This window comes from Notolepis coatsorum (genome assembly GCF_963971535.1).
Source record: "Notolepis coatsorum genome assembly, contig: SUPER_11_unloc_1, whole genome shotgun sequence".
Taxonomy (NCBI): domain Eukaryota; kingdom Metazoa; phylum Chordata; class Actinopteri; order Aulopiformes; family Paralepididae; genus Notolepis; species Notolepis coatsorum.
In genome coordinates this window covers 1,086,800-1,207,472 of record NW_028174870.1, presented here as the reverse complement: position 1 = coordinate 1,207,472, position 120,673 = coordinate 1,086,800, and the positions used below count along the sequence as shown (strand labels likewise).

Below are 120,673 nucleotides of genomic sequence, written 5' to 3'. Positions count from 1 at the left end.
GACTTCGCTGGCTTTACAATCACCATGACTGATGTGCGACCGTGCAGTCGCTACCTGGAGGCGATACACGACTTCCCACAACCACGTAATGTCACGGACATCAGGTCGTGGTTCGGGCTGGTCAACCAGGTGGCCTACGCCTTCAGTATGGCCAAGCGTATGCAGCCATTCCGGAAGCTCCTGAAGAGTGGAGAACGCTTCGAGTGGTCCGCGGAGTTGGAAGACATATTCCGTGAGTCAAAGGATGTGATCATCGAAGAAATTGAGCGTGGTGTCCGCATTTTTGACAAAACCAGGCCAACATGTATCGCCACGGACTGGTCAAAGGAGGGCATTGGATTCTGGTTATACATTTTCTTTTATGTTTTAAAATAGTACACTAGTGGAAAAGGGGTAGGATTAAATAAGTGTATACTTCTTCCTACTCCTTTTCGAACATGTAGATTGAGTTGTGTTTTGCTTTTGTTATTGTTTGTTTGTATTCATTGCATGTTCGAAAAATAAAGATTTCAAATCAAATCAAATCAACCAGAGAAGAAGCACAGTGTCCAGGGATGGCCCTACAGACTGCTGAGGAGATATGGCAAAGATAAGGTAACAGACAGACACAGACAACATAATGCCAACATTGAAGGTCACAAAATTCATAAAAAAATTTAGTTTTTTATTTAATCATTGAGTGTCTTGTATGTCGATTTATGTTTTTATTTAATCACTGATTGAGTGTCTTATAGGTACTGTATGTACTATATGTCGACTTTTATATGCAGATACATTTTAGTTTCTATTTTAAGCTTTCTTGTTGAATTTCTCCGGGCTGGGGGAACAATATTTAGTTTTTTAAGTATGGAAGTACAAAATAAATTACACTAAACTAAATCTTGAATCACACTTTTCATTTGTAAAGGATAGTGGGCAGTAGTTTCACTTAGAGACAGATAGTTTCTTCAGTGTTTTGTCAGTCTAACTCTGTTTTCTCTCTCTCTCTCTCTCTCTCTCTCTCTCTCTCTCTCTCTCTCTCTCTCTCTCTCGTTGACCTTCTCCATCGAGGTGGCGCTGTGACTCCGGTCCAGGTACCTTCTCCATCGAGGCGGGGCGGCGCTGTGACTCCGGTCCAGGTACCTTCTCCATCGAGGCGGGGCGGCGCTGTGACTCCGGTCCAGGTACCTTCACCATCGAGGCGGGGCGGCGCTGTGACTCCGGTCCAGGTACCTTCTCCTTCGAGGCGGGGCGGTGCTGTGACTCCGGTCCAGGTACCTTCTCCATCGAGGCGGGGCGGTGCTGTGACTCCGGTCCAGGTACCTTCTCCATCGAGGTGGCGCTGTGACTCCGGTCCAGGTACCTTCTCCATCGAGGCCGGGCGGCGCTGTGACTCCGGTCCAGGTACCTTCACCTTCGAGGCCGGGCGGCGCTGTGACTCCGGTCCAGGTACCTTCTCCATCGAGGCGGGGCGGCGCTGTGACTCCGGTCCAGGTACCTTCACCTTCGAGGCGGGTTGGGTTGGTGGGGGGGAGGTTGGGTAGGAGTGGGGGGGGGGGGGTTGGGTAGGATGGGTGGGTGGGGGACACTGTACAACTGTACAAACAAAACTGTACATTGGAATATTGACAAGACCATACTTGGTAATTTACTGTACATTGGAGGGGGTTGTGTTAGGACATTTACAGGGGCCAGTTTCGAATTGCAGTCTCCCGTAGGTGTTTTTTGAGAGTGTTTTTGAAAGTGGGTAGTGATTCACATTCCTTTACAGCTTTGGGTAAGGCGTTCCACATTGATGTGGCATAATTGCAAAACGTGTTTAGTCCCTTGTTTGAGCCGAATCTGGGTTTAACATGATTTGTGGAGCTCCCTCTGGTGTTGTGATCGTGGTATTCACTGACCTTTGGGAAGTATTTTGACATGTACATGGGTACCTTGGTCGTGTAGTGTATCTTGTAGACCAGGCCCATTGCAAGTTGCTGTACTCTGTCGTCTACTCTAAGCCATCCTAGGTTGTCAAAGTGGGCAGGGGTGAGGTGGGTTCTAGGAGTAAGGTCAAGCAGTAGCAGTAGCAAAGGTACCTTCTCCATCGAGGCGGGGCGGTGCTGTGACTCCGGTCCAGGTACCTTCTCCATCGAGGCGGGGCGGTGCTGTGACTCCGGTCCAGGTACCTTCTCCATCGAGGCGGGGCGGCGCTGTGACTCCGGTCCAGGTACCTTCTCCATCGAGGCGGCGCTGTGACTCCGGTCCAGGTACCTTCTCCTTCGAGGCGGGGCGGCGCTGTGACTCCGGTCCAGGTACCTTCTCCATCGAGGCGGGGCTGTGACTCCGGTCCAGGTACCTTCTCCTTCGAGGCGGGGCGGTGCTGTGACTCCGGTCCAGGTACCTTCTCCTTCGAGGCGGGGCGGTGCTGTGACTCCGGTCCAGGTACCTTCTCCATCGAGGCGGGGCGGCGCTGTGACTCCGGTCCAGGTACCTTCTCCTTCGAGGCGGGGCGGTGCTGTGACTCCGGTCCAGGTACCTTCTCCATCGAGGCGGGGCGGCGCTGTGACTCCGGTCCAGGTACCTTCACCTTCGAGGCCGGGCGGCGCTGTGACTCCGGTCCAGGTACCTTCTCCATCGAGGCGGGGTGGCGCTGTGACTCCGGTCCAGGTACCTTCTCCTTCGAGGCGGGGGGCGCTGTGACTCCGGTCCAGGTACCTTCTCCATCGAGGCGGGGGGCGCTGTGACTCCGGTCCAGGTACCTTCTCCTTCGAGGCGGGGCGGTGCTGTGACTCCGGTCCAGGTACCTTCTCCATCGAGGCGGGGCGGCGCTGTGACTCCGGTCCAGGTACCTTCTCCTTCGAGGCGGGGCGGCGCTGTGACTCCGGTCCAGGTACCTTCTCCATCGAGGCGGGGCGGCGCTGTGACTCCGGTCCAGGTACCTTCTCCTTCGAGGCGGGGCGGCGCTGTGACTCCGGTCCAGGTACCTTCTCCATCGAGGCGGGGCGGCGCTGTGACTCCGGTCCAGGTACCTTCTCCATCGAGGCGGGGCGGTGCTGTGACTCCGGTCCAGGTACCTTCTCCATCGAGGTGGCGCTGTGACTCCAGTCCAGGTACCTTCTCCATCGAGGCGGGGCGGTGCTGTGACTCCGGTCCAGGTACCTTCACCTTCGAGGCGGCGCTGTGACTCCGGTCCAGGTACCTTCACCTTCGAGGCGGCGCTGTGACTCCGGTCCAGGTACCTTCTCCATCGAGGCGGGGCGGTGCTGTGACTCCGGTCCAGGTACCTTCTCCATCGAGGCGGGGCGGCGCTGTGACTCCGGTCCAGGTACCTTCTCCATTGAGGCGGCGCTGTGACTCCGGTCCAGGTACCTTCTCCATCGAGGCGGGGCGGCGCTGTGACTCCGGTCCAGGTACCTTCACCTTCGAGGCGGCGCTGTGACTCCGGTCCAGGTACCTTCTCCATCGAGGCGGGGCGGTGCTGTGACTCCGGTCCAGGTACCTTCTCCATCGAGGCGGGGCGGCGCTGTGACTCCGGTCCAGGTACCTTCTCCATTGAGGCGGCGCTGTGACTCCGGTCCAGGTACCTTCTCCATCGAGGCGGGGCGGCGCTGTGACTCCGGTCCAGGTACCTTCACCTTCGAGGCGGCGCTGTGACTCCGGTCCAGGTACCTTCACCTTCGAGGCGGCGCTGTGACTCCGGTCCAGGTACCTTCACCATCGAGACCAGGAAAGCAGATGGAATCTTCTCACTCATTGAGACCGCCATCAAACTACAGAAGGATTCTGCCGTCACCGCTGGCAACAAGGAGGTTGAGGGGGCGGGGGTTATGTTGTTAACCAATATATTTCCTCAATCTCCTCTGCCCAAAATCCCAGAAACTGCCACTCTGGCAGCTATTTTGGAAAACAAATTGAAAGTGGATTCTGGGAATTCTATTGGCTCAGAAGAAGATGTGTACGCACAGCCAGCAGATTCTATTGGCTCGTCGTTGGAGAAGGAAGGTGTGTATTCCCAACCGGTAGATAAAATATCACCTGCCAGAGCTCCTGCCACTCCCATTGGTCCCCACGCACATCGGTCATCACAGTGGCCAATCAGAACCCTTGTATGCCAACCCGGTGGACTGTGTCCATACAGAAGCAGCACCAGTGTACGTGGATCCGGCCAGGATTCTCTCTCACACCCCCTCCCCATTCCTACCCTGCTCCTCCACAACCCCGTCTCCATGGCGACCACCCAGAACCAGTCTACTCTGAGGTGTACGACCAAGTGACTTCAGTCCCAATAAAAAACAACCCGGTTCAGAGCCACAGGAAGGACCGTTACACGACAAATTATCCCCCAGGAGCGGGAGGCGAACGCGGGACGCGTGAATATTTTAGGCAACCAACTTGTGTTCAGCGTTTCTCTGATTGGCCACTACGCCCATGTGACTGCGGCAGCGTGAGAGAGCTGCAGTGCGGAAATAGGCTGCATTCTATTGCCATTCTCTGCGACAAACTCTAACCTTAACCAACTCCGAAACAGCGCCTAAACTTAACCCGTCTAACCTTAACCAACTCCGAAACAATGCCTAACCTTAACCCTAACCAACTCCGAAACAGCGCCTAAACGTAACCATAACCTTAACCAACTCCGAAAGAATATTGCCATGCTCTAAGACAAACTTTAACCTTAACCAACTCCGAAACAGTGCCTAAACTTAACCCTTCTAACCTTAACCAACTCCGAAACAATGCCTAAACTTAACCATAACCTTAACCAACTCCGAAAGAATATTGCCATGCTCTAAGACAAACTCTAACCTTAACCAACTCCGAAACAATGCCTAAACTTAACCGGCGAAAGAATGCACGATAAGATAAAAAAAATAAATAATGAAGGGAATCGAACTTGTCACCACCGCACCGCAGGATCCACAGCAAGGCGGCAAACCAGTTGAGCTAGTCGTCGATGTTAAAAGAGGGGGAATTACAGCTGCATAATGCAAGGGCGTGGCTAGACGCAAGTTGGTTGCCTTTAATATTCACGCACCGGGACGGCCGCGTAGGTGTGCGAGGCACTATGCGGTGCGCCACGAGGGCGCCCCGAAAATCCCTATCTTTTAAAGCGTGGCCCATTGACATAAGGATGGATAAAATGGCTGGCACTGAAAGTGTTAAACAAGTCAAGAAGAAACATCACAATAAATCAAGAAAAAAAATCCACCATAAAATCCAAATATGCGACACTCCCAGACTTTCCCCAATGAAAAACCTAGCAATAAGAAAAAAAGCACCACAGGCGACGTGGAGGAGAGAAGTTTGTTTATTATTAGTTGTCTCAAATCAAATTTATTTGGAAGTCCCGACAACACACGTTAACACTTTGCATGCCACACCCGAGATTTCTCGGGTTTACCCCCCGCGGGTTGAATGCCCATCACGAGAATATTCGTTTTATTCGTTTTTTTTTTAACGAATAAAAAAACTCGCTCACCACCTGTACGATGATATGTGCGACAAGTGGATGAAGCGTGCGTCCAGCCCGCAGCCATACGTCAACCTCACTCTCACCACCGAGCACGAGGATTACAAGGCTCTGGGTTTTGACCTCCTAAAACGCACCCGTGCAGTATCCCTGCCTGCTATGGCCGATACGGGATGCCAAAGCTGCCTGATCGGCATTAAAGTCGCTCAACAAATGGGCCTAAGCACAGAGGACCTCATCCCTGTATCCATGACCATGAAAGCTGCGAACAATAAGGGAATTCGGATCCTCGGAGCTGCGGTAGTCAGATTCGCCGGCAACAGTGGTGACGCTCGAAGGTTGGAGACACGCCAAATCGCGTATGTGACGGACACCTCAGACCGCATATTTCTCTCCCGCGCAGCCTGCGTGGACCTGGGAATGATCTCCGCCCAGTTCCCAACACTCGGGGAGGTGAATCTGGCGACATCAGAAGTATGTGACTGCCCGCGGCGTGCAGAGCCGCCGACCAGGCCAACCACACTCCCCATGTTGGCGATCGAGGCTAACAGGAAGGCGTTACGGAGACACTTGTTAGAACTGTACGCTCAGAGCACATTTAACACATGCCCCCACCAGACATTACCAAAAATGACCGGCCCACCACTCCGCCTCATGCTTAATGAGGATGCGACACCGGTTGCCTGTCACACCCCCATCCCCGTGGCCCTACACTGGCAAGAGGAGGTAAAGGCAGGCCTCGACCAGGACGTCCGCCTCGGCGTGTTGGAGGAAGTACCAATCGGTACACCGGTGACGTGGTGTCATCGCATGGTGATCTGCGCGAAGAAGACAGGCAAACCGCGACGCACTGTCGACTTCCAGGCCCTGAACAAGTATGCACTCCGCGAGACCCACCACACCCAATCTCCATTCCACCAAGCGAGATGTGTGCCTAACGGGAAACTCAAGACTGTGTTCGATGCCTGGAATGGTTACCACAGCGTCCCATTACACAAGGACGATCGCCACAAGACGACGTTCATAACCCCATGGGGCCGCTACCGGTACCTGTCGGCCCCGCAGGGGTACATGGCATCGGGGGACGGTTACTCGCGACGGTATGACGAGGTTGTCGCGGACATAGGCAACAAAACTAAGTGCATAGACGACACGCTACTATGGTCAGATACGATTGAGGAGAGCTACTTCCAGGCAGTCCAGTGGCTGGACATATGCGGCCGGAATGGAATAGTCCTCAACCCGGAGAAGTTCATTTTTAGCGCACCCACGGTGGACTTCGCTGGCTTTACAATCACCATGACTGATGTGCGACCGTGCAGTCGCTACCTGGAGGCGATACACGACTTCCCACAACCACGTAATGTCACGGACATCAGGTCGTGGTTCGGGCTGGTCAACCAGGTGGCCTACGCCTTCAGTATGGCCAAGCGTATGCAGCCATTCCGGAAGCTCCTGAAGAGTGGAGAACGCTTTGAGTGGTCCGCGGAGTTGGAAGACATATTCCGTGAGTCAAAGGATGTGATCATCGAAGAAATTGAGCGTGGTGTCCGCATTTTTGACAAAACCAGGCCAACATGTATCGCCACGGACTGGTCAAAGGAGGGCATTGGATTCTGGTTATTCCAGAAACATTGCCGATGTATGCCAGTCAGACCCTTCTGCTGCACTGATGGGTGGAAGATAACCCTGGTTGGCAGCAGATTCACGCATGCGGCGGAGTCCAGGTACGCGCCCATAGAGCGCGAGGCTCTTGCGGTCGCGGACGCATTGGACTAGGCACGCTACTTTGTGTTGGGATGCGAGGACTTGATTGTAGCTGTAGACCATAAGCCGCTGCTGAGACTCCTTGCAGACAGGGTGCTCGATGACATACCAAACCCACGCCTACAGAACCTCAAGGAGAAGACCTTGCGTTATCGTTTCCGCATCGTGCATGTCCCGGGCATGAGGAACAAGGCGGCGGACGCCATGTCACGTAGGCCGGTTGGCACCACACGGCCATCACTTATGGACCTTCCAGATGACAACGCCCACCTCCCACCCAGTACGCACACTGATGTACTGTCCTTCCTACGCCAGACCGAGCCAGGGAATGACGACGACAATGAGGAGGATGACCTGGCATGGTGTGCTGCGGGCCTTGAATCATTGCGGTCAGTGACATGGGATCGTGTCAGGGAGGCCACCAGCAGCGATGGTGAGATGCGCACCCTGGAGGAAATGGCGACGGACGGCATCCCCGACTCAAAATTCGAGATGCCGACGACGATCCGTGACTTCCACCAGTACCGTGAGAACATCACATCAACTGATGGGGTGGTCTTGTACAAGGACAGGGTGATTATACCACTCTCTCTCCGCAGAGAAGTGCTGAGCGCCCTACATGCTGCCCACCAGGGCGTATCGATGATGACCGCCCGCGCAGAATCCTCTGTGTTCTGGCCAGGCATGTCGGCTGACATCAGCGCCACTCGGAGGAACTGCGAGCACTGCCACCGGATGGCACCTTCACAGCCTGGAGCGCCGCCAACCCCGCCGATCCCAGTTGTTTACCCTTTTCAGGCGGTGTGTTCGGACTTCTTCATGCACAGGGGCGTGCACTACCTCGTGACGGTGGACCGGTACTCAAACTGGCCGATCATCTCGAAGGCGACGGGGGGCGCCGCCGGCCTCATAAATCACCTACGTCGGGCCTTCGTGACGTACGGGACGCCAGAAGAGCTCACATCAGACGGGGGCCCAGAGTTCACCTCCACCGAGACCAGGTCATTTCTATACAGATGGGGCGTACACCACCGCCTCTCATCTGTGGCCTTCCCCCACAGCAACTGCCGCGCTGAGATTGGGGTAAAGACAATGAAACGCCTTATCACTGACAACACCGGCCCAAAGGGGGAGCTTGACACAGATGCTGTGCAGAGAGCGATCCTGCAATATCGTAACACACCTGACCCTGACACAAAAATATCTCCGGCAATGTGTGTCTTCGGCCGCCCGATACGTGACTTCATCCCGGTTGTACCTGGGAAGTACAGACCACACGAGACCTGGCGTGAGACACTGACGGCAAGGGAGGAGGCTCTCCGCAAACGCCACATCCGCACAGCGGATGCCTGGGCAGAGCACACAAAACGCCTCCCGCCACTCATGGTAGGGGACATGGTCCGTGTACAGAACCAGACAGGGCCCTACCCCAACAAATGGGACAGGACTGGCAGTGTTGTGGAGGTACGCCAGCATGACCAATACGTGGTCAAGGTCGACGGCTCGGGCAGAGTCACACTTCGGAACAGGAGGTTCCTGCGCAGGTTCAGCCCTGTTCGCAACAACCTTCCGCCTCCTCGATCAATTTACGACGACCTGGCGACCCGTGTCACCCTACCACCAGCACTCGTTGTCACACCACGTCTGCCTGACCCCAACTGCGACCTTGTGTCCCCCACATCGCCACCGGTACTCACGTTGGCGAGCCAACCCCGGCGCGGGACGCCGCCTGCTTCGCACACGGTCCTTCAGGCGTCACCACCGGCCCCTTTGGACCCGGGAGCCGATCCGGGGCCCACTGTGTCGTCCCCTGCACCTAGGGCGGACTTACGCCGATCCACCAGGGCGACCAGAGTGCCTGCCTGGCACAGGGACTATTCCATGGGCTAGTCACATAATGGACACATGATTTATAGTCACATAGCCTGGGTGTGGGTTATACAGGTATTTGTCCACGTTTTTGTGTGTTTGATTATTATTATTTCTCAGCCTTTACACAGTATGTTAAAGACTCTGGGGGAGATAGAGAATATCTAGACAGCGCCTCTATAACAGACGGTCCTGCACAGTAGCGCAGTGACCGGAACAGGAAGTTGAGACGCTACTTGTAAATACACCTGCAGTCGTCCGAGACTTATTTGTATATTGTTTTCTTCTTTATTAAACTGGATGGAACAAATGGAATATCGTTCTTATTTACAAATCAAATTTATTTGGAAGTCCCGACAACACACGTTAACACTTTGCATGCCACACCCGAGATATCTCGGGTTTACACCCCGCGGGTTGAATGCCCATCACGAGAATATTCGTTTTATTCGTTTTTTTTTTTAATTAGTGATCTGAAATCATATTGCATCAAGCGAGCCTACCGTTGGAGATCCAGTCACCCCCGGGCGCTCAGATGTGAAAAAAGCGCCCCCTATCATCTCCCAGATGGTAAATCACCATTTTGGATTGGACTCAATGAAAATCTGGGGAAAAAAACCCTGCACTCCACATTTGACTTCTTACTCATGTAACCGGGGTCTACCAGCTTCACTCTGGAGCCTCGGAGCCGCGGGGAATATGTGTTTTACTGTATACACGATGGATCAATGAAATTAGCGATTTCTTCGAATGGCGATCAGGAATTGGAATAATCCATTTGGATACCATCTGATCTCAGGTAAGGAATCTATGTTATCAGTATTAGGATAATCAGACCCGTTTTCACGGATATATAAGCTTTTATGGGATTATGGTGATAGGCTGTTTGACTCTGCTCGCGGTCAGGAAATAGGAGAATCGATTTTCAACTGGCGGCACGAGCGTGCATGCGTACACATATACTATCGATCATCTAGCGTTTATTTGAAAACGATTCATAAATAGGCCGAAAAATTACAACGTTCTAGAATATTCCAGTAAAAGGCGATTATCATAGAATGTGTTGTTTTTTCCGTAAAAACGAGTGATTTTGAAAATGCTATCCAACGGAAATGAAGCGATGAAAAAACAATCTGCTACGACAATGTTGACTGGAAAATGAGTCTTTGATAAGCGACGGGCAGATTAGACGCATAATAATTTAAAACATAGATTAGGCGATATCAACGTTAACATTGGAGTGGATGTGGGCATTCAAGGGGGTAAAAAGGAAAACACGGCTGGCTCTCAAAGTGTTAATGTCCACATAGGCCGGATACGTCTTCTTTAAACAAGTCAAGAAGAAACATAACAATAAGTCAAGAACAAAACAAGAACACCATAAGGTCCAACAAATTTAAAATAAATGCAAAATAAATGAATGAATGCAATACAATACAATAAACCTCAAGATGGGCTGTTCAAAGGGGAATCCCCTTTGTTTCCGCAGAGGAGGAGAGAGAGGAGGTGTCAGGAGGAGAGATGAGGTGTCAGGAGGAGAGATGAGGTGTCTTCACCTCCCAGGATCCTATCGCCTCTTGGTACCACCGAAAGCTGAAACCACATGAAGAGTCTCATTTTAATTGAATTGCAGAATCAGAAAGGTATTTATTGCCAGGTAGTTTACACATAAGATAAATAATAATACGATACAATTAGGGATGCCCCGATCACGTTTTTGCCACCGATCGTCTTATGAGCCATATCGGCCGATACACTGCCGATACCGATCGTTTTTTTTTTTTTTTTTTTTTTTTAAATCAAATTTTTTTATTTAAAATGTTCAACAACACAATATCAACATCAACAGTAACAACAATACTAATAATAATAATGACAAAACAATAAGAAATAATAAATACAGATCTAAACTTAACTAACAAATACAAAACGTTTTTAATTTTGTTATAGCAGCTGGCAGTATTATACTGTAGTAGGTCTAACACAGGCATTCTCAAAGTCCGGACTCTGGTCCAGATCCGGACTGAACCACAACTGTCTCTGGCCTCTGAGCAAATTATACTTTTCATATGTACTCAGGGCCGCCTCAGGGGGTGTGCGAGCAGTGCGGTCGCACAGGGCCTCGCGGGAAGGGGGGCCTCACACAATTTTTTTTTTCTTTTTTTGCGAGGCCCCCCTTCCCGCGAGGCCCTTTTTCATCACAGACCTAAAATCTAGTTTTGCTTATATGCTTATATATTTCACATTAGACACGTTTGTAGAATGTGTCTGACTTGTTCCTGGCTCTGCGGCTCTGCAGATACACTATTGGCTCTGCAGATACACTATTGGAGGCAGCTCTGAGGCTCTGCAGCAGAATTGGTTTCAATGAGGGGAGGGGTTACAGGTAAGGTAGAGTCTGACTATTTCGCGCGTGCAGCATTGGAGGTTATGCCAGCCAAGATGAAGAGGACATCGTTCGGCAGATGGACTGAAGATGAAAGTTGTTGCATGTTAGACAGTTCAGTCAGGCTAGCCATCCCGGCTAAAGACAGGGACAGCTAGTTAGCTTTAGCTACGTTATAATATTGAGTGCTAACGTGTGGTTCAGTCGGGATATAGCCATGATGATGTCGGCTAGTAGCTAGCTTAGCTAAAGGCTAACTAGCGTTAGCTAACCTAGAGACAGCGTGTGCAGCATTGTTATGCCAAGATGAAGAGGACGGTCGTTTGGCAGATGAACTTCGTCAACTCCACGCGGTTGTCTCCATCCTCTTGGACGTTTGGTGAGTTTTTAATGCACTCTATTCTATTCCCGCCGTGGATATCTCTCTCTCTCTCTCTCGGGAGCCAAATGGGCCGACTAGCTGTTGTAGTACTAGTAGCTAAAGGTGTGTGGCCTGGTGTCAGCACCTGGTGCGAGGGAGGTGAGCTTGGTGTTTCATTATGAGAATATCTCCATGCTCAAGTCGGCTATAGTCCGTGAGGGACTTGTTGCCGGCACCGCTATGGTAAACACCACTCTGTAGTGGGACGTGTATTGCCTTCTTTTTCCCTTCTCTCTTCGTATGAGAAGAGGAAAACACAGCGGCTGTCTGAAGTGTTGGCCTGTATTGCTTTTCTCACGTTGTACAGTTTTTCAGTGGTAGCCGCATAGCTTGCTTCTGCGTTAGCTAGTGGTTAGCGATAGCCGGGTTGAGCTAACTGTTAGCCAGTTAGCTGTTTAGCTACGACGTTAGCTGCTCGTTTTCGCTCGCCTGGGAACGTTAGCTTGAAGCTATCAGTTAGCCTAGAGTTAGCTGTTAGCTTGTGCTACGACCATTGACATTAGCCATGAGAATAGCGGGCCCTGGCACTCTCCGACTACGACATCATCTTTGACAGAAGATGTAGTCGGGCCTGCACCATGACAAGGCTCCGGCCATAGCTTCTTTTTGTCCCATCAGCAATAGGCCTTTCGTCAACGTGGAGACCTGTGTTGCGGCCTTTCGCCCTGCATTCCTTGGTGCAGGTAAGATGTCATGACATTACCCCACTCTTCCTTCCTTCCCCTCCCGAATGTTTTGTTAATAACGATGTTTTTTTCCAGGCAAAACATATGTTACTTCACAACATTTGGAGATACGACATGTGCTGTGTGTGAATTGTCTTGGTCGTTTGTGTAGCTTGGGTAGCGTTGGCCAAAGCTGTGTGTGGCCTGGTGTCAGTACCTGGCTAGCCTATTTAGCTGATGTCGGCCATTGGCTCCTTGCTGCTTTGTTTTCTCTGGTATAGACCCTCTTCTCTTTGGATTTAAGTGTTGATCTTTGTACTTTTGGATCTATGTATATATTATATTAGGGGCTCATCTTTGCTTATCTCTCTCATACATGCTCTCTCTCTAACACACACACGACACACAGACATGCTCTCTCTCTCTAACACACAAGCTCTCTCTCTCTCTCTCTCTCTCTCTTTCTAACACACACAGTCTGCCTATGGCGGCCTTTCTCGATGGCTAGGCTGTGCTCGCTGAGTCTGTACCTAGTCAAGGATCTTCAGTCACAGTGCTCAGGTATTCTGCCACTGTGTACTCTCTGTTTAGGGCCAAATAGCATTTCAATTTCTTTCCAATGTGTCTCTCTCTCTCTCTCTGTACACTGTATATTGACTGTAGAACGGGAGCTCTCTCTCGCTCTCTCTCTTGCTATATGTTGACTGTATCATGCCCAGCCTCGGGCAGCGCTATTATTTAAGAATATGTTGACTGTATAAAAAAAATAAAAATAAAATTATATATATATATATATATATTTGTACCTTTTTTGGGGGGGGGGGGGGGGGCTCGCGTTTAAATCTCGCACAGGGCCTCGCATTTCTCCCAGGCGGCCCTGTATGTACCGTTAGATTCTGATGGTTCAGCCAGTATCACTTCTTCATCTGTGTCTTCTTGTGTTATCATCTCTCCATCCACTGACCCTGCGTTGTGTTTATTTCGTCTTCTCATACTGGCTGATACAATCCTTATCATTCCCCGTTAATGCAATCCGCAACCATAATGATTCACCACCTTCGTAAGAATTCGACACTTGACAGCGTAATACCTTTCTCGGAAAAGCGTTGTTTATTCCATAAACAAAAGCCTCAGATCAGATGTTATCAGATTGTGTTGTCCCTGCGGAAGTCTCTGATGGAACACTAAAGTTCATTATTCTAATGATCTCCTGTGATCGTTGGGGCCTCGCTGTTATCCCAAAACCTTCTCTGTGGTCATGCCACGTCAGTCCTTTCCCCGCGAGGGGAGGGGGAATCGCTTCCAAGTCTCTAATCAAGCTTCTTCTCTTCTGTGTGGTTCGTATCTCAGTCTGCCCTTACCCGGAACCACTGTTAGATTTATATTATCTTCGTCATAGCAACGACGGCCTCGCCCCTCTTCTGGTTGCCATGTGACGTGCTGTCTTTGACAACTGCTAATAACCTTTAACACACATTAAAACGTCTGTTTCATTAATGTCAAACCTCCCCCCATCGCTCTGACCCAAACCTCCTGCTGCCTAGCTGTTATCAGTTTGTTTATGTGCCGATGGCGACCGCGGCATGCCCTGAGCTCTATCTCAGTCTGCTGCTGCAACCCCCTCTGCCTGCCAGTGCTATTAAGATCTATAGATCCGTCTCAGTAGACGCTCTTAAAGCTCATCTCTATATATCAGTTATAAACCAAATGTACATTGAAAAACACAGTTTTCTTTCATTATGTATTATCTGTATTATCTGCGAGACATCGCCACAAACGCAACGAGTAAAAATTCTCCGCTCTCTATGTCTGACTGCACTGTTTGTGTGTGTGTCTGTCAACTCTGCTTTGGTCCAATCACATTCCCCCACCCACAGTCTGCAAATCAGAGGTAGAGTAGGGCGGGTCTTCACAGCATGCTCGTTGTGCCTTTCAGTGACCAGCTGGGAGTGTAGCGGGGCTGAGAGAGTGTAGCGGGGCTGGGAGTGTAGCGGGGCTGAGAGTGTAGCGGGGCTGAGAGAGTAGCGGGGCTGAGAGAGTGTAGCGGGGCTGAGAGAGTGTAGCGGGGCTGAGAGTGTAGCGGGGCTGAGAGAGTGTAGCGGGGCTGAGAGAGTGTAGCAGGGCTGAGAGTGTAGCGGGGCTGAGAGAGTAGCGGGGCTGAGAGAGTGTAGCGGGGCTGAGAGTGTAGCGGGGCTGAGAGAGTGTAGCGGGGCTGAGAGAGTAGCGGGGCTGAGAGTGTAGCGGGGCTGAGAGTGTAGCGGGGCTGAGAGAGTAGCGGGGCTGAGAGAGTGTAGCGGGGCTGAGAGTGTAGCGGGGCTGAGAGAGTAGCGGGGCTGAGAGAGTGTAGCGGGGCTGGGAGTGTAGCAGGGCTGAGAGTGTAGCGGGGCTGAGAGAGTGTAGCGGGGCTGAGAGAGTAGCAGGGCTGAGAGTGTAGCTGGGCTGAGAGACTGTAGCAGGGCTGAGAGACTGTAGCGGGGCTGAGAGTGTAGCAGGGCTGAGAGAGTGTAGCAGGGCTGAGAGAGTGTAGCGGGGCTGAGAGTGTAGCGGGGCTGAGAGAGTGTAGCGGGGCTGAGAGAGTGTAGCGGGGCTGAGAGAGTGTAGCGGGGCTGAGAGTGTAGCGGGGCTGAGAGTGTAGCAGGGCTGAGAGAGTGTAGCGGGGCTGAGAGAGTGTAGCGGGGCTGAGAGAGTAGCGGGGCTGAGAGTGTAGCGGGGCTGAGAGAGTGTAGCGGGGCTGAGAGAGTGTAGCGGGGCTGAGAGAGTGTAGCAGGGCTGAGAGAGTGTAGCGGGGCTGAGAGTGTAGCGGGGCTGAGAGAGTGTAGCGGGGCTGAGAGAGTGTAGCGGGGCTGAGAGTGTAGCGGGGCTGAGAGAGTGTAGCGGGGCTGAGAGTGTAGCGGGGCTGAGAGAGTGTAGCGGGGCTGAGAGTGTAGCAGGGCTGAGAGTGTAGCAGGGCTGAGAGTGTAGCGGGGCTGAGAGTGTAGCGGGGCTGAGAGTGTAGCGGGGCTGAGAGAGTGTAGCGGGGCTGAGAGAGTGTAGCGGGGCTGAGAGTGTAGCAGGGCTGAGAGTGTAGCGGGGCTGAGAGAGTGTAGCAGGGCTGAGAGAGTAGCAGGGCTGAGAGAGTGTAGCAGGGCTGAGAGAGTGTAGCGGGGCTGAGAGAGTAGCAGGGCTGAGAGAGTAGCAGGGCTGAGAGTGTAGCAGGGCTGAGAGTGTAGCGGGGCTGAGAGAGTAGCGGGGCTGAGAGTGTAGCGGGGCTGAGAGAGTGTAGCGGGGCTGAGAGTGTAGCGGGGCTGAGAGAGTGTAGCGGGGCTGAGAGTGTAGCGGGGCTGAGAGAGTGTAGCGGGGCTGAGAGTGTAGCGGGGCTGAGAGAGTGTAGCGGGGCTGAGAGTGTAGCGGGGCTGAGAGAGTGTAGCGGGGCTGAGAGAGTGTAGCAGGGCTGAGAGAGTAGCAGGGCTGAGAGAGTGTAGCGGGGCTGAGAGAGTAGCAGGGCTGAGAGTGTAGCAGGGCTGAGAGAGTGTAGCGGGGCTGAGAGTGTAGCAGGGCTGAGAGAGTGTAGCGGGGCTGAGAGAGTGTAGCGGGGCTGAGAGAGTAGCAGGGCTGAGAGAGTAGCGGGGCTGAGAGAGTGTAGCGGGGCTGAGAGAGTGTAGCAGGGCTGAGAGAGTGTAGCAGGGCTGAGAGACTGTAGCAGGGCTGAGAGAGTGTAGCAGGGCTGAGAGTGTAGCGGGGCTGAGAGAGTAGCGGGGCTGAGAGAGTGTAGCGGGGCTGAGAGAGTGTAGCAGGGCTGAGAGAGTGTAGCAGGGCTGAGAGAGTGTAGAAGGGGTTAGAGTGTAGCAGGGCTGAGAGAGTGTAGCGGGGCTGAGAGTGTAGCGGGGCTGAGAGTGTAGCGGGGCTGAGAGTGTAGCAGGGCTGAGAGAGTGTAGCGGGGCTGAGAGAGTGTAGCGGGGCTGAGAGAGTGTAGCGGGGCTGAGAGAGTGTAGCGGGGCTGAGAGTGTAGCAGGGCTGAGAGAGTGTAGCGGGGCTGAGAGTGTAGCGGGGCTGAGAGTGTAGCGGGGCTGAGAGAGTGTAGCGGGGCTGAGAGAGTGTAGCGGGGCTGAGAGTGTAGCAGGGCTGAGAGAGTGTAGCAGGGCTGAGAGTGTAGCGGGGCTGAGAGTGTAGCGGGGCTGAGAGAGTGTAGCGGGGCTGAGAGTGTAGCAGGGCTGAGAGAGTGTAGCAGGGCTGAGAGAGTGTAGCGGGGCTGAGAGAGTGTAGCGGGGCTGAGAGAGTGTAGCGGGGCTGAGAGAGTGTAGCGGGGCTGAGAGTGTAGCAGGGCTGAGAGAGTGTAGCAGTGCTGAGAGTGTAGCAGGGCTGAGAGAGTGTAGCAGGGCTGAGAGTGTAGCGGGGCTGAGAGAGTGTAGCAGGGCTGAGAGAGTGTAGCAGGGCTGAGAGTGTAGCAGTGCTGAGAGTGTAGCGGGGCTGAGAGACTGTAGCGGGGCTGAGAGAGTGTAGCGGGGCTGAGAGAGTGTAGCAGGGCTGAGAGAGTAGCGGGGCTGAGAGAGTGTAGCGGGGCTGAGAGAGTGTAGCGGGGCTGAGAGTGTAGTGGGGCTGAGAGAGTGTAGCGGGGCTGAGAGTGTAGTGGGGCTGAGAGAGTGTAGCGGGGCTGAGAGAGTGTAGCGGGGCTGAGAGAGTGTAGCGGGGCTGAGAGAGTGTAGCGGGGCTGAGAGAGTGTAGCGGGGCTGAGAGAGTGTAGCGGGGCTGAGAGAGTGTAGCGGGGCTGAGAGAGAGTAGCGGGGCTGAGAGTGTAGCAGGGCTGAGAGTGTGTAGCGGGGCTGAGAGTGTAGCGGGGCTGAGAGTGTGTAGCGGGGCTGAGAGTGTAGCGGGGCTGAGAGAGAGTAGCGGGGCTGAGAGAGTGTAGCGGGGCTGAGAGTGTAGCAGGGCTGAGAGAGTGTAGCGGGGCTGAGAGTGTAGCGGGGCTGAGAGAGAGTAGCGGGGCTGAGAGAGTGTAGCGGGGCTGAGAGTGTGTAGCGGGGCTGAGAGTGTAGCGGGGCTGAGAGAGTGTAGCGGGGCTGAGAGTGTAGCGGGGCTGAGAGAGTGTAGCGGGGCTGAGAGAGAGTAGCGGGGCTGAGAGTGTAGCAGGGCTGAGAGAGTGTAGCAGGGCTGAGAGAGTGTAGCGGGGCTGAGAGAGTGTAGCGGGGCTGAGAGTGTAGCAGGGCTGAGAGAGTGTAGCGGGGCTGAGAGAGAGTAGCGGGGCTGAGAGTGTAGCAGGGCTGAGAGTGTAGCGGGGCTGAGAGTGTAGCGGGGCTGAGAGTGTAGCGGGGCTGAGAGAGTGTAGCGGGGCTGAGAGAGTGTAGCGGGGCTGAGAGTGTAGCGGGGCTGAGAGAGTGTAGCGGGGCTGAGAGTGTAGCGGGGCTGAGAGAGTGTAGCGGGGCTGAGAGAGTGTAGCGGGGCTGAGAGAGTGTAGCGGGGCTGAGAGAGTGTAGCGGGGCTGAGAGAGTGTAGCGGGGCTGAGAGAGTGTAGCGGGGCTGAGAGAGTGTAGCGGGGCTGAGAGAGAGTAGCGGGGCTGAGAGTGTAGCAGGGCTGAGAGTGTGTAGCGGGGCTGAGAGTGTAGCGGGGCTGAGAGTGTGTAGCGGGGCTGAGAGTGTAGCGGGGCTGAGAGAGAGTAGCGGGGCTGAGAGAGTGTAGCGGGGCTGAGAGTGTAGCAGGGCTGAGAGAGTGTAGCGGGGCTGAGAGTGTAGCGGGGCTGAGAGAGAGTAGCGGGGCTGAGAGAGTGTAGCGGGGCTGAGAGTGTGTAGCGGGGCTGAGAGTGTAGCGGGGCTGAGAGAGTGTAGCGGGGCTGAGAGTGTAGCGGGGCTGAGAGAGTGTAGCGGGGCTGAGAGAGAGTAGCGGGGCTGAGAGTGTAGCAGGGCTGAGAGAGTGTAGCGGGGCTGAGAGAGTGTAGCGGGGCTGAGAGTGTAGCAGGGCTGAGAGAGTGTAGCGGGGCTGAGAGAGAGTAGCGGGGCTGAGAGTGTAGCAGGGCTGAGAGTGTAGCGGGGCTGAGAGTGTAGCGGGGCTGAGAGTGTAGCGGGGCTGAGAGTGTAGCAGGGCTGAGAGTGTAGCGGGGCTGAGAGTGTAGCGGGGCTGAGAGAGTGTAGCGGGGCTGAGAGAGGGGCTGAGAGAGTGTAGCGGGGCTGAGAGTGTAGCAGGGCTGAGAGTGTAGCAGGGCTGAGAGTGTAGCTGGGCTGAGAGAGTGTAGCGGGGCTGAGAGAGTGTAGCGGGGCTGAGAGAGTGTAGCAGGGCTGAGAGTGTAGCTGGGCTGAGAGAGTGTAGCGGGGCTGAGAGAGTGTAGCGGGGCTGAGAGTGTAGCGGGGCTGAGAGAGTGTAGCGGGGCTGAGAGAGTGTAGCGGGGCTGAGAGAGTGTAGCAGGGCTGAGAGAGTAGCGGGGCTGAGAGTGTGTAGCGGGGCTGAGAGAGTACTCGTGTTGACTAAACGCTAACGCTTGAGCGGCAAACACGTAATAATACGTTTTTAGATCCTTTGATCTTTTTCCTTTGATCCACATTCTAAACGATCATCCGGATCACTCTAGCCGCCCCTGGCTCGTTTGGCTACATTGGAATTGCAATGCCGATCGAATCTTACCAGACAGAAAGGGATCAGTAGAGACAATGGCTGAACTGGACTATCAACACTCGCTCTGAGGGGGAGGAGCTCTTGCAGAGCAATCGCTAGCAGATCTGCTCGCCTCAAAACCTAGTTTCCCATAAACACGTGTAATAACATATATCGCCGATGGGATCATTGGAATTATTCTTTCTGGAGTACCTTCTGGCTAAAGTAAGGACCCCCTATGTCTATTTTACCAAACCTGAAACATGTTTCTGTAACGATCACAGTGTCTTACTTTACCGGACATAAACCAAGCGTTTTGTAACGATCGCGTTTCGGGGTACCCCCCCCCCCTTGATGATCTTGTGAAGGCACATGTGTACATGGTATATACCTTTGATTTTGGAGTATTTGGGGGTTCAGGGGATCAACCAGAACGATTTGGGCTTATTGCATATAACGCGTTTTATTTCGCGATCTATGGAAAATGACTGGATTTTTTCGGAAATGGCAGATGTTTAGCGTGTAATAAACTTCAAACTACAGTGTGTAGAAACAAATTTTTTTTTACATGTTGGACTAGAAATAGTGTCTGTCAAATGAGCCATACTATTGTCTCCATAGCTACATAGCTATACAATAGATCCGCAAATATCTTGAAATATCGTGAAAATGGTCAAGAAAAGCTGGCGCTAGACAGTGAAGGATGGGGGAAGCTTGTGGCCGTCAATGAGTTAATGGCTGGTCGTCCAGCCCTATGAATTTCATGACTTTTCTTGTGATCGCCTAGTCTTCTGACTATCACGGTTATACGCACGGATGCTCTCTAAAGTGGTTAGGGTTAGGGTTAGGGTTACCTTACAAAACAAATATATATCTATGCAAAAAAAATATATATATTATGTAAAACATGAAAGAAATCAAATACAAATTTAAACACCCGTGAATTTCAAATCCCTTCCTCATCCCTGTACCTCGTGAACATCATTTCCTTATAATTCAGTTTGAATTGTCTCATATTTGGACATTATTTGGTGATGGGAGCTGCTCTAGTCCTTCCTGTGCAGCTCTATATCTGGGCAGGTGGGAAGAAGACTTTGTGTTTCATCCATCCATATGGAAGCCGAGGTGGGCTTCCCACTCTCCAGGACATTTACAACAAGTGTTGAAGGGCCAAGGCTAAGAGAATAACCAAAGACTCTAGTCACCTAAACAACTGCCTCTTTGAACTGCTGCGGTCAGGCAAGCGCTACCGGAGCCTCATGGCCAGTACAGAGACTCAGGTCGCTTTCACACAGGGGCTGTTTGATCCGGACTATCGGACCAGAAGTCGATAGTCCGGTTTTTCGGGTTTGTGTGAATGCGCAGTCGAACTCGGTCCGCGGACCAAACACGCGAACTCGGTCCTCCAAAAAACATAGGTCTCGGTTCGCCTTCATCGGACCAAACGCGGACCAAACGTAGTCAGTCAGGCATCTTGGGTAGAAGAAACACAGCAGCTTATTATTATTATTATTAATACCGCGCGCAGCACACTGCATCTATCTATCTATATAACTGTGCATCTTGGGTAGAAGGAATAAGAAAAAAAAAACAGCTTATTATTACCGTGGCGCGCGGCATTACAAGCACACTGTGTAAACATGTCTTGTGGACAGACTTGGGTGATCCGCTGATCTGGAGTCAGACATGACTCGCAGTCCACACACACAGACACACACACACGCGTGCGCGCGCACACACGGGCTTGCAGCCACACACACACATTTCCACTCTCTATCAATGCCACGCCTCTGCTACTATCACTGCTACGCAGTTTGTGTATTTCCGCATTTCACTTCCTGAAGGGGAGGGATTTCCACTCTCCATTGTGTCCAATAGACTTTTCGACCGCGTGACATTGTTCATAAAGTTTGGTGCGCCTGACAAATTTACTGTGTGAATGCAGACGAACCAAATGATGAATGCAACAATGTTGCAACTTCACTACCAGAACCGCACTGAGTCCACCAAAACTATATGTGAAAGCACCCTCAGAAGGAGCTTTCTATCCCCAGGCAAGCGCTACCGGAGTCTCATGGCCGGTACAGAGAGACTCAGAAGGAGCTTCTATCCCCAGGCAAGCGCTACCGGAGTCTCATGGCCGGTACAGAGAGACTCAGAAGGAGCTTCTATCCCCAGGCAAGCACTACCGGAGTCTCATGGCCGGTACAGAGAGACTCAGAAGGAGCTTCTATCCCCAGGCCATCAGGATGCTCAATGACTCCATGTAACAACCCATCATCTACACTCATTGCACATCCACATGCACACACTCACTTTTAAACGACACTTTAACACTACATTATATTTATCTATTATTAAAGAGATTTGCACTACATTCATACCTGATTTGCACCTTACCTCAAAGTTTTGTACCTCATTTTCTGCATTGTACCTCACTGTTTACAAATTTGTACTGTATATTGTATATATGTATATTCCTCTTTACTTACTTTTTACTTACTTTTGCACACTCTCAGGGGCTCATACAGAACCAAGCATTTCACTGTAAAGTACGTGTATTTTATTGTGATAATTAATAAACAAACTTGATACAGAGACAGATTAATCTGGTGGGCCCGCTACATAGATGATGTGATATTATGGTGGAATGGAACAGAGGAGGAGTTGGTGTCATCTCATAGGTATCTGAACAGCACAAATAGCAATGTGGAACCGTCTTTAGAATACGATAGAAATAAAATCAACTTCCTAGACCTTACAATCAGTAAAGATGCTAGGGGCTATTTACACACTTCTATCTATCATAAAGACACAAACAAAAACACCATACTCCATGCTAATAGTTTCCAACCAGATAGTCTGATTGAGAATTCCAAAGGCTCCATAGGATTTGTGACAATGACAGGGATTTTGAAACTCAGAGCAGAGAGATATATACCTGCGCAACGACTCCCCTAAGATCCAGCTCTCTCTAAGGCCAGCACCCTAGAACGCCAATCACTTCTAACCAGGAAGCCCACCACTAGCCCTAAGAAGGACCAGGTGTACTTCTGCACTAGATACAGGACAGAGGCTCCCGCTATACGCAACATTATCAAGCGGAACTGGGACATCATCAAGTGTGATGAAACTCTGAAAGAAGTATTTCCAGAGCCCCCTGTGTGTTCCTTTAGGAGAGCTCCTACTCTAGGGCAGTGGTTCCCAAAGTCGGGGTCGCGACCCAAAGGTGGGCCGCGAGCAGCCACGGGTGGGCCGCGAGATGATAAAAAAAAAAAAAAAAAAAATTAAAAAAAAAAGAAAAAAAATTATTTTTTTATTATTATTTTTTTGTCAGGCCACTGAACTTAGAAGCAGGCCAGGACAGTGTTTCTAGTTGTATTCTAAAATTCTATTCTATTGTATTCTAAAATGTGACTATATGGTTTTATATTAACTTAATAAATAAACAAAAACGAAAAATCTACTTATTTCAACGAACATTTCAAACTAAATAACAGATTATGCACATAAAACGCTGAAAACAACCGAAGCAACAATAGTATTTTAATGAGGCTATTATTATTATCATTATTATTTTGCAACAAGTTAGCCCTCTCATAAATAGCACATATAAATGAATAACTAACTTGAACTAACTTAATAGGATTGAAGTGATATTTGGCTTAAAAAATCGGTCGCCTGGCAAAAAAAAAAAAAAAAAAGCCTGACGATGTGCATTGGGCCGCGGCTCTCTGACGCCTTATTTTCTGGGCCCTGGCCTGAAAAGTTTGGGAACCCCTGCTCTAGGGGACAGATTAGTACACAGCCTCTTACCAGCTGAGGAAAGAACCACATGGCTGCCTAAAGTCCCTAATGGAACGTTTCAGTGTGGCCACTGTAAGCAGTGTGACACTGTGGTGAACTGTAAGGGCTTCACCCATCCCAGAACACAGCAGGTATACACAACGAGACATTTTATAAACTGTAAAACTACCCATGTTATTTATATACTGTGTTGTTCTCCATGTGATGCTTTCTATGTTGGCCGCACCAAACGGCACTTAGTGAGCATAGATATGCAGCTAAGGTTCAAAACTGTGTCTCTGCTATGGTCAAACATTATATGGATAAACATGCTGACAGTTCCATTTCTTTTACAAGCTCTAGGAATTGACCATGCCCCCCTCACTCCTTGAAGAGGGGATAGAGAGAGAGAGCATTGAATCAACTAGAGCAGGGGTGGCCAACCCGCGGCTCGCAAGCGGCTCTTTGCCCGTCAATGTGCGGCTCTTCCATCCATAAAAAAATAAAAAATAAAAACTTTTAATTTTTTTTTATGTGACTCATTCCATAAGGACGTAGAATACACATTTAAATTTCTTTTTCAAATGGTCCATTTGCATGTTCTTGGTATCTGAATCTAGGGACATATATGAATCAGTGTCAGAAATAGTGTGTCTGTTACTAGGCTTGAGTAAATTGTAATGAACCAAAGGAGAATATCAATTCTATTTAATTTTTTTTATCTTTGACTGTGAATAACACCATGCTAAAATTGACCAGACCTGAAAAATCTAAGCAAATGAATAAAGGGAAGATGCTTAAACAGAAGGTTTTGTAGATACAGTACTGAATTCTGCCATCTTTTTTATAATGTAAATTTCTCCACCATTTTTCATCATATTGCAACACCGTTTTTTGCAAGACTTTCACAGAAAGGTAGATAAACTAACTGCGTTCTGTTTTATGGCAATACCGTTCAGGTTTGTGGGAGATAATCCCAAAAAATAAGAGAAATAAAAAGGTGAATCCAGAAGTCAGATGATTGACAGGGGCTGGTGTGAGCTGGGTAGGGTAGTTTTTCAAAATTCGAAAGCCCTGAGTCTCTTCCTTCAAAAGACTACACTCACTTTTGGATGTGCCACTTCCTCCTGTCAATATGTGCCGGTTTCCGACTCAATGCCCTGAGATTTCTATAATCTTATATTTCACTAATAACAGTTAAAATAATTGGTAAACAAACGTAATGCTGAAAATATACACTTTTACTGTATATCTCGGGCTTAAGAGGTTAACTGTGAGGCCCAAATTAAAAAGACATTAGCAACTTCAGAGGCCAGAGGGTGACACCTATAAACACATGAAGGGTGCCGTGACTGAAAAAAAAGGTTGAGAAACGCTGGTATATGGTGTGGCTCTTTGTGGTACCACAGTCATTTTTGTGGCTCTTAGTCTCTGACTGGTTGGCCACCACTGATCTAGAGTCGCTGGATATACAGACTCAAAGCCATGTCTTATCCAGGGATAAATGATACCATTGATATGGTTTATTTTTTGTAAATATGAGAGTATCTTTCTACCTGTTTTGTTGGTGTTTTGCTATTCTAGTAAAAAGAATTGTATATAGCTTGTATATATGTGTATATAGCTTCCAATTGAAGTATTATGTAACCTATAATGCATGCTCAATGGATGCTCAATGAACAATGAAAATAACAGACCATCAATTACACCCACAACACACACATCCACACGCACACACTCACTTTAAATAAACAACACACTGTAGCACCCACTTTACCCACTTAGACACTAACACACACTTTATATTTATACTTTATATTATATTTATATATTTGGCATCAATCCCATGCACCTCAGTGCACCTCACCACCACAAGGTGGCACCACAAGCTAAGCTATACATCACCATTCTACACTGTACTGTATAGTAGCTGACTGTATAGACTGTACAGAAGTATAGACTGTACATATACTGTATATAGAAAAAAAAAAAAATTGTTTACGTACTTGACTTTCTATTTTATACATATTTATAATATTTTACACTATCTTGTTATTTTATCTAGCACAGGAGCAAAACAGAAAGAAGCATTTCATGCAAAAGTATTCTGTATTTCTGTATGACAACTAATAAAGAAACTTGAACTTGATGCAGGAGGTAGCCTGTCAGTCTTAAGCCCTTCCCATAGTCGAGCGGACCGTACACGGAGCAGACTCCCGCGGGCTCAAAGCGGACCAAAAGGGTACTCAAAGCAGACCCAAAGCAGAGTCCAAGTGCGAAGCTCCTATTTTCTGACGCGCGGACGTCCGCGGCGCCCACTTGGTGTCACACAAAACGCTGCTCATGGTCTTTGTTGACCATGACCTGCATTAAATGTGACACCGCGCGAGGAGAGTTTGAGATTTGCCCTTGACGCCATCGCCATCTTGTGGTAAAAACTATGGCAGATAGACGCACATTTTGAAGAGAGACTGGCAAATGAAGTACAGAAATACAGACATTTATATGATACATCACTCCGGGACTATAAAGATTATTATTAAAGCCAGTAAACAGAGCAGCTCTTCTTCATCATCTGATAATGACGCCATAACAGAAGTGTAAACAGCGCGAAAGAATTGTGGGGAAATGTAGTAAACTGGCGCGAGACATGTAGGAAATTGGTCCGTGGAGGTCCGCTGAGGTACGATCGACTATGAAAGCTCAATGAGTCCAGTGGACCTCCGCGGAGTCCAGTCCGTGTGCAGTCCGCTCGACTATGGGAGGACCTTGAGGGCGCGTTCACACCTACCCTGTTTGGTCCACTTAAATGAATAGTCCGTTTTGTTTGTAGAGGTGTGAACACAAACCGAACTATTTTGAGGACCAAACAACCGAACCATGGTCCTCTTGAAAAGTTGGGACTCGGTCCGTTTCAATCGAACTATAGTACCTAATCCAGGAAGCAAAGTAGCCTACAGTGCATTCAGTGTGGCTCTGAAGTCAGACTTGCGCCGCTCGCGTAATGACAGTCTCTCCTCTCTAGACTCGCGCCGCGAGCGGACACTCTCTCTCTCTCTACTCTCTCTCTACTCTCTACTCTCTAGTACTTCCTGTGCAGCTCTATATCTGGGCAGGTGGGAAGAAGACTTTGTGTTTCATCCATCCATATCTCATCTCTCGCTCTCTCTCTCTAGTCCAGTGGTTCCCAAAGTCGGGGTCGCGACCCAAAGGTGGGCCGCGAGCAGCCACGGATGGGCCGCGAGATGATTTAAAAAAATAAAAATAAAATAATTTTTTTTTTTTTTTTTTTTTTATAAATTTTTTTTTTGTCAGGTCACTGAACTTAGAAGCAGGCCAGGACAGTGTTTCTAGTTGTATTCTAAAATTCTTTTCTATTGTATTCTAAAATGTGACTATATGGTTTTATATTAACTTAATAAATAAACAAAAACGAAAAATCTACTTATTTCAACGAACATTTCAAACTAAATAACAGATTATGCACATAAAACGCTGAAAACAACCGAAGCAACAATAGTATTTTAATGAGGCTATTATTATTATCATTATTATTTTGCAACAAGTTAGCCCTCTCATAAATAGCACATATAAATGAATAACTAACTTGAACTAACTTAATAGGATTGAAGTGATATCATATTTGGCTTAAAAAATCGGTCGCCTGGCAAAAAAAAAAAAAAAAAAAGCCTGACGATGTGCATTGGGCCGCGGCTCTCTGACGCCTTATTTTCTGGGCCCCGGCCTGAAAAGTTTGGGAACCCCTGCTCTAGTCCACTTGCGCCGCGCTCATAATGACAGTCTCTCCTCTCTAGACTCGCGCCGCGAGCGGACACTCTCTCTCTCGCTCTCTCTCTCTAGTCCACTTGCGCCGCGCTCATAATGACAGTCTCTCCTCTCTAGACTCGCGCCGCGAGCGGACACTCTCTCTCTCGCTCTCTCTCTCTAGTCCACTTGCGCCGCGCTCATAATGACAGTCTCTCCTCTCTAGACTCGCGCCGCGAGCGGACACTCTCTCTCTCGCTCTCTCTCTCTCTAGTCCACTTGCGCCGCGCTCATAATGACAGTCTCTCCTCTCTAGACTCGCGCCGCGAGCGGACACTCTCTCTCTCGCTCTCTCTCTCTAGTCTACTTGCGCCGCGCTCATAATGACAGTCTCTCCTCTCTAGACTCGCGCCGCGAGCGGACACTCTCTCTCTCGCTCTCTCTCTAGTCCACTTGCGCCGCGCTCATAATGACAGTCTCTCCTCTCTAGACTCGCGCCGCGAGCGGACACTCTCTCTCTCTCTCTCTCTCTACTCTCTACTCTCTAGTCCACTTGCGCCGCGCTCGTAATGACAGTATCTCTCGCTCTCATTATGCTGTCGGCAACTGTTTATGTTTGTGAGTGGCTATAGTCCGATAGATGAATGACTTGGCGACTGTATGTCCTTTGTTTACAAATTAGATCAGCACCAAAAAGGGTAGTGTGAACGCAGACCAAAATCAGACAATGTATCATTTTCACATTTGGTCCACCAGAAAGTCCGGACTTCAGGTGTGAACACGCCCTTAGACTCTAGATCAGTGGTCAGCAACCTTTACTTTACTTTTCCCCCCTCCCACAAAATAAAATGCTCAGGGAGCCGCACAACCTATTTACCCTTAAAATGAAGATAACACTGTGTATAACGTTTTATATATCCCCAAGCATACCCCACATTTAGACCGACTTTGAAATAAAACCCTGAACTATTCAGGTATATTTGAGTCCTTCCCTTATTTATGGAACATTTATAAAATAAAAAGTAGTCCACTTTGAAAAAAGACTTCCATGTGTAGACCTACAGTACTTTGAAATAAAACACAAAAGGAGAAAAAACACTGGCATCTGTAGACCTACTTTGAAATAAAACCCTGAACTATGCAGCTCTATTTGAGTCCTTCCCTTATTTGTGGAAAATATATAAAATAAAAAGTAAATTTTTCGTTGTTCGCAAATTTCGCACCACATATCAGGCATACAGGTAAACCTGCATCGTTAGTCGTGAAAGCAAATTAATCTGTCCACGCTGAATTAAACCCTCTATTTTCCTCAGACTTTCCTTTTTTTGGATTTATCCATGGTTACCGTCGGAAACTCAAGATTAGCCACTTGCAGACGGCAGGGAGAGGCACGGGGTGTGACGTACTGTATATTTTAGTTGATGAAATATTTTTGTTGACTAAATATTTTAGTTGATGAAAAAAAATTCATTTCAGTGTCACAGTATGACACCGATCTCCAAAATAAGAGAACAAAAAAGTGTTTTTTGGGGCCAGGGAGCCGCAGCTGGGCTCCGGAGCCGCAGGTTGCCGACCCCTGCTCTAGATGTTGGACGACCTCTAGTGGCATAATGCAATTATGACAGCTAGACCTCAGGCTGACTTAAGTTCTCACAGCTGAGCTTGATAGAGTGATCAGCACAGCCTCCTTTAGAATATAGCTCAGTTCACCCATGTGTCTGTATGCCCTGAAAAAGGCCGATAGAGAGGCCAAAACGTGTTGATTGTTTTTTTTATTGTTCTAATATGAACTAAGAGACTTATTAAAGCTTTTTTATACATGAATAGTGTCTGGAACTCCTTTGTTTTTTCACATAGAGAAGCTGGTTTTGTTTCTGTAGAAGAAACCATTTTTGTTGCAGCTTATTAACAAGATCATCTGTTAATCAGTGGTTCTCAACTGGTCTAGCCTCGGGACCCAACATTTTCCTTAGTCATTAAGTCGCGACCCAAATTTTTGAACCACTATGATTTATTAAAAAAAAATATTGCAGTAATACACAATCTTTCATGCACTGTTAAAAACATGAAATAAACACAAAAAAGTGCAACAAAAGTGCAACTAGGGCTAAAAACCCAATGAAATAAAATAATAATAAATAATATATGCTTCTTAGCAGATTTCTTAGCTTAACATAACAGACCTATGTTTGGGGGAACTAATGGGATAACTGGGGTTGCAACAAAAGTGCAACTAGGGCTAAAAACCCAATGAAATAAAATAATAATAATAAATAATTATGCTTCCTAGCAGACTTCTTAGCGTTTGGGGGAACTAATGGGATAACTGGGTTGCAACAAAAGTGCAGCTAGGGCTAAAAACCCAATGAAATAAAATAATAATAATAAATAATTATGCTTCTTAGCAGACTTCTTAGCTTAACATAACATACCTACAGTAAGTTTGGGGGAACTAATGGAATAACTGGGGTTGCAACAAAAGTGCAACTACGGCTATAAACACAATGAAATAAAATAATAATAATAATAATAATAAATAATATATCCTTCTTAGCAGACTTCTTAGCTTAACATCCCAGGGAACTAATGGGATAACTGGGGATGTTGTTTGCTCCTGACAAGAGTCTCAAAGTCTGGGGTGATGGTAGACAAAGCAACTCTGAGGTCATGCTCAATGTCCAATCTGTTCCTCTGCTTTGTCTTCAGCTGGACCAGAGCTGAGAAGCCACTTTCACAAAGATAGGTAGTGCAAAAAAAAAAAAAAAACCACCAGTTGCGAAACACTGATCTATATGGTATTTCAATTTACATTTTCATCAAACCAGTTACTGCTGGATAAATAAAAGGTAGAATAATGAAGTAGAAAGAAAGGTAAATAAAAGGTAAAATAATGAAATTAAAGGAAAGGTAAATAAAAGGTCAAACAAATAAAAGGTAAAATAATGAAATAAAAAGAAAGGTTAAGAAAGGTCAAATAATAAAAAAGCAGTGTACCTGTCGCAGTATGGGTTCCAGAGCTGAAGGGCTGAGGGACATGAGGTCTGGGGTTGTTGTAGTTGGTGTAGCTATGAGGCTGGCCCCTGGAAACACACAGCACTAGTGTTAAGGTTATATACTAACCCTCATATCACTAGTTATATAACAGCGGTTAACACCGTCCTTACCATCATATCACTAGTTATATAACAGCGGTTAACACCGTCCTTACCATCATATCACTAGTTATATAACAGCTGTTAACACCGTCCTTACCATCATATCACTAGTTATATAACAGCTGTTAACACCGTCCTTACCATCATATCACTAGTTATATAACAGCTGTTAACACCGTCCTTACCATCATATCACTAGTTATATAACAGCTGTTAACACCGTCCTTACCATCATATCACTAGTTATATAACAGCTGTTAACACCGTCCTTACCATCATATCACTAGTTATATAACAGCTGTTAACACCGTCCTTACCATCATATCACTAGTTATATAACAGCTGTTAACACCGTCCTTACCATCATATCACTAGTTATATAACAGCGCTTAACACCGTCCTTACCATCATATCACTAATTATATAACAGCTGTTAACACCGTCCTTACCATCATATCACTAGTTATATAACAGCTGTTAACACCGTCCTTACCATCATATCACTAGTTATATAACAGCGGTTAACACCGTCCTTACCATCATATCACTAGTTATATAACAGCTGTTAACACCGTCCTTACCATCATATCACTAGTTATATAACAGCGCTTAACACCGTCCTTACCATCATATCACTAGTTATATAACAGCTGTTAACACCGTCCTTACCATCATATCACTAGTTATATAACAGCTGTTAACACCGTCCTTACCATCATATCACTAGTTATATAACAGCTGTTAACACCGTCCTTACCATCATATCACTAGTTATATAACAGCTGTTAACACCGTCCTTACCATCATATCACTAGTTATATAACAGCTGTTAACACCGTCCTTACCATCATATCACTAGTTATATAACAGCCGTTAACACCGTCCTTACCATCATATCACTAGTTATATAACAGCTGTTAACACCGTCCTTACCATCATATCACTAGTTATATAACAGCGCTTAACACCGTCCTTACCATCATATCACTAGTTATATAACAGCTGTTAACACCGTCCTTACCATCATATCACTAGTTATATAACAGCTGTTAACACCGTCCTTACCATCATATCACTAGTTATATAACAGCTGTTAACACCGTCCTTACCATCATATCACTAGTTATATAACAGCGGTTAACACTGTCCTTACCATCATATCACTAGTTATATAACAGCTGTTAACACCGTCCTTACCATCATATCACTAGTTATATAACAGCTGTTAACACCGTCCTTACCATCATATCACTAGTTAATAGTTATATAACAGCTGTTAACACCGTCCTTACCATCATATCACTAGTTATATAACAGCTGTTAACACCGTCCTTACCATCATATCACTAGTTATATAACAGCTGTTAACACCGTCCTTACCATCATATCACTAGTTATATAACAGCTGTAAACACCGTCCTTACCATCATATCACTAGTTATATAACAGCTGTTAACACCGTCCTTACCATCATATCACTAGTTATATAACAGCTGTTAACACCGTCCTTACCATCATATCACTAGTTATATAACAGCTGTTAACACCGTCCTTACCATCATATCACTAGTTATATAACAGCTGTTAACACCGTCCTTACCATCATATCACTAGTTATATAACAGCTGTTAACACCGTCCTTACCATCATATCACTAGTTATATAACAGCTGTTAACACCGTCCTTACCATAATATCACTAGTTATATAACAGCTGTTAACACCGTCCTTACCATCATATCACTAGTTATATAACAGCTGTTAACACCGTCCTTACCATCATATCACTAGTTATATAACAGCTGTTAACACCGTCCTTACCATCATATCACTAGTTATATAACAGCTGTTAACACCGTCCTTACCATCATATTACTAGTTATATAACAGCTGTTAACACCGTCCTTACCATCATATCACTAGTTATATAACAGCTGTTAAATACAGTCCATCGCTTTCAAGGTGCCATATGTTTTCAACATGTTTACAGAATAATCTAGTTTCAATAAAAAAAGTCCTCCTATATATTTAACCGCTACCCCACACCCTAACCTAACCTAACCTAACCGCTAGCCCACACCCTAACCTAACCGCTAGCCCACTATACTTCCCAAAGGTCAGTGAATACCACGATCACAACACCAGAGGGAGCTCCACAAATCATGTCAAACCCAGATTCGGCTCAAATAAGGGACTAAACACGTTTCGCAATTATGCCACATCAATGTGGAACGCCCTACCCAAAGCTGTAAAGGAATGTGGATCACTACCCACTTTCAAAACCTCTCTCAAGGGACACCTACGGGAGACTGCAATTCAACACTGGCCCCTGTAAATATCCTAACCCAATCATTCCAACCCCCTCCAATGTACAGTCATTTACCTAGTATGGTTTTGTCAATAGTTCAATGTACAATTGTGTTTGTTTGTACAGTGTCTCCCCCCCCCCCCCCCCTCAATGTACAGTGTTACTTGTTTATACAGTGTGCCCCCCGCCCCCCCCCCCCCCCCAACCACCTCCAATGTAAATTACCCAGTATGGTTGTCAATATCCCAATGTACCCAACCCCCCCCACCCAACCTCCAATGTACAGTTTCTACGTCAAATGTATATACTCCCTTTTCTTGACTCCTTCTGTATCACAAACAGTACTGTATTTGCAAATCTGGTATGTCATAAATGTATAGATGTAGCAGTACTGACTATCTGTATGTCATGTATGTCATATATGTCTATATGAATTGAAAATGGGGGACCCTGATGGAAACAAGACAAACGTCTTTCTCAGGTCTGCATCCCCTTAACAATTGTATGTATTGAGCCGTACTGTATTGTACCCATTCTGCAATCTGTTAAATAAAGTTTTCATTCATTCATTCATTCCACACCCTAACCTAACCGCTAGCCCACACCCTAACCTAACCGCTAGCCCACACCCTAACCTAACCTAACTGCTAGCCCACACACCTAACCTAACCGCTACCCCACACCCTAACCCAGACCTGGGCATTGTACGGCCCGCGGGCCGCATCCGGCCCGCGGGATGATTCTGACCGGCCCGCGAAAGATTACATGATAATAATAAAAAAATAAAAAAATAAATAAATTTTTTTTTTTTTTTTTTTTTTACTTTTTTCTTTTCATGTCAACGTTCACACGCACAATATACGCTTAGGAGACATGCTCAGAAGATGTTGGTTCTCTTTGGATCCACCTACATATGTGAACAGACATTCTCAGTCATGACATTTACCAAGTCCAGGTACAGATCCTCTCTCACTGATGAACATCTGGCAGCTGTGCTTCGCATCTCCACCTCAGACATGCAACCTGACTTTGATGGACTTGTTAAAGCTCAACAGAGACTGGATTTCTCACACTGAATGAAACAAAAAAGAACTGAAGAACACTAAAATGTGGAAATATAACAAGTGAAATGGGACACTTGATATTTTTTTTTCTTAAATGTTTAATATAGGCATGTAAAGTAAAAAAGGCTACAAAACGGGGACACTTTTCTTTACACAGTTCAGTGACATGTCTTGTTTATTTTTGCTATAAGATGATGTGATGTCTTTAGAAAGCTAAGAAAATCCTTGTTTCAATAGAAACAATAGAAACTCGTTATTAATGTTTCACATTTAGTTTATCATTTTGGAAATAAATTCTATTTGAATAAATTATATTTTTGAAAGCTAACCTCACCTTTTAATTGCCAAATAATAACATACACTCTTACCAGGGGTCAAAACAATGACATTTACTGCTTTTTATATAGAAATAAAATGTATATTATGCATAATTGAGTTTGGAATTTTGGCCCGGCCCCCCAACATATTTTCAGTTGCTCATTCGGCCCCCCGGGAAAAATAATTGCCCACCCCTGCCCTAACCTAACCGCTAGCCCACACCCTAACCTAACCGCTAGCCCACACCCTAACCTAACCTAACCGCTAGCCCACACACCTAACCTAACCGCTACCCCACACCCTAACCTAACCGCTAGCCCACACCCTAACCTAACCTAACCGCTAGCCCACACCCTAACCTAACCGCTAGCCCACACCCTAACCTAACCGCTAGCCCACACCCTAACCTAACCTAACCGCTAGCCCACACCCTAACCTAACCGCTACCCCACACCCTAACCTAACCGCTATCCCACACCCTAACCTAACCTAACCGCTAGCCCACACCCTAACCTAACCTAACCACTAGCCCACACCCTAACCTAACCGCTAGCCCACACCCTAACCTAACCTAACCGCTAGCCCACACCCTAACCTAACCTAACCGCTAGCCCACACCCTAACCTAACCTAACCGCTAGCCCACAGCCTAACCTAACTGCTACCCCACACCCTAACCTAACCGCTAGCCCACACCCTAACCTAACCTAACCACTATCCCACACCCTAACCTAACCGCTAGCCCACACCCTAACCTAACCTAACCACTATCCCACACACCTAACCTAACCGCTACCCCACACCCTAACCTAACCGCTATCCCACACACCTAACCTAACCTAACCTAACCGCTAGCCCACACCCTAACCTAACCTAACCACTATCCCACACACCTAACCTAACCGCTACCCCACACCCTAACCTAACCGCTATCCCACACACCTAACCTAACCTAACCTAACCACTATCCCACACCCTAACCTAACCACTAGCCCACACCCTAACCTAACCGCTATCCCACACACCTAACCTAACCACTATCCCACACACCTAACCTAACCTAACCGCTACCCCACACCCTAACCTAACCTAACCACTATCCCACACACCTAACCTAACCTAACCGCTACCCCACACCCTAACCTAACCTAACCACTATCCCACACCCTAACCTAACCTAACCACTATCCCACACACCTAACCTAACCGCTAGCCCACACCCTAACCTAACCGCTATCCCACACACCTAACCTAACCACTAGCCCACACCCTAACCTAACCTAACCACTATCCCACACACCTAACCTAACCTAACCGCTAGCCCACACCCTAACCTAACCTAACCGCTATCCCACACCCTAACCTAACCGCTAGCCCACACCCTAACCTAACCTAACCACTATCCCACACCCTAACCTAACCTAACCTAACCGCTAGCCCACACCCTAACCTAACCTAACCGCTATCCCACACCCTAACCTAACCGCTACCCCACACCCTAACCTAACCTAACCTAACCGCTAGCCCACACCCTAACCTAACCTAACCGCTACCCCACACCCTAACCTAACCTAACCTAACCGCTAGCCCACACCCTAACCTAACCTAACCACTAGCCCACACCCTAACCTAACCGCTATCCCACACCCTAACCTAACCTAACCGCTAGCCCACACACCTAACCTAACCGCTAGCCCACACCCTAACCTAACCTAACCGCTAGCCCACACCCTAACCTAACCTAACCGCTATCCCACACCCTAACCTAACCGCTAGCCCACACCCTAACCTAACCTAACCGCTAGCCCACACACCTAACCTAACCGCTACCCCACACCCTAACCTAACCGCTAGCCCACACCCTAACCTAACCTAACCGCTAGCCCACACCCTAACCTAACCGCTACCCCACACCCTAACCTAACCGCTAGCCCACACCCTAACCTAACCTAACCACTATCCCACACCCTAACCTAACCTAACCACTAGCCCACACCCTAACCTAACCGCTAGCCCACACACCTAACCTAACCGCTAGCCCACACCCTAACCTAACCTAACCACTAGCCCACACCCTAACCTAACCGCTAGCCCACACCCTAACCTAACCTAACCGCTAGCCCATACCCTAACCTAACCTAACCACTACCCCACAGCCTAACCTAACCACTACCCCACACCCTAACCTAACCTAACCACTACCACACACCCTAACCTAACCTAACCACTACCCCACAGCCTAACCTAACCTAACCACTACCCCACAGCCTAACCTAACCACTACCCCACAGCCTAACCTAACCACTACCCCACACCCTAACCTAACCTAACCACTACTCCACACACCTAACCTAACCACTACCCCACAGCCTAACCTAACCACTACCCCACAGCCTAACCTAACCTAACCGCTAGCCCACACACCCTAACCTAACCGCTGGCCCACACCTTAACCTAACCTAACCACTAGCCCACACCCTAACCTAACCTAACCACTACCCCACAGCCTAACCTAACCACTAGCCCACACCCTAACCTAACCTAACCGCTAGCCCACAGCCTAACCTGATTATTGTTAAATAATCGTAAACAACTGGGTAGTAGATTATAGGTAGACCGTGTTCCTGGCTCTATCCCTCTCTCCATCCATCTATCCCTCTCTCTATCTCTCCATCTATCCCTCTCTCTATCTATCTATCCCTCTCTCCATCCATCTATCCCTCTCTCTATCTCTCCATCTATCCCTCTCTCCAACCATCCATCCCTCTCTCCATCCATCTATCCCTCTCTCCAACCATATATCCCTCTATCTATCCCTCTCTCCATCCATCTATCCCTCTCTCCAACCATCTATCCCTCTCTCTATCTCTCCAACCATCTATCCCTCTCTCTATCTCTCCAACCATCTATCCCTCTCTCCAACCATCTATCCCTCTATCTCTCCAACCATCTATCCCTCTCTCCAACCATATATCCCTCCCTCCATCTATATATCCCTCTCCATCTATCCCTCCATCTATCCACCCCCCCCCCCTCCCTCCCTCCCTCCACCCCTTTCTCCCTCCACGCATCCCTCCTTCTCTCACTCTCTCCACCCCTCCACTAACCTCTGGCTACCAAACAGGTATCCCAGCATGCCTCCTGTTCCCAGGCCTGTCCAGAAGCCACCTCCTGTCCCTGAGCCTGGCACAGCATGGCCTCCTGGGTAATGCGGTCCATGGGTGAAGTTACTGTGGAAGCCATAGCCTGGGTTAGCACCGGCACAGCCTGGCGAGGACGGGCCTAGAAGGATAAGAGACACCGTTATTCAACCCCATCCAGGTATCATCAGGAATGAGAGGTAGGATAACAGGAATACAATATCAAATACAAATAAAATATGAGAATAAAGAACAAGAAATAGATGAGAACATTTTTATATCTGATCTGCAACTGGATCTCTGTGTGAGTGAACAGGTGAGACATATATATCATAATAATAATTCCTTTTATTTATATAGTGCATTTCAATAACCCAAAGACGCATATATATACTCTATCAATAATATCACTATACATGTACATACAGTATGTACAGCCACCCTGGTATTATATACAGATATATATGTCGTATTATCTACTGCTAACAGTGGGGCTGTTCCCTGAGCCTAATGCATGCACAGAGAAGAAAAGGGTATCTGCTCCAGGCAGTCCCGGCGCCATGGGCGGGCATTAGGGGGCCGGGCCCGCCCACTGAGCCAGCCCACCCTGGTAAAAAAAAAAAAATTCAATCAAAGTCAACTATCCAAATCCTTAGTCGGGGACAGCCCTAGTGGGCACTGATGTCAACAACAACACTACTGAAGCTAGCACGGCACTCTGTGAGAATTCGTTTTCTACCCTCAAGAACGTCTTTACAAAACATCGCCTTAGTATGCTTCATCGACGCAACTAAGGCCAATTTAATTCAGTTGGCATTTGAGAAGGACTTAACAAAAAAGTTCAGGAATGAGTGGAGGGGCATTGTTTTAAGAAGATTTCACTCTGTCCCCAAACACCGCTTGCCTCTCTACTTATGATGGTGAGTAGCCTGTGGAGGAATTTTGTTTGCTTTTTTATGCACCTTATTTTTGTCAGTTCAGTTCAGTTTGCCAGTGAATTCAGAAGTGTTGAATAAATGGAGACTTTTCAAAGATATAGAATAGAATAGAAATGTATTATCCTGAGGGAAATTTGACACTGCAAATCACTCAACATTAAACATTTAGACAGAACAAGTCACAAATAAGAATAACAAAACAAATGGCCTAAGAATAGAATAAAATAGAATAAAAATAGAATAAAAGATGCAGTAAATAAATACAGTAAAAATATACTGAAGTCTACAGTAGGTGTAATAATGCACAGTGCTGTTTAAAAAGTAAGAGTCCAGGAAGATGGTAATTGTCACTCTGTGCTCAGTGATGCAGTGAGGCACAGTGATGCATTGTATAGTCTGATGGCTGTCGGAATGAAGGACTTCCTGTGCCGTTCAGTGCTGCATTTAGGTAGTGTGAGCCTATAACATGCTCCTCCTGTCAGCCAAGTCTGTGTATAGTGGGTGGGAGGGGTTTTCCCTGATGGCCTGGAGCTTAGCAAGGTTCCTCCTCTCCGCCACCCTCGCTAGAGTCCAGCTCCACCCCAACCACGCTACTGGCCTTCTTGACCATCTTATCCAGCCTGTTTGTGTCCCCTGCTCTCAGTCCGCTGCCCCAGCAGGTCTGTTATATATATCCGTTCAGTCTGTTTTTGTATAAGTGAAAGTTCTTAAGATAGAGAAATTAGATTTTTCAATTGCCCCTCTGCTGTTTAGTTCAGCACCGTGGGCAGCGCCAAGCAAGCCACAGCGCCGCTGTCCCAGCTGAAAAGTATAAAAGGGAACCTGTGTTGAAAAACCATTGTGCCCCCCCGAGAACATTTTATGCCCCCCCACTAATTTGTTTCTGCAGCCTGGTCTGGCTCCAGGGTAGATGGTAAATAAGTTAATTTCCCAAAAAGTTGGCGTGTTCCTTTAAGTGACCAAATCAATCCCTAACCGTAACCATTCATTCTACTGTTAAATAATAATAATACACTTTACATTTACATTTAGTCATTTAGCTGACGCTTTTATCCAAAGCGACTTACAAGTTCTGTACAACAAGTCATCAGGAAGGGCACAACTCTATCAGCTGAGTAACAATGTTCATCAAAGTGGTGCGTGTTACAGTGTAGGTTAGTTTATTAGGACAAGTCCATGACAGTAAGGTTAGTTAGGGTTGGTTTTATTTTTATTTATTTTTTAGATACTGGTTGAAGAAGTGCGTCTTTAGTCGATGGCGAAAGATTGGACGGGATTCGGCTGTCCTAACTGGGGTGGGTAGTTCATTCCACCATTGTGGGGCAAGGACTGAGAATAGGCGGCTTCTCTTTGATGACCCTCCCGGAGCTTGGATAGGAGTAGGTCTGAGGCGGCCAGAAGATGCAGAGCGTAGGGGTCTTGAGGGTGTGTAGTTAGAGACCATTGACCGGAGGTAGGCGGGAGCGGTTCCCTTTGCCGCACGGTATGCTAGGTCGAGGGCCTTGAATCGGATACGTATACTTTATTTGTATAGTAAGTAAGTAAGTAAGTAAGTAAGTAAGTAAGTAAGTAAGTAAGTAAGTAAGTAAGTAAGTAAGTAAGTAAGTAAGTAAGTAAGTAAGTAAGTAAGTAAGTAAGCACCTTTCATACATGTCATGTAGGTCAAAGTGCTGTACACAAACATAGGCATATATAACGATAAAAGCAATAAAGTCACAGTGATCAGTTAAGATCAATGGTTAAAAAATGTTTTTTTTAAAGAAAAAATAACGTAAAAATGAAAACAGTCAAGAAAGTTTGGGAGAACAGGTCCGCACAAACACGTCCGTTCAGTAGCAACCGGAAGTAGGAAGTGCACTAAACCAATGCACTTGTACAGTAGGTAGCAACGTTAGCTCTCATAACGTTAGCCAGTTAGGAAGTAGGAAATGCACTAAACCAATGCACTTGTACTTGTTTAGCAGCAACCGGAAGTAGGAAGTGCACTAAACCAATGCACTTGTACAGTAGGTAGCAACGTTAGCTCTCATAACATTAGCCAGTTAGGAAGTAGGAAATGCACTAAACCAATGCACTTGTACTAGTTTAGCAGCAACCGGAAGTAGGAAGTAGGAAGTGCACTAAACCAATGCACTTGTACAGTAGGTAGCAACGTTAGCTCTCATAACGTTAGCCAGTTAGCAGCTCCGGGTACAGCAGGTAGCAACGTTAGCTCTCATAACGTTAGCCAGTTAGCAGCTCCGGGTACTAAAAATAAAGCATCACATTAATAAGACAACAGTAATAAAAGTATGGCAATAGGCAAAGTACAGTAAAATAACATTTCAGTAAAAGATCAATACATAAAAAATAAACATAATAATAAAAACATTTCAATAAGATACTCGCTTTCCCTAAGGCATGGTACACTATTTGTAAGCTAGACTGTATAGGTACGTTTTTAATTTTCCTTTAAAAATGTGTATGGAGCTGGCGTTCCTGATGTGTGTTGGTAGTGTGTTCCATAGTTTTGGAGCATAGTTGGCAAATGCCATACTTCCGATCCTCTTTTGGTTTCTGGGTGTGTCTAATAAACCTGTAGTGGATGACCGTAGCGTTCTTGAGGGCAGATAACTAACTAGGGAATTTGCTATGTATTTTGGGCCTTGCTCATTAAGAGCTTTATATGTCAGGAAAAGGACCTTAAAATCAATTCTATGAGTTATTGGAAGTCAGTGCAGAGTGGCTAGGACTGGAGTGGTATGTTCTCTTCTCTTTGTACGAGTTAGTAATCGAGCTGCAGAGTTTTGGATAAGCTGAAGCTTCCCAATGGTTGCTTTGGGAAGACCAGTTAACAGTGCATTACAATAGTCAAGCCGGCTTGAGACAAAAGCATGAATCAGGAAGTGTCGGGGGCAGCGTGAGCCTCCCACGCGTTACTCCTCGCCACTGAGAGATCGAGCTGCGCAGGTGAAAAGATGCGACTGCTGTTACCTCAAGTACCGGAGGGGACTTGTGCTATGTATGACTTAGACCACATTGCAGCCGGCTTGTGGGAGGCAAGAAACTGCGTTCGTGACAGGGGAGGGTTGAATTGGATGATACGAAATTGGGATGGGAGAAAATATAGAAAATGGGAGAAAAAGTGGATTAAAAAAAAAAAAAAAAAAAAACATTGGTTTTATTTAGCCATGGAGAGATTTCAGTTTTTACCTTTTTAACCTTCAGAGGGGCGACAGTATCTAACACTGTTGACAAGGTGCTGTGGAAGTGGAATCTGATTTAAGGAGGATTCACTGCATTGGTCATATGATTTCATCATACTAGAGAATTTTGCTTCAACTCTAGCGTCCAGAAGCCTTCTGTGAACTAGGAATTCGCTTCTGGTCCTATGTAATATTAGACTTGTACCATAGAACACACAATAATGGTCAGAAATTGGAATTTGTTTTACTGATACATTCTCAATGTTTAGCCCTGTTGTTATTAGTAGGTCCAGAGTGTTGCCATGTTGGTGGGTGGCCTCGTGAACATGTTGCACCAGTCCAAAACTGTCCAGTAGGTTCAGAAACTCGCAACCCCTGGGGTCATCCTTTTTGTTGATATGAATGTTTAGATCTCCATTAACACTTTGACTGCCATGAAACGTGTTTAGACGTCATTGCTGGCCATGCTCAAGTTGCCGGGGGACGCTGTACAGCGTCCTTATATCAATATTTCAAAAATCTGCGATCGGATTCATATGTCCCCTCCGCTGGCCTGAGATCCACCAGCAGGACCCACTGAGCTCTCTGGCGGTTCAGGAGCGCCATCTGGTGGCCGATCGGCGCAATCGCTTAACAGGATGTGCCATAGAGGTTGTGCTAGACGTCCGTAGTACTTCCGGGCACTCGCTATAGGTCCCGGGACTCTGGCTCGTCACGCTACACAGTGATCGATTGCCAATAACTCGATAAACAACATGATTTGGACGTATATACCATTATACAAGCTGGAGATGGACCGGGTAAATTTACATCCCATAATGATAAGACTTCTACTCTACGATGATCGCCCAACGGCGCGCGGAGACTGGGGTGAGTTTCAGCGTGTAACGTTACCGTCTTCGATACTAACTGCTATTATCAACATTTGACCCACATTAGATGATTGGTATAACGCTGCCCACGGAATTATAAACGCCCCCTAGCCCATCCGGTCAACATCAGATGACGTGTAGTAACTTCTAGAAGTACGTCTAGTTGGAATTTTTTATATCGCGCTGATTGCCATAAAACTGTATTGCATCATCAATATAATGCATTTGGGGCTATAGATCACGTTCTGGAGAAAGCTGCAGAAAGAGATGAAAACATACTTATACATTAGACCATACTTTACTATGAATATGTGAATGAAAAAGTTTAACGTTGCTACACAATGAACAATACATATAGGACTTTGAATGGGCCCTAATAATGGCAATGTAGCAATAGAATTTAAAAAGTTATAGCCATGCAAAGAAGGGGTACTTCTCCATTGACAAATAGAGCCGGCAACCTATGGTATATCATGAATTTAACCCAAGGCAACCAAAGTGTTAAGAATGATTCGATCATACCTGGTAATGCAGATCAATATGAGTTCTGAAAATTCCTGTATGAAGAGTGGCGAGTACTTTGGTGGTCGATACAATGTCACACACACTACTGGCCAGGGTTCAAAATTAACGGGGGCTTGGGGCAAAAATGCCCTCGAAAATTGACCAAATGCCCTCAAAAATCAGTTAAGGGGGGCAAGAAAAGCCCCAGACAGTTTACTAATTATATATATAATTATATATATGCTCTACAGTGCGAGCATTTCCCTCGTATTTGCCCCTAATAATATGTGTGTGTGCGAACCGGAAAAATAATTGACTTGCAGTGTGCGAGACGAGTGAAGATTACAAAACAGCTCCGCTGTTAATAGTTCAGAAACTGGACTGAAATTCAGTTTTTGGGTGGAATGCAAGGAGGGAGGGAGGCGGGGCCCGCTGCATGTTACAGGGTGCTTGAGAGGTGCGAACGCAGATAGACAGAGATGCTCATCAAGCATGCGTAGTGTAACTTAACGTTAGCAAGCTAAGCATCTGCATAGCGCGACCTGTGTAACGTTAAGTAACTTGTGTTCGGCGGGGAAAGACCGTTCCATTTGTAACACAACTTCAAAGAATAACATCCAAATCCGATCCCGATGCGCATTTCCTTCATTCCACAGCGCTGAGCGCGCAACGTATTTCATTGATCGATCTGGCCAGAGCCTATACTCACAAACGTTCCAGTGCTGTCTTCGGGATGATTTTAATCCAAACGTCCATTCAAAACTTGTATTATGAAATAATTCTGGGATGTCTTACTATTTCCCTATGCATTGGTGCGAGTTCAGCTGACAGTCCATATAGAGTCCATGACATAGTTCATGAGATGCTCTGTTCTTTTGTTGTGTTTGAGGTGGATGTTGTTGCGTGTGTGGGGTTTTTCATGTATCAATTTGAAACAAGCCTCTTGACTGTTGGAATTAGGGATGTTAAAAATAAAATAGCTAATAATATTATTCAATATTAGACATTCATTGATCCAGAGGCCCTCAGGGACAATCATATTTAATCTATTTAGATAGAGTATGTATGTATTATTTACAGATAATTGAAGGTACCTCAAAAGTTTCAAAACATGAAACCAAGCCATGTCACACATCGTGTGTGTGTGTGTTACTTGAACAATTGTCACTGTGCTCCTAAATTTCTTTGTGTGCTCCTAAATTTGTATTTAGGTTTTATTTATTAACATTTTATTTAGGAGCACATGTGCTCCTTGGGAAAAAGGTTAGCGTAGAGCCCTATATATGGAGACATTAACATTACGTTATCAAACATAGGGACGAAGACTGTAAAAAAAAGTGTCAACAATGTTTTATAATCTTTATGTTAATTTTCATTCTAAAAATGTCGGGCCCCCGAAATACAAAAAAAAAAAACCCAAAATCAATTAAGAGGGGCAAAAAAAGCCCTTGAATTTTTTTTTTATTTCTAACCCTGCTACTGGCAGTTCTGTTTTCAATACAATAGCAAGGTATTCAAATGATGAAAATGTTCCCAGGTCAATATCACTGCACACAAATTGAGTGGAGATGATGGCTGCTATTCCTCCTCCCCTCCCACTCTGTCTGTTTGATTGATAGAATTTAAAATTGGAAGGGCAGGTCTCAATCAGTGTTGCTACACCAGTGATGTTGTCTAGCCATGTCTCTACTAAAAACATACAATGTACACCATTTTTTACTATGAGTTCATTTATCAGAAATGATTTTTGTTTCAGCGCTCTAACGTTGAACAGTGCTAGTTTTAGCTGTACGGGTTTTGTAGTGGGGCGTGAGACAGTCTGTGGTTGAACACTGATATTGATTAGGTTCGATTTACATATGGGACGTGACAATGAGTAATTGATTAAACATTGTCTTGTTTGCTGATGATACCAATTTTTTTTGCTCTGGAAATAATTGAAAGGAACTAGCTGAATATATTGTGTATGAAATGACAAAGCTAAAGAAATGGTTTGATGTAAATAAGCTATCACTGAATCTGAAAAAAACTAAATTTATGATTTTTGGCAATCGAAAACTAGATGAAAATATAGTACTGACAATAGATGGAGTTGATATAGAGAGAGTTAATTAATTTCGTTTTCTTGGTGTGATTATGGATGATAAATTAACATGGAAATCGCACATAGCACACGTTAAAAAAAAGATGTCCAAGAGTATTTTTGTTATGAATAAAGTAAAGGATGTGTTAGAGTATGAGGCAATGAGAACACTACTGTTCACTCATCTCACCTTATATCAGTTATTGTGTTGAAGTATGGGGGAATACTTATGGGACCAATATAAAACCATTATATATACTACAGAAGAGGGCCATAAGAATCACACATAAAGTTGAGTTATCGAGAACACACAAATACATTATTTATTAAATCTAGAATAATTAAACTTGAAGACATGGTTAAGTTTCAAACAATGTTAATTATGTTTAGGGCAAGAAATAATACACTGCCAGAAAAACTACAAAATCTTTTTCATTTAGAAAGTGAGTTTAGTAGGAGAAAATACAATTTTAAACATCAGTTTGCATGTACCACACTTAAACAGATGTGTCCTTCAGTTATTGGTGTAAAGTTGTGGAATTCTCTCCATAGCGAGCTTAAGGGATGTAATAGTGTTTATCAATTCAAAGAAAATTATAAAAAAATTATATTTAGTCAGTATGAAAATCGAATGTGATCTGAATAGTGAGATATTTTCTTTTCTTTTTTTTCTCTTTCTTTTATTCTTTATTATTATTATTATTTAATTTTTTTCTTGTTTAACTGTGGATTGTGAGTTTCTTGTATAATGGTATGAATTATTATTTGTGTAAATTAGGTTGTACGCCGACCATTAAGTAAATACTTCTTTAGTTTAGGAATAAGGGGCAGGTAAAAAAGAACACATACATGCACATACTCATATATAGGAAATAGACATACATACACCTACATATACACATAGTTGAGATATAGGCTTTCACTGACACATAGGGGGATACACAAGTATATAGGAGACACACACAGGCGTAGCTGAAACGTAAAAAAAAAAGAAAAAAAAAAAAAGAAAAGAAAAGATGCAGCACATACCTGCTCGCAGGTAGATCGGTCTACATGTAACGTATGACGTATATATATATATATATATATATATCAGGGATGTATATGCACAATGTATAGTATGTTTTTTTTGTGTAAGTGCTTCTTTAATTTCCATGTCAGTTATTAGTGTATTTGTATGAGTCTCTTGCATGTTTTGTATGTTGTCACAAAAAATGAAAAAGGCGAATCTTGGATGTTGCATATTATGCTGTGAAAAGGTACTCCGTAAATAATGTAAAGATTTGTGCAAAAATATCAAAAAAAAAAAAAAAAAGGAATAAGGGGCAGGTAACTATAAGATTTATTCTTCTTCCTGCTCCTTTTGTCCATGGAATGTTATTTATGATTGTGTAATGAAGAAACTCTGATTGTATGATTCCATGTGGCAAATAAAAACTCTGAACTGAACTGAATCTGAACTGATTGGTCTTCTGGTGGTCAGAACCGGGATGACACTCAGCGTGTTTCTTTGTAGGTAGGCTGCTTCTGTAGATAGTCTACAGAGCCAGATAGGCCTAGTTGTCAGGCCAGTGATGCTACACATTGTATGACGTTATGCTTTAGCACATTTACCCCCGATATGTTTGGATGGATGCCATCGGGTCTGTAATGGTCTTTCCTGGACCAGAGCAGATCAAAGTTATTTATATGGCAAAGTTCTGTAGCAGTACAATAGGTCTGTAGCCATTGGTGCAACCAGAACAAATGGCTAAATCGTTCAGATCCACGACCTATGGATGGAATGGGGCCGGACACAATGCATATTTTGCCCAGACTCTCAACAGTGAGAATGAGTGATTCAAAGTCAGATTGGAGTTTAGCGGATTGTCTAGCCATTACGTCATTTGTTCCGATATGAATGATAACGGTGTGGGCGGAGGGATATCTGTCGATGATTTCAGGAGTACACTCTAGTAAATCAGTAACCTTTAAACCGGAAAAACAATATGTAATGCCGTGTGGTAGCACCTTTCATACAAAAATTGCAGCTCAAAGTGCTTCACAACTGAAAAAAGACAGGCATAAAATGAGCACACGAGTGACCAAAACAATCCCTAACCCCTAACATAGTATTGTCCATAGATGGAGTTGATATGGAGAGTTACTGAATTTCGTTTTCTTGGTGTAATTATGGATGATAAACTAATATGGAAATCTCATATAGCACATGTTAAAAAAAAGATTCCCAAGAGTATTTTTGTTATGAATAAAGTAAAGGATGTGTTAGAGCAGGGGTCAGCAACCTTTACTATCAAAAGAGACACCCCCCCCCCCTCCCACAAAATAAAATGCTCAGGGAGCCGCACAACCTATTTACCCTTAAAATGAAGATAACAGTGTATAACGTTTTATATATCCCCAAGCAGACCCCACATTTAGCATAAAACGCCTGACAATTGCATACCCAAAGTAATTTGGGATTTATTATACTTTATACATATAGCACACAGTTTGTTGCATTAATGGAATTATAAAGCAACAAAAAGAAAAAAAATTACTTTTTATTGCTGTTTTTACCTGTTATAACAAAGGAAAACCTCAAACTCTTATGAAGAGGAGAAAAAAGACTGGCTGTGTAGACTTATTTTTAAATAAAACACAGAAGAGGAGACAAAACACTGGTGTCTGTAGACCGACTTTGAAATAAAACCCTGAACTATTTCAGGTATATTTGAGTCCTTCCCTTATTTGTGGAACAAAATAAAAAGTAGTCCACTTTGAAAAAAGACTACCATGTGTAGTGTAGACCTACTTTGAAATAAAACCCTGAACTATGCAGCTCTATTTGAGTCCTTTTGATTTGATTTGAAATCTTTATTTCGAACATATAAATGAATACAAACAAAATAAATAACTAAACAAAATCAAAACATAACTCAAACTAAATAAATAACTAAACAAAAGCAAAACATAACTCAATTTACATGTTCGAAAAGGAGTAGGAAGAAGTATACACTTATTTAATCCTACCCCTTTTCCACTACTCAAATGAGTGTACTAATTCGACCGAACTAGTCATGGGAACATTCACTCTGAAGCACTGGTTATTTACGAACTGTTCGTTCTAAATCTGTCACAGAGAAATGTCAAAGGTACTCACAGTTGCACGAGGGTTTCACACACAAAACCGGGGTGGTTTGAAAGCTCGGTGTTGCTAATAAACATTTTAAATATTTTTTATAAACTGGTCAACACTGCATTATTTCCGGCATTGGGTGCCGGTGGAAAATCTATAAAATAAAAAGTAAATGTTTCGTTCTTCGCAAATTTCGCACCACATATCAGGCATACAGGTAAGCCTGCATCGTTAGTCGTGAAAGCAAATTAATCTGTCCACGCTGAATTAAACCCTCTATTTTCCTCAGACTTTCCTTTTTTTGGATTTATCTATGGTTAGCTTACTGGGGGGTCGGAAACTCAAGATTAGCCACTTGCAGACGGCAGGGAGAGGCGCGGGGTGTGACGTACTGTATATTTTAGTTGATGAAATATTTTTGTTGACTAAATATTTTAGTTGATGAAATATTTTTTCATTTCAGTGTCACAGTATGACATCGATCTCCAAAATAAGAGACATTTTAATAAAAAAAAAAAAATTTGGGCCAGGGAGCCGCAGCTGATTGGCTAAATGCATGTGGCTCCGGAGCCGCAGGTTGCCGACCCCTGTGTTAGAGTATGAGGCAATGAGAACTACTCTTCTCTACTGTTCACTCATCTCACCTTATCTCAGTTAGTGTGTTGAAGTATGGGGGAATACTTATGGGACCAATATAAAACCATTATATATACTACAGAAGAGGGCTGTAAGAATCACACATAACATAAGACACAAACATATTATTTATTAAATCTAGAATAATTAAACTTGAAGACATGGTTAAGTCTCAAACAGTGTTAATTATGTTTAGGGCAAGAAATAAGATACTGCCAGAAAAGTTACAAAATCTTTTTCATTTAGAAAGTGAGTTTAGTAGGAGGAAATTAAATTTTAATCATCAGTTTGCACGCACCTTGTGTCCTTCAGTTATTGGTGTAAAGTTGTGGAATTTTCATTCAATCTTTATTTATACTCGATAATACACTGAGTAATTAAACTCATTTACAGTGACGTCGAGATGTTACATACACAAGTGTCACAGTGTGTTCATAAATATAAAGACATCAGACAATCAGAATAATTAAGAGCACATTTTAAAATACATAAAAAAAATTATAATAATAATAAAAAATCTTTTAAAAAGAATAAAATAGCTCAAAATTAAAACAGAGGTAATAATTTAAAAACAATTACATATTGTGGTGACCTGATTGGTCATTAAGGTTCTAAACCGACCCATAGACACTAGAGTGTCTAGTTTCAGTGTTTCCTGCAGGGTATTCCATGATGTAGGGGCAAAAAAGCCAAAAGCAGATCTACCAAGTTCAGTACAAACTCTAGGCACTCTAAGTGTAAGCCAAAAACTGGATTGTGTATGACAGGGTCAAGTGGTCCATTCCAATAAAGAACTCATATAATTTGGACAATCTCTAATTATGGCTTTATAGATAAAAAGATTGCAATGCAACTTACGTCTCTCTGCCAGAGAGGCCCACCCGACCTTATTATATAGGATACAATGGTGAGTACCATAACTAACCAAAGCCAACACCTCATGCTAAGGCTAAATTTGAAAGAACTTGACTTCAAACTTGCTTTACTAATCCTTTAACACGGGGTCATGCTAAAATAAAAGAACTTGACTTCTAACTTGCTTTACTAATCCTTTAACACGGGGTCATGCTAAAATAAAAGTACTTGACTTCTAACATGCTTTACTAATCCTTTAACACGGGGTCATGCTAAAATAAAAGTACTTGACTTCTAACATGCTTTACTAATCCTTTAACATGGGGTCATGCTAAAATAAAAGTACTTGACTTCTAACATGCTTTATTAATCCTTTAACACGGGGTCATGCTAAAATAAAAGTACTTGACTTCTAACATGCTTTATTAATCCTTTAACACGGGGTCATGCTAAAATAAAAGTACTTGACTTCTAACATGCTTTACTAATCCTTTAACACGGGGTCATGCTAAAATAAAAGTACTTGACTTCTAACATGCTTTACTAATCCTTTAACACGGGGTCATGCTAAAATAAAAGTACTTGACTTCTAACATGCTTTACTAATCCTTTAACATGGGGTCATGCTAAAATAAAAGTACTTGACTTCTAACATGCTTTACTAATCCTTTAACATGGGGTCATGCTAAAATAAAAGTACTTGACTTCTAACATGCTTTACTAATCCTTTAACACGGGGTCATGCTAAAATAAAAGTACTTGACTTCTAACATGCTTTACTAATCCTTTAACATGGGGTCATGCTAAAATAAAAGTACTTGACTTCTAACATGCTTTACTAATCCTTTAACATGGGGTCATGCTAAAATAAAAGTACTTGACTTCTAACATGCTTTACTAATCCTTTAACACGGGGTCATGCTAAAATAAAAGTACTTGACTTCTAACATGCTTTACTAATCCTTTAACACGGGGTCATGCTAAAATAAAAGTACTTGACTTCTAACATGCTTTACTAATCCTTTAACACGGGGTCATGCTAAAATAAAAGTACTTGACTTCTAACATGCTTTACTAATCCTTTAACACGGGGTCATGCTAACATTCTGTATCACCTACCAGTGAAGTCCGGTCTGAAGCCTGGGGGCGGGGGTCCTGCAGCGAATCCATGGCGATTATCTCCAGCGTCCCCCTCCTGCCCCCCCTGGGCCGTGTTCCCACTGAGGAAGAGCTTGTAGACGCCGTAGCCTAGCAACAGTAGCACGGCAACTCCCCAGAGGCTGCCGGAACCCTCGCTCGCCAATGGCTCCTGGTTGCCATGGTAATGCTTTTTACCGGAGGAACCACCGAAGAAACTTGAGGCATATTCTCCAAAAGCTGTGAGAGAGAGAGAGAGAGAGAGAGAGAGAGAGAGAGAGAGAGAGAGAGAGAGAGAGAGAGAGAGAGAGAGAGAGAGAGAGAGAGAGAGAGAGAGAGAGAAAGAGAGAGATAGAGAGAGAGAGAGAGAGAGAGAGAGAGAGAGAGAGAGAGAGAGAGGGGGAGAGAGAGAGAGAGAGAGAGAGAGATGGTATGACTACTGCTATTAGCATAATGTTTAACCACTTAAGGATCAGACCATCACGCACACGTCGCGGCACTTTGCCCTCGTCTGTCGGCTTTTATGACAGAGATGGAACTCCCTCTGGTGTTGTGATCGTGGTATTCACTGATCTTTGGGAAGTATTTCGATATGTACATGGGTACCTTAGTGGTGTAGTGCAGGGGTCGGCAATAGGCGGCCCGCGGGCCGAAATGGGCCCGCCAGCAATAATTTCTGGCCCGGCAGTTTATTTTGAGAATATGATGTTTATTTTACGCGCAGGAAATATTAACTTGTGACGCCAGAGTGTCTTTGTGAAGCTGTATCTATCTATTCATCATATCTATGTCTGTCACTATAGCCAATTGAAATGCTAGAAATGGTCACGTGGACTGGGAGAACCAATGGAATTTCACTTTCACTTCCGCGTTTGGGATGCGATCATGCGAGCGACTAACGTTTGCAAAAATGTGTTAAAAATAACAAAACAAACGTCTTTGGATAGCTTCTTTGCAACGGGGAAATACCAACGGAGGAGCCAGAAGAGGAGCCTACGACCTCCAAGACACATAAAGCTTCTTTTAATAAACAGGAGTCATACTTAAAATACGGGTTTATCGCAACAGGTGACTCTCGCGTGTTGACATGGCAACACGAGGCAATGAAGCAACTGTGTTCAAGTTGGCAGAAGATAAAGTAGTTGCATTCAACGCGAGTGGACATTTGACATGTTACAAACATTAGCAGGGATTTTGGAGGACCGAAACAGAAACAATAATAAGCCCAGGGCAGGGCTGCATTATGGTGAGTTGTGTTTTAATAATAATAATACATTCGATTTATAATACACCCGCCGCGGTGCTGCAAATCAAATGCCCACCCTACTGATCTGTTCATGCGTTATAATAATAATAATACATTTGATTTATAATACACCCGCCGTGGTGCTGCAAATCAAATGCCCACCCTACTGATCTGTTCATGTGTTGGTCTGTGCCGACCAACTGGCCCCAGTATTCACTGACATATTTAACCTGTCCTTAGAACAGGCTGTCATCCCCACCTGCCTGAAGAAGTCCACTATTATCCCTGTACCCAAAAAATCCAAGCCTGCTTGCCTCAACGACTACCGCCCTGTAGCTCTCACCTCCATAGCCATGAAGTGCTTCGAGAAGCTAGTAAAGGGCTACATCTGCTCCTCCCTCCCCATCAACATGGACCCCCTGCAATTTGCATACCGCCCCAACAGGTCCACGGAGGACGCCATATCCCATGTGCTGCACACAGCAGCATCACACCTGGACAAGAGGCAGGGGAACTATGTGAGAATGCTATTCATCGACTACAGCTCGGCATTCAATACCATAGTCCCCTCCATACTCATAGCCAAGCTCAGGGACCTGGGCTTGGGCTATGACCTCTGCCAGTGGGTCTTGGACTTCCTGACTGGCAGACCCCAGGTGGTGAGAGCAGGCAACTGCACCTCCTCATCCATCACCCTCAACATAGGGGCCCCCCAGGGCTGTGTTCTGAGTCCCCTCCTCTACTCCCTGTACACACACGACTGTGTGGCTCAGCGGAGTAGCAATACAATCGTCAAATTTGCTGACGACACAGTGGTGGTGGGCCTGATCTCTGCCAACGACGAGAGGGCCTACCTGGAAGAGGTCAAGGTCCTGGCGGGATGGTGCCAGGAAAACAGCCTCTCCCTGAACGTCAGCAAAACAAAGGAGATGATTGTGGACTTCAGGAGGTCGGGGGTCAAGGACTACAGCCCCCTCAGCATCGACGGGGCACCGGTTGAGAGAGTCAACAGCTTCAAGTACCTCGGAGCCTACATATCCGAGGACTTGACATGGACCACACACATTAACAGTGTGGTGAAGAAGGCACGACAACGCCTCTACTTCCTCAGGCGCCTAAGGAAGTTCCAAGTCAGCCAGAAGATCCTTAAGAACTTCTACTCATGTACAATAGAGAGCATCTTGACCGGCAACATCACCTCCTGGTTTGGGAATAGCACTGCAAAAGACCAAAGCAGACTACAAAGAGTGACACGTTCAGCCGAACGCACAATTGGAGGGGGGCTCCCCACCCTCCAGAACATTTACTACAAGCGTTGCAAGGGGAAGGCTAAGAGAATTATTAAGGACTCGAGCCACCCGAACAACTGCCTCTTTGAACTGCTGCCGTCAGGCAAGCGATACAGGAGTCTCAAGGCGAGCACAGAAAGACTCAGAAGTAGCTTCTATCCCCAGGCCATCAGGCTGCTAAACGAACAATGAATGAACACTACACAACAACAACCACCAAACACACATAGCACACACATCCACACGCACACACTCACTTTAAACAAACACACTGTAGCACCCACTCCACACACTTTATAGCACACACCCACTTTAAACAAACACACTGTAGCACCCACTCCCCACACTTTATATTTATGGATGAAGGATTGCACTACAACTCGTACACCTTACTGTAAATTGTACCTAAAATTGTACCTCATCCCATTTCTGCTTTGCACTAGATAGTACTGTACATTAGTACACTGCATAGTATTGTGTATTGTATATTATATGGTAACTCAGAACATTGTACATATGTCTATACCGAACACTGTGACCTCATTTTCTTCTTCTAAATTCATGCTATATTATGTTATTATGTTATTTGATACTATCTTGTCTAGCACAGTCTCTGGAGCGTAACAGTAAGAAGCATTTTGTATGAAAGTATTCTGTACTTCTGTATGACAACTATTAAAGAACTTGAACTAATGCGAGCACCTGCATTAAAATCAAATGACTGATCTGTTCATGTGTTATGCACCCGAGAGGCACTTTATAATAGAAAAAAGACAGTGCAAACATGTATATGTCGCTTACAGTTTATTATGCCTATGCAGCTCATTTATTTTGACAGAGTTAAAAAAAATGCACTATCATTATATTAAATTAGCCATTGTTTTTGATACTGGCCCGCCATTCAATGGTTTGGGGAACATTTGGCCCGTGAGCAAACCTAATTGCCGACCCCTGGTGTAGTGTATCTTGTAAACCAGGCCCATTGCAAGTTGCTGTACTCTGTCGTCTACTCTAAGCCATCCTAGGTTGTCAAAGTGGGCAGGGGTGAAGTGGGTTTTAGGAGTAAGGTCAAACAGTAGTCTGACCAGTTTGTTTTGTGATGTTTGTAATCTTGTTTTTAGCGCCTTAGAGGTGCTTTGGTACCATGAGGTGCAAGCATAGTCGTAGTACCCTTGAATGAGTGCTCCTGCCAGAGTCTTCAGGGTATTCTTGTTTACCAGAGAGGAGATCCGGTACAAGAATCGAGTTTGTTGGTTGACTTTTTTTTACATTGGATGCCATTTTGTCACAGGAAACATTAGCCTCTAGGATGGAACCCAGGTAGGTAATATCTTCTTTCCTTGTGACAATATTGTCACCCACTGTAACTGAGAAGCCGTCGGTCTTGCTGAGTTTGTTATTTGATCCAAAGAGAATGGACCAGGTGTAATGATAGTTTGTTATCAGCGAGCCATATGCAGATTCTGCCGAGTTCAGAGCTGAGGGCTTTTTCAACCTGTAACTTGTCCCTGTCAGAGACCAGCAGGGCTGAGTCGTCCGTGAACAGGAACAAGTTGCATAAATTAGGAACAGTAGCTATCCTAGTATGCCTCCTTGTGGAACACCACAGCTCACTGGGAGGGGAGGGGGGATTGTGTACCGTTAACCTCCACCACCTGTTCTCTCCCCTCCAGGTAGGATTGCATCCAGCTCACTGATGAACTATCAAAACCAATTGCTTTTAGCTTGTCAATCAGAATAGAGTGATTGACAGTGTCGAGATGGAGGTAAGAATAGAAACAGGGCGGTCGTTGCCTGGGTCTAATTTGCTGCCTTTTTGTGCAGGGGGGTCACTCTCGCAATTTTGAAGTCCTTGGGGACGTGTCCCTGTTTTATGGAGAGGTTTATTATGTGTGTGATGACTGGGGTGATGGCGGCTGCTGAGTCTCTGAGGAATTTGGAGGGGATGTTGTCATGGCCAGTGGCCTTGTTAGGTTGGAGGGCGCTCAGTTTTTTGAGCACCTCATCTGTTGTTACCATTTCGAGTTTGAAATCATCTTTGCAGAAGGCTAGGCTGTGTTCTACCCCAAAATGCCCTGAGTGGGAGGGTAGTTTAATAACCAGTGTTGTGGCTATGTTTGTAAAGAAAATGTTTAAGTAATTGGCTACATCCAGCTTGTCTGTGATGAGTGTTTTCTGTCTTTATGTTGATGTTTGTAAATCTGGTTTTTAGTTTTTTACTGCAGCCTAGTTGGTTGTTGAGTAATTTCCAAAGTTCACAGGGTTTGTTTTTGTTTTCCTCAGTTTTGTCATTGATGACATTTATTTTTGCAGATTTGATCATGGTGTTTACATCGTTTATTAGTCTGTTTCTTTGTTGTTTGAGTTCAACCACGTGGGCTTGGAGTTCACTGTTTGAGCTTTTGGTAAGCTTTGACTGACTTTTATGAAGTTCAGAGCATTTTTTGTCTCTGGTTTTCATAGCTGTCAGTATTTCGGAGTGCATCCATGGCTCAGCGCGATTTTTAACCCTGGTGGTTCTTAGGGGGGCCATGTTGTTTAGTATTGATGAGAATTTGGTTTTGAAACCAAGCCATGTTTTTTGAACTAGTGTACCACTGAGCTCATCTGACCAGTCCAGACTCTCCAGTTCTTGGTTAAAGGCCTCGCTAGAGTAGGTTTTGAGGTCCCTAGATGTGACTGTTTTGTGACAGCCGGCCTTTTGTTTTAGCTTTTTGTGGGTACAGAATATCATATAATGATCGCATAACCTGCATGCTATAAGGGTTATGGGGCTAGGGTCTTTACTCTTGGCTACATTTAAAAAAAATAAAAAAATAAAAACGCAACTTTAATTCATACAGTCTGTAGAGATGGATTGATGGCGACGGCGTGATGTCATTTGCGGTCCGCCAACGGACCACTCGGGCTAAAGAGGTTAAGGTTAATTTTTATTGTTTACAACTTTGAAATAAACAGTATTTTTCTGACCAAACCAAGCTGTGTAAAGAATCGATAATCAAAGAATCAAACTGAAACCGTAAGCATCAAAATTCTGAAAACATGTGTTCCCTCCATCCCACCATCCCACCTCCGAAGCCCTTGGAGCCGTGGGAGCCGCCCGGCCTGTGCTTCCCCTCCTGGGTGAGTTCCAGGGTGAACTCCAGCCCACAGGAGCCCTTCAGGATGTAGGGGTCGTCTGGATGATTGTACCCCTCACAGCTGACCTCCACCTGGCCCAAGCGTAACGCCTTGTCCATGTCGGTCTTACATTCCCACTGGAGAGAGGGAGACATTGTCCAGGTCAGTCTTACATTTAGTCATTTAGCTGAAACGCTTTTATCCAAAGCGACTTACAAGTTCTGTACAACAAGACAGCAGGAAGGGCACAACTCTATCAGCTGAGTAACAATGTTCATCAAAGTGTTGAGTGCTACAGTGTAGGTTAGTTTATTAGGACAAGTGCATGACAGTAAGGTTAGTTAAGGTTAGAGTTTTTTTTTAGTTTTTTTATTTCAGATAATGATTGAAGAAGTGCGTCTTTAGTCGACGGCAAAAGATTGGACGGGTTTCGGCTGTCCTAACTGGGGTGGGTAGTTTGTTCCACCATTGTTCCACCCATTGGATCAAATCTGAGGTCACTAGTCTCGGGGTTATCATAGATTCAGAACTGAACTTCAATTCTCATATTAACAAAGTGACGAAAACATCGTTCTTCCATCTCAGAAATATAGCAAAAGTATGACCATTTATTAATCAAAACGATGCTGAGAAGCTCATTCATGCATTCATATCTAGCCGGTTAGACTACTGTAATGCACTTTTCACAGGTCTCCCTAAGAAAACCACAGAGAGGCTTCAGCTAATCCAAAACTCTGCAGCCCGACTGCTAACCAGAACCAAAAGGAGAGAGCACAGTAGTCCAGTCTTAGCTGCTCTACACTGGCTTCCTGTAACATTTAGAATTGACTTTAAGGTCCTTCTCCTTACATACAAAGCTCTAAATGGACAGGGACCTAACTACCCCAAAACATCAGGGAAGCCAACTCACTAGATATCTTCAAAAGACAGCTTAAAACCTATCTCTTTGCTCAGGCATTTCAATGAAACATCAGGGATATCCTGACAAATTGTGCCTTACCTGCACTATTCTTACCCTACCTACTTTCAAGTTTCAAGTTTCAAGTTTCTTTAATAGTTGTCATACAGAAGTACAGAATACTTTTATACAAAATGCTTCTTACTGTTGCGCTCCAGAGACTGTGCAAGACAAGATAAGTATGAAATAAAATAACATAGTAAAATTAGAAGTAAAAAAAATGAGGTCACAGTGTTCAGTTTAGACATATGTACAATGTTCGATGCAGAATAGACGTAGTTACCATACAATATACAATACTGTGCAGTGTACTAATATACAATACTATATAGTGCAAGGCAGAAATGGAGAAATGGGACGAGGACACGAGGTGCAATTTAGGTACAATTCACAGTAGGTGTACGAGTTGTAGTGCAAATCCTTTATCAATAAATATAAAGTGTAAGTGTGTTTGTGTGATCTAAAGTGTGGAGTGGGTGCTGCAGTGTGTTGTTTGTTTGAGTGAGTGTGTGCGTGTGGGTGTGTGTGCTGTGTGCATTTGATGGTTGTTGCATAGTGATTATTGTTCGTTTAGCAGCCTGATGGCCTGGGGATAGAAGCTTCTTCTGAGTCTTTCTGTGCTCGCCTTAAGACTCCGGTATCGCTTGCCTGACCGCAGCAGTTCAAAGAGGCAGTTGTTCGGGTGGCTCGAGTCCTTAATAATTCTCTTAGCCTTCCCCTTGCACCGCTTGTTGTAAATGTTCTGGAGGGTGGGAAGCCCCCCTCCAATTGTGCGTTCGGCTGAACGTGTCACTCTTTGTAGTCTGCTACGGTCTTGTGCAGTGCTATTCCCAAACCAGGAGGTGATGTTGCCGGTCAGGATGCTCTCTATTGTACATGAGTAGAAGTTCCTAAGGATCTTCTGACTGACTTGGAACTTCCTTAGGCGCCTGAGGAAGTAGAGGCGTTGTCGTGCCTTCTTCACAACACTGTCAATGTGTGTGGTCCATGTCAAGTCCTCGGATATGTGGGCTCCGAGGTACTTGAAACTGTTCACTCTCTCAACCGGTGCCCCGTCGATGCTGAGGGGGCTGTAGTCCTTGACCCCCGACCTCCTGAAGTCCACAATCATCTCTTTTGTTTTGCTGACGTTCAGGGAGAGGCAGTTCTCCTGACACCACTGTGACAGGTTCTCTACCTCTTCCAGGTAGGCCCTTTCGTCGTTGGCAGAGATCAGGCCCACCACTACTGTGTCATCAGCAAATTTGATGATGGTGTTGTTGTTCCGCTGTGCTACGCAGTCATGTGTGTACAGGGAGTAGAGGAGGGGGCTCAGAATACAGCCCTGGGGGGCCCCTATGTTGAGCGTGATGGATGAGGATGTGCAGTTGCCGGCTCTTCCAATCAAATTCATATGTCGGTTCTATGCAAATTATATCTCACTACCTCCTATGCACTATAATTTAAGAGCACTGCTCTGTTGTAATTCAAAACTGTACTTTGTAAAGAAACTCAGTGTTAAGAGCGATGCTCTGTTGTTGTGAGCGACGCACTGCTCTGTTGTATGTTAGAGCGACGCACTGCTCTGTTGTATGTTAGAGCGACGGACTGCTCTGTTGTATGTTAGAGCGATGGACTGCTCTGTTGTATGTTAGTGCGACGCACTGCTCTGTTGTATGTTAGAGCGACGCACTGCTCTGTTGTATGTTAGAGCGACGGACTGCTCTGTTGTATGTTAGAGCGATGGACTGCTCTGTTGTATGTTAGAGCGATGGACTGCTCTGTTGTATGTTAGAGCGACGGACTGCTCTGTTGTATGTTAGAGCGACGGACTGCTCTGTTGTATGTTAGAGCGATGGACTGCTCTGTTGTATGTTAGAGCGACGCACTGCTCTGTTGTATGTTAGAGCGACGCACTGCTCTGTTGTATGTTAGAGCGACGGACTGCTCTGTTGTATGTTAGAGCGATGGACTGCTCTGTTGTATGTTAGAGCGACGGACTGCTCTGTTGTATGTTAGAGCGATGGACTGCTCTGTTGTATGTTAGAGTGACGAACTGCTCTGTTGTATGTTAGAGCGACGGACTGCTCTGTTGTATGAAACCCTTGCGAGCACAGAGGGGGAGAACATGCAAACTCCACACAGAAAGGCCCAGGAGATACCCCACCTGGGTAACTGAGACCCTAACTCTGTACCCGAGATGAGAGCCTAACTCTGTACCTGAGACCCTAACTCTGTACCTGAGACCCTAACTCTGTACCTGAGAGCCTAACTCTGTACCTGAGACCCTAACTCTGTACCTGATACTCTGTACCCGAGACCCTAACTCTGTACCTGAGACCCTAACTCTGTACCTGAGATGAGAGCCTAACTCTGTACCTGAGACCCTAACTCTGTACCTGAGACCCTAACTCTGTACCTGAGAGCCTAACTCTGTACCTGAGACCCTAACTCTGTACCTGAGACCCTAACTCTGTACCCGAGACCCTAACTCTGTACCCGAGACCCTAACTCTGTACCTGAGACTCTGTACCCGAGACCCTAACTCTGTACCTGAGACCCTAACTCTGTACCTGAGACCCTAACTCTGTACCTGAGACCCTAACTCTGTACCTGAGACTCTGTACCTGAGACCCTAACTCTGTACCTGAGACTCTGTACCCGAGACCCTAACTCTGTACCTGAGACCCTAACTCTGTACCTGAGACCCTAACTCTGTACCTGATACTCTGTACCCGAGACCCTAACTCTGTACCTGAGACCCTAACTCTGTACCTGAGACCCTAACTCTGTACCCGAGACCCTAACTCTGTACCCGAGACCCTAACTCTGTACCCGAGACCCTAACTCTGTACCTGAGACCCTAACTCTGTACCTGAGACCCTAACTCTGTACCTGAGACTCTGTACCTGAGACCCTAACTCTGTACCTGAGACCCTAACTCTGTACCTGAGACTCTGTACCCGAGACCCTAACTCTGTACCCGAGACCCTAACTCTGTACCTGAGCATCCACGCCATCCGACCCCTTGTTGTGACACTGCACGACCTCGGGAGCGAACGCCCCACAGCCTGCAGATCCGCCGACACACTGCAGCTGAGGGATGGGGCTGGAGCGCCGGGCCGTGGTGTAACGACCGTGGTACAACGTCAACACCTGCACGTCACGCAGCAGCACACTGCCAGGACCTAGGAGACAGGGTTAGGGTTAGAGAGAGATACTTATAACCAGGACCTAGGAGACGGGGTTAGAGAGAGATACTTATAACCAGGACCTAGGAGACAGGGTTAGAGAGAGATACTTATAACCAGGAACTAGGAGACAGGGTTAGAGAGAGATACTTATAACCAGGACCTAGGAGACGGGGTTAGAGAGAGATACTTATAACCAGGACCTAGGAGACAGGGTTAGAGAGAGATACTTATAACCAGGACCTAGGAGACAGGGTTAGAGAGAGATACTTATAACCAGGAACTAGGAGACAGGGTTAGGGTTAGAGAGAGATACTTATAACCAGGACCTAGGAGACAGGGTTAGGGTTAGAGAGAGATGCTTATAACCAGGACCTAGGAGACAGGGTTAGAGAGAGATACTTATAACCAGGAACTAGGAGACAGGGTTAGGGTTAGAGAGAGATGCTTATAACCAGGACCTAGGAGACAGGGTTAGAGAGAGATACTTATAACCAGGACCTAGGAGACAGGGTTAGAGAGAGATGCTTATAACCAGGACCTAGGAGACAGGGTTAGAGAGAGATGCTTATAACCAGGACCTAGGAGACAGGGTTAGAGAGAGATACTTATAACCAGGAACTAGGAGACAGGGTTAGGGTTAGAGAGAGACACTTATAACCAGGACCTAGGAGACAGGGTTAGAGAGAGATACTTATAACCAGGAACTAGGAGACAGGGTTAGAGAGAGATACTTATAACCAGGACCTAGGAGACAGGGTTAGGGTTAGAGAGAGATACTTATAACCAGGAACTAGGAGACAGGGTTAGGGTTAGAGAGAGATACTTATAACCAGGAACTAGGAGACAGGGTTAGAGAGAGATACTTATAACCAGGACCTAGGAGACAGGGTTAGGGTTAGAGAGAGATACTTATAACCAGGACCTAGGAGACAGGGTTAGAGAGAGATACTTATAACCAGGAACTAGGAGACAGGGTTAGAGAGAGATACTTATAACCAGGAACTAGGAGACAGGGTTAGAGAGAGATACTTATAACCAGGACCTAGGAGACAGGGTTAGAGAGAGATACTTATAACCAGGAACTAGGAGACAGGGTTAGAGAGAGATACTTATAACCAGGACCTAGGAGACAGGGTTAGAGAGAGATACTTATAACCAGGACCTAGGAGACAGGGTTAGGGTTAGAGAGAGATACTTATAACCAGGAACTAGGAGACAGGGTTAGAGAGAGATACTTATAACCAGGAACTAGGAGACAGGGTTAGAGAGAGATACTTATAACCAGGACCTAGGAGACAGGGTTAGAGAGAGATACTTATAACCAGGACCTAGGAGACAGGGTTAGGGTTAGAGAGAGATACTTATAACCAGGACCTAGGAGACAGGGTTAGAGAGAGATACTTATAACCAGGACCTAGGAGACAGGGTTAGAGAGAGATACTTATAACCAGGAACTAGGAGACAGGGTTAGGGTTAGAGAGAGATACTTATAACCAGGACCTAGGAGACAGGGTTAGAGAGAGATACTTATAACCAGGAACTAGGAGACAGGGTTAGAGAGAGATACTTATAACCAGGACCTAGGAGTCAGGGTTAGAGAGAGATACTTATAACCAGGACCTAGGAGACAGGGTTAGAGAGAGATACTTATAACCAGGACCTAGGAGACAGGGTTAGAGAGAGATACTTATAACCAGGAACTAGGAGACAGGGTTAGAGAGAGATACTTATAACCAGGACCTAGGAGTCAGGGTTAGAGAGAGATACTTATAACCAGGAACTAGGAGACAGGGTTAGGGTTAGAGAGAGATACTTATAACCAGGAACTAGGAGACAGGGTTAGAGAGAGATACTTATAACCAGGAACTAGGAGACAGGGTTAGGGTTAGAGAGAGATACTTATAACCAGGACCTAGGAGACAGGGTTAGAGAGAGATACTTATAACCAGGAACTAGGAGACAGGGTTAGAGAGAGATACTTATAACCAGGAACTAGGAGACAGGGTTAGAGAGAGATACTTATAACCAGGAACTAGGAGACAGGGTTAGAGAGAGATACTTATAACCAGGAACTAGGAGACAGGGTTAGAGAGAGATACTTATAACCAGGAACTAGGAGACAGGGTTAGAGAGAGATACTTATAACCAGGAACTAGGAGACAGGGTTAGGGTTAGAGAGAGATACTTATAACCAGGAACTAGGAGACAGGGTTAGGGTTAGAGAGAGATACTTATAACCAGGAACTAGGAGACAGGGTTAGAGAGAGATACTTATAACCAGGAACTAGGAGACAGGGTTAGAGAGAGATGCTTATAACCAGGAACTAGGAGACAGGGTTAGGGTTAGAGAGAGATACTTATAACCAGGACCTAGGAGACAGGGTTAGAGAGAGATACTTATAACCAGGAACTAGGAGACAGGGTTAGAGAGAGATGCTTATAACCAGGAACTAGGAGACAGGGTTAGGGTTAGAGAGAGATACTTATAACCAGGACCTAGGAGACAGGGTTAGAGAGAGATACTTATAACCAGGAACTAGGAGACAGGGTTAGAGAGAGATACTTATAACCAGGAACTAGGAGACAGGGTTAGAGAGAGATACTTATAACCAGGACCTAGGAGACAGGGTTAGAGAGAGATACTTATAACCAGGAACTAGGAGACAGGGTTAGAGAGAGATACTTATAACCAGGAACTAGGAGACAGGGTTAGGGAGAGATGCTTATAACCAGGACCTAGGAGACAGGGTTAGAGAGAGATACTTATAACCAGGACCTAGGAGACAGGGTTAGGGTTAGAGAGAGATACTTATAACCAGGACCTAGGAGACAGGGTTAGAGAGAGATACTTATAACCAGGAACTAGGAGACAGGGTTAGAGAGAGATACTTATAACCAGGAACTAGGAGACAGGGTTAGGGTTAGAGAGAGATACTTATAACCAGGAACTAGGAGACAGGGTTAGAGAGAGATACTTATAACCAGGACCTAGGAGACAGGGTTAGAGAGAGATACTTATAACCAGGAACTAGGAGACAGGGTTAGAGAGAGATACTTATAACCAGGAACTAGGAGACAGGGTTAGGGTTAGAGAGAGATACTTATAACCAGGAACTAGGAGACAGGGTTAGAGAGAGATACTTATAACCAGGAACTAGCAGACAGGGTTAGAGAGAGATACTTATAACCAGGAACTAGGAGACAGGGTTAGAGAGAGATACTTATAACCAGGAACTAGGAGACAGGGTTAGAGAGAGATACTTATAACCAGGAACTAGGAGACAGGGTTAGAGAGAGATACTTATAACCAGGAACTAGGAGACAGAGATACTTATAACCAGGAACTAGGAGACAGGGTTAGAGAGAGATACTTATAACCAGGAACTAGGAGACAGGGTTAGAGAGAGATACTTATAACCAGGACCTAGGAGACAGGGTTAGGGTTAGAGAGAGATACTTATAACCAGGAACTAGGAGACAGGGTTAGAGAGAGATACTTATAACCAGGAACTAGGAGACAGGGTTAGAGAGAGATACTTATAACCAGGAACTAGGAGACAGGGTTAGAGAGAGATACTTATAACCAGGAACTAGCAGACAGGGTTAGAGAGAGATACTTATAACCAGGAACTAGGAGACAGGGTTAGAGAGAGATACTTATAACCAGGAACTAGGAGACAGAGAGATATACTTATAACCAGGAACTAGGAGACAGCGATACTTATAACCAGGAACTAGGAGACAGAGATACTTATAACCAGGAACTAGGAGACAGATATATACTTATAACCAGGAACTAGGAGACAGGGATACTTATAACCAGGAACTAGGAGACAGAGATACTTATAACCAGGAACTAGGAGACAGAGATACTTATAACCAGGAACTAGGAGACAGGGTTAGGGTTAGAGAGAGATACTTATAACCAGGAACTAGGAGACAGGGTTAGGGTTAGAGAGAGATACTTATAACCAGGAACTAGGAGACAGGGTTAGGGTTAGAGAGAGATACTTATAACCAGGAACTAGGAGACAGGGTTAGAGAGAGATACTTATAACCAGGAACTAGGAGACAGGGTTAGAGAGAGATACTTATAACCAGGACCTAGGAGACAGGGTTAGAGAGAGATACTTATAACCAGGAACTAGGAGACAGGGTTAGGGAGAGATACTTATAACCAGGACCTAGGAGACAGGGTTAGAGAGAGATACTTATAACCAGGAACTAGCAGACAGGGTTAGAGAGAGATACTTATAACCAGGAACTAGGAGACAGGGTTAGAGAGAGATACTTATAACCAGGAACTAGGAGACAGGGTTAGAGAGAGATACTTATAACCAGGACCTAGGAGACAGGGTTAGGGTTAGAGAGAGATACTTATAACCAGGACCTAGGAGACAGGGTTAGGGTTAGAGAGAGATACTTATAACCAGGACCTAGGAGACAGGGTTAGGGTTAGAGAGAGATACTTATAACCAGGAACTAGGAGACAGGGTTAGAGAGAGATGCTTATAACCAGGACCTAGGAGACAGGGTTAGAGAGAGATACTTATAACCAGGACCTAGGAGACAGGGTTAGAGAGAGATACTTATAACCAGGAACTAGGAGACAGGGTTAGAGAGAGATACTTATAACCAGGACCTAGGAGACAGGGTTAGAGAGAGATACTTATAACCAGGAACTAGGAGACAGGGTTAGAGAGAGATACTTATAACCAGGAACTAGGAGACAGGGTTAGGGTTAGAGAGAGATACTTATAACCAGGAACTAGGATACAGGGTTAGAGAGAGATACTTATAACCAGGACCTAGGAGACAGGGTTAGAGAGAGATACTTATAACCAGGAACTAGGAGACAGGGTTAGGGTTAGAGAGAGATACTTATAACCAGGAACTAGGAGACAGGGTTAGAGAGAGATACTTATAACCAGGACCTAGGAGACCGGGTTAGGGTTAGAGAGAGATACTTATAACCAGGAACTAGGAGACAGGGTTAGAGAGAGATACTTATAACCAGGACCTAGGAGACAGGGTTAGAGAGAGATACTTATAACCAGGAACTAGGAGACAGGGTTAGGGTTAGAGAGAGATACTTATAACCAGGAACTAGGATACAGGGTTAGAGATACTTATAACCAGGAACTAGGAGACAGGGTTAGAGAGAGATACTTATAACCAGGAACTAGGAGACAGGGTTAGAGAGAGATACTTATAACCAGGAACTAGGAGACAGGGTTAGAGAGAGATACTTATAACCAGGAACTAGGAGACAGGGTTAGAGAGAGATACTTATAACCAGGAACTAGGAGACAGGGTTAGAGAGAGATACTTATAACCAGGAACTAGGAGACAGGGTTAGAGAGAGATACTTATAACCAGGAACTAGGAGACAGGGTTAGAGATGTAGTAGTGTGTTCAGGTAAGGTTTAGTGGTTAGTGGTTTTCTAGCAGCATGTAGTAGTGTGTTCAGGTAAGGTTTAGTGGTTAGTGGTTTTCTAGCAGCATGTAGTAGTGTGTTCAGGTAAGGTTTAGGGTTAGTGGTTTTCTAGCAGCATGTAGTAGTGTGTTCAGGTAAGGTTTAGTAGTTAGTGGTTTTCTAGCAGCATGTAGTAGTAGTGTGTTCAGGTAAGGTTTAGTGGTTAGTGGTTTTCTAGCAGCATGTAGTAGTGTGTTCAGGTAAGGTTTAGGGTTAGTGGTTTTCTAGCAGCATGTAGTAGTGTGTTCAGGTAAGGTTTAGGGTTAGTGGTTAGTGGTTTTCTAGCAGCATGTAGTAGTGTGTTCAGGTAAGGTTTAGTGGTTAGTGGTTTTCTAGCAGCATGTAGTAGTGTGTTCAGGTAAGGTTTAGTGGTTAGTGGTTTTCTAGCAGCATGTAGTAGTGTGTTCAGGTAAGGTTTAGTGGTTAGTGGTTTTCTAGCAGCATGTAGTATTGTGTTCAGGTAAGGTTTAGGTTTAGTGGTTTTCTAGCAGCATGTAGTATTGTGTTCAGGTAAGGTTTAGGTTTAGTGGTTTTCTAGCAGCATGTAGTAGTGTGTTCAGGTAAGGTTTAGTGTTAGTGGTTTTCTAGCAGCATGTAGTAGTGTGTTCAGGTAAGGTTTAGTGTTAGTGGTTTTCTAGCAGCATGTAGTAGTGTGTTCAGGTAAGGTTTAGTGGTTTTCTAGCAGCATGTGAATGAATAAACACTTTATTTAACAGATTGCAGAATGGGTACCGTACAATACACTATACAGTACAGCTCAATACATTACAAACAATTGTTAAAGGGGCCAGAGAAAGACTTTCATCTTGTTCACATCAGGGTCCCCCATTTTCAATTCATCGTGACCACTCAAACCACTCTACGATAGGGTTGGGCATCGTTTGGATTTGAACGATTCCGGTTCCGATTCCGATTCTCCATATCGATTCCTGTTCTAAACGATTCTCGATTCCGATTCTTTGAGGTGCAGGTCAAAACAGGTCACAGCTTATTTCGAAGGAGATTTTTTTTTTTTTGAAAATTTTAAAAAGAAAATCATACTATTCACATTTTCAGTTGACTTGATACAGTTTAATTTGGTTGCTGTACTGTAACTAGGGTATTAATTAACAAAGTAAAAAAAAAAAAAAAAAAAATATCGAAATTCCAGAACCGGAAGTTAGGAACCGGTTCCTATTAGAACCGGTTTTCGGTGCCCAACCCTACTCTACGAGAGACTGCAATTCGAAACTGGCCCCTGTAAATGTCCTAATCCAATAATACACGAGACGAGACCCTCTTCTTGGGACAAAATGGCATCCAATGTAATAAAAAAAAGTCAACCAACGAACTCGATTCTTGTACCGGATCTCCTCTCTGGTAAACAAGAATACCCTGAAGACTCTGGCAGGAGCACTCATTCAAGGGTACTACGACTATGCTTGCACCTCATGGTACCAAAGCACCTCAAAGGTGCTAAAAACAAGATTACAAACATCACAAAACAAACTGGTCAGACTACTGCTTGACCTTACTCCTAGAACCCACCTCACCCCTGCCCACTTTAACAACCTAGGATGGCTTAGAGTAGACAACAGAGTACAGCAACTTGCAGTGGGCCTGGTCTACAAGATAAACTACACCACTTAGGTACCCATGTACATGTCAAAATACTTCCCAAAGGTCAGTGAATACCACGATCACAACACCAGAGGGAGCTCCACAAATCATGTTAAACCCAGATTCGGCTCAAACAAGGGACTAAACACGTTTCGCAATGATGCCATCAATGTGGAACGCCCTACCCAAAGCTGTAAAGGAATGTGAATCACTACCCACTTTCAAAACCACTGTCAAAGAACACCTACGGGAGACTGCAATTCGAAACTGGTCCCTGTAAATGTCCTAACCCAACCCCCTCCAATGTACAATAAATGACCAAGTATGGTTGTCAATATTTCAATGTACAGTTTTGCTTGTACAGTTGTACAGTGTACCCCCCCCCCCCCCCCAACCTCCTCCAATGTACAGTTTCTACGTCAAATATACTCTCTTTTCTGGACTCTTTTTGTATCACAAACAGTACTGTATTTGCAAATCTGGTATGTCATAAATGTAGCAGTACTGTCTATCTGTATGTCGTGCATATGGCTAGCTGATAACAAACTATCATTACACATGGGCAAAACAGAGTCCATTCTCTTCGGTTCAAATAACAAACTCAGCAGGACCGATGGCTTCTCAGTTACAGTGGGTGACAATATTGTCACAAGGAAAGATGAAATTACATACCATAGGTTCCATCCTAGAGGCTAATCTCTCCTGTGACAGAATGGCATCCAATGTAATAAAAAAAAGTCAACCAACGAACTAGATTCTTCTACCGGATCTCCTCTCTGGTAAACAAGAGAATACCCTGAAGACTCTAACAGGAGCACTCATTCACGGGTACTACGACTATGCTTGCACCCATGGTACCAAAGCACCTCAACGGCGCTAAAAACAAAATTACAAACATCTCAAAACAAACTGGTCGGACTACTGCTTGACCTTACTCCTAGAACCCACCTCACCCCTGCCCACTTTAACAACCTAGGATGGCTTAGAGTAGACGACAGAGTACAGCAACTTGCAGTGGGCCTGGTCTACAGGATACACTACACGACCAAGGTACCCATGTACATGTCAAAATACTTCCCAAAGGTCAGTGAATACCACGATCACAACACCAGAGGGAGCTCCACAAATCATGTTAAACCCAGATTCGGCTCAAACAAGGGACTAAACACGTTTTGCGGTTATGCCACATCGATGTGGAACACCCTACCCAAGGCTGTAAAGGAATGTGAATCACTACCCACTTTCAAAACCACTCTCAAAGAACACCTACGGAAGACTGCAATTCGAAACTGGCCCCTGTAAATGTCCTAACCCAACCCCCTCCAATGTACAGTAAATGACCAAGTATGGTTTCGTCAAGATTCCAATGTACAGTTTTGCTTGTACAGTTGTACAGTGTGTGTCCCCCACTCACCCTTCCTACCCAACCCCCCACCCACCTAACCACCTCCAATGTACAGCCCCCCCCCCCCCCCCCCCCCCACCTACCCAACCTCCTCCAATGTACAGTTTCTACGTCAAATGTATATACTCTCTTTTCTGGACTCTTTTTGTATCACAAACAGTACTGCATTTGCAAATCTAGTATGTCATAAATGTATAGATGTAGCAGTACTGTCTATCTGTATGTCATGCATGTCATATATGTTATGATGAATTGAAAATGGGGGACCCTGATGTAAACAAGACAAAAGTCTTTCTCTGGTCTGCATCCCCTTAACAATTGTATGTATTGAGCTGTACTGTACTGTACCCATTCTGCAATCTGTTAATACAATTTTCAATCAATCAATCAGTACGTTTTATAATGTTTCTGCAGTCATTGTTTTTAATTTCCCAACAACTATGTTCAGTCGAGCTGCGTCACGACCAGCGTTGCGTTGTTATTATGGGCTGAGCCGCCACGCAGGATAATGACGCCGCGCGCACGCGCGCGCGCACACGCACGCGCGGCCCCGCGCGCATGCGCATATGTTCCCTCGCGCACAATAATACACTTTGTTTGTATAGCCTAGCCTTTCATACAGAAACTGCAGCTCAAAGTGCTTCACAACAGAATTAAGACAGGCATAAAATGAGCACATAAAGTGCAGACATATAAAATCAGTTTTTCACATTAGGATCTAACATCCCAACAGGCAACCTTGTTTATGGTTTGATTCAGTTTTAATATAAATAATAAAAATAAAGAGAAGATTAATTAATTATCTACTCAGTCCCGAAGTTTGTGATGTAGATATGGAATGTCCCGGGTTGCTGCTGTTTGCAGAGTGTGTTGTTGTCCGGGGGTGAGTGGTGGTGGGTGGGGGGTTGAACAAAGAGTCCCAGACTGGTTGAAGACACCAGCCTATAGCGGCTATTGTTATGATAATGCGAGGTAGCGCCGCAGGTAAACACAACGATCCGAGCCGAGCGCAGCGCGTTCTCGCGAGCGCGTGCATGTGCGTGCACGCGCTTCTGCTCAAATCTTTAATACTCAGTGAGGTACCACTGAGTGGTACCCCGTGCCATGAACAACGCATGCCTGGTCACGACTCACAGCAGATCATCAAACTAACCTTCATTCCAACTGTTGACGAGGCCCACGAAGAAGAATAAAGGTACAAGAACCAGAATCATCTTGATCTTCATGTTCTCCGTTTCTCCTGCTGTGTATTAATATGTATTTCAGCTCCAACGCGGATCAAACTGGATACTCCTCGCATGCCCACCCAGGACTTACATGCAACATCTTAAGAGCACCACTAGGTGTCTCTGTAACACAGGCTATAAACATGATGCCTATTATGTAACAATCACTTCTGTTCTCGGTATATACTGTATTACATGAAATGTGGTGCTTGGCGGTGTAAGAAACCAAATAAATAATGGAAACATTAAGTTTTGTCTTTACTGTCTGCATCCTATATTATTTAAAACCACCCCAAAGACATTCTTAACTTTCTATGTTGAGTTAAATTCCGCCCCCTGGGAGGAAACCAGGAAGGGGAGGCCCTTCTCTCCCACTGCCTCTTCAGAGAAAACGAAACTGTTTTTTGGTCTCGTGTCGAGTAGACAGCCCTCAGAGAGAGCGACGTGGGTACAATGGCCGAACAGCAGGAGGGGGTTGTGTTGGACAACGACAAGGACCAGTTCTGCTGTTCTATCTGTCTGGACCTTCTTAAGGAACCAGTCACAGTCCCCTGTGGACACAGTTACTGCAGCAGCTGTATTGGATATTACTGGGACCATGTTGAGAAGAAGGTCTACAGTTGTCCCCAGTGCAGGCAGCGCTTCAAGCCGAGGCCTCCACTGAAGAAAAACACCATGCTGGCAGAGGTTCAAGTTTCAAGTTTCTTTAATAGTTGTCATACAGAAGTACAGAATACTTTTGTACAAAATGCTTCTTACTGTTGCGCTCCAGAGACTGTGCATGACAAGATAAGTATGAAATAAAAACATAGTAAAAATTAGAAGAAAAAAAAAAGAGGTCACAGTGTTCAGTTTAGACATATGTACAATGTTCGTCGACGTAGTTACCATACAATATACAATACTGTGCAGTGTACTAATATACAATACTATATAGTGCAAGGCATAAATGGACAAGGTGCAGTTTAGGTACAATTCACAGTAGGTGTACGAGTTGTAGTGCAAATCCTTTATCAATAAATATAAAGTGTAAGTGTGTTTGTGTGATCTAAAGTGTGGAGAGTGGGTGCTGCAGTGTGTTGTTTGTTTGAGTGAGTGTGTGTGTGCGTGTGGGTGTGTGTGCTGTGTGCATTTGATGGTTGTTGCATAGTGATTATTGTTCGTTTAGCGATTATTGTTCGTTTAGCAGCCTGATGGCCTGGGGATAGAAGCTCCTTCTGAGTCTTTCTGTGCTCGCCATAAGACTCCGGTATCGCTTGCCTGACGGCAGCAGTTCAAAGAGGCAGTTGTTCGGGTGGCTCGAGTCCTTAATAATTCTCTTAGCCTTCCCCTTGCACCGCTTGTTGTAAATGTTCTGGAGGGTGGGAAGCCCCCCTCTAATTGTGCGTTCGGCTGAACGTGTCACTCTTTGTAGTCTGCTACGGTCTTGTGCAGTGCTATTCCCAAACCAGGAGGTGATGTTGCCGGTCAGGATGCTCTCTATTGTACATGAGTAGAAGTTCCTAAGGATCTTCTGACTGACTTGGAACTTCCTTAGGCGCCTGAGGAAGTAGAGGCGTTGTCGTGCCTTCTTCACAACACTGTCAATGTGTGTGGTCCATGTCAAGTCCTCGGATATGTGGGCTCCGAGGTACTTGAAACTGTTCACTCTCTCAACTGGTGCCCCGTCGATGCTGAGGGGGCTGTAGTCCTTGACCCCCGACCTCCTGAAGTCCACAATCATCTCTTTTGTTTTGCTGACGTTCAGGGAGAGGCAGTTCTCCTGACACCACTGTGACAGGTTCTCTACCTCTTCCAGGTAGGCCCTTTCGTCGTTGGCAGAGATCAGGCCCCCCACTACTGTGTCATCAGCAAATTTGATGATGGTGTTGTTGTTCCGCTGTGCTACGCAGTCATGTGTGTACAGGGAGTAGAGGAGGGGGCTCAGAACACAGCCCTGGGGGGCCCCTATGTTGAGCGTGATGGATGAGGAGGTGCAGTTGCCGGCTCTTACCACCTGGGGTCTGCCCGTCAGGAAGTCCAGGACCCACTGGCACAGGTCATAGTTCAAGCCCAGGTCCCTGAGCTTGGCTATGAGTTTGGAGGGGACTATGGTATTGAATGCTGAGCTGTAGTCGATGAACAGCATTCTCACATAGTTCCCCTTCCTCTTGTCCAGATGTGATGCTGCTGTGTGCAGCACATGGGCTATGGCGTCCTCCGTGGACCTGTTGGGGCGATATGCAAATTGCAGAGGGTCCAGGTTGATGGGGAGGGAGGAACAGATGTAGCCCTTCACTAGCTTCTCAAAGCACTTCATGGCTATGGAGGTGAGGGCTACAGGGCGGTAGTCGTTGAGGCAAGCGGGCGTAGATTTTTTGGGTACAGGGATGATGGTGGACTTCTTCAGACAGGTGGGGATGACGGCCTGTTCCAAGGACAGGTTGAAGATGTCAGTGAATACCGGGGCCAGTTGGTCGGCACAGACTTTTAGGACGCGGCCGGGGATGCCGTCCGGTCCTGCTGCCTTCCTGATATCCACTTTTTTAAAGATCCGTCTCACCTCATGCTCTGTTACCCTGAACACTGAGTCTCCATCAGCAGACCCCCCCCCCCCCATTGCCGTGGTTTGTAGGCTGGTGTTGTTATTCACAGCCTCAAACCTCGCATAGAAGGAGTTGAGATCATTTGCTAAGGAGATGTCACTGTTCAGTTTGAGGGGGGTTCCTTTGTAGTCTGTCATTGTTCTGAGGCCCTGCCACATGCCTCTAGAGTCAGCCTGTTCAAACTGAAGTTCAACTTTATCCCTGTAGCGCCGTTTTGCCTCTATTACTGCTCTCCTGACGTTGTATCTTGCCATCTTGTGTTCTTCCATGTTGCCTGTCACCAGCCCGGTGTTGTATGCTGATGTGCGCACTTTCAGAGCCTCACGGACGGATTTGTCTACCCAGGGCTTTTGGTTTGGGTAGATATTAATTTTGGTGGTGGGGATTATTACTTCTACCTGAGTACAGACATAGTCAATCACCGTTTCGGTGTATTCGTTAATATTGGCTGTGTTATCACGGAGTACACTCCATTCTGTGCTTCCCAGCACTGCTTGGAGTGACTCTACTGACGTCACGGTCCAACGTTTAACCTCTCGCGAGACCACCGGCGTTCGCTTGAGACACTGTTTGTACTTAGGCAAAAGAAAAATTGCAACGTGATCGCTTTTACCGAATGGACTAAGAGCCTGTGTCTTGTACCCATTCTTAAATTGCGAGTATACATGGTCTAATATGTTCTCGCCTCTGGTGGGACAGGTCACATGCTGATAGAAATTCGGCAGCACCTTTTTAAGACGCGCGCTGTTGAAATCCCCCAAGACCAAAATGGCCGCGTCAACGTTAGCTGCCTGGAGTTTGTTTACCTCGTCGTGAAGTTTTGAAAGTGCGACCTCAGTGTTCGCGTGTGGTGGAATGTACACTCCGATGAGGATGATGGACGTTAACTCTCTTGGGAGGAAGAAGGGTCGACATTTTATCGTGATAAACTCCAGGTCTGGGGAACAGTGGTTAGACATTTCCTTTGTGTTGCCTAAATCGCACCACTCCTTGTTTATCATGAAGGCGATGCCGCCTCCTTTCTTCTTTAGTGACTCTAATGCCGTCCGGTCTTTTCGTAGAACGAAGAAATGGTCTGCCGGTTCTATTCGAGCCAGTGAGTGGCTCGATGAGCAGGTTGGCACCTTGCATGGCTCTGCTGTCGGTCTGTGAATGTGTGAGTGAATGGTAGAATGTGAGGAACAAATTGTTAATCGCTTTGGATAAAAGCACTATATAAATGCACCATTTACCAGTTTAAGAGGGGACCAGATGACCTATATGGCCCAAAACTGGGGGAGGGCCCTCAGTGTGTTTAGTGTTTACTAAAAGGTTTGTTTTAAAAGTTCAAAAAGTTGTTTTTTTCCCCTGGCCTTTTGTCTTATAAATTTTTTTAACATAGGGGCATTTTTAATGTGCGATAATACCAATGCTAACCATACTAATCCTCATACAGTGTTCCTACACATTTCAGAACTTTTTTCCTGGCCTACATTTCTTTGATTGAATCTGAAGTTTTTGGTCAGTGTGCAATATGAAGTAACTTATGCTAATAGTAGACTCAATAACAACAAATAGCTCTGATTGTCAGTAGGCCATTCATTTTGCGTATTGGCACTGACCCCCCCCCCCCCCCCATGTACATAAAGAGAGACAGAATATGTAATTTCTCATTACAGATGACGTTATGTTTTCCTTGTTTTGTGGTTTGTACATTGGAGGTGGTGGGGGGGGATGGGTAGGCGGGGTGGGGGGCAGGGAACAAACTTAACTTTTTGACTTACCAGCCATTTGGCTGGTAGATTTTAAAAACTACCAGCCATCCAGATTTTTTACAAGCCAAAAATTATAAATAGCTTTTTAGTATATGTGTTGTGTTATTATTACTATATAATACTCTCGTATGCTATTTTCAATTAATATCATAAACAACATAAGGAATATTAGCCTAATTTTGAGTGGACTGAAGGAATGAGTCAGCGTTAATAGTTTTAAATGCAAATAATTTATTGCGAATTTATTTACAATATGGAAGCAAAAGAATTAAAGAACATATTAAAACAACTTCAAACAAGATAAACAAATCCATACTTGCCACCTACAAGGCAACAAGGGATGTTAGCGGAGTCTGTAATGCATCCAGCCTTGTATGGAATAATAATATAATAATATATAATATCATGCATTGTTATGTAAACAATTCCACTGGGTAGGCTTTACAACCATAATTAGCTGAAAGTGAAAGCCGACACACCTATATGAACATGCTGGACTAACGTTATAAAAAAAACACAATAAACTTACTCGCACATCCAGGCGAAGTCCCTGTATGGTCTTGATTTTTTCGCTATAGCGTGGGCATTACGGAATAGTATCCGCATTTTAGCCAGAGTCGACTCTGACAGCTTGGTCAACAGTCGGAGCAGCCAGGAGCGGAGTAGACTGTGCTTTGTATCTAACAGAGCAGTCCCTGTGACAGCGTGACGTCTCGTGGCTTTTGATGGCTTCCAGTTTCATCACCGACGTCCCGATGACAAATGAATTTCGTTTTCTTTTATCCGTTGCTTTGGCACGACATGGTATACAAAACATTACCCCCCCCCCCCCCTCAAATTTAAGCCATTCTCGTGGTTTCCCGGAATCAGATGTGTACCATTTCTGGTTAAATTTCCTAACTACACCGACGCTAGTAGCAGGTGCAGTGTTATCGGTGGTGCTGGTGGTAGCAACTGACTCGTCAACGTTAATGTTGTCGCCTGTTTTTCTTAATTTTGAGGGGGGACCCGGGGGAGCTACTCCGGGAATATGCCTCCACATATTTGGTCAAATCAAATGCAAAATTAAATATCAGAGCACAATCAAAAACGCGATTGCAGGTTTTTTTTGTAGTAGGCTAAAGAACGGATGAAGACAGATCTCATGTGCGTCTCATGTTACAAACTTGATCTCGTGAGCAGAGCGCATCTCACACACACACAGTTTCACTTTCGTTTCAACTCACCACGCCCGCATCCAATAGGGTCCAGCTGCAGCCCCGGAGATTGTTCCTGATTGGGCAACTTCCGCCCGCTCCCACGACATTTCTCCCGCTCAGCTGGACTACTCCCTGCATCATATTAATCCCGACCCATGCAGTGGATTTAGTTGGCCGCCAGATGGCGCCCAGGCCTTAATTTATGATGGCCAAACATTAAATCTACACGCCTGTGGCGCTGGGCGTGTAACTATTTTGTACCCTGGTGGGGGGTAACTGTACATTGGATTATCGACAACCTTACTTGGTCCAAGAAGAGGGTCTTGTGTATTACTGGGTTAGGACATTTACTGTACATTGGAGGGGGTTGGGTTAGGACATTTACAGGTAGATGGGAGGCCGAAGGTCTCTAGAGGCTTCCGTTAATGAAATGATTGATCTGGTTAAACAGACTATATGTTATTGTAATATGAACTACATAATATACTATAATAACACATTTCCGTTTGTTGGCAACGGTTGTTGGGTCATATCTTTATGAAATTAATGTGTTGATAAGATAAAAACGACCTACGTTTGTGAAAAGGGGCGTTGCTGCGGAACCAATCAAAACGCGTTACAACGTCAGGTGACTTGATTTCTCCCAATGACATTCTTCAAGCCCTGGAACCAGGAAGTAAATATTGCTACTCGTCTGTTCACAACACTGGATAGCTCTGCATTCGGTAAGCTCTCAATTCATTACTATTACTATTGAAATGCATTTTTACTTAACTTTACAGCATTATTCAAACGTGATAGGAAGTTATGAGTCATCAGCAGTTTATATGTAGTCCGTTTTGACGTCCGATTACACATTGGAAAATGTTGTAGCCACAGCTCACAAAGACTAACGTTACCTACGTTAGCATTTTAACTTTAACATTACGTTAGTGTAAATCAAACAACTCTAACCCAATACTAATAATAGTAACTTGTTTCACATTCTTGCTGTGTGTTACACTATGGTAATAGCGGTCTTTGTTTTAGATGCTGTTGTCACTATGAATTACAAATGGGGGGCCCTGATGTAAACAAGACAAACGTCTTTCTCTGGTCTCCATCCCCTTAACAATTGTGTGTATTGAGCTGTACTGTACTGTACCCATTCTGCAATCTGTTAATAACGTTTTCAATCAATCAATCAATCAACATTTATAACACAATAACAAGTGTGAAAATAACATGTTATTTATTTTAACAGTAACATGTATTACAAAAACATATTCCCTGTTGTACTGCTGAGAAAAAAAATTGGCACTTTGATGGCAAGCTCCACATTCTCTGCCCTTTAATCACTGGAAACGGTTATTAGCTGATGTTGTAACAATGGAGCTTTCTACAGCTAGATTAAATGGTGCAAACTATCAAACAATAGATAGCTGGAACCAACAATGTGCATTGTATGCCTGTACCTGTGCCTTCCAAAAAAGAAATAAAATATATGAAAAAAAGAAGATACAGTGTTCTGACAGTCCAAACACAGACACATGTCTGTACATGGTAGGTTGTTTGATTTGCATGTGCATCGCCTCTTCATGCATTGTGTTTTTTTTGCAGGAGCAGTATACAAGTTCCAGGATTGCGACTGAGGCTGTAGGAAGTGACATCCAGTTAATCTCGAAGAAATCTCTGGACTGCTGATCACCACATGGGAACTGTATTGAGAGACATGAGCACAGTGAAGCAATAGTCGGGTGTCTGCTTCCTCCTGTATTGAGAACAGTGTTTGTAGTGGTAACACCTCCACCCCTGTGCCATCAGGGACTTCAACTGTGGCGGGTGGATTTACTGATCCCTCGAGAAAGTGCATTAACTTGGCTTTATCAGTTTTCACCATAGAGCCATCCATGTTCGCTATGGCTGCAGGGAAGGGTCCCAGACTGTAGACTAACATTTCCCCGATGTCAATCTTCCTGACTGTTCCCACCACTATAAGCCTGGCGAAGAGGTCTCGGTCTGCTTTCAGGGCCATCTCCTTGCCTCTCACCTTGGTAACACTTGATGTTGTTGTGTCCTTGAAGGTTTTGAGTTTCATCTTTTTTACAGGAGCATGGAAGTCCACCTCATCTGTTAGGAGACGTTGTTTAAAGAAATCGCCAAATGCCTTCTCACTGTACTAGTTACACATTACACACATACAAATGACAATAACACTATGTAACAACCATCAAATGCACTCACAGCACACACATCCACACGCACACACTCACTTTAAACAAACAACTCACTGCAGCACCCACTTTAGAACACCTAAACACACTTTATATTTATTGGCAAAGAATATGCACTACAACCCATACCTCATTACACCTTACTGTAAATTGTACCTCATCCCATTTCTGCATTGTACTGTATAGTATATTGTATTGTAACTCAGTTACTTTTCTACTCTGCATTGTACATTGTATGTATATATTGAACACTTGTCTACGTACTTGACTTCTATTTTTATCTAGCACAATCTCTGGAGCAAAACAGAAAGAAGCATTTTATATAAAAGTATTCTGTACTTCTGTATGACAACTAATAAAGAAACTTGAACATCAAAAAATCAACATTCTGTTCTCTATGCCAGGCTAGATCTGACCTTGACTCATGTTACAGGATTAATACACACTTTATACACAAATTGCATATAGCATTCTCTTTGGTAGCATTCATTCTGTGTTTATTGTGTCATACTGGGGAATAATATTAATATTATTATGTCCTATACATAATTTTAAATTCTGAGCAATTCAATCGTTTTTTTTATAGACGTCTGACATTGATTGAAAACGGTTAACAGATTGCAGAATGGGTACAATACAGTACAGCTCAATACACACAATTGTTAAGGGGATGCAGACCAGAGAGAGACCAACAAAGTGAGGTATGTAATACATTTCGAATCAAATTGTGGTCGGTTAGATCTAACGTTAATATCACGTTATCCATCTAATGGATAGCAAGCTCACCTGACGTCGGTATGGCTTGCGAAATACAATCTTATAGTAAGAAACAAAACACAAGTTGAACATAGTTTTGAAAGTTTTATTACAATAGTATTTAGGTTGGACCGTCGGATAGATAGCGTTAATATCACGTTAACCATCTAAAGCTCATCTGTGACGTCGTTATGGTTAATACAGTGCGAAATACAATCTTATATAGTAACAAAACAATACACAAATTGAACATAGTTTTGAACGTTTTATTACAATAGTATTTACTAGGGATGTCCCGATCCGATCACGTGATCGGAATCGGCGTCGATCACGTGCTTTTCAGAGTATCGGGGATCGGGAAAAAATAATAATAAGAATCGGCAGTCAAAAAAAGAAAAATTTTATTCAACAAACATGACCATGTCCACGTCTTAAACTCATACGGAGGCCTTAGTTTTGGTTTTAAAGTACATATAATATATCATCATTAATGTATTTATTGTCACACAGAGCAGAATAATTATCCACAACAAACACATTCCCCTTTAATTTTCACCGTTGCAACAAACATTCCCTTTAATTTAGACGCTACACGCTACACGCGACCACAACAACAACACGTCGCTCCCGAAACACGGTTAATATCCACTGACTTGAGCAGCTAGACTTAATGTCAGAGGTTTGGAACTAAGCATTTTAAAAGAAAGTCAAGCCAGTTGCAATGTTTGCAAGGAGGAGATTCCGCGTGGAGGAAAAACTCATGAAGCAGCAGGCTGGAGGCGAAGTTTTCTGACTAAATTTTCACCTGGAGGATAACGTTACGTGACTGAGGTTTATCGTCGGCGTTTCAGACCAGAATGGACCATTACGTAAGTCGAACACTGAATGTATACTAATGTGCAAACATATATTGAAACTTTTAATATTTCTCATATGAAGCAGAAGCACATTTCTCAGGGTGAATGTAATAACAAAAGCCTCCGCTCTCGCGCCCCGGACTATTATAAGCAACAGATGGGCTTGTCTCGCTCTGCCAGTTTCTGACAAAAATGCGTCAAAATTGATTACTAATGTGAAAGATCGGATCGGAAACGATCGGATCGATAGATATTTAAAATCACATGCTCGGGATCGGATCGGAAGCAAAAAAAGGCGATCGGGACATCCCTAGTATTTACTGTCTCATGTTGTGTATAATCAGCTAGCGTTCCAGTCAGATGCATTCTCCGTTGTTCATGTTGACAATTTTGGGGTCCCGAAATCCCGTTTCTGTATCCTGATTGGTTTATCAGCTAGAGGTGTCCAAAGATATGCATGAGAAAACATTTAATTTAAATGTAAGATTACGAACACCGATGACCAACAGACGGCTGGCCAACAAACGTATTTTGACTCAACATAATAACTAGATATTACACACAAAGAATTGTGTAGTCTGCCAACATGGATCAATCAAGTTCACTTTAGACTGACTCGGCCTCCCATCTAAGGGGCCAGTTTCGAATTGCAGTCTCCCGTAGAGCTCCCTCTGGTGTTGTGGTCGTGGTATTCACTGACCTTTGGGAAGTATTTTGACATGTACATGAGTACCTTAGTCGTGTAGTGTATCATGTAGACCAGGCCCATTGCAAGCTGCTGTACTCTGTCGTCTACTCTAAGCCATCCTAGGTTGTCAAAGTGGGCAGGGGTGAGGTGGGTTCTAGGGGTAAGGTCAAGCAGTAGTCTGACCAGTTTGTTTTGTGATGTTTGTAATTTAGTTTTTAGCGCCTTTGAGGTGCTTTGGTACCATGAGGTGCAAGCATAGTCGTAGTACCCTTGAATAAGTGCTCCTGCCAGGTGCCGTGCCATGGTCATCGTGACTGAGCCGTCCTCCTTCTGTCCTCCTAGGTGGTGGAGCAGCTGAAGAGGACAGGGGGCCAGCAGGCTTCTGCCTCTGCTGCTCTGACCTACGCCGGACCAGGAGACCTGGCCTGTGATTTCTGCACTGGAACCAGACGCCACAAGGCCCTCATGTCTTGCCTGGTGTGTCTGGCTTCTTTCTGCGAGACCCACCTCCAACCTCACCACAGTATCCCCGTGTTGAAGAAGCACAAGCTGGTAAAAGCCACGGCCCGACTGCAGGACAAGATGTGTTCTAGTCACGACAAGCTGCTGGAGGTCTACTGTCGTACGGACCAGCAGTGTATCTGTTATCTGTGCACCGTGGATGAACATAAAGGCCACGACACGGTGTCAGCTGCAGCAGAGAGGACTGAGAAACAGGTAGGACCAGAACATCTACTTCATGACGAAGATCACATTTAAAGAATGAGGAAGGTCCACAATGAACGAAGGTGTTTAATTAGATCATCATGAAACACAAGTGAAACGATTACTGAGGAAAATAGACCACAACCTGGCACAGGGTAGGTTAATAGTAGAAAGACATAAATATAGGCAATAGAAGTATAATACAAAATAAACTGTGTATACGCATTTGAGAAGGTAAACAATGTAATAAAATGTGCAGATGAGGGTCTGTATGGCACATCAGTTATATTATATGTTGCAATTATCTCACAAACTATAGGGCCGATCAGCCTGTGCTTTGAAGCAGAACGTTACAGAGGCATGAGTCAGGCAACAGGGATTTCCAGCATTCTCCATTGACTTTTATTTAGTCCCTCTGTGGAGAGTAGGCCTGCCGCGATAAGCAATAAATCGATTAATTGCCGCGATAATTAAAATGAATGCAATGATTTTGACGGGCGCGATTAATTGCTATTTGCGCGTTTGTTTTAATGAGGCGGAACCAGTGCCCCTTGTCAGTCACTGTCCGTGTTGGGAGGCGGGCCGCTGGCTTTACTACAGAGCACAGCACAGGAGCTCCGTGGGGCTAACGTTACCCCTCATTGTGTCTATTCTACTAGCATTAACGTTACTCATACAAACAATAGCGAGTTATATTGATCACGCTATGTACGATAGCCATGCTAAAACGCTAGCACAACATTAGCACCTAACCTAACAACAAGCCTTAACAAGTCAGCGATCTTTTTGCGAGACTAAACTCTCCGCTCGGTGGCAAATTGTGTTGATGTCGGTTTTGTTTAATCAATAAATGAGGCAGAATACACAGTGACTGTATCCTTTGTTTATTGCACTTGTGCCTGCTGCAAACAATGATTATGAAATCCTATGCGAGACATTAAAGATGGCGGCTTTCTGTTTTCGTTCAGACTCCCTCAGACTCTCCAACGAGTGACGCGTCTCTATTCTGACCAATCAGTGGTCTGCAGTGTTTCACATGACTTTTCTGGTACCACTTCTACTCGCTTGGAACCACGACAGAGCAGGGACTAAAAAAGTACCCAAAAAGTACCTGATAATCACAACAATACTTCCGGTCCGGTCGGTGGGCTTCAAAATAAAAGTCTAAAACACCGGAAAAGACGGAGCGGTGGGCTTCAAAATAAAAGTTTTGGGAAATAAATTTCTCCAAAAAAAAATTCTCTAACCGGTCGCAATAATATCGCTTATCGCGATATTTTCGGGGGCAATTAATCGCCCAGCAAAATGTGTTATCGTGGCAGGCCTAGTGGAGAGTTTATGGTTCACCTTTTTACCACCAGAGAGACAACGCCTTTTGCTCTGCATTCACAGGAGTCGGCACAAACAAAGTGCAATGGCCAAGCCTCACCCAGTGCGATCTCATCAACAGCCCAATTGTTTTACTCTGCAACAGCTTGGGGCAATGATTATCATTTTGAAAATTACAATATATAAATTAGACATTTTGGGTGTGAGAGGAGTTCATTTTGTGATAGGCTGGAAGCACATCTATCGTTTTCCAGTAACCAGCTAGTGTTACTCAGTTGTGTTTTGAGAAATCATGACATGACTTCTGGTTGGGCAGTCAGAGTAAACGCTAGCGTTTTCTATTGGAAGCAACTTGCTAAAGGCACATCAATCCCAATGAAAACCACAAACTGCAAGAAAGCACTTGTGACTCACACACTTCCTGAATAGGCCACAAGAGACAATATAAAACATATGTACACATGCCATACCTCCTTCACTTATTGGGGGGGACATATTTATTCCCAACTATATAGCATGTCGCGGACATAATGTGCTCCAACGAGCACCCATTCTAGTTTGTTACCGTTTTGTCATCTGCCATGTTGCACAAGATGCAATTACCTTTCATGGCCACAGGGTGCCAATCTTACACTATAGATAAAGCTGTCTCTAGTGTAGCTTTAAATGAAGTCCCTAACTAAAACTATTCTTCCTACGTTGATTTGTTCCAGAAACAGCTGGGGGAGAGTCTTTTCAAAGTCCAGGAGAGAGTCCAGGAGAGAGAGAAGGAGCTGAAAGCACTCAGACTGGCTGTGGAGACACTGAAGGTGAGGTCATATGAAACTGGACTTTGAAGAAGAAGTCTTTATTTGTAGCACATTGCTACATCGTCATGCAGCGAACACACACATGCGAGATGGGTGACACATAGGACACGCATGCATTTTTTGGCATTCAGTCGTCTGGTAATCTGAAGGTTCCCGGTTCGATCCCAGCTCTTCCTGGAAGCATGCCGAAGTGTCCTTGAGCAAGACACACTGTGCCCAGAGATGGTGTAGTGGTTAGGACCCTACCTCTGGAACCACATGTACCCCTGTTAGCCTGGGATCCAATCCTGCCAGAGCCTTCTTTCCTGTATCTGCCCTATTCTTCATCCCTCTCCACCAGGGCTGTACAGTGCGAGATATATGTTGCACGTGCTACACTGACGTCAGTCTGTGCGATGAATGGATTTACCTCAGTAGCACTGGTGCGATGGCCCGCGTGTGTGGCGCATAAAAAAAAAAAGTGACTGTATTAACTCGTTAACTCGTAATCACTAGGGATGGGTATCGTTAGGATTTTATCGATACTACTACTCTTATCGATACTGCTTAACGGTTCGGTGCTTTATCGATACTCTTATCGGTTCTTTTAGATTATTATTTAAATATTTAAATTACATTTTTTTTTTTTTTTTTTTACAATTTCTTATTTGAACGGCTTATGGCTATATCTGTACTTGATATTTGTTTGTTGTGTTGCATATTTGAAATAAACTTCAATCAAATCAATCCCCCCCTCTTAAAAAAACAACCTGTGTTTAACCTGGCCATCTATAAAACATGCTAAAACTGTGAAACAAATGTCCTACTCCCCTAAAGAAAGAAATACATAGCAAACATGACTCGGTTATGCAATAGTGCTGCTGCTTTTTATTTTGTTAAAATCTTTTAGTTAATAAGACAAAAAAATTACTACAACGATTTCATGACTGCTTCCTGTCCTTGCCGGAAGTGCGTCGGATACCTACCTTAACGTAAAATTTTCAACAACAGAACAGATTGCTGCTAATTAAACACTTCATGGAAACGGAGTAACGTTAACGCTATGTCGAGTTCATACGTGTAGTGTAGTATGAATGATGAACTCGGCATAACGTTAGCGTTAGTCAGTTTCAGTGTTGCTGGATGGTACACTCTATTAGCTCCGTAGCCAGGGCACGAAATTGGAGCCCGGCCACCCGGCGGGCAGATTTTCGGTTTGGCGAGTGACACTGAGAGGTCTGCCCGCCACCTGGCGTGTAGTTCATATCGATACTCTTATTTTGAAAATCCTGTGCGGGTCTCATTTCCGCCCCAAGCGCAGCTCCAGTCATAATATCGATGGCTCCGGCAGTTAGCAACGTTCGGTTGATATGATACTCTTATTTTTTTTTTAAACTTGGCAACGAGTCATATCCGCCCCAGTCCGTGCTTCTGCTCGCATCAACACAGAGGCTCCTATTGCCTCGGGCAGTCTGCTGTAGTCTAGAGCGGACCTCCGTGAGCTAACGTTACTGTTTAAACAATGACCCAGTCAACTATTCATTTACCCAGTCAACTATTCGCATTACTTTTTAAATTCAGTAACGCTGTTACCGTTACTAAATGGTTTGTTAGTTCGTTACTGCGTTCTTTTTATGTAGATTCATAGCGAGCGTCCTCCTGACTCCGTTTGTTTTGTAAGTTTACTATAGAGAGCGTCTATTTCTTTCCGTAGCCGCATTTCTGGTTTCCGCATTTCTGATTGGCCACTGACTGACGTTCTCTGACGTTCTCTGACCAGAGAGCGTCAGTCAGTGGCCACTGGCCAATCAGAAATGCGGAAACCAGAAATGCGGCTACGGAAAGAAATAGACGCTCTCTATAGTAAACAAAACAAATCAAACGGAGTCAGGAGGACGCTCGCTATGAATCTACATAAAAAGAACGCAGTAATGAACTAACAAACCATTTAGCAACTACTTGGAGAGATAATTAATATACAACATGGAAACGAGATAAAGAACATGTTTGAGGGGCTGCTGGAGTCCGCTGGACTAACGTTACGACCACCGCAGACTTTGGTGAGTGCAATGTGTTCACTGAAACTCAAGTTGATCAACGGATTTTGACTGTACGAAATCTGCCAGGGAATCTCATAATACTAATCAAACAATATAAATATAGTCCTTTCATGCACAATTGATATCCTAACTATTCTAACGTTGCAATGCTTTGATTGATATCTTAAACAACGTTGCAAGATCAGGGCTCTACGCTAACCTTTTTCACTAGGGGCACAGGTGCTCCTAAATGAAAAATTTAGGAGCACACAAAGAAATTTAGGAGCACCCAAAAATATTTAGGAGCACAGTGAAAATATGTCAAGTAACAGTTTATTTTTATTTTCAAAAGTAAATGTATATTTGTACTGTGCGTGCATGTGCAAACGGGACACATCTGTGCAATAGCACATACCACCAAAGTCACTGGCCCACTGTGTGCGTGTGTGTGTATCATCTGCGTGTGCAAACGGGAATGGGACAGACATTTGAACTATTAATTAAGTGATTAATGCCTACTATGGCAAAGTTGTAGCCAACAACTAGGCCTAATAAGAAAGGCAGTGATATTGAACAAAAAGGAGACACTGGCTTTACAACCAGGGCCATCAGTAGAGGGGGGAGCTAGTGTTGCTCTTTTAGAAAAATAATCCTTTCAGGGTTGCCTATTGAAATACTGTACACCTCCAGTACAGTAGTTTGCGTGTCAGGTAGACCATTGATTGACAGTCGATTCTGCCAATTACGACGTCACACCGTTGCACTCTGGCCGTCCGGCGCTGCAGCTGGACCCTATTGCCACACCGCTTGCACTCTGGCCGTCCGGCGCTACAGCTGGACCCATTGCCCACCTCTGCGGTTGATAACGCTAGCCAAGTTAGCTGTACACACATACACAGTGGGCCAGTTGTAGGGGTGTAACAATGCATCGCAATGCATCGATCCTACTTTGCAATATTTACAAAACATGACATTGTTTTCGAACTCTAGCCATGGGGAAATGTTTAGCCAATTCACGTTAAATTTGTATGTCTTCCCTCCGGCTCCAGTGGGTGTAGCTTCGCTAGCTACAGTGGCTACATTGGGTGCTACAGTGGGTGTAGCCTCGCTAGCTTGGCCAACTTCGCTAGCATGCTGGCTAGCGTCAGTATCTTGGTTAACGTTAACCATCACCTCTGTAACATGAGCTGCCTCGCCTGACTTCTCATTCTCCGGTATCTTTCGCGCAAAATAAAAATGAATGGGCTTCGACATGGCTGTATTATTGTTTGACTCAGACAGTGACGCAGCCGCTGATCATTACTTTCGGTTTCCAGTCGCGTGACCACAGGAAACTACTGTGATTGGAACGTTTATGCGGCTGTGAACTGTGGGACTTGTAGTTTTTTAACGATTCTCGCAGCGGAGAAAAAAAAGGACGAATGAGAGGCTGTACTCTGCACTCGCTGGCCCCACTCGCACGCTGTGCGAGTACTTGATTTTGCATGTTCGCACGCACATATTTTTAGGGGCATATGCGAGCAATATGGTCGCACTGTAGAGCCCTGAAGATGGTTATAATGAAACGCTCCGGCGACATCAAGGCTGTTCCTTCAACCGGCGCACTTCTTATTATATCGACTCGGGACAACATTTGTTTGTGTCAGATTTGTGTTTGTATCTAGACCACATTGCTTAGCAGAGTTCAGTGATGGGAATGGAAACTGTCAAGTTGATCAACCGATTTTGAGTATCTGGGGCATGGGACTCGGGAGCAATCTTTTTTTTTTTTTTTTTTAATAACTAAATAGTTACTTTTCACAGTAACTCATTACTTTTGGGTGTAAGTAACTAATAAAATAACGAAGTTACTTTGAAATGAAGTAACTAGTAAAGTAACTGAGTTACTATTTTTCAGTAACTAGCACAACACTGCTTATAACATTGATTCGATGCGTATTCGAGCTGAAGGCATGCTGAATGTGATTTGACCAAAGCACAGTATACCAATAGGGTCCAGCTGCAGCGCCGGAGAATCCTGGCTGCATCTGGAGGCTACTCGAGTACACACAGACAGTGGAGCTGTTTGCAGATAGCGAGCATTTTGACTTGTCTCGCAGATAATACTACAAGTATGATTATATAATTTATAATATTTTATAATATCTTTTTTTATATATATATATATATTTTTTTTTTTATAAAACCAAAAACGATCGGTATCGGCCGATATGGCTCATAGACGATCGGTGATCGGTATCGGTGGCAAAAAACGTGATCGGGGCATCCCTAGTAGCCAGTTAGCCCGCACCATCCAGGTACTACTATAACGTTAGCTCCCAGTCCCAGAACGGTAGCCAGTTAGCCCCCATCATCCAGGTACTACTATAACGTTAGCTCCCAGTCCCAGAACGGTAGCCAGTTAGCCCCCACCATCCAGGTACTACTATAACGTTAGCTCCCAGAACGGTAGCCAGTTAGCCCTCACCATCCAGGTACTACTATAACGTTAGCTCCCAGTCCCAGAACGGTAGCTAGTTAGCCCCCACCATCCAGGTACTACTATAACGTTAGCTCCCAGTCCCAGAACGGTAGCTAGTTAGCCCCCACCATCCAGGTACTACTATAACGTTAGCTCCCAGTCCCAGAACGGTAGCCAGTTAGCCCCCACCATCCAGGTACTACTATAACGTTAGCTCCCAGTCCCAGAACGGTAGCTAGTTAGCCCCCACCATCCAGGTACTACTATAACGTTAGCTCCCAGTCCCAGAACGGTAGCCAGTTAGCCCGCACCATCCAGGTACTACTATAACGTTAGCTCCCAGTCCCAGAACGGTAGCTAGTTAGCCCCCACCATCCAGGTACTACTATAACGTTAGCTCCCAGTCCCAGAACGGTAGCCAGTTAGCCCCCACCATCCAGGTACTACTATAACGTTAGCTCCCAGTCCCAGAACGGTAGCCAGTTAGCCTGCACCATCCAGGTACTACTATAACGTTAGCTCCCAGTCCCAGAACGGTAGCCAATTAGCCCCCACCATCCAGGTACTACTATAACGTTAGCTCCCAGTCCCAGAACGGTAGCCAGTTAGCCCCCACCATCCAGGTACTACTATAACGTTAGCTCCCAGTCCCAGAACGGTAGCCAGTTAGCCCGCACCATCCAGGTACTACTATAACGTTAGCTCCCAGTCCCAGAACGGTAGCCAGTTAGCCCGCACCATCCAGGTACTACTATAACGTTAGCTCCCAGTCCCAGAACGGTAGCCAGTTAGCACGCACCATCCAGGTACTACTATAACGTTAGCTCCCAGTCCCAGAACGGTAGCCAGTTAGCCCGCACCATCCAGGTACTACTATAACGTTAGCTCCTTCCACATTGTGTAGCTAGAGAGATGCTCCTTTGATGTTTCATGTTTATGAAATCCCCTGTCCCTCTCTGTGGCATTTTTCCAATTACGGTATCCAAAATTCACAAAACCATCCACTCTCCGATTGGTGCTACTGCCAATAGAACAAAAATTCCGGCAGCAGAAACAAAAAGCTGCATCAGCATGTTCACTGTACTCGAGCCAGTCTCTGTTTTGGAACCACGTCGCTACAAATGACCGTTTCCTACCGCTAAACATGCTGGCAGGGTATGGTTGTAACACCATTTGTTTGGGATGCTCAGTCCCGAGATCATTTACCGCCAACGGTTGTGGATCTGGTGGATCATCATCATGATGACCTATAACCACCACGTTAGCTTCTGCTGTAACAGATGCAGCACCTCCAAGTGCAGCACCGGGGGGGCCTGGGCCTGGCGCTTCTTGGCAGACTTCTTCAACCACGTTAGATGTTGGAAGGCCTTCACCAGGAGGAGGCATTCTTGGAGGAGGCCGTGAAGAAGCCTTAGGTGCGCCTGCCCCAGCCAACCATTTTCGTATATCCATTTTATTTGTATGTCCGTCTCCAAGAAGTGATTATTATATTTTACCTGAGTCTGACTCTATCTTTGACTTTCGCGCTCACTGACCTCACTCAAGTCACGCCCTACCCATATCAAAATCAATTCAAATGCAGTCACGCCCTACCTGTCAACTCAACGTGACCAATAATAACGCGTGCGTGAGCCGTGGCATGAGATCAAACATACACTTCCTTTAAGACTTTTTTTTGTTTAATTTCGTTTAATAATAGGCTAAATAGCCTATTTATAAAGGAAAACATCTGACTTTTACTATAATAAAAAAAATTAAATGTTTAATTATTTAATTTTTTTATAATAATTGACCATGCCGGTTGGAGGGGCACAGTGCCCCATCTGGGGGGGCATGGCCCGCGAATGCCCCCCCATGGCGCCGACACTGGTGTGTGTGTGTTTGATTGATTGAATACTTTATTGACAACAGTAGGACAACATTTTAACAATAAAAGTGTCATAACGCTGGTCAAATGGATAAAACACAATAAAGCCATGGCTTCTTTCCATTGTGTTCCATTTACATGGAATATAAAAAGGCACAAAAACACGAATGGACATGTACACAGACAGGACACCCTAAAAGTAAGTACAAAAACACCTAACCTGAAAACTCATACAGTCATCTAATGTTAAAAGAAATTAAATAAAAACGCAAACACTTAAAAGCAACTCATGATAAAAAGAGATAAAAACCAAATTATGATAAAAGAGATAAAAACCAAATTAAGACTAATTTGAGTTGCTGCTGAGCCATGATTTTAGGGCCGATTTAAATCCGAGAGGGGAATTCAGGAGTTTTAGGAATGTTGGCAGGGCATTCCACATTACATTAGCAGAGTAAAAAAAAATCGTCTTTCCCCATGCATGTCCTGACTCTCGGCGGGAACAGGTCAGTGGGGCTCCCTCTTGTGGCGTATTTGTGGACATCTCCTACTTTATTAAAATAATTTACTAGGTACTTGGGGACCGTTTCTTTCAGTACTTTAAAAACCAGAAGCATTTTAAGCTGATGTACCCTTTCCTCAACCCTGAGCCATCCCAGACTGTTAAAGTTGGCTGGCGTTAGGTGAGTCCTAACGTGAAGGTTGTGCAGGAGTCTCACTAGTTTGTTTTGGGAGGTCTGGAGCTTTGTGTTCATGTGTTTGGAGATGTTACTGTACCATGAAGTGCAAGCGTAGTCAAAGTGACACTGAATGAGGCTCCAGCTAGGGTCCTCAGAGCGTTCCTATATATAAAAGAGGAAATAAATAAAAAAAGAAAATGTTTTTGGTTTAACCTTTGTAATCACTTTGTGCCATCTTTTCGTTAGAAAGTTTGTTGTTTAAAATAAAGCCCAGATAAGTGACCTCTTTATCCTCAATAATGCTCTTGAGGATAATGTGTGTGCGTGTGTGTGAGAATGTGAGGCATAAGTTGTAAAGCTCTTTAGAAGAAAGTGCTATAAAAGTGCAGTCCATTCATGTCTTTGTGTCTTAACAGAGTTCAGCCCAGACAGCAGTGGAGGCCAGTTATAAGATCTTCTCTGAGATGATCCGCTCAATACAGACGAGGCGCAAGGAGGTGCAGGACCTGATCAGAGCCCAGGAGAAGACTGCAGTCAGTCAGGCTGAAGGGGTCCTGAAGCAACTGGAACAGGAGATAGAGGAGCTGAGGAGGAGAGGGGTGGAGCTGGAGCAGCTGGAGCACGCTGACGACCACATCCATTTCATTCAGGTTCACTAGATATTCAGTCTTATCCATAGGACTGTAACCGTTTCTGATGAATATGCCTTTCATATGTCTTTGAACCACATCCATTGTACTCCGGTTCACTAGCTATTCAGTCGTATAGATAGCATTAGGACTAACTGTTTCTACTGAATATGCCTTTCATATTTAAACCATATATATCTACGTTTACATTTCTTGTATTTAATTTTTTTATAATTTTTTAAACAAACATATAAACAAACATGACAACACACGATAAGATATACAAGCATTAATTGTCAGGGCACATCCAATGAGATCACCTTTAAGTTAGTTGTCTTATATAAGATATACCCATAATACCTGTTATCTAAAAAAAAAAACTACACACATATGCTCAGCTCGAACCCCCCCCTCCCGGACCCCACCTTGAGAAGTACCTCCACTATCCCTCGCACCTAACCAGACACTACCATTATAAGCTAGCTTTTATTCTCTCCACCACTTCTAACCACATTGACATTTTGGATTCATTGAGACCCAGAATTCTTGCTGTAGATATTTCATGGTAAATTACATCAAGATATGTAAGAAACCAAACTTTACGGCAAATTTTTTCCGGTTGAAACCAGCGTGATGCGATCAGCTACGTTTACATTTCTGTGACTGCCCATGTACTTTTTTCAGTAGTAAAGTCAATAGAAATGTACAGTGAAACACTAGTATTCCTGTGGTTTTACCAAAGAAATACTATGTATATGGTTATTTATATAGTGATTCACTATAGTATTTCTACAGCCATTTGTACATCTGAAGCAAAAAAAACACAGAAATACTACAGTTTTACTGTAGGTGATTTTCAAATGAGTCTGATTGATTGATTGATTGAAAACTTTAATTAACAGATTGCAGAATGGGTACAGTACAACTCAATACACACAGTTGTTAAGGGGATGCAGACCAGAGAAAGACTTTTGTCTTGTTTACATCAGGGTCCCCCATTTCCAATTCATAATGACATTTATGACATACACAACATACAGATATAAAAATCTAATCTAATCAGGACATTTATGACATACAGATATACAGTACTGTTACAGTGTCTGTCTCTCTTTGTTTAATATAATTTCTCTCTATCCAGGGGTTCCAGTCCTTCTCCAGTCCCAGTGTATCTCCAGACTTACCCAGTATCGCTGTCCATCCTCTACGTGACTTCAGGAATGTGACTGATGCTGTTTCTGAGCTGAGAGACGAACTGAAGAACATCCTGAAGGATACATGGCCGAAGACATCAGTAGAAGGTGAGAAGAATATATACACTGTTGTAAAACATGAAGATATCAGGAGAAGGTGATGAATATATAGACTCTTGTAAAACATGAAGATATCAGGAGAAGGTGAGAAGAATATATAGACTGTTGTAAAACATGAAGATATCAGCAGAAGGTGATGAATATATAGACTCTTGTAAAACATGAAGATATCAGGAGAAGGTGAGATGAATATATCGTAAAACATGACTGTCAATGCAGGCTACACTCCAGCAGGTTCTATGATAACATATAAACAATGGGCCTCATTCAACAATACTCTCATTATTTTTCTTATATTCTTGCTTACCTGTCTGTTAAGAGAACAATAAGAAAAGCCACCGCCACATTCATCAAGCCGTTCTTAAAGTCCAAATCTGTTCTTACCCAGGTTTTTTGAATGGTGAATCCCACTCATTCTAAACTGGATGCGCATTCTTGCGCAAGTCATTTGCATACAGAGACACGCCTCACGGGCTCATTATAATACGAGAGCCGTGGGTCTGCATTGTATATGAGCGGATCCCCCGGCCGTATTCAAGCGCTGGAGCGCTTTGCGATGGATCAAAATTAGATAGGAATCAAATGTATTGTCATCATACAGCACCTATAGCTATATAGTGGAATAGACTGTATTAATATAGTAGTAATATAATAGTAGTTGGCTAGTTGCGCGCTTCTGGCCACCTCCCGCAGTACACGCATACACACGTACTGTTACAGTACGTGCAAAATGAATCGTTCCTGAACGACTGTGCGTTGTCAAGAGCCAATCACACAGGTTGCCTCATCTCATCTGGCTCTGCAAATAGATCTAGAGTCTGAATATCTCCGCATATATAGCCTGATGACTGACACATCTCTCTCAAATCCATTCTGAGAACGGAATGCAGTGCCCGCGACGCGGGTCTTGATTGATTGATTGAAAATTGTATCAACAGATTGCAGAATGGGTACAATACAGTACAGCTCAATACACACAATTGTTAAGGGGATGCAGACCAGAGAGAGACTTTCGTCTTGTTTACATCAGGGTCCCCCATTTTCAATTTATCATAACATGTATGACATACAGATAGACAGTACTGCTACATCTATACATTTATGACATACCAGATTTACAAATACAGTACTGTTTGTTATACGAAAAGAGTAAAAAAAAAGGAGAGTATATACATTTGACGAAGAAACTGTACATTGGAGGAGGTGGGGGGGGGGGGGGGGGGTTGGGTAGGTGGTGTGGGGGGCGGGAACTGTACATTGGAGGTGGGTGGGTGGGTGGGGTCGGTGAGGTGGGGGTAACTGTACATTGGATTATCGACGAAACCTTACTTGGTCCAAGAAGAGGGTCTCGTGTATTACTGGATTTAAGTCAGTTGTTTATTTATTTATGTTTTACTGTTTGCATACGAGGTGGTCCGCAAATGTTCTTGATAACAATCTAGTGGTCCGCATAAAACAGAAGTTTGGGAACCACTGATATAGACAATCTCTAAATATGCGTTCTATGCTATGTATACAGTACTGCATATCTGTAAGTCATAAATGTCATGATATATATCTGTATATCTGTATGTTGTGTGTCATAAATGTCATTATGAATTGAAAATGATGTAAACAAGACGAAAGTCTTTCTCTGGTCTGCATCCCCTTAAAAACCCTTAGGAGTCAACGGGGCTTATTGCACCCGTGGGCGGAGAACAAAAGGATTTAAATCTCTCACAAATGCTCAGGAAGTCCCGTTTTTCAGAAATCTGTAAAAATAGAACAAAGACAATTTCGAGTGCATATAGTGTAATCTATATGTATCCTTACTTGCTAAACGTAATACGACTTGTAAATATGTTTAATTCTTGCTAAATTGTATAGTTCTAAATGATCCCTGTATTCCCCGAAACTACAACGTGTCACGTACATGCACGCGCACACACACAAACAGCGCATAGGTGTTAATCACTGAGTGATCTAATATGCATATTCTTCAGCGCGAGAGGGGGGGGGGGGGGGGTTGTGTTTCTCACTGTCTGTCGTTGATAATATAATCTGAAGAGGTCCTGCATTATTATTATTATCATTCTCGAGAATACACGCGGACCCGACGGAACGTTAATTTATGAATTACGCCCGTGTATATACCCACGTCGCGCTAAAACAACATAACTACTGTATGGCAGAGACAGAGTGCGTGTGTGTACGAGTTATGAGTTATCTCGCAGTTCATTCAAGCGCGCATCACGGTGATGACAGCTCTCTATCTAGAGTAGAAAGGTGCGGTCACAGGGGCGTAGCTGGAGATTCTGGGCCCCATGAAAGAATCAATTTGTGGGCCCCCAATCTATTAAAAAATGTGGGGCCCCCAATCTATAAAAGAATTTGGGGCATTTGCTGGGCCCTTGGAATCATCCTAACCCCCCCCCCCCCCAGCTACTCTCCTGCACACACACACACACTCTCTCTCTCTCTCTCTCAAACAGAGAAATCAAAAGAAATCAGTACATTACAGAAGGAATTTCTTGTACAGTCTTGTACAGTGGGTGACAATATTGTCACAAGGAAAGATGAAATTACATACCTAGGTTTCATGTCTATCTATATCTCCCTCTCTCCCTCCATCTATCCTCTGTATCTCCCTCTTTCTTTCTCTTCCTCTATATCCCTCTCTCTCCCCCTCTCTCCCTCTATCTCTCTTTCTTTCTCTCCCTATATATCCTCTCTCTCTCCTTATCTCCCTTTTTCTCCCTCTCTCTCTCCCTCTCTCACTTTCTCTGAACTGCATATGAAAGACAAACTGATGCCACGCAGGCACCCACTCACCCACCCACGCAGATACACACACACATATGAAATGTTTATTTATGTCCACATAAACAGAAGTACAAGGAAGCCTCATACAAAGGACATAAACAATGCGAGTGCAATCAGAAAATTATGAAGAACAGTCAGGTACAGGTCTTTCTTTCTTTCTTTCTTTCTTTCTTTCTTTCTTTCTTTCTTTCTTTCTTTCTTTCTTTCTTTCTCTCTCTCTCTGAAATACACTATACTGTAAACACAGTAAAATTATGGTAATTGTGCATATGTTGGGTATTGTATGGATAATATGTAGTGGCCGCTTGTCGCTAGGCTAGGCCTCCTGCTGGGTCCATTCACTGGAATAACAAAGGAATGACTGGGCCTTTGCTCCAGGTGTGAAATGGTTCTAGTGACAATGATCACATTGAATTCTGGGAGTGTAGTTCTCTCATCAGATGGCTGAATGAACTTGGATCAAGTTCAAGTCCTATCCTGAAAAGTAGATTTTACCAGAATGTTTGATAGGACATTGATTGAAAACTATCGTCTCAAATTTGACAATTGATGGCTTATTTTGAAGGTATGAATCTGTAATTTGACATTATGTAACAAAAAAAAAAGGAAAATTCTGAGAAGGTGGAGCTAGTTACTTTAGACCTTGAAGGGTAACACAATCTACCTGTCAGGAAGGTCTTTCTCTGTTTCTGTTGGTGGACATATGTCAGTCACCTCTCCACTGACGTGTGGGGTCCCTCAGGGGTCAGTTCTGGGGCCGCTGTTGTTTTCCATCTATATGCTACCCCTTGGACAGCTTATCAGCTCATGTAAAGACATTTGCTATAATTTTTATGCTGACGACAGCCAGTTATATTTTTCTTTTAAACCCCAAAATGCCCATAAGCTGTCAGCTCTTGTTGATTGTTTTTCCAAGATCAATTCATGGATGATAGTAATTTCTTACAGCTGAATAAGGGAAAAACAGAGTTACTATACTTCGGGCCAGACACACAAAAAGCTGATGTTGTGACTGCACTTGGTCCACTAGCCGCTTACCTGAAGCCAAGCTCAAGAAATCTGGGGGTCATCTTTGATCAGTTTCTAAATTTTAATGACCACTTAAAGTCACTAACCCGGTCTTGTTTTTTCCAACTAAGAAATATTGCAAAATTATGCCCCAATATCCCATATCACTGTCTTGAACAGGTTATCCATGTTTTTATTTCTTCACGAATTGACTACTGTAATTCTCTGTTCACTTGCCTTGACAAAGCAGCGTTGGCTAAACTTCAAATCATTCAGAATGCGGCCGCCAGATTGTTAACCAGAACCAAACGCAGAGAACACATTACCCCTGTATTAGCCACACTACATTGGCTACCTGTAAAATACAGGATTGATTTTAAAATTGCGATCACCACCTACAAGGCTTTAAAAGGTGAAGCCCCAAGCTACATTGCTGAGCTTATAACCCCTTACTGCCCAAATAGGACTCTCCGCTCCTCCGACCAAGGAGAGCTCGTCGTCCCATGGACCAAACTAAAAACCAAGGGTGACCGGGCTTTTTCAGTCGTAGCACCCAAGCTATGGAATCAGCTACCTTATGAAATCAGGTCTGCTATTAGTGTGGAGTCTTTTAAACAAGGTCTAAAAACCTTCTTATACAGTCAGGCTTTTAATTGATCGTGTATGTGGTATAACATGTGTGTATATGTGATTATATTTTAATTAATTTATTTTGAAGTATTCTACAATCTTGTATGTGATGTAACATGTGTGATTATTCTATTCTGATTAACCTTTTACTGCCTGTAAAGCACTTTGTGATTTTAATCTGGAAAAGCGCTATACAAATAAAATTTACCTTACCTTACCTTACAATCCCGCCCAAGCACGGAGATCTCCGTGTTTCGATTCCACCCGTTGTGGACGGATATATCCGTGGCAAGTTGTTTTGGCTTTTATTCCATTTTTAATAACCTATTCAAGGTCGCCGAGCGGCACTGCAGATTTACCCTACTCTTTGAATTCGCCAACGTGCATTACCGGCCAGATCCTCTTAGGGGTACTGTCGCGATAATAGAGTGTGCCCTGTGGCTGAACAGTGGACTATTTTTTTTTTTACTTTCAATGGAGTTTCTAGTTAGCTCGATTCTGGATGTGCAGCCTGCAGCTTGGATTACGTTTTGGATCGCAGATTTCACTATGCAATAAGGGGATTTATCATCAGCCAATGGACATATCGATCTACCAGATGGCAATTGATAACGGGGAAATGCTCGGGGGGATCCCACCGGCCCACAGTAAGATCTTTTTCACGTAAAGTACATCCCGATCGGCAGGGCCGCCTGGGAGAAATGGGAGGCCCTGTGCGGAAAAAAACAAAACGTTATTTATTTTATTTTTTTATTTTATTTTTTTCATACAGTCAACATATTCTTAAATAATAGCGCTGCCCGAGGCTGGGCATGATACAGTCAACATATACAGATGAAGCCTGTAGTTTTCATGGACACTTTGCCGCGACGCGCGCACGGTTATATCACGTCGTTTTAATTAATTAGGAACCCAGGCTGCTGTTCTGTTTTATGCCGCCAGGAGGCGCAAAGTCGACCGGCGGCGGTCTATTGAGTATTGACTTCCTCATTCATCACTGTGCCTTTGTGTCGATAACACGAGCCACTGTCAACGTTGGGATGGCGCGAGACTGAGAGAGACTTTATTGTGAATTTAAAATACGCTGGTAAAGTGGGGAGGAAGATTGTTCATTCAAGTAAGCTATAATACAGTATTATATGGCCACCAGACATATTCTCTCCGTGAAATTGCATTTATCCGTCGCGCAAAAAGCTGTTTTCTTTTACTTTGAAAGATTGTCACTTCCGCCTCAGTACTCAGCTACAGGGAATGAAATACGTTGGTAAGCTAGCGAACGTCTCTCTGTGGTGCCACGCAATAGGTTGAATCGTAGTGAGCTAAGTTGAAGACAATGGTCGAGGTGTTTCCTGTTTCATAATACGAATTTCATAATAAAAGCGGCCCGCTTAAAAAATAAATAAGAGCTTGTGCCGTTTCAACGTTGACAGTTATCAATCGCTTGCGCTCAAAGGATATTTTATAAAACGAGGCATACAATATAATACTATGTATTTGAGCCAAAACATGTGGTCAGAACACAGTGCATTTTGGCCATTCGCTCTCATTCTCTCTCAGCCTCTCTCCCTTTGTCGAGGGCGGAGCTTGTTGAATGAACAGGCACCTCGGCACGTTGTCACCAGCTGTATGAGAGCGCCCCCGCTGGTCATTGTTAACATTAACCACGCAAAACGGCATTAAAACGGCCGGCAAACAGTTGTTCCATGACTATTTATGGCTGTATCTGTAGCAAGAGAGAGAGCGAGAGAGAGCTCCCGTTCTACAGTCAATATTCAGTGTTATCGCTGCACAGTTGTGTGTGTTAGAAAGAGAGAGATAGAGAGAGAGCATGTCTGTTTGTGTGTGTGTTAGAGAGAGAGCATGTATATGTGTGTTAGAAAGAGAGAGAAATATATAGAGATGGAGCATGTCATTTTGTGAGTTAGAGAGAGATATAGAGCATGTCTGTCTGTGTGTGTTAGAGAGAGAGAGCATGTGTGTTTGTGTGTTAGAGAGAGAGAGCATGTCTGTGTGTTAGAGAGAGAGCATGTATGAGAGAGATAAGCAAAGATGAGCCCCTAAAGGATATTCAACTTTTAATGGAAGAACAAAACAGAAGGAAAAGATCTTCACAAAGGCAACATGAATATACATAGATCCAAAAGGACAAAGATCAACACTTAAATCCAAATAGAAGAGGGTCTATACCAGAGAAAACAAAGTAGCAAGGAGCCAATGGCCGACATCAGCTAAATAGGCTAACTGCAAATAGAGTAGCCAGGTACTGACACCAGGCCACACACAGCTTTGGCCAACGCTACCCAAGCTACACAAACGACCAAGACAATTCACACACAGCACATGTCGTATCTCCAAATGTTGTGAAGTAACATATGTCTTGCCTGGAAAAAAACATTGTTATTAACAAAACATTCGGGAGGGGAAGGAAGGAAGAGTGGGGTAATGTCCAATGGACATCTTACCTGCACCAAGGAACGCAGGGCGAAAGGCCGCAACACAGGTCTCCACGTTGACGAAAGGCCTCTCGCTGGCGGGACAAAAAGAAGCTATGGCCGGCGCCTTGTCATGGTGCAGGCCCGACTACATCTTCTGTCAAAGATGATGTCGTAGTCAGAGTGCCAGGGCCTGCTATTCTCACGGCTAATGTCAATGGTCGTAGCACAAGCTAACAGCTAACTCTAGGCTAACTGATAGCATCAAGCTAACATTCCCAGCCGAGCGAAAACGAGCAGCTAACGTTGTAGCTAAACAGTTAACTGGCTAACAGTTAGCTCAACCCGGCTATCGCTAACCATTAGCTAACGCAGAAGCAAGCTATGCGGCTACCACTGAAAAACTGTACAACGTGAGAAAAGCAATACAGGCCAACACTTCAGACAGCCGCTGTGTTTTCCTCTTCTCATACGAAGAGAGAAGGGAAAAAGAAGGCAATACACGTCCCACTACAGAGTGGTGTTTACCATAGCGGTGCCGGCATCAAGTCCCTCGCGGACTATAGCCGACTTGAGCATGGAGATATTCTCATAATGAAACGCCAAGCTCACCTCCCTCGCACCAGGTGCTGACACCAGGCCACACACCGTTAGCTACTACAACAGCTAGTCGGCCCGTTTGGCTCCCGAGAGAGAGAGAGAAAGAGATATCCACGGCGGGAATAGAATAGAGTGCATTAAAAACTCACCAAACGTCCAAGAGGATGGAGACAACCGCGTGGAGTTGACGAAGTTCATCTGCCGAACGACCGTCCTCTTCATCTGCTCCCGGGAGCTAACGCCGGTACCCGGCTGGTAGAAGTGGAGCTATGTAGCCAGCAGGCTAAATGGTCCCGACGCTGGTAGAAGTGGAGCTATGTAGCCAGCAGGCTAATGGTCCCGACGCTGGTAGAAGTGGAGCTATGTAGCCAGCAGGCTACATACATGCTCTCTCTAGGTTAGCTAACGCTAGTTAGCCTTTAGCTAAGCTAGCTACTAGCCGACATCATCATGGCTATCCCGACTGAACCACACGTTAGCACTCAATATTATAACGTAGCTAAAGCTAACTAGCTGTCCCTGTCTTTAGCCGGGATGGCTAGCCTGACTGAACTGTCTAACATGCAACAACTTTCATCTTCAGTCCATCTGCCGAACGATGTCCTCTTCATCTTGGCTGGCATAACCTCCAATGCTGCACGCGCGAAATAGTCAGACGCTACCTTACCTGTAACCCCTCCCCTCATTGAAACCAATTCTGCTGCAGAGCCTCAGAGCTGCCTCCAATAGTGTATCTGCAGAGCCGCAGAGCCAGGAACAAGTCAGACACATTCTACAAACGTGTCTAATGTGAAATATATAAGCATATAAGCAAAACTAGATTTTTAGGTCTGTGATTAAAAAGGGCCTCGCGGGAAGGGGGACCTCGCAAAAATAAATAAATAAATAAATAAAAATTATAAAAAAAAATTATAGATAATTTTTTTTTTTTTTTTTTTTTTTCGATGCCCCCCTTCCCGCGAGGCCCTGTGAGACCGCACTGCTCGCACACCCCCTGAGGCGGCCCTGCCGATCGGGCATTGTTTTGATAGCCATCCATCCGATCAATGAATGAGGCTAACGCGGTTATTGGTAATCAATAATCAGAAACGACGTCCCCCGCCCCCCCCCCTTCATGCATACAGTACATGCTTGAGAATCGTGCCGATCATATGCAGTTTGAGTTATTTCTGTAGCATAATTATGTATAACGGAAATGCCATTGGATATAACGTAGTAGCTTATCGGTCTGTATCTCGCCTTCCAGGAAATATCCTAGCCGAAATCCCGTATAACGCTTATATTCACGGCACTATAAAATGAGAACGTATTGATGAATTTTTTCTTTAAGCCATTTTGAAGGGACGGTTTATGGTCTCAATTGACAATGAGAATGGACAGATAGCAATACTATAAAGTATAGATTTAGCTCTACAAACAGCCCCACGTCTGTTTACATTTGCTGGTCCTCTAGAGATTTATTAGACTCATCCCAGTGGCCGCGATTGTGTTAACAATTGTGTGTATTGAGCCCTACTGTATTGTACCCATTCTGCAATCTGTTAATAAAATCTTCAATCAATCAATGGCCTGGGCGGCCAAAGCATAACTGTTCTAACAGCAATATATAATCCATTTCAGATAGAATGCACGCAATACGTTTTTTTTTTATCCACTTTTTCTCCCATTTTCTATATTTTCTCCCATCCCAATTTCGTATCATCCAATTCAACCCTCCCCTGTCACGAACGCTGTTTCTTGCCTCCCACAAGCCGGCTGCAATGTGGACTAAGTCATACATAGCACAAGTCCCCTCCGGTACTTGAGGTAACAGCAGTCGCATCTTTTCACCTGCGCAGCTCGATCTCTCAGTGGCGAGGAGTAACGCGTGGGAGGCTCACGCTGCCCCCGACACTTCCTGATTCTACTGCGCAGGCGCACCAACCGACCTGTAGGAGTCGCTGTCCACAACGCCCGATCCCCACCCATCAGTTTCCCACCCCCTAATACGGCCAATGTGTATTAGTACGGACGACCAGCAGGGGCGGATTTAGGATTGTAGGAGAACCGGGGCTTAGCCCAGATAGGTGCCCTTTATTTCTAAATTTTTTATTTTTATTTTATTTTTATTTTTATTTTTTATTTTTTTTATTTTTTTTGGCAGGCAAGGGCTGGTTTGGAGGGGATCAGCCACGGCAGATTTTTTTTTTGAATTTAATGAACCTGTACGTGCAATTTCCTGCAATATAGAGCCTTCAATCTTGACCAATAAAGCTGCTCTTTTCACTATAAAACTCAGTTAACCATAACGTAGTTATGGTTAGATTTATATATTGGGGGGCATATATCATATTTTTCATATAATCAAAAAGTGGTGGAGCAAGATCATACCTTTGCTCCCCCAAGTTCAATAGTGGGAGAGCAGAGATGCTCCGAATGCTCTTATGGCCAGGCGTCTATGATTCACTGATACAAAGTAAAATAGTGCAGTGCAATAAAATAGTTAGTAAAATAGAATAAAATAATGCAATAGTGCATTGCAATAAAATAGTTATCATCGTATTTTTTCGGGAGGCCGGTAAGGAGTGCATTACAGTAGTCGAGTTGGCTTGAGATAAAGGCATGGATCTGGTTTTCAGTGTCCTTTTGATTTATAAATGGCCGTACTTTAGCTATGTTTCTAAGGTGGAAGAATTAAGTTTTGACAACTTGTTGATTGTGATTTAAAGCTTAGGTCTGAGTCTACCATAACACCAAGACTTAACTCACTCAAATCAGGGTTCGAAATTAATGGGGGCTTGGGGCAAAATGCCCTCGAAAATTGACCAAATGCCCTCGAACATCAGTTAAGGGGGGCAAAAAAAGCCCCCGACAGTTTACTAATTATATATATAATTATATATATGCTCTACAGTGCGAGCATTTCCCTCGTATTGCCCCTAATAATATGTGTGTGTGCAAACCGGAAAAATCATTTACTTGCAGTGTGCGAGACAGACGAGTGATTGTGAAGATTACAAAACAGCTCCGCTGTTAATAGTTCAGATTGAAACTGGACTGAAATTCAGTTTTTGGGTGGAATGTTTGTTCCAAGGAGGAGGGAGGCGGGGCCCGCTGCGTGTTACAGGCACTTGAGAGGTGCTGCGATTCCTGCGAACACAGAGAGAGCGCTCTGCTCTCATCAAGCATTACACTGCTATCTTAACGTTAGCAAGCTAAGCATCTGCATAGCGTGACCTGTGTTCTGTGTAACGTTAAGTAACTTGTGTTCGGCGGGGAAAGACCATTCCATTTGTAACACAACTCCAAAAGAATAACATCCAAATCCGATCCCGATGCGCATTTCCTTCATTCCACAGCGCTGAGCGCGCAACGTATTTCATTGATCGATCTGGCCAGAGCCTATACTCACAAACGTTGCGTGTGTGGGGTTTTTCATCAATTTGAAACGAGCTTCTTGACTGTTGGAATTAGGGATGTTAAAAATAAAATATCTAATAATATTATTCAATATTAGACATTCGTTGATCCAGAGGCAACCGGTTATTATATCAAGACAACAACACAACTTGCCCTCACTCAGGGACAATAATATTTAATCTATTTAGATAGAGTATGTATGTATTATTTACAGATAATTGAAGGTACCTCAAAACATGAAACCAAGCCATGATGTCACACATCGTGTGCGTGTGTGTGTTACTTGAACAATTGTCACTGTGCTCCTAAATTTCTGTGTGCTCTTAAATTTGTATTTAGATTTTATTTATTAACATTTTATTTAGGAGCACATGTGCTCCTTGGGAAAAAGGTTAGCGTAGAGCCCTATATATGGAGACATTAACATTACGTTATCAAACATAGGGACGAAGACTGTAAAAAAAGTGTCAACAATGTTTTATAATCTTTATGTTAATTTTCATTATAAAAATGTTGTGCCCCCGAAATACAAAAAAAAGCCCCCGAAAAGCAATTAAGGGGGGCAAAAAAAGCCCTTGAAAAAAAATGTTAATTTCTAACCCTGACTCAAATACAGTTAGCAGCTGGATAGACCACAGATGGAAATTAGCCTCTGCTAAATCTGGTGCAAACATATTTTCATGTAACAATGATGAATTGTAAAAAAAAAAAAAAAAAAAAATTATATAAATAGATTCAGGGCTTTTCAGAATACATTCGGGGCTTGAGCCCAAGTAGCCACCCCCTAGCCCCGCCCCTGACGACCAGCTAAACTGAAAGCAAATGTGGAGCGCTGGGCTCGAACAGGCAAGCCCAGCGTCTCCAGATTTCGTGGCGAACGCCTTGCCCACTACGCCACGTAGCCGCCCACGCACGCAATAAGTTATAATAATAATAATTATTATTATTGAAAAGTTCTGTATTTTTAAAGGCATATTTGGGGGCAATTAACCAATGGTATGCTTTTTTTTTTTTATTATTATTATTTTGGGTAAGAGTTTCTTATTTCGGTAAGAGTGCTCTCGACCACTCTTATAATTTGTTCTTGCCTGAGAAAAAAGCAACAATAAGAGAACTTTGCTGAATCCCAGGTAAGAACAAAGTAAGAGGAAATGCTAGTTAAGAACAAAATCTGTTCTTATATCGCTTCATGGTATGAGGCCCATTATTTCAGTTTCTTATTTATTTTGTTTAGAATGATCATGAAAGTATGTTTTAGGAAAGGCACTTTGTAAAGCTTGGGGGGGAGGTAGCAGAATGTTTTGTTTGTGTGAAATGGAATTTAATTACATGTTTAATGAGACTCTAATAGAAATTGCAATCAATGGATGGATGAATGATTCAACCAATTGATCAATCCAATCAAATAGCAACAGATAACAGAACTAAAGAGTGAGAGATAGATGCATACAAATACAAATAAATAAAGACAAGTGACATCACAATATAAACCCAGAATAAGCCTCCCTGTGAACCCACTCGTCAGGACCTCTGGAACAGCTCAAGGAGCAAATCAGAAATAAGTGATGAGCTCTATTGTTTCATCCATGTTGACAACTCTATTTATTGTACTGTTTGCTCATAGTTCCATACATAACATACTGTGTGGAGGTATGGGGAAACACATATAAAACAAACATTAACCAAATGTTCATAATGCAGAAGAAAGCCATAAGAATTGTGAATCAAGCTGATTACTATGAACCGACAAACACACTCTTTATTAAATCAAATACCTTAAAATGGGAATATCTTATCGATCTTAGCACTGCAATAATAATGTACAAAGCACATAAGCACTCACTTCCAAGTTGCATTCAGGAGTTGTTCCAAACTAGAGAGAGCCAGTATAGACTTAGGGGAACTTGTGTATTCGATATCGCAAAGGCAAGGACGAATATAAAAAGTCGATGTACATCTGCATGTTAAAGGGGCAACACTATGGAATAACTTTGACAAAGAAGTAAAAATGTGTAGTTCGCTACATACATTTAAGAAATTATTCAAATATAAGGTGATACATAAATATAAAACCTTATTATTATCCTAATTATATTTTATTATAACATAACTGTATTCAAATCATGAAAAAATAAATAAAATGTGCATACGATTTGTACATGAAACTTTGTAGACTTTTTTTTGCAAATGATGTACTAAATTATGTTTATTTTTTGTATATATTTTTTTGTGTGAAGAAATGCACTCCTCGATGTCAGTTTTAGTTTTTTTTTTTTTTTTTTTTTTTTTTGGTCTTTTTCCCCCTCCATTTTCCTCCGATTTTCTCCCATCCCAATGTTAGTCGTATGCCAATTCCCAGTCCCTTCCTGGTCGCTGCGCTTTACCCCCCACAGTCAGATCATTTGGGAGAGTGGAGGCTACCACGTGCTTCCTCCGACACACGTCCAGCCAATCACCGCTTCTTTTCACCTGGCAGCGCGGATTCTCATTGAGAGGGCGTAGCGTGTGGGAGGACCACACTATCCCCCTCACGTCCAATCCGCGCTTAGCAGGCGCCCCGACCGAACTGTAGGAGTCGCTGTTTACAACGACCCGGACCCACCCCGCCAGCTTCTCCCACCCTCTGATACAGCCAATTGTATCAGTGCAGACGGCCAGCCAAGCTGGTGACAACCCCGGAGCTGTGAGCTGGATTCGAACAGGCGAACCAAGCTCACAGCTCCGGGGCTGGTGACGAACGCAATCTCCGCTCGACCACCTAACCGCCGTCAGTTTTAGTATTTAATGACAAGGATGACGACACCCTGAAACAGAACAAAGGACAGCGAAATAAGCTGACGAAGTACCAACATAAATGCATGACATGACAACACTATCATAATGCATATATATATATATCGCTATATAATGTACATAAACACTCAATAGTGATATAAACAGACTCACATTAAGTGAAACAAAAGGGCCGCTTGGCAATACTACAAAACAAAACAAAGCCGGTCGGCAATACTAATGAGACGCTGCCCCCTAGTGGCCGGCGATAAACTCTTCATCCCCCCCAGACCGGAAAGCTATGAACCGGAATAGATTAACGGTCTCAGTCCCGTATCCAACTGCCGGACTCGGGCTCGTAGCGTGTAGTCGGCCTCCTCACGCGGCCCGGCCGAGTGGGCTGGGGCAGCGACTGCGGCACCGGGAGCGGTGCGCCCAGGGAGATACCCGCAGGAACGGGGTCCGCCTGGGCCCCGCGGCCAGAGGTCGCCTCATCAGCAGGCGCCGGTGGGGAGGCGTCTATAGCCGAGTCGCGGGGTCCATCAGCCGTCTGCTGAGCAATCCCTGGGGCATCACCCAGCCCGGGTGGACAGGGGGGGGCTGACGTCCCAGCGATAAACTCTTCAGTGTGTAAATAATGTAATGTAAAAAGGGGATAGGCAATTATCAGCCTCGCCTTCAGCCTACACCTTTTCGGTCATTTTTACTTTTCGTTTTTTAAATGTTCTATATGCTTTGTAAAAGAAGACAGAAATAAAATCATTCATTCATAATATGCTGTGACTGATATTTTGTGTCTCTACTTGTGTTCTACTTCCACCAGAGTCCGGGACGAGAGAGTACTTTATACAACGTGAGTTCCACCATGACCTCTTTCCATCACTTGTGTTGTCGTGTGTCGGCTGACGGACAGACTCTGACATAATAGAGGTTGTGTGTTTAACCCTTTCACTGCCACACTACAGAAGGTTAACCCTTTACTATCAAACTACTAACGGGTAAATATACGTCTATAATGTTCTATCCAACGCCTGCAGAGTGTTATATCCAACGCCTGCAGTGTTATATCCAACGCCTGCAGTGTTCTATCCAACGCCTGCAGTGTTCTATCCAACGCCTGCAGAGTTCTATCCAACGCCTGCAGTGTTCTATCCAACGCATGCAGTGTTCTATCCAACGCCTGCAGAGTTCTATCCAACGCCTCCAGTGTTCTATCCAACGCCTGCAGTGTTCTATCCAACGCCTGCAGAGTTCTATCCAACGCCTGCAGAGTGTTATATCCAACGCCTGCAGTGTTCTATCCAACGCCTGCAGAATGTTCTAGCCTGACACAAATGGGTGTGCTAAGAAAAGATGAGCACATAAAAAAAATAAAGACAGTGAAGTTACTCACCTTTTGTAGGAGTAGTGATATAATTGATATATAAATACACAATATCAAACCCATACAGAATTATAAATGTACAATATCTTCTGTTGTGGCAGTGAAAGGGTTAACCTTCGGTGTATTGTCGCAGTGAGAGGGTTAACCGTTTGGTAGTGTGATAGTAAAGGGTTAACCTTCTGTAGTGTGGCAGTGTAAGGGTTAACCGGCTGTTGTGTGGCAGTGAAAGGGTTAACCTTCTGTGTATTGTCTCAGTGAAAGGGTTAACCGTTTGGTAGTGCGGCGGTGAAAGGGTTAATTTGCTCTGATTTGATGTCCTGTATTTTTCTCCCAGACGCCTGTCCCCTCTCCCTGGACCCAAACACAGTGAACAACGACCTGTCCCTGTCAGTGGAGAACAGGAAGGTGACTGATACAGGAAACAGCCACCGCTACACTGACCATCCTGAGAGATTCACTTATGGTCAGGTGTTGTGCAGAGAGGGTCAGTCTGCACGCTGTTACTGGGAAGTAGAGTGGAGCGGCTACGGGGTTGAGACAGCAGTCTGTTACAAAGACATCAAAAGAACAGGTGATGAGTCAGGCTTTGGATTCAATAACAAGTCCTGGGGTTTGAGCTGCTCCAGTGGAGAGGAGTACGTGTTCAGACACAATAGTGTTGAGACTAAAGTCTCAGGCCCTCAGTCCTCCAGGATAGGAATGTACCTGGATCACAAGGCAGGTACTCTGTCCTTCTACAGTGTCTCTGACACCATGACCTTCCTCCATACAGTTAGAACCACGTTCACACAGGACCTCTATCCAGGGATAGGGGTTAACTATGATTATGGAACAGCAGAATTGATGAAGATATGGTAGAACATGACACCATCGTATCTAATTTTAAATATAATTCATACCAATTAGAGATGTTCGATATTATCGGCCGGTATTGGCATTAAAATGCGATTCTTTTGAATTACTTTTTTTTCTTTTTAAATGTAACCTTTATTTACCCAGGCAACCAAGTAAGAAGAAATTATTATATACAAAAGCAGCCTGACCAAAGAGCAGAAGCCTTTTGAGGGAAGGGGGGGGGGGGTGGCTGCAACAGAAACAAGGTTATGTGTACATGCATACAAGTAAATAAAATACAAAATTACAGTAGCAATAGTATACAAGGAAAATTACAATAAATAAGGGAGAGAGAAGGAAAGAGAGAGAGAGGGAAAAAGAGAAAGTGAATGAGAACCAGAGGGAGAGAGAGAAGAAAAGGGGAGAAGCACAGATAATGTTTACATTTAGAATGCCTTATTGATGCATCCAGTGGACAATAAACATGTTTGACCCATAAACCCAGTGTGTGTTGTGTTGCTTGATTGATTGAAAACTTTATTAACAGATTGCAGAATGGGTACAATACAGTACGGCTCAATACACACAATTGTTAAGGGGACCAGAGAAAGACTTTCGTCTTGTTTACATCAGGGTCCCCCATTTTCAATTCATCATAACATATATGACATACAGATAGACTACTGCTACATCTATACATTTGACATACCAGATTTACTGTACTGTTTGTGACACAAAAAGAGTAAAAAAGAAAAGAGTATATACATTTGACGAAGAAACTACATTGGAAGAGGTGGGGGGGGGGGGCTGTACATTGGAGGTGGGTGGGGGCGGATGGGTAGGCGGGGGGGGTGTAACTGTACATTGGATTATCGACGAAACCTTACTGTGTCCCAAGAAGAGGGTCTCGTGTATTATTGGGTTTAATAGGACATTTTCTGTACATTGGAGGGGGTTGAGTTAGGACATTTACAGGGGCCAGTTTTGAATTGCAGTCTCCCGTAGGTGCTCTTTGAGAGTGGTTTTAAAAGTGGGTAGTGATTCACATTCCTTTACAGCTGTGGGTAGGGCGTTCCACATTGATGTGGCATAATTGTGAACCTTGTTTGAGCCGAATCTGGGTTTAACATGATTTGTGGAGCTCCCTCTGGTGTTGTGGTATTCACTGACCTTTGGGAAGTATTTTGACATGTACATGTAGTGTATCTTGTAGACCAGGCCCATTGCAAGTTGCTGTACTCTGTGTTGCCCACATTCTCCATCAGTGTGGCGTTGGGGAAACACTGTTTGGGGCAACACAACACAGACAGTGTATTTATGGGTCAAACACCATGTTTATTGTCCATTGGGAGAGAAGAGTGTTAGAGGGGGTTGCCTGGCCCGTGGTGAACCCCAATGTATTCCGTGAGGGGGGGGGGGGGGCAGCCGGTCCAGGCGTGGTGTCCCAGCGGTTGTCACGCTGTGGGCAGCCGTCAGTCTTCTCCGTCTCTAGGGCAAAAGGACATTATGTGTGAGCTCTCGGTTGAGCTGAGTCAGACTAACCTCCCCATGTGCTGTCAGGAGCCTCCTTTTCTGTGGCTGCTGACGAGGCCTGATCAGTTCCTGGTGTGGGTGATTCACCAGCTGTGAGGAGGCCTGATCAGTTCTTGGTGTGGGTGATTCACCAGCTGTGAGGAGGCCTGATCAGTTCCTGGTGTGGGTGATTCACCAGCTGTGAGGAGGCCTGATCAGTTCTTGGTGTGGGTGATTCACCAGCTGTGAGGAGGCCTGATCAGTTCCTGGTGTGGGTGATTCACCAGCTGTGAGGAGGCCTGATCAGTTCCTGGTGTGGGTGATTCACCAGCTGTGGGGGCTGATCAGTTCCTGGTGTGGGTGATTCACCAGCTGTGAGGAGGCCTGATCAGTTCCTGGTGTGGGTGATTCACCAGCTGTGACGAGGCCTGATCAGTTCCTGGTGTGGGTGATTCACCAGCTGTGAGGAGGCCTGATCAGTTCCTGGTGTGGGTGATTCACCAGCTGTGAGGAGGCCTGATCAGTTCCTGGTGTGGGTGATTCACCAGCTGTTGCATTCAGGAGTTGTTCCAAACTAGAGAGAGCCAGTATAGACTTAGGGGAACTTGTGTATTCGATATCGCAAAGGCAAGGACGAATATAAAAAGTCGATGTACATCTGCATGTTAAAGGGGCAACACTATGGAATAACTTTGACAAAGAAGTAAAAATGTGTAGTTCGCTACATACATTTAAGAAATTATTCAAATATAAGGTGATACATAAATATAAAACCTTATTATTATCCTAATTATATTTTATTATAACATAACTGTATTCAAATCATGAAAAAATAAATAAAATGTGCATACGATTTGTACATGAAACTTTGTAGACTTTTTTTTGCAAATGATGTACTAAATTATGTTTATTTTTTGTATATATTTTTTTGTGTGAAGAAATGCACTCCTCGATGTCAGTTTTAGTTTTTTTTTTTTTTTTTTTTTTTTTTGGTCTTTTTCCCCCTCCATTTTCCTCCGATTTTCTCCCATCCCAATGTTAGTCGTATGCCAATTCCCAGTCCCTTCCTGGTCGCTGCGCTTTACCCCCCACAGTCAGATCATTTGGGAGAGTGGAGGCTACCACGTGCTTCCTCCGACACACGTCCAGCCAATCACCGCTTCTTTTCACCTGGCAGCGCGGATTCTCATTGAGAGGGCGTAGCGTGTGGGAGGACCACACTATCCCCCTCACGTCCAATCCGCGCTTAGCAGGCGCCCCGACCGAACTGTAGGAGTCGCTGTTTACAACGACCCGGACCCACCCCGCCAGCTTCTCCCACCCTCTGATACAGCCAATTGTATCAGTGCAGACGGCCAGCCAAGCTGGTGACAACCCCGGAGCTGTGAGCTGGATTCGAACAGGCGAACCAAGCTCACAGCTCCGGGGCTGGTGACGAACGCAATCTCCGCTCGACCACCTAACCGCCGTCAGTTTTAGTATTTAATGACAAGGATGACGACACCCTGAAACAGAACAAAGGACAGCGAAATAAGCTGACGAAGTACCAACATAAATGCATGACATGACAACACTATCATAATGCATATATATATATATCGCTATATAATGTACATAAACACTCAATAGTGATATAAACAGACTCACATTAAGTGAAACAAAAGGGCCGCTTGGCAATACTACAAAACAAAACAAAGCCGGTCGGCAATACTAATGAGACGCTGCCCCCTAGTGGCCGGCGATAAACTCTTCATCCCCCCCAGACCGGAAAGCTATGAACCGGAATAGATTAACGGTCTCAGTCCCGTATCCAACTGCCGGACTCGGGCTCGTAGCGTGTAGTCGGCCTCCTCACGCGGCCCGGCCGAGTGGGCTGGGGCAGCGACTGCGGCACCGGGAGCGGTGCGCCCAGGGAGATACCCGCAGGAACGGGGTCCGCCTGGGCCCCGCGGCCAGAGGTCGCCTCATCAGCAGGCGCCGGTGGGGAGGCGTCTATAGCCGAGTCGCGGGGTCCATCAGCCGTCTGCTGAGCAATCCCTGGGGCATCACCCAGCCCGGGTGGACAGGGGGGGGCTGACGTCCCAGCGATAAACTCTTCAGTGTGTAAATAATGTAATGTAAAAAGGGGATAGGCAATTATCAGCCTCGCCTTCAGCCTACACCTTTTCGGTCATTTTTACTTTTCGTTTTTTAAATGTTCTATATGCTTTGTAAAAGAAGACAGAAATAAAATCATTCATTCATAATATGCTGTGACTGATATTTTGTGTCTCTACTTGTGTTCTACTTCCACCAGAGTCCGGGACGAGAGAGTACTTTATACAACGTGAGTTCCACCATGACCTCTTTCCATCACTTGTGTTGTCGTGTGTCGGCTGACGGACAGACTCTGACATAATAGAGGTTGTGTGTTTAACCCTTTCACTGCCACACTACAGAAGGTTAACCCTTTACTATCAAACTACTAACGGGTAAATATACGTCTATAATGTTCTATCCAACGCCTGCAGAGTGTTATATCCAACGCCTGCAGTGTTATATCCAACGCCTGCAGTGTTCTATCCAACGCCTGCAGTGTTCTATCCAACGCCTGCAGAGTTCTATCCAACGCCTGCAGTGTTCTATCCAACGCATGCAGTGTTCTATCCAACGCCTGCAGAGTTCTATCCAACGCCTCCAGTGTTCTATCCAACGCCTGCAGTGTTCTATCCAACGCCTGCAGAGTTCTATCCAACGCCTGCAGAGTGTTATATCCAACGCCTGCAGTGTTCTATCCAACGCCTGCAGAATGTTCTAGCCTGACACAAATGGGTGTGCTAAGAAAAGATGAGCACATAAAAAAAATAAAGACAGTGAAGTTACTCACCTTTTGTAGGAGTAGTGATATAATTGATATATAAATACACAATATCAAACCCATACAGAATTATAAATGTACAATATCTTCTGTTGTGGCAGTGAAAGGGTTAACCTTCGGTGTATTGTCGCAGTGAGAGGGTTAACCGTTTGGTAGTGTGATAGTAAAGGGTTAACCTTCTGTAGTGTGGCAGTGTAAGGGTTAACCGGCTGTTGTGTGGCAGTGAAAGGGTTAACCTTCTGTGTATTGTCTCAGTGAAAGGGTTAACCGTTTGGTAGTGCGGCGGTGAAAGGGTTAATTTGCTCTGATTTGATGTCCTGTATTTTTCTCCCAGACGCCTGTCCCCTCTCCCTGGACCCAAACACAGTGAACAACGACCTGTCCCTGTCAGTGGAGAACAGGAAGGTGACTGATACAGGAAACAGCCACCGCTACACTGACCATCCTGAGAGATTCACTTATGGTCAGGTGTTGTGCAGAGAGGGTCAGTCTGCACGCTGTTACTGGGAAGTAGAGTGGAGCGGCTACGGGGTTGAGACAGCAGTCTGTTACAAAGACATCAAAAGAACAGGTGATGAGTCAGGCTTTGGATTCAATAACAAGTCCTGGGGTTTGAGCTGCTCCAGTGGAGAGGAGTACGTGTTCAGACACAATAGTGTTGAGACTAAAGTCTCAGGCCCTCAGTCCTCCAGGATAGGAATGTACCTGGATCACAAGGCAGGTACTCTGTCCTTCTACAGTGTCTCTGACACCATGACCTTCCTCCATACAGTTAGAACCACGTTCACACAGGACCTCTATCCAGGGATAGGGGTTAACTATGATTATGGAACAGCAGAATTGATGAAGATATGGTAGAACATGACACCATCGTATCTAATTTTAAATATAATTCATACCAATTAGAGATGTTCGATATTATCGGCCGGTATTGGCATTAAAATGCGATTCTTTTGAATTACTTTTTTTTCTTTTTAAATGTAACCTTTATTTACCCAGGCAACCAAGTAAGAAGAAATTATTATATACAAAAGCAGCCTGACCAAAGAGCAGAAGCCTTTTGAGGGAAGGGGGGGGGGGGTGGCTGCAACAGAAACAAGGTTATGTGTACATGCATACAAGTAAATAAAATACAAAATTACAGTAGCAATAGTATACAAGGAAAATTACAATAAATAAGGGAGAGAGAAGGAAAGAGAGAGAGAGGGAAAAAGAGAAAGTGAATGAGAACCAGAGGGAGAGAGAGAAGAAAAGGGGAGAAGCACAGATAATGTTTACATTTAGAATGCCTTATTGATGCATCCAGTGGACAATAAACATGTTTGACCCATAAACCCAGTGTGTGTTGTGTTGCTTGATTGATTGAAAACTTTATTAACAGATTGCAGAATGGGTACAATACAGTACGGCTCAATACACACAATTGTTAAGGGGACCAGAGAAAGACTTTCGTCTTGTTTACATCAGGGTCCCCCATTTTCAATTCATCATAACATATATGACATACAGATAGACTACTGCTACATCTATACATTTGACATACCAGATTTACTGTACTGTTTGTGACACAAAAAGAGTAAAAAAGAAAAGAGTATATACATTTGACGAAGAAACTACATTGGAAGAGGTGGGGGGGGGGGGCTGTACATTGGAGGTGGGTGGGGGCGGATGGGTAGGCGGGGGGGGTGTAACTGTACATTGGATTATCGACGAAACCTTACTGTGTCCCAAGAAGAGGGTCTCGTGTATTATTGGGTTTAATAGGACATTTTCTGTACATTGGAGGGGGTTGAGTTAGGACATTTACAGGGGCCAGTTTTGAATTGCAGTCTCCCGTAGGTGCTCTTTGAGAGTGGTTTTAAAAGTGGGTAGTGATTCACATTCCTTTACAGCTGTGGGTAGGGCGTTCCACATTGATGTGGCATAATTGTGAACCTTGTTTGAGCCGAATCTGGGTTTAACATGATTTGTGGAGCTCCCTCTGGTGTTGTGGTATTCACTGACCTTTGGGAAGTATTTTGACATGTACATGTAGTGTATCTTGTAGACCAGGCCCATTGCAAGTTGCTGTACTCTGTGTTGCCCACATTCTCCATCAGTGTGGCGTTGGGGAAACACTGTTTGGGGCAACACAACACAGACAGTGTATTTATGGGTCAAACACCATGTTTATTGTCCATTGGGAGAGAAGAGTGTTAGAGGGGGTTGCCTGGCCCGTGGTGAACCCCAATGTATTCCGTGAGGGGGGGGGGGGGGCAGCCGGTCCAGGCGTGGTGTCCCAGCGGTTGTCACGCTGTGGGCAGCCGTCAGTCTTCTCCGTCTCTAGGGCAAAAGGACATTATGTGTGAGCTCTCGGTTGAGCTGAGTCAGACTAACCTCCCCATGTGCTGTCAGGAGCCTCCTTTTCTGTGGCTGCTGACGAGGCCTGATCAGTTCCTGGTGTGGGTGATTCACCAGCTGTGAGGAGGCCTGATCAGTTCTTGGTGTGGGTGATTCACCAGCTGTGAGGAGGCCTGATCAGTTCCTGGTGTGGGTGATTCACCAGCTGTGAGGAGGCCTGATCAGTTCTTGGTGTGGGTGATTCACCAGCTGTGAGGAGGCCTGATCAGTTCCTGGTGTGGGTGATTCACCAGCTGTGAGGAGGCCTGATCAGTTCCTGGTGTGGGTGATTCACCAGCTGTGGGGGCTGATCAGTTCCTGGTGTGGGTGATTCACCAGCTGTGAGGAGGCCTGATCAGTTCCTGGTGTGGGTGATTCACCAGCTGTGACGAGGCCTGATCAGTTCCTGGTGTGGGTGATTCACCAGCTGTGAGGAGGCCTGATCAGTTCCTGGTGTGGGTGATTCACCAGCTGTGAGGAGGCCTGATCAGTTCCTGGTGTGGGTGATTCACCAGCTGTGGGGGCTGATCAGTTCCTGGTGTGGGTGATTCACCAGCTGTGAGGAGGCCTGATCAGTTCCTGGTGTGGGTGATTCACCAGCTGTGACGAGGCCTGATCAGTTCCTGGTGTGGGTGATTCACCAGCTGTGAGGAGGCCTGATCAGTTCCTGGTGTGGGTGATTCACCAGCTGTGAGGAGGCCTGATCAGTTCCTGGTGTGGGTGATCCACCAGCTGTGCATTTTTCCTTATTTAATTTTTTTTACCATACCCATTAACCAGTCTAACCACCATGGATGAAAAAAAAACACTCTGCTCTATAAGTTCAGTCTTTGTGGCGCTCTCACCAGCTACCACTGGCTCTATAAGTTCAGTCTTTGTGGCGCTCTCACCAGCTACCACTGGCTCTATAAGTTCAGTCTTTGTGGTGCTCTCACCAGCTACCACTGGCCCTATAAGTTCAGTCTTTGTGGCGCTCTCACCTGCTACCACTGGCTCTATAAGTTCAGTCTTTGTGGCGCTCTCACCAGCTACCACTGGCTCTATAAGTTCAGTCTTTGTGGCGCTCTCACCAGCTACCACTGGCTCTATAAGTTCAGTCTTTGTGGTGCTCCCACCAGCTTACCACTGGCTCTATAAGTTCAGTCTTTGTGGCGCTCTCACCAGCCTACTACTGGCTCTATAAGTTCAGTCTTTGTGGCGCTCTCACCAGCCTACCACTGGCTCTATAAGTTCAGTCTTTGTGGCGCTCTCACCAGCTACCACTGGCTCTATAAGTTCAGTCTTTGTGGCGCTCTCACCAGCTACCACTGGCTCTATACGTTCAGTCTTTGTGGTGCTCCCACCAGCTACCACTGGCTCTATAAGTTCAGTCTTTGTGGCGCTCTCACCAGCCTACCACTGGCTCTATAAGTTCAGTCTTTGTGGCGCTCTCACCAGCCTACCACTGGCTCTATAAGTTCAGTCTTTGTGGCACTCTCACCAGCTACCACTGGCTCTATAAGTTCAGTCTTTGTGGCGCTCTCACCAGCTACCACTGGCTCTATAAGTTCAGTCTTTGTGGCGCTCTCACCAGCTACCACTGGCTCTATAAGTTCAGTCTTTGTGGCGCTCTCACCGGCCTACCACTGGCTCTATAAGTTCAGTCTTTGTGGCGCTCTCACCAGCTACCACTGGCTCTATAAGTTCAGTCTTTGTGGCGCTCTCACCAGTCACCACTGGCTCTATAAGTTCAGTCTTTGTGGCGCTCTCACCAGTCACCACTGGCTCTATAAGTTCAGTCTTTGTGGCGCTCTCACCAGCTACCACTGGCTCTATAAGTTCAGTCTTTGTGGCGCTCTCACCAGCTACCACTGGCTCTATAAGTTCAGTCTTTGTGGTGCTCCCACCAGTTACCACTGGCTCTATAAGTTCAGTCTTTGTGGCGCTCTCACCAGCCTACCACTGGGTCTATAAGTTCAGTCTTTGTGGCGCTCTCACCAGCCTACCACTGGCTCTATAAGTTCAGTCTTTGTGGCACTCTCACCAGCTACCACTGGCTCTATAAGTTCAGTCTTTGTGGCGCTCTCACCAGCTACCACTGGCTCTATAAGTTCAGTCTTTGTGGCACTCTCACCAGCTACCACTGGCTCTATAAGTTCAGTCTTTGTGGTGCTCTCACCAGCTACCACTGGCTCTATAAGTTCAGTCTCTGTGGCGCTCTCACCAGCTACCACTGGCTCTATAAGTTCAGTCTTTGTGGCGTTCTCACCAGCTACCACTGGCTCTATAAGTTCAGTCTTTGTGGCGCTCTCACCAGCTACCACTGGCTCTATAAGTTCAGTCTTTGTGGCACTCTCACCAGCTACCACTGGCTCTATAAGTTCAGTCTTTGTGGCGCTCTCACCAGCCTACCACTGGACGTCCTGTACTCTGGCGCCGGTGGAGGGTCCTCCGCATGCTGTTACAGGCCGCTCTGCCTGAACGGCCTGACTTCCTGCGTGTGTTACTGTCCATCCCTTCGCTGGGCGGACTGCTGTGCTGAACGCTGTGTTGCTCCAGGCGGTGTCCGGTCACATCCCCCTCCGCTGGTCGCAGATCAACCCGGTTCTGCTGGTAGAATGTCCCCTCGACCTCCACCAAGTACTATCTGGCGGCCACCTGTTGCAGGCACACTCCTCTCCACTTGCCCGTCCCGTCTCCAGGCAGGGGCTTCATTCTTATGTCCTGGCCGATACACAGCTCGGGCAGATCTCTGGCCGACTTGTCATAACCAAGCTTGGCCGTTTGATGCTTAACCCGCAGCTTCTCAGGAACCACGCTGGGGCCCAGGAACGAGTCAGCGACCGGAAGTGGGGTCTTCAGTCTCCGGGACATCAGTCTCCGGGACATCAGTCTCTGCGCTGGGCTGCTGAGCGTGCCCTCTGTGGGCGTGTTCTTCCACTGCAAGATAGCCAACCATGGGTCGTTACCTGCACTAGCTGCCTTCTTGCACAGGTTTTTCACTATCTTCACCGCCGATTCAGCCTTTCCATTAGACCTCGGGTGGCTGGGCGAGGACATGACGTGGTCGAAATCCCATTCCTTTGCAAACGTCCTACATTTTTCACAGTCAAACTGAGAACCACAGTCTGTTATCATCACCCGGTCAGGCTGCCCGTGGCGTGCAAATTGGGCCTTACACCTTAACACTGTGGTGTCTGCTGAGAAATCCACATAATGATCAACCATGAGTAGGAAGTCTTTGCCCGCTTGTCTGAACAAATCCATACTGACAATCTGCCATGGCCATGTTGGGAGTGCATGTGACATCATTGTCTCCCGCTGCTGCTCATGAGAATATTCATTACACGCTGAACACTGGCTCACGTAATCCTTGATTCCACCCTGCATGTTGGGCCAGTACAGCATGTCTCTGGCCTCTTGGTAGCAGGCATCTCCTCCTACATGGCTAGCGTGTATGCGTTTAAACATTTCTGCCCCTAACACTTTCGGCACTATGACCCGCTGGCTTTTGAAGAGCACCCCATCTTGTGCGCTGATCTCGTCCCTGATCGACCAATCCTCTCTGATCGCCAGCGGAGTCTCCTCCCGGTGATCTGGCCATCCCCGGAGCACTGCCGCTTTCAGCAACTGAAGGGTTTCATCTCCCCAGTGTGTTGCCTGATCTGATTCAGCCGCTGGCTGGTGACATTCAGATAATCAGCCTGATTAATGTGTTCAGTGTCCTCTGGCACCCCCTGCAGGCTGCAGACTGTGTGTTTCATGTGTCCCGTGTGCGTGTATGCTTTCTACAACGCAGTTGGGCGATTCTGATTGGCCACTGACGTTTCTGGTCATGTGACATGTGCGCCCAATAGCGTGACGAGCTGTGTCTTTGCCCATTTCCGCGTCGACCAGCCTGCAAAGCACCTGGCGTTCTATCGCCATGCTCTAAGACAAACTCTAACCGTAACCAACTTCGAAAGAGCGCCTAAGCTTAACCAGTGTAGACACTTGCGGTCCCAGGATTGGGCGTACATGTCACATGACCAGAAATGACCTGGCCAATCAGATTAGCAAATCGCCCAACTGCGTTGTAGAAAGCATACAAGCGTCCCGCGTCAGTCCTCTGTGGTGGAGCCGTGGCCCTGCTCAATGTGTCACTGATGTCCAGAGTCCGGGCCGCCTAAATTCTTATCCCAACCGGTTCATGCTTCCGCGTTCGCGTTTTGCACTCTGATTGGCCGACGCCGTTTCTGGTCGCGCCAATCGTGTGACGGCAAGTTCTTTCGCCGGTTAAGCTTAGGCACTCTTTCGAAGTTAGTAGGTAGGTTAGGTAGTTTGCTGCTGGTCGAGGCGGAAATGGGCGCGTCACGCGATTGGGCGCACATGTCACATGACCAGAAACGTCAGTGGCCAATCAGATCGCACCAGAAACTGCGTCGGCCAATCAGAGCGCAGAACGCGGAAGCATGAACCGGTTGGGCTTCGAATAGACGCGTCCGGGCCGCGTCTATACTTTCCGTAGCCGCATTTCTGTAGGACGCTCTCTGATTGGCCACTGACTGACGCTCTTTGATTGGCCACTGACATGTTTGCCCAATCGCGTGACGAGCTGTGTCTTTGCCCATTTCCGCGTCGAACAGCCTGCAAACTACCTGCCGTTCTATCGCCACGCTCTAAGACAAACTCTAACCTTAACCAACTTCGAAAGAGCGCCAAAGCTTAACCGTCGAAAGAACTTGCCGTCACGCTCTAAGACAAACTCTAACCTTAACCTACTTCGAAAGAGTGCCTAAGCCTAACCAGTGTAGAAACAGGCGTCGGCCAATCAGAGAGCGTCCTGCAGAAATGCGGCTACGGAAAGTATAGACGCGTCTGGGCCTGGCTTGTATATGACCTTGAGGTGTAGCTCTGTAGCGTGAGCAGCATGCTCTGCAGCCGTTTGGGTGAGGAGGGGTTTGTTGAATAACCAGATGACTGGCTTGTGGTCCGTTTCCGCCATGATCTCCCCCCGTCCATACAGATAGTAGTGAAAGTGCTGGCACGCAAACACTCTTTCTCATCACACTACCTACTATGCATTATGTCTATATACTACTATGCACTCAAGACTGTAGCACTTAAGTTCAACACTGTTTGACAAACAATCTTACCCTTAGCTGCCAGAGTTGTACCCTTCCTGCTGACTTGTTGTACAGGATTTGTAAGTAGCTTTGGGTAAAAGCGTCAGCTAAATGACTAAATCTAAATGTAAGTGATCACTGCACTGGCAGGCAGGTTAACTTGAACTACAGTCAAATTCAAGTCGTTAATTATGACAAAGCTTTGTCAGGACAGTCGTGTGAACTTTTTAAGAACAATTTGTTCTTAATTGCTTGCCTGGGTAAATAAAGGTTACATTTTTTTTTAAATAAATAACAGGGTGCAGAAAGGGTGCATACTAAAGTAACTATAGTTTGCAGGTTGGAAATTCTCATAATATACTGTACCTGTGTGCCATGTGATTATGATGAGACCATTAAAAGAGTCTTGATAGCCAGTGAATTGGAATGGAGTCAGACGATACTCGTGTAGTAGCACTCGTCTTGTGACGATGTTTATTGGGGACTGGAGATTGCCACCACATGATCCTGAAACCACTGTCCACCTATCTGGACCTATGCAAAAATAGAAAGTGTTTTTCTAAATTGTACTCCACCACCAGTAAGTTCGACTTGTAGTGGCCAATGTTTGTTTTATTGTATAAGGGGGAAAAAAGTAGTAGAACGCGCTCACCTCACTAGACTTGACACTGGGTGCTGTAACCTCTGATATCATACATAAAAATAGGGAAACAATGTCCAGGCACGCACTCCAGGTTCTTCCAAATTTAATGGCAGCCTGTAATCATGATGTTTCGGTGTGAACACACCTTCAGAATGGCTTGCATTCCATTCTGCAAGCCATTCTGAAGAAGGTGTGTTCACACCGAAACATCATGATTACAGGCTGCCATTAAATTTGGAAAAACCTGGAGTTGCTGCCTGGACATTGTTTCCCTATTTTTATTATTGTATAAGGGGGGAAATGTAATTAGCTGTAATTGTAATAATAATAATACATCAGATTTATATAGCGCTTTTCCAAATGCTCAAAGACACTTTAACAAAGCAAAACAATACAATACATTACAGATTTAGTAGAGAAATAAATTGGCTTGTTCATGTTGTTGGGGTCAAAAAGTTCATGTGTTGAAAGCAAGGGTAAAAAGGTGGGTTTTGAGGGCTTGTTTGAATGATGAGAGTGTCTGCATGACGGATATGGTTTATAAGGGCGTTCCAGAGGGTGGGGGCAGCTGCAGAGAAGGCCCTGTCGCCCCCCAGGTCCAGAGCTTAGTCCTGATGGGTTGGAGGAGGTTAGTGTCTGCGGGCCTGAGGCGGCCGGTAGGCGTGTGGTGGAGAAGGAGGTCAGAGAGGTAGGAGGGGGCCAGGTTGTTGAGGGCTTTGAAGGTGATGAGTAATATTTTTTACTGAATTCTGTACATGATGGGGAGCCAGTAGTGGATTGTAAAACTCTTTCCTATGATTTAATAAAGTATATTATAAAACAATGTACCATGATTGCTTTTTATTCTTTATCTCAAAGATGTAGATTGGATGGAATGAAACTTTATTCAACAACTTTACAAACCAACAACTAATTCAAAACATGACGACAGATTTATTTGAAAGTGTAACAGGTTAATATGTTCCCCTTGTGAATTTCGCCAAAACACCCTTTTTCATTGTTTTGTTGGAATCTCCTAC

At 45.0% G+C, this 120,673-nt stretch overlaps 2 protein-coding genes across 2 annotated transcripts; one reads left to right on the top strand and one right to left on the bottom strand.

Moving 5' to 3' along the window:
* Positions 1-10,291: 10,291 nt before the first annotated feature.
* LOC311237586 (store-operated calcium entry-associated regulatory factor-like) lies at positions 10,292-69,517 on the bottom strand. Its single transcript, XM_084338425.1, has 7 exons — positions 69,383-69,517; positions 59,559-59,743; positions 55,569-55,755; positions 49,946-50,203; positions 36,603-36,777; positions 29,647-29,732; positions 10,292-10,663 (listed from the first exon to the last, which is right to left on the bottom strand). Exons 1-7 carry the CDS (start codon positions 69,453-69,455, stop codon positions 10,638-10,640), a joined length of 990 nt encoding a protein of 329 aa, XP_084194551.1. The 5' UTR covers positions 69,456-69,517; the 3' UTR covers positions 10,292-10,637.
* Positions 69,518-69,891: 374 nt separating this feature from the next.
* Positions 69,892-107,331, top strand: LOC311237580 (E3 ubiquitin/ISG15 ligase TRIM25-like). The gene is made up of 7 exons (XM_084338423.1): positions 69,892-70,142; positions 79,850-80,224; positions 82,255-82,350; positions 89,793-90,026; positions 91,147-91,306; positions 105,785-105,814; positions 106,680-107,331. The coding sequence occupies exons 1-7, from the start codon at positions 69,909-69,911 to the stop codon at positions 107,201-107,203; spliced, it is 1,653 nt and encodes a 550-aa protein (XP_084194549.1). The 5' UTR covers positions 69,892-69,908; the 3' UTR covers positions 107,204-107,331.
* Positions 107,332-120,673: the final 13,342 nt, after the last annotated feature.

What these genes read in the sequence shown, in the direction of transcription:
- LOC311237586 (XM_084338425.1), bottom strand. Translation starts at nt 69,455, where the DNA reads ATGAAGATCAAGATGATTCTGGTTCTTGTACCTTTATTCTTCTTCGTG. An exon ending in TACCTGTTTGGTAGCCAGAG is followed by an intron (nt 29,733 to 36,602) that starts GTTAGTGGAGGG and finishes GTGTGTTTCCAG; the next exon opens with GGGCCAGCCTCATAGCTACA. An exon ending in TGGAACCCATACTGCGACAG is followed by an intron (nt 10,664 to 29,646) that starts GTACACTGCTTT and finishes ATGTGGTTTCAG; the next exon opens with CTTTCGGTGGTACCAAGAGG.
- LOC311237580 (XM_084338423.1), top strand. Translation starts at nt 69,909, where the DNA reads ATGGCCGAACAGCAGGAGGGGGTTGTGTTGGACAACGACAAGGACCAG. An exon ending in TGGCTGTGGAGACACTGAAG is followed by an intron (nt 82,351 to 89,792) that starts GTGAGGTCATAT and finishes GTGTCTTAACAG; the next exon opens with AGTTCAGCCCAGACAGCAGT. An exon ending in ACCACATCCATTTCATTCAG is followed by an intron (nt 90,027 to 91,146) that starts GTTCACTAGATA and finishes CTCTCTATCCAG; the next exon opens with GGGTTCCAGTCCTTCTCCAG.